This window comes from Pan paniscus, chromosome 2 (genome assembly GCF_029289425.2).
Source record: "Pan paniscus chromosome 2, NHGRI_mPanPan1-v2.0_pri, whole genome shotgun sequence".
NCBI classification, from domain to species: domain Eukaryota; kingdom Metazoa; phylum Chordata; class Mammalia; order Primates; family Hominidae; genus Pan; species Pan paniscus.
In genome coordinates, this window is record NC_085926.1 from 195,393,886 (window position 1) to 195,536,686 (window position 142,801).

General features: G+C 48.1%; 3 protein-coding genes, 1 long non-coding RNA gene and 4 pseudogenes across 7 annotated transcripts; 4 read left to right on the forward strand and 4 right to left on the reverse strand.

Moving 5' to 3' along the window:
• Positions 1 to 10,509: 10,509 nt before the first annotated feature.
• On the reverse strand, positions 10,510 to 13,559 carry LOC117979549 (uncharacterized; annotated as a pseudogene).
• Positions 13,560 to 15,000: 1,441 nt separating this feature from the next.
• Positions 15,001 to 61,160, reverse strand: BDH1 (3-hydroxybutyrate dehydrogenase 1). Of its 4 annotated transcripts, XM_008953747.5 has the most exons (8): positions 61,019 to 61,158; positions 59,800 to 59,951; positions 51,332 to 51,457; positions 38,452 to 38,524; positions 37,318 to 37,428; positions 27,466 to 27,607; positions 19,756 to 19,908; positions 15,001 to 17,625 (listed from the first exon to the last, which is right to left on the reverse strand). In XM_008953747.5, the coding sequence occupies exons 3-8, from the start codon at positions 51,412 to 51,414 to the stop codon at positions 17,156 to 17,158; spliced, it is 1,032 nt and encodes a 343-aa protein (XP_008951995.1). In that variant the 5' UTR covers positions 51,415 to 51,457; positions 59,800 to 59,951; positions 61,019 to 61,158; the 3' UTR covers positions 15,001 to 17,155. The 4 variants fall into 4 exon arrangements, with proteins under 4 accessions (XP_008951995.1, XP_003806483.1, XP_014200003.1 ...); XM_003806435.7 differs by lacking the exon at positions 59,800 to 59,951 and having other exon boundaries at positions 61,019 to 61,160; XM_014344517.5 differs by lacking the exons at positions 59,800 to 59,951; positions 61,019 to 61,158 and adding an exon at positions 43,266 to 43,911 and having other exon boundaries at positions 51,332 to 51,456.
• On the forward strand, positions 60,663 to 66,682 carry LOC134729919 (uncharacterized; annotated as a pseudogene).
• Positions 66,683 to 66,782: 100 nt separating this feature from the next.
• LOC117979860 (uncharacterized) lies at positions 66,783 to 80,638 on the forward strand. The gene is made up of 4 exons (XR_004670908.3): positions 66,783 to 68,494; positions 71,242 to 71,367; positions 74,805 to 74,931; positions 76,413 to 80,638. It is a non-coding gene; the product is annotated as an uncharacterized LOC117979860 (long non-coding RNA).
• A 1,824-nt stretch (positions 80,639 to 82,462) lies between these two features.
• Positions 82,463 to 87,632, reverse strand: LOC117979859 (large ribosomal subunit protein eL36-like; annotated as a pseudogene).
• Positions 87,633 to 114,926: 27,294 nt separating this feature from the next.
• On the reverse strand, positions 114,927 to 134,234 carry LOC100975254 (succinate dehydrogenase [ubiquinone] flavoprotein subunit, mitochondrial-like). Its single transcript, XM_063602699.1, is given in 10 exon segments — positions 114,927 to 119,251; positions 123,117 to 123,265; positions 125,086 to 125,250; positions 125,567 to 125,710; positions 126,655 to 126,816; positions 127,546 to 127,580; positions 127,583 to 127,631; positions 131,222 to 131,371; positions 131,458 to 131,719; positions 134,017 to 134,234. Coding segments are annotated over 10 exon segments (1,371 nt in total). The 3' UTR covers positions 114,927 to 119,214.
• LOC117979566 (BRD4-interacting chromatin-remodeling complex-associated protein) lies at positions 132,226 to 142,163 on the forward strand. Its single transcript, XM_063602687.1, has 2 exons — positions 132,226 to 137,445; positions 139,897 to 142,163. The coding sequence occupies exon 2, from the start codon at positions 140,425 to 140,427 to the stop codon at positions 141,892 to 141,894; it is 1,470 nt and encodes a 489-aa protein (XP_063458757.1). The 5' UTR covers positions 132,226 to 137,445; positions 139,897 to 140,424; the 3' UTR covers positions 141,895 to 142,163.
• LOC103783291 (serine/threonine-protein phosphatase 4 regulatory subunit 2-like) lies at positions 137,753 to 140,220 on the forward strand (annotated as a pseudogene).
• Positions 142,164 to 142,801: the final 638 nt, after the last annotated feature.

The window sequence follows — 142,801 nt, forward strand, 5'->3', positions numbered from 1 at the left end:
TGGGAGGCAGCCAGATTTGTTTTTCAAACCTGGTTCTCCAGAACTTTGTGGTGGGTCTCAATGCTACCCAATATCCTTGAATAAATTCCTTTTCTGCTTAAGTCAGCCAAAATGAGTTTCTCTTGTTTGCAGCCAAGAACCATGACTGGTTTAGTCTGGGGCCAGCAGGGAAGTGATGTTCGGCTTCTCCACGTAGCCAAGCACGTGGGTGCCACACATGCAGACACTCCGAGAGTGGACGGCGCCACTTTGGTGGCCTGAAAGTTAGGGGCTCCTCAGGAATGCGGCAGGGGGATGGTGACCATCTAGAGCCAGGAAGAGTCTTTAGATGGACTTGGGTGGAGGCCACAGCAGAGAAATCATTCTATTGTTGAGACATGTCCGTGGGTGGGACACCTGGTACACCCCAGACTGGGGCCTGGGAAGCACCTTTCAGTCGGAGGCCCAAGAACCCACAGCTGGCTCACGGCCTCGTGGGAATGCAAACCCTACCCCTCCCGGAACTTCTGGTACTTGTTGTGCTTTTCCTGAACAGACTGCACTCTAGTATCTGTTCAAGATACTTTTCCACTTCCATGACCCTGAGTCTACCACAAAGACTAAAATACGGGAGGAAATCATCAGAGCCAGAGTGCACTCACCACACTTCCCACACCTCAAATAATCGGATGTCAGAGCAGGGAAGGCCCCTGGGACCATCGAGTCTTGGGGTCTCAGATGTCAGTGGGCCTCAGAATCACCCAGGAAACTACTTCACATCATGGGTTCCCATGGATTTCCCCAAGCCCAGAGCTGATCCTCTCGGCCTGCTGTGAAGCCCCAGGATCTGGGTTTTGTACAAACTTTTCAAGCGATTCTCATATGAGTTGTTTAAATATAGTGATTTTCATCCTTCATCTCATCTTACAGAAGAAGAAACAGACTCAAAAAGAAATTTCCTCCTCACCAAAACCCCCCAGAGAATTGATTGCTGAGCTGAACACTGACCTCAGGCTTCCTGACACCCACTTTCCTAGGCTGGCCGGGCTTGGCTGGGGCATGGAGAATGTCAGTTGCATGATTTTTCTTCACTTACAGGGTCCCCCGTCCCTTTCCTTTCCTTTTTTTTTTTTTTGAGATGGAGTCTTGCTCTGTCACCCAGGCTGGAGTGCAATGGCATGAGCTCGGCTCACTGCAAGCTCCGCCTCCTGGGTTCCAGCAACTGTCCTGCCTCAGGCTCCTGAGTAGCTGGGATTACAGGTGTGTGCCACCATGCCCGTCTCATTTTTTTACTTTTAGTAGAGACAGGGTTTCACCATGTTGGCCAAGCTGACCTCATGATCCACCCGCCTCGGCCTCCCAGAGTGCTGAGATTACAGGCATAAGCCACTGGCCGCCCTCCTTGCTTTTATAAGACGGGCTGCCTGTCATGGGAAAATGCTGAAAATAGGGACAGATACCCAGTGCTTATCTTGGCCAGAAAGGCTGCTATGGCCTTAGTGGAGCCGGAAACCCCGTAGACAAAGCCAGAAATGGATACAGCAGGACCCTCAGCCCAGGTTCCAGTTCTGGGTCTCCCAGTGATGTGCTGTGACCTTGGACAAGTGACCCCACTCCCTGAGTCTCAGTTTTGTCCAGTTTATAAAATAGGGACAACCCTGCTGTCTGCTGTCTGTCCTGCCTACCTTGCCGGCCTCTGATGTGAGTGTACTTTGAAAACTCCCAAGTACTGCCCAAGCAGAAGGGATTACTGACACTGGAGGTGTGACTAGAATACGAATTTCCACCCAGGGTCCCCTGAGGACATGCTGGGCCCATCTCGGAAACAGTAGAGGAAGCTAAGAAGCTGCCAGCAAAGCTGGGGGAGATTGTCAGAGCCTTATGGGCTGGCTGGCAGGGAGAGCCCTTCTGCTCACACAGCCCATTTTCTTCATGCTCCTGTGTCAGGGAAGGTGCCATGGATGAGGACACTCACGGCGGCAACTGTGTGTGTGTGTGCTGGATGAGGGTGGGGTATGGGAAGTCACTGGATCAGGGCCCTCCTGCCTCTGGCCTGGTGCTGCCAGGACCCTCTCCCCATCTCTTACAGTGTCCTGACTCAGGAGCCCTGGGAAGTACTCAGAGGACCCCCAGGGAACCCCAGGAAGTCACCCCCCACCCTTTCATGCCTGTTTTGGCTGTTGCAGCAGGTTTGAGAGGGTGGATGAGCTCAGTCCCCCTCTTTCCTTCCTACCACATCAGAACCATTCTCCCAGCTGGTGGGAATCCCTATTCTCTTTACGTTATGAGGATGCCAGGATGCTCACACAATGCTGCAAAACACTTGCTTTGTCACCTGGTCCAAGTCCCTTTATCTCTCTGAGCCTTTTTCTCATCTGTAAAAGAGGGGAGGCCGGGCGCGGTGGCTCACGCCTGTAATCCCAACACTTTTGGAGGCCAAGGTAGGCGGATCATGAGGTCAGGAACGGAGACCATCCTGGCTAACACGGTGAAACTCCGCCTCTACAAAAAATACAAAAAATTAGCCAGGCATGGTGGCACACGCCTGTAGTCCCAGCTACTCAAGAGGCTGAGGCAGGAGAATCGCTTGAACCCAGGAGAGGGAGGTTGCAGTGAGCCGAGATCGCACCACTGCACTCCAGTCTGGCAACAGAGTGAGACTCCGTCTCCATAAAAAAAAAGTGGGGCGGGAGTGCGGGGAAGCAATTCCTGTGCCTCCTTCCACTATAGGGCTGCTGTGTCGAATGAGAGCAGGTGCAGGCGGGCTTGTTACACTGGAAGGATTTCCACTCTCTTGTAGAAGAAGTCAGGACAGAGGAGGCCTGGACAGAGGACCCACGAGAGGGGATGGTAATAGAAATGTCCTCCACTCTAGGAGGCCGGAGAGCTCTGCAGAGTAATTTCATTCCCGTCTCTAGCTGGGCTGTCCCAGGGCGGCAGGTCCTTTGCCTCATGATGCACCCCGTTCTGCCGTGCTGGGCTCAGCCTAGAGGCTCTGAGAGAAGACGTGTCAGACTCAGGGGCATCACGGTGGTGAAACCCGGAGAAAAGTTTTCAGAGACCTAAGCAGACACATTCCTGGGCCCAGGTGTGAAGTCGTCTAGGCCAGTGGGTCTCAAACTCAAACATTTTTAGCAGAACGCTTCCGTGTCAGATATTTTTTTTTTTTTTTTTTGAGACAGGGTCTCACTCTGGGGTCCAGGCTGGAGTGCAGTGGTGCGATCATAGCTTACTGCAGCCTCCAACTCCTGGGCCCACCACAGCCTCCTCAATAGCTGGGACTACGGTGCCACCATGCCCAGGCTAGATACCGCTGAAGAATCACTGGGACTTTAGGAAGTTCCGCTGATTTATGGCACAGATGGGGAAATGAAGCTCAAAGAGGGGATGGAATGTGACCAAAGCCAGGCAATAAACCAGTGGTTAAAACAAACAAACAAACAAACAAGCAAACCCACTTCAAACGCAGAGCTAACCCTCAGCACAGGTGCGCTTCAGAGAAAAATGGAAAGGTTCCTTCATTGAGGGGTCTTTTACACAGCCAGAGGATGGAGGCTCACAAAGGGGCTAGCGGATAGGTAAATAGGGGCCATTTATTGACATAGTTGCAATAAACAAATCTTACTGGGCAAGCAGGAAACTCATGGTCTCCTTTGAAAATGGAGGTGTTTCTCAAGGTGTGCCTGAGGCACTGAGCCCCTTTCTGAAATAAAGCAGAAGCAGGTCAAGCAGAACAGGACAAATGGACATTCCTTCCAGCTGCTTCAGCCCTGGCCCCCCTTCCAGTCTCCCCAGAGCACTGGTGGCCAGGCTTTGCCAGTGGCCGGCGGGAGACTGACCCATCCGCACAGAGGGCCCCAGGTGTCTCTCAGCGGTGGCCATAGGACACCTGAATGAGCCTCGAGCCAGAGAGAGTGACTTTTTGGCGGGGCTCTGCAAGTGGCTTTCTGCCCACAGCTCAGGGGTGGGAGTGAGGAGTCAGACCTCCAGATCCCTCCACCACGTTCACTCGGGACAGGTGCATGAACGGAGGCACGATCCGCACAGGCGAGGAGACGACCAATGGGGGCGGACAGCCGGACGCACGGCTGCGTCACTCACCCTCAGCGACCAGGGCCCCACGTCCCTAAGCGCGGAGCTGGGGGAGGGGTCGGCCAGCTGCAAGGCCGCGGGGGCCGGGAAGGGCCGGGACTGGAGAGAGCCGGGAGGAGGCGCCGGGGTGGCCGGGGCTGCCAGGGAGCGGCTGAGTGGGGGAGCCACGCGCAGCATCTGGGCCTGGGGCGGGCGCCCGGGGAGCGCGGGGTGTCGCCAAGGGGGCCGCACGACCCGCCCGCGATGAGCGCAAGGCCCGCGTGCCCCAGCTCTCCTCGGTGGGGATTTTCCTCACCTGGAAAACACACGGGTTATGGAGGGGGTGGTGGTTCATCGTCGCACGGGGAAACCGGCAGACACAGGTTCTGATCAAGCCCTTCATCCCAGTCACAGGTGGCAGGTGCCGGGCGCCACGACCTCACTGTGCAGGGCGCACACTCTCTCCCCGCCCTCCCACACCCCAGCGGCCCCAGGCCCTGGGGGATTCTCAGAATGTTCCACGTGGAGCAGCGCTTGGAGAGCCCCTCCCCTAAGGGCGGGTGGGGGGAGGAAGGGCAAGGGTTTAGGCCCCCACCCCCATTCCACCCAAGCACCCCCATTTTGTCTTTACTGCATTGAGACTTTGCCTGAGAGGTCACTTAACCCAGGGCCGTGACTAAACACAGCTGCCAGGTCCTCTTTCAAGTCTCATTTTGACTTCGTGGTGCACCCCATGAACTTGGGCCACTTGGAAACCTCGGTGTCTCAGGTTCCCCACCCATAATAGTAATAGTACCTCCCTCATAGGGTCCTGGGAAGGACGAGCGAATAAACGCTTGTGAAGTGTTTAGAACATAGTGAGTCTGGATGACTCAACAGATTGTTTGCTGGTGAGCTGGGTGTGGTGGCCTACGCCTGTAGTCCCAGCTACCTTGGGAAGCTGAGGTGGGAGGATCGCTGGAGCCCAGGAGTTCAAGGCCAGTCTAGGCAACATAGCCAGACCTTGTCTGTGAGGAAAAAAAAAAAATGTGTTAGATGTTGCTGTTATTGTTATTACTATTGTTTTCCAATGAGGAGAGTGAGGCCCAGAAAGGATAAGGCGTTTGCTGCCTGGACGATGTGGCCAGTTGGTAGTAGAAGAGGGAATAGTAACAAGGCTTCCTGGCTGCCCAGATGGAATCCATTATTTCTTGGACATTTAGTGGTTGCTGCTTCATGGATATCTTTGAAGCTAAACAGATTAACAAAAGCCCACTTGGTGGTAGGCCATGCTGCGTAAGGGGCCTCTGGTACCACCTCCATGATCCTCAGGAACAGGAGGAGTGAGGAGAGGAGGAAGAGGGAGAAAGGAAGGTGGGGATAGCGGGAGGAGGTGGAAGAAGAGGCGTCTTGAGTCTTCTTAGCTCAGCCACTAAACAGGAGGTGGTCTCACTGGGGATGCTTCTGAGAGGACACTTTCATTAAGAAGAACTAAGCCAGGCGTGGTGGCTCACACTTGTAATCCCAGCACTTTGGGAGGCTGAGGCAGGTGGGTCACCTGAGGTCAGGAGTTCAAGACCAGCCTGGTCAACATGGTGAAACCCCGTCTCTACTGAAAATGTAAAAATTATCCTGGTGTGGTGGCAGGCACCTGTAATTTCAGCTACTCGGGAGGCTAAGGCAGGAGAATCTCTTGAACCGAGATCACACCACTGCACTCCAGCCTGGGTGACAGAGTGAGACTCCATCTCCAAAAAAAAAAAGAACTAGGCCAGGCATGGTGGCTCACACCTATAATCCCAACACTTTGGGAGGCCGAGGCAGGCAGATCACCTGAGGTCAGGAGTTCGAGACCAACCTGGCCAACATGGTGAAACACTGTCTCTACTAAAAATACAAAAAAAAATAGCCAAGTGTGGTGGCACGTGCCTGTAATCCCAGCTACTCAGGAGGCTGAGGCAGGAGCATCGCATGAACCCAGGAGGCAAAGTTTAGAGTGAGCTGAGATTGGGCCACTGCACTCCACCCTGGGTGACAGAGCAAGACTCCATCTCAAAAATAAGAAGAAGAAGGAGAAGGAGGAGAAATAGCCCTCTAAAATATTTCAAGTTTAAGAATTTTGTTCAGAGAATAAGGATGAGAGTTTGGTTGCCTATTGTCTCAGCCTGTTTTGTGTTCAATTTTGGCTCAGTCCCAACCTCATGAATCTCTCCTTTCAATCAAAGAGGAGCTACCTCTTCATAGCCCAGGTGACGTCAGGGAGGCTGTGGCCAGCATGGCAGGAGCCCTCTTCATTGCCTGAGGAACAGTAAGTGCTTGCACCCAGCAGTTAGAGACAGTCTGGTTCTGAATCCTGTCACTTTCTAACTAGGAAAGATATTTAAACCTAAGCTTCATTTTAGTTATCTATAAAATTGGGATTATAAATCTTGCCTTATAGTATCACTGGGAGAATCAAATGGGATAATGCATATAACATGCTTAACCCAAGGCCTGGCGTGTAGGAAGCGCTTAATAAATGCTTATTACTTAGGATCAGATGTGGCTTCCTGCGCCCATGTGTATGCGATGGCTTCCTCATCTCCTGTCCAACTGGACTAGGGGTTCAGTTAGGATTTGCTTTGCATACAAGGAAATAATTCCAAAACTGTAATAATGCAGAAAAGATGGAAGTTTATTTCTTCTCACATAAAATCTGAATGAGGGGTCAAAGGTGGAATGTGGTTCCCCAGTGTCTGGGATCCAAACACTATCTTGTTGCAATGTCATAAATATCTTGACTTTATGGCCCAAGATGGCAGCATCCCAAGTTCCAGGCTGCAGGATGAAGTGCCGAAGGAGCCAAAGGAGATGCATATAAGCTCCCCTTAAGGAAGGATCCTGGAAACTGTTGTACCACCATTTCTGCTTACATCCCATTGGCCAGAACATAGTCACATGACTACCCCCTAGCTGCAAGGGAATCTGGGGAAATGTAGTCTTTATTATGGCAGCCATGTGCTCAGCTGAACATTGGTGGATCTATCCCTATAGAAGGGGAAAATGAATTATCAGGAACATGCAGCAATCTCTGCCCCCAAGTCCCAGCTTGTCTAGGCTAGCTAGGCACCTGGAAGCCAAGTACCTGAGCACTAGAAAGCCGGGATGGGGGCATGCTGCTTCTCCTCAGCCACCCCCAGTGGCTCAGTCTGCAACTGAGAACATGGAACTGGAACTGAAACTTAGGCCTCTTGCCATGGGTCTGAGAAAGCCCTGCCCTGTTTAATCACCTCCCTGACGCGTCCCAGCCTCAACACTAAAGGCAGGAGGGATACTAGAGAGGCAGCTGACTGCCCCCTCCTGGCCAAGGAGAGGACAGTGAGCAAAGCTGCAGCTCCGAGGGGCAGAGGGCACAGCAAGCTGGCAGGCTTGGCACAGCCTGGTGGAGTCGCCCACTGCAGGACACACAACTACAAATTGTGGGAAGGCCGGGCCACCAGCCAGTGCCACAATCTAAGTGCCTAACTGGAAGGATCTGCACTGGGGGCTCCGCCCTTTTTCATCCTGTTAATGAGAACACTCGAGCAGGCCATCTGGCCTTTGCCAGGCTCCCAGCACACCTGTCTCCTCTCTGTCCTGATGTCTCTGAGAAGGGGAGGAAAACTTGCCTACATCTCCCCACACTGGCACTTCTGAAACAAGCCCTCCGGCCCTTTCTGCTCCCGGAGTTTCACTCCTAGTAGCCACCAGGGGACAGAAAAAACCACAGCCACAGGTGCTCCAGCTCTCCCTCTCCCAGGCCTAGCCCCAGGTCTGTCACTAACTTGGGATGCAGCATCCCCGTCTTCTCTGACCCCCCTTTTCCTTGCTGTGCCTTGAGTCGCTTTTTAGATATAAGTTTCCTGGGCTCCACTCAAGACTTACTGGTTCTGTTTTTGAACCAGTTTCCCAGGAGATTCATGTGTGGTGCATTTAGGATCCAAGGGGCTGGACGGCTTTCAGGGTCCAGCTTAGAGTGATCTGGTTCTGACAGGACAGAGCTGTCTGAACAATGTCCTGGGGGATGGGGCACTCCTAACAGCCCTTTCTTCCCAGGGGCTGGAGTTCTTCAAGCCTCCCCAAATTATCCACTTTCCTTTCAGAGTCCATCCCCCTGAGGTGCTAAGCCATTCTCATCCTGCTCTGCTGGCTGGGAAATGTCCCGTCAGGTGCCCCACCTCCTGTTTCTATCTGTCAAAACCCTCTTCACCTGTCAAGTCCCAGCTGAAACACAACCTCCTTTAGGGAGCATCCGTTACCTCCCCAGTGAGAATTTCCTGCTCCTTCCTGGGCTGCCATGAACTTTGCTCATACATCCACTATAGCCCAGGCTGTCCTGAGTGACAGCTCTCCAGGTTGGTGCGTCCTATCTGCTCCACCCCCTCACGCCCTCAGCCCCACAGGACTGGGAACTCCTTCAGGCTGGGAATCAAATCTTACCGTAGATATCCTGCAGCCTGATTATAGATCACTCTCAACCCTGAATGCTTAAAGAGAAAACACAGGAAGCCAGGGCCTGGGTAGGACAAACTGAGTGCTAACAGAAAGAGTCCAGGCTGGGTGCAGTGGCTCACACCTGTAATCCCAGCACTTTGGGAGGCCGAGGCGGGTGGTTCATGAGGTCAGGAGTTCAAGACCGGCCTGATCAAGATGGTGAAACCTCGTCTCTACTAAAAATACAAAAAATTAGCCAGGCACGGTGGCAGGCACCAGTAATCCCAGCTACTTGGGAGGCTGAGGCAGAGAATTGCTTGAACCCAGGAGGTGGAGCTTGCAGTGAGCAGAGATCGTGCCACTGCACTCCAGCCTGGGCAACAAGAACAAGACTCCGTCTCAAAATAAATAAATGAAGATCCCAAACACAGATAACCAGGGCAGGAAGAACTGGTCCATTCCCTTCCCCTAAGCTGAATTAATGAATGGGCTGATCCTCCTGGATGATTTTGAGGGTTTGTATTCCAGAAAAAAGAAAAACAAAAAACCCCTTCTTTGTCTAGGATGGACTTGTCTAGGCTTTTAGGCTTAAGGCCTTCTGGCGAATAATTTCTTAATCCACTCAGGAAATCTTCAGGGATTTCCAGTCAGGTGGTGATGCAGGGCTGTGGAGTCTGTTCTGCACTTAGCAGTCAGGAAGGGGGCCTGCAGAAGGCAGTGGCCTCCTCTGCCCTAGGCCTCTAGGATGAGCCAGAAAGTGGGCTCTGGCTGCTGTGGTTCAACCCTGAGTGGGTCCCCATTTCTGTCTGTGCCTCTAGAACACCCTTGGGCTACAGTGTCTGCATGTCTCAGAAAGGCTGGGGTGGGGACGGGAAAGAATTTTTTAGGCGGTGACTGCAGCAGCCGGGGCACCTACTGAGTCCCCGCGTTGTGCCAGGCGCTGGGCTGGAGAGCTTACCCACTCACCGATCTACACAACAACTCTGCAAAGTACAGATGGTTATCCCCATGATAGACAAAAAGACATCGAGGTTTGCAATGCTCGCTGGCAGCAGCCCTAGTGTTAGTGTTAGTGACCCTCCCCACCCCGCCCAAAAAAAGAAACTAAGGCTCAGAGAAAGTAGATAACTTGGCAGCATTATGCAACCAGGAAGTTGCAGAGCGGGATCAAAGTTAGGTGCATCTGGCTCCAAAACTTCTGTTCTTCCTAACCGACCTCACCGAGAACACAGTTGCCAGCAAAGCCTGCTTCTGTCCCATCCCTCCGGCTGCAGGGTCTCTGAGGTCTCTTTCACCTCTAACAGGGCATCACCTGTGGGCTCTCTTTCTCAGGGACCACCTAGGTAAATCCGCACAGGCGAGGAGAGGACCAGCAGGCACTAAAGCCAGACACACAGCTCTGTCACTAACCCTCAGTGACCAAGGCCCCACTGTCACTAAGCACATAGCAGCGGGGAGGGGTTTGCCAGCTGCAAGGCCGGAGGAGGCCGGGAAGGGGAGGGAATTGGAGGGCCTCGGGGGGCGAGGGCGGGAGAAGCGCGGACCCTCCAGATGTGCTGTTTCTTTCTCTGCTGCAGTAACCCGAGAGCCCATCTATCTCTTTTTAATGCTCTGCTGTTTTCTTTCGTCGTACACTTAACCGCACAGAAAATAAGCCCTAGGGCTGAAAACTCCCGCTTGTCGTGCTGCTGGCAGTGGTGTGCGCTCTTCCACGTCTGGGTGCAGCCTAAGCCTCCTGTCCGGTTCTGCCCTCAGCCTCCACACCACGTGCCCAGTCCCACATATCCAGAGCCCCCTGCCTGGTTATTCTCCAAGCAGTCCCAGCACCGCCTGCTTGGCAGCCTCAGGTTGTTGGCCTCTGGGTTTCCAGGGGCCCTTATATTTTATTATTCCTTTGACAAAGTCATGGGACTCCCTAAGTAAGGAGAGACCCCTGCCCACTCACACCTCTCGCATCAGCTGTCCATGAGGGGCTCCAAGGCTGTGCGGGGAAGAAGACAGACTGTGTTAGATTGAAAATGAGTATTTTTATTTACATGTGATGGAATCGAGCCTCTCACTTCCCGGCCCAAGTCATGCCCACGGTTACCCTGTGTCACCCTGGGCTAGACAGTGAGCTCTGGGAGGGCAGTGGGCTGCCTGCTGTCGGACGACCGTGCCTAGACAGGGCCTGGCACAACGAAGAGATTCAAGTAATAAAGGGGCAGAGGGAGAGGTAGCAGCTGCCGTCCGGCACAGGGCTGCCCCTCAGAATGTGACACTAATATGGCACTGGGACCATCGGCAGCTCCTCCGCCCTTCCCATCACAGCCCCGGAAGTCCCACTGTACCTCCATCGGAACGAGAGCCCATCAGTCCCGCCAGCCTGCAGGGAAGAGTCTGATGCCCCTCGTGATGTCACCGAGCTCTCCCCACTCCCTAGTGGCCTGCTGCCGTTGACCCTGCTTCCTGAAGGTGCCCCGAGTCTCCATAAGGCACAGGCTTCTCTCGCCGCGCCATGCTCCCTGTTTCTTACGGCAGGTCTCACACCACTTTGTCCACCTCTGGTCGGACATTATGAGCCAAAACCTTTGTCCAGAACACGATGTAGGTAGGAGAAAGAGAGGTTGCAGCAGAGTAAATGACCCAGTCACAGAACACGTGGCCAGACGGCCCCGCAGAGCACTCACCGGCTGAGAGTGGCCGGAGGGTGGTGGCCGGTACAGCAGTGTACCCAGTGCAGTCCACCACGCCCGCACTTGTTGTCTGGCAGCAGAGTTGAGCGGCACTTCCAGGCCCCAGGAACCACGGGCACTTCCTCCTGAAACTGGGGTGGCTACAGCTGAAGCCGAGAAGAGCAACCAGCCTGCTGCTATTTCTGAAGGAGCCCAGTGTGGTTACTCAGTGCGCTGTAATTAAACTCATCTATAATTTGATAAGTGGGAGTAGCCTTACATTTTAGAGAGTAATTAAGTCTCACCAAAGGAGAAGCACATGGTGCTTCTGGGACCCAGCATCTCCTGAGGTTGGTCCCCATTCACTCTCCCTGTCTCTACACATCTCCACAGATGCTGAGGCCGCCAGGGTGGGCCTCAGCCACAGGCCTGGGAATGCTTCGCGCCCCCGCTCTCTCCACCCTCAGGCCTTCCATCGACATCCAGGCCCCTGGGAGACAGCGCAGACACTGCAGACACACGTGCGACGAGACAGGGAAGCCTGGGCCTCCCTTTCCAGGCTGCTCCCCGAAACTGCGGACTAGGAGGAAGCTGGCTGTCCTGCTCGCCTGCCTGCCTGCCGCTCCTTCGCCACGTGCAAGGCGAGGTTCTGACTGCGCTGAGTCCAGCCCAGCTCTGGGCCCCAGTGTGGAGACTGAGGCAGCCTGAGGGTAAAGGAAGGGGCTGCGGGTATAGAAGTCAGATGGGGCTGGGTGCAGTGGCTCACGCCTGTAATCCCAGCACTCTGAGAGGTCGAGGCAGGTGGATCACCTGAGGTCAGGGGTTTGAGACCAGCTTGGCCAACATAGTGAAACCCCATCTCTACTAAAAATACAAAAAAAAAAAAAAAAAAATTAGCCAGGCATGGCACACACCTGTGATCCCAGCTACTCGGGAGGCTGAGGCAGGAGAATTGCTTGAACCTGGGAGGCAGAGGTTGCAGTGAGCTGAGATCACACCACTGCGCTCCAGCCTGGGTGACAGATTGAGACTCTGTCGCAAAAAAAAGAGAAGCCAGATAGCCGAGGTCTGGATCTTGTGGGGTCTGGATCTTGTGAGGTCTGGATCTTGCAGGGTCTGGATCTTGCAGGGTCTGGATCTTGCGGGGTCTGGATCTTGGCTCTCTCGTTTCCTGGCTCTGTGATTTTGGGCAAATGACTTCACCTCCCTGCGGCTCAGTTTCCTTATTTGTAAAATGCAGACAATGGCACTGCCTAATATATAATCCGTTTATGCAGATCAGATGAGAGATTTGCCACAAACTCACTTGAGTAGTTGGGAGGGGCACGTGCATGTGAGGCGTGTCAGCATCTCACCAAAGCTAGTAAACCTGTCTCAGAGCGCTTGGCGGCTTGAGGGGAACTCTAAAGACCATTCAGCCTGGTGTGTGTCATCAAGAATGAGGGATTGGATAACCACAGCTGAAACCTGTTCAGACAGCGAGGAGATGGAAATCTTGTCAAATGGGAGACCTGAGCTCTTAAACCTGACTTGGCCACTTCCAAATATCTGGAAGTCTATTTCAGAAGAGTTAAATTATTCTGTGCGGGTCTGGGTCATAACCAGGTGCCAAAAACATTAAGTGAGGTGGTAGATTTCGGCTCAGTCTTTGGATAAATGTTTCTGAACCAAGGAAATGGCCTCTTAGGAAGTAATGCACCCCCTGTCACTGGAGGGCTTCAAGACCTGGCTAGCAGGCTCCTCATCTGGGAGCCTGGGAGTCAGGCACGATGATGGCTGAGTCCCCTTTCCTCCCCTGGGGTTGTGGGGGTCCTGGCAGCCTGTCCCAGCCCTGGTCCCTTGCTCAACAGCTGCCCACCCCATGCCTCCGAATGCGCCACTCACAAGTCACCCTTCCTTAGTGCCCGCACACACCAGAGAGGCCTCATATACTGTGGGGTTGTTTCATCTCCCCCAGAGCACCAGAGCCCCTCAGCCCTCTTGCTCCGTCTCTTTGAGCAGAAATCATCACTAACTTCTCAAGCACGGCGCTCATATAACCCTCAAGCCCTTTGAGGGCAGCTCTAGAATCCAGCTCTGCCTGCTTGCTCTTTGAATTCCTAGAGCCTGCTCTCGGGAACGGCCTTGACAGAGCCGACTTCCCGCTGGAAGGATACCGGGGGCTCTTCCAGCACATTCTCTCGCAGGGGGCAGCACTTAGAGCCCAAAACGGGAAGGGAAGGAGGGTCTGGCTCGAGTGGCAGGACCCCGTGGTTGCTGCTGTGCGTAGGCTGACAGTTTCCTCGCTGTTATGTAACTGAGGGCTTCTTCCCTCCCTAGTTTAGATCCTGCTGCCATCTGCCCTGATTTTCCGCATCACCAGCTCTGGGCTGGAGGTTAGATCTGGCTTGACACCCAGCTCTACCCCTCACTTGGTGACAGACTTGGGAAAGCCTGTTTCTGCAAAATAAGATAACCCCACCCTGCCTATCCTGCCTGGGTTGCTGTGAGAATCAGGTGAGAGGCAGCTGTGGTGGCTGGGTAGCAGGACCTGCACTGGGCCCCTGTGCCTGGTTGCTGTCTGGCCAACCCAACCTGGGGCTGCCTGAGCCAGGGGAGCCTCTGCTTGCTCATGTCGGCTCCTACATCAACACAGTTTGCACAGGTTTGCAGAGCCAGGCCCTGTTCGAAATACAGGCAGTGAACAGACCTCACAAATGGGGAGTCTTTGTCAGACCCCCTGCCATGGGTGGCAAGGGTGCAGACCTAGCAGCTTGTGACAGGCGGGGCCAGGCTGGCTGTCACCTGCTCACACAGCCTCTTGGCCCGGGGTGGAATGCTAAGCACAGCAGGTGCTCTGTAACAAGGCACTGTCAGGCGCATCTTGCAAGAAGCCCTTGCCCAGCCTCCAAACATCAGGGGAGGGGTTTGTGCTGGCTGGAGTCACCAGACCATAGGTCCACACAGGCAAAGGCCTCCTTCCTACTTACTCTGACAAGAAGGAGCGGCTCTCTGCCAGTAGACAAGCAGTGAGGGTCTAGGTGCCTGGTGACCCCAACTGGCTTTGCTTCCAGCGCTGTTGCGAGCCACAGTGTTATGTGATAGTGAAGAGTGCCACTCAGGAGACTTTTGTTCTGGCCCTGGTCCTGCCCTGGATTTAATGTGACACTGAGTGAGTCACTTTCCTTCTTTGGGCCTCAGTTATGTCATCTATAAAATGGGAATATACACCTGTTTTGTCCTCTCACCCTTTTTTTTTGTTTTGTTGTTGTTGTTTTGTTTTTTGAGACAGAACCTCTCTCTGTTGCCCAGGCTGGAGTGCAGTGGCATGATCTTGGCTCAGTACAACCTCCACCCCTGGGTTCAGTCAATTCTCCCTGCCTCACCCTCCCAAGTAGCTGGGGTTACAGGTGCCCACCACCACGCCTGGCTAATTTTTGTACTTTCAGTAGAGACAGGATTTCACCATGTTGGCCAGGCTGGTCTTGAACTCCTGACCTCGGCGATCCGACCGCCTGGGCCTCCCAAAATGCTGGGATTACAGGTGTGAGCCACCGCGCCCGGCCACGCACTCTGGTAAAGATGAAAACTACGTCCTGCGCCCTGGTAGGTTCTAAGCTGCCGGAAAGCGAATGGTGAATATGAGGTTTGAGTTAGCACTGGAGTTATTTGGAGGGACGGTAGCCTGGGCTTTTCAATCACTGGAAATGATTAAAAGCCAGAACAACCTACATAGGCCGGCCCAGCAGTTCTAGCTTACTCAGAAGATCCCAGTAGACGCCCATGCAGCTTCTCCGACGTTCGGGTCTGCTGATCGGGACCCAGAGTATGTGGCCCCCCCTTCCTCTAGTTCCCAGGCAGGGACGCACACGTGCAACTCCAAGGCTCCATCTATTTTCCTTTAATAAACTTCAGCACGAAAACAAATTCGCCCAACATGTAAAAATGCAATTCCGAAAGGATCCTGCTAGAACAAGGTCCACGGTACAAAAGCATCCTATGGTTATGTAACTGCAGTGGCCACCAAGCGTCCCCCTCTGTGCTCTGGAGGGTTTTATGTAACTGCAGTGGCCACCAAGCGTCCCCCTCTGCGCTCTGGAGGGTTTCAGCCCTGCCTGCCTCCCCTCCCTCCTCCTAGGGGAGCTGGGACAGGGGATCCCTGTTTGAAGACAGCGGGGACAAAGGCCCGAGAGGCGAGCTGAATTTGCCCATTGTGAGACCCTTCTTCCTTGGCACTGCCTGAACCCCACAGCCCACTCCAGCTGCCCGGGTTCTTCTGCCTTCTCCTGGCACCAGCCTCCAGGTTCGGGCCAGCTGCTAGGAGAGCGAGAACACTGTTTCTAAAGGGTGTTGCTTGCTTCTTTGTTCCCAGTTTCCGAAGTGAGAATCCCGAACGCCGTGAGAAACCTCGGGCTCGGGCGGCAGCTCGGGAGTCTGGGGCCTCGGAGGCCGGCGCCGGCTGCGGAGGAGGAGCGCCCTCTAGCGGCAGGCCCAGCGCGCCCAGGGAGAGGCGGAAACGTTGAGTCCGATTTGTAAGGCGGGCACTCGGGACCCTGCCCCGGGCCGAAAGCCCCCTGGAGGACAGTGGCGTTTGGTTTCGGTCCCAACATACAGGCCCTGGGCAGTTGCAGGGATGGCAGCTTTCAAACTCAAACCCAAGAAGTGATCATGCAGACCCTGCCTCAAGTGGCATCACTTCTTAATTGAAAATAGGCCGAGGCGAGGCGGGAATGAAGGCCACGCTGAAGCCCTGCAGAACAGGGGCGTGTGTGTGTGTGTGTGTGCGCGCGCGCGCGCGCATGTGTGTAAGCACCACGTGAGGCAAGCAGGGACCCCAAATCCACTGCTAGGGGAGAGGATGCCACAGTGCCCTGCCATGGCACCACTGCTCGTGCCAAGCCTGCCCCATCGACACTGGCCCCACCCAAGGCAAAACCAAGCAGACCCAAACCAGTAACAACTTATCCCCTTAGCCAGAGAGCACCTCCACACAAGTCTATCCTGAGTCCTAAAAGAGGATGGAAAAATCTCAAGTAAAAATCTCATGCCTGTAATCCCAGCACTTTGGGAGGCCAAGGCAGGCGGATCACTTGAAGTCGGGAGTTCGAGACCAGCCTAGCCAACATGGTAAAACCCCATCTCTACTAAAAATACAAAAATTAGCCCGGCATGGTGGTGGGTGCCTATAACCCCAGCTACTTGGAAGGCTGAGGCAGGAGAACCGCTTGAACCAGGGAGGCGGAGGTTGCAGTGAGCGGAGATGGTGCCATTGCACTCCAGCCTAGGGGACTGAGCAAGACTGTGTCTGGAAAAAAAAAATCTCCAGAAACATTCCCACCCCCTCCATACAGCCAGCTCTGAGTCACTGGCTGCTGGCTGGCCAGTCACACAGCACCATGGACATGCAGAGGTACCAGTGGGCACTTGGTATGTGCTGCTCAGATGAGGACACAGAGTTAGTCAGAAGATTCTTGGGCAAATGGATCCAAAACAGTCCTGGAATGCAAATGTGAAGTATTTCCACAGCCGTGGCGGGAACACATGACTGGCACTATTTATAAGCGATAAAAGGGTTATTTCATGCATCCTCTTTAAGCTGCAAATGCTTCATGTACAAAAGAAAAAAACCTGTCCTTTTCATTCATGAGACTGGCTTAAGGATCAAAGGAGATAATTTTTAAAAACTGATAATTTGACTTGAAGACATAAAGGAGTTTTGATTCTATTCTACAATAAATCTGTTTTTAATATAAAGATGTTTTCTTAAAATCTCTGTATGAAATTATCTCCAGAGAGATAGATTCACCATGTTTGCCCTGAGATTTAGGGGCCCCTGCCTGCCACTCCACACCCTCTTTGTGAAGGCCCAAGTCACTCACTATGCAAAGAAGTCATTCCCTCTAGTTAGTGTTAAAACCAGTTATGGGTCTTCCTGGCATGGTGGATAATCCACACGTGGATAATCAAGAGTTGACTATATGGGTTCCTCCCTCCCCTCCCCTTCCACCAGGGATCCCTGACAGAGGCCACAGCGAGACTCTTCAGCGGATGTAGATCATGTCGGAGATGGCTCCAGGCAAGTGGGTCATGATCTGCATTCGCAGCCACCAGTAGTAGTCCATGGGGTGGTAGCGGGTGTAGGGGGTGGTGGCGGTCAGGGCGTGTGTGACAGCATCGATGACAGGGGACGTGTCTGTGGAGCCACTGCTGCAGTAGGTCTCCATCTTGGCGATCTTTTCATCAAAGTACTTCTTGCCGTAGTCCTTGCGCACGACCTCAGGCAGCTCGTCCCACATCTTCTTGGCGATGGCCTGAATGCTCTCAGGGCTGTAAAGGCTGGTGGCAGCGATGAAGTTGCCGGGCTCCACCACGCTGACCTTCACGCCCAGGGGGTACATCTCATAGCGCAGGCAGTCCGAGAAAGCCTCTACCCCGAACTTGGTGATGCAGTACGGGGAGCGGGCCGGGTTGGCCATGCGGCCCAGCATGCTGCTGATATTGACGACGCGGCCTACAGAGGGAGACAGAGATACCTGCTAAGGCGTTACTGCCCTATGACACAGAGGAGAGAAGTCTGGCATGTCTCTAGAGGCTTGGCTGGAACCACTTCTGAGCCACCCAGGAGCCTTCTCATTCAATAGGCAAGGCCAGCTCAGGCCCACGCATCAGCATCGGCACCCCTGGTCTTCCCTGGGAACCTGGCTGTGCCAGGCAGGACAGGGGAGGACAAGTGAGTGAGAAGCAGCAGGGCACAGTGTAATGGGCAACACGCAACTGACTCAAAAACCAGATCAAGCCCGATGCGGTGATAATTTGGGGTGAAAACATGAGGGGAGAAGTGGGAGGCGAGACAGCTGTCTGTGTGGATCTGAGCTTTCACTATAGGCAAGGTCTGGTGCTGGTGAGGGAGAAATACAGCCTGAAAGCTTCCCCTTCCCCTTATGGAGCTTAAAGTCCAGCTCCAGTAGTACGACGTGCAGATAAGTAGCACACTAGGGCCAAGTGTCTAGCCACTGACAGCAGCCCTGGCGATGGGGGTTGGAGTGCAGACGAGGAAGTACCTGGGGCTGCAGCTGGGAGGGAGCCCCGAGACAGCCCTGAAAGAGGACAGGACCCGTACTGTTAGGCCCAACTCCCCAACTCCATTCCACCCTGGTAGGGTGGAGCCTGGGTGGAGACCAGGACCGCCTGGCAAACAGAGCAGCAGGCAGGGGCAGGGGCAGGATTTCTGAACCTGACTTCAGGGCTAGGACATGAGGAGAGAGTCCTGGGCACTGGGAGAGTGTGGTGATCCCCCTCCAAAGGCCACAGGCCCAGCCGGGGGGCATCAGGGGCCTCCCACAGCTCCTGCTGGCCCTGGGAACAGAGGGGTTGGAAGTGGATTGCATTTGGCCCAGCCGGGGAAGCCGAGGCGGATCTGGGACCAGTTTTCCTGGGAGGGAACTCAGCCCATCCAGGTGTGCGCCCAGGAGGGCACTCAGCCCATCCAGGTGTGTCCCCGGGAGGGCACTCAGCCCATCCAGGTGTGTCCCCGGGAGGGCACTCAGCCCATCCAGGTGTGTCCCCGGGAGGGAACTCAGCCCATCCAGGTGTGTCCCCGGGAGGGAACTCAGCCCATCCAGGTGTGTCCCCGGGAGGGCACTCAGCCCATCCAGGTGTGTCCCCGGGAGGGCACTCAGCCCATCCAGGTGTGTCCCCGGGAGGGCACTCAGCCCATCCAGGTGTGTCCCCGGGAGGGAACTCAGCCCATCCAGGTGTGCCCCCGGGAGGGAACTCAGCCCATCCAGGTGTGCCCCCGGGAGGGCACTCAGCCCATCCAGGTGTGCCCCCGGGAGGGCACTCAGCCCATCCAGGTGTGCCCCCGGGAGGGCACTCAGCCCATCCAGGTGTGTCCCCGGGAGGGAACTCAGCCCATCCAGGTGTGTCCCCGGGAGGGAACTCAGCCCATCCTGGGGGAGGCACCTTTCAGAAAGCTCTAAATTTGAAGTCACTGAAGGGTTGGGGTTTCCATGTAAAACCCTACAGCTGCAGGCTGTGTTCATGCTTGTTGTTGCTAGGACTTCACCATAGATGTATGGATCTTACCCTTTTTGCCACAATTGTTTGCTATGCCAGACAAAAAAATCCAAGTCAATGACTTCTAAAGTGGTTTGCTCACATTTGGCCACCCACATGGTTTGGGTGTTTTGTTGGTTTTCCAAATTTCTAATCTTGATTTTTACTATTGTTCCCTAATACCACAATGATCTCATTTTTTAAACTACGATATAAATAACCCATAGAATGAATATGCCAGATTTTACTAACCACACCTGATTGATACAAAGATGTGTACACACAGCTTTGTGCAAAGGGTGATTCTCTCTATAGATTAGGTGTGCAGAGTGGATGGCTGCTCAAATCTTTAAGCTTTTGCTGCATGGACCACTGACCTCTTACCTGCTCTGCTTCCTCCTCCCCTACCCGGCCACAGCCCCTCTGCCCACCATCACCCCAGGCCCAGCATAGTCCCTGGGATTCACGAGCTCACCCCTGCTGAGTTGTGGACATTGGAGCTGCTGGGACAGGTATTTCCATTCTGATCAAAGATGAACACGTGGGGCAGGTTCAGGGGCAGGAGGGAGCTCCCTTTCCCACTCACCTTTGGCCCTTCGGATGAGGGGGAGAAAGGATTTCGTCATCCGCACTGTGCCCCAAAGGTTCACTTCTGCCACCTGCTTGTAGGTCTCCAGGCTGGTGAACTCCACCTCCCCGAACGTTGAGATGCCGGCATTGTTAACGAGGCCCCACATCCCTGGACAGGAGAGGGATAGATGTGCATTTACCACATGGGCTTGGCCCAGACATTGCCCATCAGCCTGCAGGCCAGCCTCCTCTCTGCTTCTTTCCTGTGACTTCCCAGCCTCTCGCCCAGTGCTCTCTAGAAACTTTCTAGAGTCACTCAGGAACGACAGGAGGTAAAGAGGCCTAAAGTGCTGACTGCAGCCCTCCCTTGCGTCTAGAATGTCCAGTCCTCACGTCACATCTGCCTGGCTCGAGTCTCTGGGCCCATCATGACCCAGCCTGCCGTGTCCCCCAGCCTTCAGTCTCACCTCACCTCAAATTCCCACTTCCACTCCACTCCACCCCATCCCATCCCCACACCCTGAGTTTGAGTTTCACGCCCCGTTCCTGTTTACTCATCTCTGCCCTTGAGCTTTCGCTCACGTCTTCTCTTCTCTTGCCAGAAGCCAGGGAAATCACAGGGGAGGTGGGCACGAGGAGGCAGCTGTGTTTTGCAGGGACCTCTCTGAGTTCAGTTTGTTGGGGTGCAAAGGCTGGATGGGTCAGAGCCTCAGGACAGAGCTGGGCCCTGCCTCTTTGTTGTGGAAACCCTCAGTGTTCGGTCTCCCGGGCCGATAGCCCCGTGCTCCTTCCCAAGGCACAGCCTCAGAGCAGAGCTCCCGTCCTGGGGCCCTCCCCTGCCTGTGGGAACTCGGCGCTGCTTCATTTTCCAAGTTAATCATGGAAATGAGTTTGTGTAAATGACAGAGTAATTGGTCTCTAGCTGCTTTCCTTCCGTGTTACCCAAATTAAAGCTTCATTCACTGCCCTCTGGTGCCTTCTCCTTCAATTATGGAGAATTAAGGGCATTTATTAGGGAAAGGAAATTGCTGGTTAACAGAGTGTCCATGAAGAGCTCACTCCCACTCTCCACCAAAGCCTTGCGGGTGTCTCCCTGCTCTAGGTCTCACCTGTGACCTCGCTCAGATGCTAATGACAGGATCAGCGTCATCCACGACCCCACAGCTCCCACTGTCTCCCTGCAGACGCACCCTGAGTCTTCACCTTCTTCTCTTCCCAGGAGGAGCAGCAGGCCACTCCCCACCCATCATGGCTGACACTTCCACGTCATCTTCGAGACCATAGCCACTGATCCTTCTCTGTCTTTTACACAATTTCAGCTTTTCCACTGCCCATGACTCCATCCCTTCAGTTCTATACACATTAGGAGCTCAACAAATGTGTGTTAGATGAATGAGTGTCCACAAATACCGCATTTCCATATCCCGAAGATCCTTCTGTAACTGTGCTACCTGCTCTCCCTCCCTCCACGCCAGGCTTCCAAGAACACACTCTATCCTGTAATACAAAGATTAGCCGGGTGTGGTGGCGGGCACCTGTAGTCCCAGCTACTCGGGAGGCTGAGGCAGGAAAATCTCTTGAACCCAGGAGGCAGAGGTTGCAATGAGCCAGATCATGCCACGGCACTCCAGCCTGGGTGACAGAGCACACACACACACACACGTGCGCACACACACACACGCGCGCGTGCTCTATCCTCTCCATCTCCCTTCCATACCACACTGGGTCCCAGCCCTCAGCTGTCCTGACCACGCACTCTCCAGGGTCTCCAGGGTGGTACACCAAGGACCTCACCCCCAGTCTTCACTCTCCTCAGGCTCGCTACGATATGAGTACTGCCAGTACTCCTTGAGGCTCACCTCTCCCTCAGCATTAGTGATACCCAGGCATCTCCTGCATCTTCCCTGACACCTTTCTTTCACCTGCCCCCAGATACAAGTGAACCCCAATGTCCTGGCCTAATCCTGCTCCTCTCAAAGTACACTTAACTCTTAGGTGTCCTCATCTTCTTCATGTTTGTGAATTTTGTAGCCGTTTTGTGTTTGATTCATAATGGACAATATCCCATGACTTAAAATGCATACAGCCCTTTTTCTACCTAAAAATAAAACAATGACATTTGACGCTACTATCCAAAAAAGTTTAATGAAACATGACCTGTGAAAGTGCACAGCCCCTGGATTACAGCTTTAATGAGTGTTGAGAGTGGTGGACCTAGTTGCCATCTGGAATCCTCAGCCAATGTTCTGAATAAACTCACGGAGGCATGCCCGCTGGTTGGGCGACAGCAACTTTCCTGTAACATCCCCAAGATCGCCTCCGCACCAATGGCCCCTCAGTTCTCCTTGGGAGTCACGGCTCCCTCTCCTCATCCCATCTCCTGTCTCGCTTCCACCTGAATGTCCCACAGGTCCCTGACTCACCCTAACCACAACCAACACGTCAAGTTTCCAAGCTGCCCAAGCCTGCTCCTCCTCTTTGTTAATGATTTTACTTTTGTCTGTGACTCCTCCAGCTCCTCCACCCCTCCCCCACCTACTGAGTCACCCAGTACTGCTAATATTACAGCTCAAGATCAACATGACAGCTGGCAGGCCCCTAATCAAGCCCTTTACATTCATTAACTTCCCTGATCCTCCCAACCACCCTGGAAAATAGATCCTAAATTGTCTCATATCCGGTTGAGGCAACTGAAGCTCAGAGAGGTTAAGCACCTTGGTCAATGTCACCCAGCTAACAGGCAGGGAGGGTGGGATTTGGACCCAGATCTCTCTGAGGACAAAGTCCCCACGCCCCAGGCTGTTGCTGGTTTCCTCTGCTGGGTCGGTTCTTCCTTCCTGTTTCCACTAGCATTCCCTTGGGTCCTTGCTGCCTGTCTCCTGGGCTGCTGGAGAAGCCTCCTGGGTCTCTTGGTCTCACTCACTCCTCCACCTCCGTCTTCACCCCACCCCTCAGGCAGACCCATCAGTCACTTCCTGCTCTATGGTCTCCGTCCCCCCCTCAGGCCGACCCCCACATCAGTCATTTCCTGCTCTATGGTCTCCATCCTCCCCTCAGGCCGACCCCATCAGTCACTTCCTGCTGTATGTCTCCATCCCCTCCTCAGGCCGACCCCCCCCCCATCAGTCATTTCCTGCTCTATGGTCTCCATCCCCTCCTCAGGCCGACCCCCACCATCAGTCATTTCCTGCTCTATGGTCTCCATCCCTTGCTCAGGCCGACCCCCCCCATTAGTCATTTCCTGCTCTATGGTCTCCATCCCCCCCTCAGGCCGACCCCATCAGTCACTTCCTGCTGTGTGTCTCCATCCCCTCCTCAGGCCGACCCCCCAACCCCATCAGTCATTTGCTGCTCTATGGTCTCCATCCCCTCCTCAGGCCAACCCCCTCCATCAGTCATTTCCTGCTCTACGGTCTCCATCCCCTCCTCAGGCCGACCCCCTCATCAGTCATTTCCTGCTCTATGGTCTCCATCCCCCCTCAGGCCGACCCCCCCATCAGTCACTTCCTGCTCTATGGTCTCCATCCCCCCTCAGGCCGACCCCCCCCATCAGTCACTTCCTGCTCTATGGTCTCCATCCCCCCCTCAGGCTGACCCCCCCAATCAGTCACTTCCTGCTTTATGGTCTCCATCCCCCCCCCAGTCACTTCCTGCTCTATGGTCTCCATCCCCCCCATCAGGCCGACCCCCCCCCAACAGTCACTTCCTGCTCTATGGTCTCCATCCCCCCTCAGGCCGACCCCCCCATCAGTCACTTCCTGCTCTATGGTCTCCATCCCCCCTCAGGCCGATCCCCCCATCAGTCACTTCCTGCTCTATGGTCTCCATCCCCCCCTCAGGCTGACCCCCCCAATCAGTCACTTCCTGCTCTATGGTCTCCATCTCCCCATCAGGCTGACCCCCCCCCATCAGTCATTTCCTGCTCTATGGTCCCCATCCCCCCTCAGGCTGACCCCCATCAGTCACTTCCTGCTTTATGGTCTCCATCCCCCCCAGTCACTTCCTGCTCTATGGTCTCCATCCCCCCCATCAGGCCGACCCCCCCCCAACAGTCACTTCCTGCTCTATGGTCTCCATCCCCCGCTCAGGCACCCCCCATCAGTCACTTCCTGCTCTATGGTCTCCATCCCCTCCTCAGGTGGATCCCCCCATCAGTCACTTCCTGCTCTATGGTCTCCATCCCACAGCATGGTAGGCCAGGCCTTTTCCAAGCTTCTCCCTTACTCCTCCACATATGTTCTGCTGCCTGTCAGCCTGCGAGCAGCTTGTGTTGAAATTCTTCCCATGCTCTTGTAGTGGTCTGATCCAGGCATGAGTGCTGGACGGCTCAGAGCACTCTCCCACTTCACAGATGGGCAAGCTGAGACCCACACAGGGGGCAGGTGCAAGCCCAAGATCACATTTCTAATAAGTGAAGCCCAGGTCAGGCGTGGTGGCTCAGGCCTATAATCCCAGCACTTTGGGAGTCCAAGGCAGGTGGATCACCTGAGGTCAGGAGTTTGAGACCAGCCTGGCCAACCTTGTGAAACCCCTTCTTTACTAAAAAAAGAAAAAAAAAATTAGCTGGGCATGGTGGCAGGTGCCTGTAATCCCAGCTCCTCGGGAGGCTGAGACAGGAGAATCACTTGAACCCGGGATGTGGAGGTTTCAGTGAGCCGAGATCGCACCATTGCACTCCAGCCTGGGCGGCAGAGTAAGACTCCGTCTCAAAAAAACTAATTAAATAAATAAATAAATAAATAAATGTTGACTGACTGACTGGTAAGTGATGTGCCAAGATCAGGCCATGCCCACGGCCTGCTCTCGGGCCCACTGGCTCGGTGTCCCCTGGGGTGGGGACAGGGAGGGCTGGTCCCAGGCTCCAGATGTCCCGTCCCTCAGCGTCCTGCGGGGGTCGGGGCCGGTGGCAGATGGCTCCGCGGCTCTCATCAGACAATCTCCTTCATCTCGCCCCCGTGGCTGGCTCCCCGGGCTTTGGCAGCAACTGTTCCACAGAGCCAGGCTGCAGGGCGTCAAAGTCGCCATCCAAATGTGCCCCCACGGTGGAGAAGGGGAAGAGGACCCTTCTGACATGTCCTGCGTGGGGTGTGGGTGGGTGGCGGCCACTGCGGGTCGGAACGCTCTGGGAGGGCGCCCCCTGGCGTTCACAGCCGGCATTGCCTGAGGGGGAGTTGCCAAGGCAAGGCCAGGACACGGCAGAGTGCAGAGGGGAAGCAGGGAGAGGGAGGAGAGGGAGACGGAGAGTGCAGAGGGGAAGCAGGGAGAGGGAGGAGAGGGAGACGGGAAGAAAGCGAGAGCAGGAGATGGGGGGCACGCCACTGCATATCTGACAGATGTACTGTTTTTTTCAGACCTAAAAGTCTTCAAATCCTTTTCCAAAAAAAAAATGCAGTATTGGTTAAGTAAGTTGATGGTGAGAGGTTTATCCAGCCCTCCGGAATGCCCGGCGTGGAAAAAGCAGCAGGGAAAGGTCTGCGCATCAGGCTGGTGCTGGGGTTGGAGCCCAGATCCCCGGGCAGGGGGTGAGTGCCTCCCCTCTGTGTGGGCCGGGGCCCACCCTGCCTTGTAGGTTAGGCTGCCTGGCCAGTCCAGTACAGACAATGGAAGTGATTCTGCCCCAGAGTCAGGGGGGCAGGGGACGAGGACCGCCAGCCTGAGCAAGCCGGCCTGGTGCGTTCTCTGCTTGGGTCTCCGGTGATGATGCCTTTCCACAGGCATTTTAGATCACCACAAAACCCACGCTATAATCAAGTGGCTTTATGATGCTGATGCAGCTGTTTTCCTGCCCAGTAGTTTATGAAGGAAAATATAGCAGCTGCCCAGGGAAGGCGGGAGGGAGGAGAATTTACCGCCAGGGAAGGGCGAAGCAGGCTGCAGGTTCTGAGCCGGTAATCATCCCAGCGGGACCCATCCTGCCTTTTCTTAATGGGCTGGCTCTGCCTGTTAATTATTAAACAGATGTTCAGCGAGAACAGAGAACAGAGAGGCCTGTGAATGGCCTGTTGGGAGGATGGGAGCGACAGTGGGCTGATGAGGTGGCACATCAGAGACAGGCAGAGGAGCGGCATCACCGACAGCCACACACGCAGCCTCTGAGGCAGCTGCTGTGACAGACAGCACATCCATCTGGCTGATACAGGCTCAGCAGAGCTCCCCGCATGGGATCTGGTCACTCCTGCCGTTTCCGCCTCCTTCTCCAGCCACTGAAGTAGCTACTCCTGAGAGCTGCCCCACCCCATTCTGAGGGAAAGCAGAGGCCTGAATGAGGCACACCCTTTCTGCCTGGGCTGTCAGGGAGCTCAAAGGTAAACTTCATAGATTCGCTTCTCCAGATGCTGCTGGGCGGCCCGGCTCCAGGGAGCTCCATCCCCCACTGCTGTATTCTACATGAATGGCACCCCGAGGTTGCAGACAGAGCTCCTCCCACAAGGCCCTCCACTGGCTGAACTGGAAGGATATTTTAGTCCTTATGCTACTGGAACTTTCTGTAGCTTTTGACCCTGTTGGCTACTGGTACTGCCCCCTCCTCCAAACCTTCTGTTGTTTAGCCTCTGGGGCACTGTATCCAACCTCTCTGACAGCTGCCTCTCCCCCTCCTCTGATCCCCGAACACTCACATTCCCAGGGGTCCCTCTGTGCATCTCCCCAACTCCCAGTGTCACCTGCCGTGGGCACCTGCTCTTCTAGCCTGGACATTCCCTCAGGGTGGGCGCTTCAGTGTCTCCCTATCTCCCCACCTGCTCCTGCAGTGCGGGGCACCAGGTGTCCAGGACAGAGACTTCACGCCTCACCTCATCCCCACATCCAAGTCACCAAGTCCAGGCAGCTTCGCCTTCTCAACACTCCTCGCACCTGACCCTTCCTGTTTCCCAACACCTACCACCCTAGTTCCGGACTCCAGAACCCATGTTTAACTCCCGCTTTGAATCCACCTTCACATTGCCACTGCCATCCTCAGAGGGAGATTCACAAGTCTCACAATGACCAGGCCATTCCCTCAGGATGACCCCTTCAGTGGCTCCCCAGTGCCATTGGGAGACCAGCCATGTTCCCTCGCCTGGGATCCAAGACCTCCCTCCCCAACCTCCTTTGCTGCCACCCCCTCTGCGTGACCTGACCCATGACTCATATTGAGGTGCCGGCTAATCCCACCACTTGACCAACAGCCCCCGCTACCCTCCCCGTGCTCCTCGAAGCTGTGGTTCCTGCTCTCCCCTCCTCTTGGAACAACCATATCTGCTCTCTGCCACAATCTGCCTTAACTGGCCTATTTCCACTGCACCCCCATGGCTGGACTGACCCCTCCTTCCTGTGCTGCTCTGCCTCTCTCAATGCACGGCTCCCTGATTTTGAACTCAGTCCCCCGGCTGAACTATGAGGTCCTGGGGACAGAATGTGCCTTGACCATCTTTGTGTCCCTGGCACCCAACCCAGCTCCTGGGCCAGAGGGGGCATCAATGGGCATTGGCTGAACTGACCTGAATCAGTGCGTAGCCACCCAGCACTCCGTGAACTCTGAAATCACCTCCTGACTGTATTTTTCCATTGCCCTATTGCACGTGTATGTTTAGTGTAATCCTCTTCCTCCTACTGTGCAGGAGGAAGAGCCTAAACAATAAGGAAAGGAGTGTGGTGGCAGGATGCCAGCCAATGGAAGGTGGCGTTTAGCAAGTGCCCCTTGGAATGGCCCCATACACAACCCCTGCCGCCCGAAGGGGCGCCCTACCTTTCTCAGGGTCCTTCAGGCTCGAGCGGACAATCTCCACCGCTTTCTCCACCTCTTCGCTGCTGCAGACATTGAGCTGGACGGTTCTCAATCGGTCACTGTTTAGGCTGTCCAGCTCCTTGACCCCATCATGGCCTTTGTCCTGGGGAGGAGAGAAGAGCTGCTTCTACCTCCTTCCTTCCCACCCTGAGGCAGACCCTGAGGACTCCTGTCAAGGCAGGAGCTGGCCTCAAGTCCCAGCCAAAGCCTCAGGCATACTGGCAACTGCCCATGGGCCTGGCCCACCAGCATGCGGTTCTTTTTAATCCTGAGCACTGATGACCTATCAAGCATCAAGCTATGTGCCACAGACACAACCATGAATAGGATGAAGAGCCGGCCCCCAAGGCCTCAAGACAGGATTCCTTCTCCAAGCAGGGGTTGCAAACTTATGTGGGGCAGGCGGGGGCCCTGGGGAGTACAGGACATGTCAGGAATTACCATGTGGGGATGGAAACCCAGGGTTGCCAGATGCTTACATTTTTAAGCTAGTAATTGGGAAATCTCTTCATTCTTTTAAGTGTTGGCAACTTAAACACATTTAAAAAAAAAAAACAAAAAAACACTGTGAAGGCCAAAGCATGTCCACAGGCCACATAGGACCAGCAGGCTGCCAGTTTGCCACCTCTGTTCTAAGCCAAAGGCCCATCAACTCCAAATTGGTAAGAGGCCAGAGCCAGCCTCTAATCCCAGCTCAGTCACTGAGTAGGCTTTGTGCACTCAGGGGTGTCCCTGAACGGGTGTCCATTTTTTCTGGCTGTAAAACAGGAACATCACCACCTGTCCTGACCTGCTCAGATTAATGGAGTAAGGAAATGGATTTGTAAGAAGCCTGTTAAAGAGTCTAAAGCACCACACAAATTCAGGTACTGCTAAACAGGAGAAAGGCGTCACTCGCTCGGCAAACATTTCTTGGGCCCCTATCGTGTTCCGGCACTGCGCTAGGAACTGGAGGTCAAGATCAATCATTCAGCCCCTGTTCCCAGAGTCCTGTTCTAGGGAAGGAGACAGGTGAGCGCGTAAGCGAGACAGTGACTGTGTGCTGTATGGAACCTGGCGGGAGGTGGGAGGGACAAAGGAGGGACGGGCAGGGGAGACCTTCCAAAGGCAGTGACAGCTGAGGACATTCACAAGAGGGGGCCGATGGGGACGGGGCACTGTGAGAAGAGATAAGAGGACGCCACCATAAGCCATCGGTTGCAGGCAGCGCAGACGCAGAAGGAGGTGGTGGATGCAGGGCTGGCGAGGGGGGCAGGGGTCTGCTTGTGGGCACTGCCGAGCTGCTGGGGGGCTTTCCTCTAAGTAGACAGCATGTCCCGGTGTCCACTGTCCTGAGCACTGTGCTAAGTGCTGATGTGCTTTGTCACGTGAACCCTCGTGTCACCAGGCAGGCTGCATTGTCACATTTCATCCTATTCTATGAAACATGGTTTCTTTCACAATAGGGATGAGCTACACTCGATGTGAAAATTAAACATAGTTGGTCATAAATGACTTAATTGGCAGCAATTTTCCTGAATGGTGCATGGCATAGTGACACCTCTTGTAAGAGGACTGGACTAGCAGCCAAGAGTAAACGGGTAGAGAAATGCCCACTCGCCAGCCAAGGGCTTGCCCATGGCACACACAGCTGCTACTGAAGCAAACATCCCAGGCGCGGGCAAGGGTGGAAAGCCCAGGACGGTCAGCACTTGTCAGGGGTGGAAAGCCCTCCGCTGGTTAGGCTGAGCCTTCTGAATGCTTACAAGAACCCCAACCCCGGGAATGGAGAAATCACATCATGCAATTTCAGAGGGCACAGGAGGAGATGGTGAAGGGACTGCCCAATGGGGCCGGAAGTGCTGGACGTAGTCACCCCGGAGAGAAGACTTGAGTGGAACATGACTGAGGGAGCCAGCTTGTTCCATGCAGCCACAGAGAACAGAGCCAGGACCAAGTCCAGCTCAGCTCAAAATGAGGCGTGATCTTCACAGTCTGGAGACGGCATGAGCTGCCTGGAGGTGTTGAGGCAATGAGTTGGGGTGGGGGGTTGTTTGGAGGTAGGAGGGATGTTTGGGGGTTGGGGGGATGCTTGAGGATGGGGTGTGGGAAAGGTGGTACAGAGACAATCCCAGCATTGGACAGGAGGTCGGGCTGATCTCCCCTACCTAACACCCCTTCCGTTCCTGGACTGTCGTCTTCACCGCCTGGTTTTCCATGGAAAGGAGGCCTCCCCTGTGGTCCTTTGAAAAGGCACTGTGGCGTGGCCCACTAAGTCTCTGCAGAGGCACCAGGGATGCCTTCGGACACAGCAGCCAGGCCTTTGAAAAGGCACTGTGGCATGGCCCACTAAGTCTCTGCAGAGGCACCAGGGATGCCTTCGGACACAGCAGCCAGGCCGGAGGCTCGATGGTCTAAAGTCTGGCTCTGAAATCCCCCAGGTGTGCCGACCTTCCCAAACAAGAGGCAGGCATGAGATGCACGGGACAGATGGGCCTGGAGCTCAGGCTGTCATTCCCACAGAGGACTCCACCAAGAAAGAACTAATGCATCTTCAGGTCTAGGGTGTGATGATGTGGTGCCTGCAGAGCCCTCTCTTCCACAGGCGGCACACGGGTACCAGGAAAACACGTGTCTTGCTTTAATGCAGTCTTCCACCTGGTGGCCCTTCAAATGCCCCTTGGCGTGGAGCTCACATGATCTGAACCTCAGAAAGGTGGATTCTAGCTGACATGCACAAGAGGTATCTAAATGTCCTTCCTCTTGGGACTTGGTTAACCCTGTTGCTATCATTCAGCTCTTCTCAGACCCCTATACAAGACCTCTGTGGTGCCCCTACACAGCATCACGACAAGGTCCCTGCAGTCCTCAGGGGAAACCCCCGACTCCAAGTCAGTAAACTCTTAATTTGGCAGTTTGACAGTGAAGAGTCTTCTTTCAGAGGAAACTAGGGGATTAATCTCACTGCCCACGGCTTCAGGCTTAGCGTTCAGGCTCCCGAGGAGAGCAACGCTACCCTCCTATCTTCACTGACAGACCCACCCCAGAAACCCTCACCTGCCTTTGGGCAGCCTCCACACCCTGCTCCTGACAACCACACCCATAGGGACAGAAACTACCAATTTGCCCCCAGTTATTCAGAGAAATCTTTCCAACCACCCTCAGCCTGCTGGCTGCAGACTCTGGTGGCCCGTCCCCCTCAGGGTCTACCTGTCCTCCGGCCAAGACTGCCCCGCAGGCCACACCACCTCCCTGGACCCAGGGTTTCTGTGCTCCCTCTGCAGGTCTGCGTGCTCCCTCTGCAGGTCTGTGTGCTCCCTCTGCAGGTCTCTGTGCTCCCTCTGCAGGTCTCTGGAGTCTCTGTCCACCTCTGTCTGGCTGCTCAGGGACAAGCTTTTAGTTCCGCTGTGTTGGTGCGTGTGCAACTGGCTTATTGATAAACCCACTTCTTTATCTTACTGTCCCTTTCAACCTCACCTGTAAGCTATTTTTTCCAGCCCTGGATGAAACTTCAGGCAAGTTGTATAGCTTTTCCACTCATTCTCAGACAGTGGACAGACAGCCTCTTTGTTTTGGCATGAAGAGTCCTGTTCAGTCTCTTAAGCAAATAATTCTAGCCCAGCCTGGTTTGAGAACCCAAACTCCCAAACTTGTATGCGAGGTAAAGCTTTCCCCTGCCCAGCCCTGAGGGCTGTGGGAAGTAGGTGCTGGTGGAGGTTGTCTTTCTCACTGTTTTCTAGCTCCTCTCCCCTCCTATTCTTAACTTCTGACCCTTCCAAGGTTGGATCCGGGGCAGCAAATTAGGGGCAAGACTGTAGTCGTCTGAGGCTGGCTGATGTCTGCTGTTGCTGCCCCTGAGACAGCAGGTGCACAAAAGCCAGCTCTTCCTTCTTGGGGTGCTTCTGTGGAGTCTACAAAGATTCTGCCACGGAGACCTCCGACTGCCACTCCAGACGCAGGGCAGCGTGCCTCCCCCAGCCGGGCATCTGCTCCCTCAGCCCCTGGCCTCAGTGATGTACCCGCTTCTGGCTGGGGCCACATGGATCCTCCCAGCCAGCTCACTGGATGGTTACCCTTAAGGTGACTCCAAGCAGCTCTCTCCATTGTCCACACAGGGCCAGGCAACTGTTTCCTGCCCAGGTAGAAGGATAGCCCTCTCCCGACCAGCTCTCCGTGCTCCGCTCCCAGACGAGCCACTCCTGTCTCAATCTCGGGCCTTTAGACTTCTTCTGGTGGACATTAGCATCACACTCTGTGGCCTCCAGACTCCAGGGCACACATGGTAAGCCAAGAAGCTCTCCGGGGAGTTCAAGAACTTGGAGAAGTCCAGAAGCTCTCCAAGGCATTCATATGAAGCCCACCTCATTTTACTTGCCATCAGAGGGAAAATATCAGCACACTAACAACTCTTTCCAGTCGCTCAACCTCTTCTATTTCCATTTCTTATAATACTGAGGCAGCCAATGAGCTGATTCTGGCAGAAAGTTTTTTGTCTCTAGCATATATGTTCAGGTGGTTTAGCACCTCAGGGAAGAACATGAGGACACTCGACACATGTTATACGTCAGCATCTTATCACATGTGTTAGAAACACTTCAGAGAGGGGCGAGCCTGGGCACTGTGATGTTCACAGGATGGGCAGGAGGAGGAGCCAGCAAGCAAGATGGGGAAGAACCCTGAGAGCACGGAGTCAAGAAACGAAGTGTTACGAGCAAGGGTGGTTTATTTGGTCAAAAGCTGCTGCTGGGTTGAGCATGATGTGGTCTGAGAAGTGGCCAATGGATTTGGGAAAATGGGGGCTGTTGATATCCTTGATAAAAGCTGGGTCAGAGGCACTCATGGACCTTCCTGGTCTGGTCCTGCCTTCTTTTCCCAGCCCACCAGGGCACTGGGCTTTGGCGACCTCAAACTACTGGCAGTGCCTCATATGCCACCTGCCCCCATTTCGCAGGGAGCCCCCGTTCATCTTTCCAGATGGTGGTGAGACGCCACCTCTCATTAAGCCTTCCCTATGTTGATACAAGATCTGCTCCCGTGCCCCTCACTTCACTCTACTTCCCCCTCATTCTGCTTCAGCCACAGAGGCTTCATGCTGTTTCTCAGGTGCACCCTGCACACTCCCTCCTGGAGCTCTGTACTGCACTGTCCCCTCTTCCCCTGGATTTCTGTGACACTCCCTCCCGCACCTCCTTGGTTTCTGTGACACTCCCTCCTGCACCTCCTTAGTTTCTGTGACACTCCCTCCTGCACCTCCTTGGTTTCTGTGACACTCCCTCCCGCACCTCCTTTGGATGAGGGAGCTCCAATTTACCTTCTTGGTGTGATCTTTCCTCCCTCTTGAAAATCTGACACCCCATCCACCATGCTTTATCTTCTTTTCCTGTTTTATTTTTCTCTACTGCTTTTACCACCCTGCAGAGAAGCAATTTACTTATCTTATTCCTTGCCTATCATCCCCCCTTGGAATATAAGCTCCGCAAGGGCAAGAACTTCTCACTGAGGTGTTATATGCTGTATCTCCAACAGGGAACACTGTCAGCTTATCTTAGGTGCTCAGTAAATATCTGCTGAATAAATAAACAAGTAAATAAACATCGTGATGGGGCAAAGCCTGATCTAGGTGGGTTGCACCCCCTCTGGGGGTGCTTTTCTGCAACAAGGAGCAGAGCCGTGGGGAGGTAATGCACACAGGGTGTGGTGGTGTAGGTCTGTATGAGTGAGTGTGTGTGTGTGTGTGTGTGTGTGTGTGTGTGTGCTGAAATGACCCAGGAGAGAGCGTGGAGCCAGTGACGTAGGAGGCGGCAGACATCTGCTGGAGCTAAGTCCCTGAGTTGGCCAAAGGCAATGAGATATGAGAGATAAGAGGAACACTAATTCTGAACAAGAGCAGAGAGAGTGTTTAGGTACAGATGCAGCCGGAATCCATCGTGGGGCTAACACTACAGAATCGGGCTAGAAACAAATTCCCCCTTTCAACCCCCACGGTGCCTTATCCAAAGCCTCTGGGGGTGCCAACTGCTTTCTGACTTGCCTGACTGATCTCAGATAGCAGACGGAATGGGTCACGAGGTAGATACCAACAGATATAACCTGCCAATGAGCTTGTCTGGTACTTTCTTCAAAATACCAGTCAACCAATTCTAGAATCACTGTTGCAGGAGTGGAAGGACCTAAGATCACCAGTCCAATCCTATTAGGGTAAGTAAGAGGAAACTGAGGCCCAGGGAGGGGACATGTTTGTCCCCTTCCGGGGTTAGTGGTCAGTCTGGGACTAGAACCGAAGGCCCTTTTCAAGAGTCTTCTGCAGCATCGAGCAGCCTCTGCCCTGTGCTGTGGAATCTGACTGTGGCTCCCTGTGTCACTGGATAAGCCAGCACAATGGCACAGAAGCCTAACATAGGACAAGGGACTTTACAACATTTTTATGGCATCATGGTTCTTGCTGGGACCCGCTGAGGTAGGTCCACATTCTGCAGAAGAATCCAGCACCAGGGATGCCACACCCATTCCCCAGAACCCTCCCCAGACGGGTTCTCTTGAGCACTGTCAGGAGAGCGACAGCCTTTCAGGAGAGCAGTTTGGGGATTTGAACAAAACCTAAAACCTGCACACCTTTGCAACTTGCACTTACACATCTACGAAATGTTCCTAAGAATCGCCAGTGGAAGGAGGCAAAGATATATGTGCAAGATGGCTCACCCAGGCTTTGTTAATACCGGTTGAGCATCCCTAATCCAATAATCCCAAATCTGAAATGTTCCAAAATCTGAATTTTGAGTGCTGACATGATGCTCCAGGGAAATACTCATTGGAGCACTTTGGATTTTGGATTTTCAGATCAGAGATGCTGAGCAAGTATAATGCAAATATTCCAAAATCTGGAAAAATCCAAAATCCAAAACACATCTGGTCCCAAGCATTTCAGATAAGAGATACTCGACCTGTAATAGCAAAACTCACAAATAATGTATACACCTGCATTTAAGCTGCCTTGGAGCAAGAGATTGGGAAGACTTCACTTTTTTACATAATATACTTCTGTATTATTTGAATTTATTATGAATATGTAGTATTACTTTCACAATTCAAAGAAGTAAAGATTAAAAGGACAAACAAAACCTTCTCTGATCCAGATGGAATGATGTTTAGAGCATGGCAATATAAATGATTTCTTGTACTTGTTTATATTATTGAAATTTTACATTGGGTATCAAATATTACAAAGATATCAACATAGTATGGGAAATTCCTCCCCTGGGTTCCTACTGCCTTGAAAATAAAGAAAAATGTCTCACCCACCGAGCAGAGAAAGCAAGTTGTCCTGAATGCCCACTCTTCCCTTCATCCTTCTTCTATAGCAGAGAACGCCTGACATTTTAGGCCGGGTACATATTGTCTCAGAATACTCACTACATTTCCCAGCCTTCCTTGCAGCCAGGTAAGCCCATGTGACTAAGTTCTGGCCAAGAGAATGAGAGCACAGGTGATATCTGGGAAGCTTCTGGGTCATGTCCTTAAAGAACAGGGGTATGCACTCAGAAGAGAAATACAATAAAAACAACACTGAGGTACATTTCCCACCTATCAGACTGGCAGAAACCAAAAGATTGATGCATACTCTGTTGGTGAAATTGTGTGGAAATAGGCACTCATGCACTCCTGGAGGGAATGTAAAATTACATGACCCCTAGGATGGAAAATTTGGGAATATCTTTAAAATGACAATATATTTTATTTACACTCTGATCTAAGAGCAATCTCACTCCCAAGGAATTTACTCTAAAGATAACCAGTCTGACCAACATGGTGAAGCCCCCTCTCTACTAAAAATACAAAAATTAGCCAGATATGGTGGTAGGCACCTATAATCCCGGCTACTTGGGAGGCTGAGGCAGGAGAATTGCTTGAACCCGGGAGGTGGAGGTTGCAGTGAGCCGACACTGGGCCATTGCACTCCAGCCTGGGCAACAAGAGCAAAACTCCATCTCAAAAAAAAGAAAAAAAAAAAAAGATAACCCCCCAATAATAACAAAAATACAAAGTTATTCATTGTGGCATTATTTGTAATTGCAAAATATTGAAAACACCTAAATGCTCATTTACAGGAGATTTTGATGAAGTAAATTATGATCCGCCCACTCAGTGGGTGCTTCAAAGCTGTGAACAAAGTGAAAAAGATCTCTGTGAGGTCATACAACCTGATTTCCAAGGTATATTGTTGATGTTTTAAAAAACCAAAGAGTATATGCAATATGCAAACACTTGTGTAACATGGGGAAAAATGAAGGAATGGAGTGGAACAGATAGGGGTGAGGGAATAATGCTACTTTGATGTTACCAATTTGTATAATTTTTGCCTTTACAGCCTTGTTAACAGTTTACATATTCAGAAATTAAATTACATCAACAAGAATAAACAACAAGGAAAACAGATCACAAATAAATGGCATTATATTTCAAATAAATAACACAGCGATAAAGAAAAAACAAAAATTAATACAAGTAGCTTTTAAAAATAGTGCTTTGGGCCAGACGTGGTGGCTCACGCCTGTAATCCCAGCACTTTGGGAGGCCAAGGCGAGTGGATCACCTGAGGACAGGAGTTTGAGACCAGTCTGGCCAACATGGTGAAACCCCATCTCTAATAAAAATACAAAAATTAGGTGGGCATGGTGGCTCATGCCTGTAGTCCCAGCTACTCGGGAGGCTGAGGCAGGGGAATCACTTGAACCCGGGAGGCAGAGGTTGCAGTGAGCCGAGATTGCACCCACTGCACTCCAGCCTGGGAGACAAAGTAAGACTCTGTCTCAAAAACATAAATTAAAAAAAAAAAATATATATATATATATATGTGTGTGTGTATATATATATACACACATAGGTATATATATATATAGCATAGGCACACAACAGAATACCATTCAGCAATACAAAGGAATGAGCTACTGATGCATTCTGCAACATGGATGACTCTCAAAAACATTACACTAAGTGTTGAAGAAGCGTGGCACAAAAGGCCATGTATTGTATGATTTCATGTAGATGAAAAGTCCAGAAAATGCAAACCTAAAGAAAGAGAAATCAGTGGCTGCTCAGAGCTAGAGGTATATGTGGAGATTAACTGCCAATGGTCAAGAGAGAGAATTCTGAGTGATGGATGCATTCTAAAGTGGATTGTGGTGGTGGGCACACAACTTTCTAACTGGGGCACCGCCCACTGTTTGCTTTTGCAGTCTCGGGTCCCAGTGCTTCCCTTCATGCACCTTAAATTCTACTTAATGTGTCCCGAAGGAGCCTCATGCTTTCAAGCCTCTGCCCAGGCTATTCCTCCCGTCCAGCAGGTAACTCCTCCCAGTCTCCACCTGTGGCAGTGTTATTTACTTGCCATGGCCCAGAACAAATGTCACTTCCTCTGGCATGCCATCATCAATCCCTTCCTCCTACACAGTCTCGCCAAACGTTCTCGCACACCCCTGAGAATCTGCTTCACTCGAATTCTTCAGCTGTGTCTATGCATGGCTGTCTCCTCACCACTCGACAGGGAGCAACTTCAGGGCAGGGACAAGGTCTCATTCTTCTACTGCACCTAGCAAAGTGTCAGGTACATCATAGCATTTGACAAATGATGGATAGATGAGAGGATAGATGGATGGATGGATGCGTGGATGATGGATGGACAAAGCTATGAAGAACAAGGGGGGCTAAAGCCGATGGAAAATGGACAGGCTGGTTTAAGCAAAGGTGAGCCAGCTGTTAGGAAAGCACTTTTTAAAAGACTAAAAAACAATGACTATGTGTAAAAGACAATGGTGAAGAAGATAACTCGTCTCTTACCTTCATCAAGCAGCCAGCAAACACAAGGAAGCCTTTTGAATGCAGATGCTTGGCCAATGAGAACCCAAATCCAGAGTCACAGCCTGTGACCAGGACAGCTTTGCTGCCAACCTGTTTTACAAGGTCAGATTCCATGTTAGGAACCGGTGGTACCGGGGCAAAGTGACCAGGCCTCTCCACCCTCTGTGCAGTGAGAGTTAGTGCTTCCTGAGTGGCCCAAGCCTGGCCCTCCCTACCTTGTTCTTGCTGTCTGGAGAAGCACCATGGTATAGTGGAAAGGCCAGGTTCTAACCCAGACTCGGCTACCAACCAGCAATGTTGCTTGGGAAAATTACTTCTGCCTTCAGGATCTCATCTACAGTCCCCCATGCTACATGTGAGAAACAGAGGTCTTTTTAAAACGCTCAATGTAGCTAGTGATAGAGCTGGAACTGAAACCAGGGCTGAGAGATTCCAGAGTCTAAACTCTTCTTCTTTTTTTTGAGACGGAGTTTGGCTCTTGTTGCCCAGGCTGGAGGGCAATGGCCGGTCTCGGCTCACCGCAAAACCTTCACCTTCCGGGTTCAAGCAGTTCTCCTGCCTCAGCCTCCCAAGTAGCTGGGATTACAGGCATGCACCTCCATGCCCGGCTAATTTTGTATTTTTAGTAGAGATGGGGTTTCTCCATGTTGGCCAGGCTGGTCTTGAACTCCCTACCTTAGGTGATCCACCCACCTCGGCCTCCCAAAGTGCTGGGATTACAGGCGGGAGCCACCGCCCTGGGCCTCCGGAGTCTAAACTCTTAACCCCTAACTTGCTGGGTGGGGCTGGGAGTTCTCGCCCCCCCCCCCAGGCCTCCAGTGATACCTTCCTGGCTGGGAGGGGCTGGGAGTTCTCGCTCCCCACTAGGCCTCCAGTGATACCTTCCTGGCTGGGAGGGGCTGGAGTGCCTCATTACTGCTTCCTCCCCACATGGATGGGGGTGTGTGAGCTCATTACTGATGAGGGGCTTTGGGGGAGGGTTAAGTGAGAAAGTGGCTCCGAGTGTCCTGGAAACACTAAGGCCCCACTCTGAGGGTAGCTCAGAGCCTAGGGGCCCAGAACAAAGGGTTCTGATCATCCAACTGGCTCCCGGGTAGCTGGGCTTCCACTCACCGGCTCCGCCGCACTGGCATAAGTCCGACGGCCAATCGGGATAAAGGAAGTAGAACCAAGCAATAGTGGGCGTCTGCGAGAGAAAAGGAAGCCGTGAGTACAAGGACAGACTAGACAGACCCTCAGCCACACTGGCCTAAAGCAGCACTGGGTGTCTCTCCAGCCCCGGCTCCTGGAGACAGCTTGCTGGTACAACTGAGTAAGAGGCCCTCTTTCCACCAGGGTTGCTGGCTGATAGAAAGTGAGCCAGTATTTGCTATGGCTATGTTTGCCACTGTCCAGGAAGAGCCTTCCTGAGAATAAAGCCAATTTTGAAGCTACTTTTGTTGGGAAGGCTCTGCTAAACCCTGGCCATCCAGTGTCCCACTCCAATAAAGTTCCATTTTCTGCTTTCCAAGATGACATAGATAGGTCATGTTTCAAGCTAATTCAAGTGTGAACTATCCTTGCAGTAGTATAGCTTTGTTAAAGCCTGCTGCAATTTTGATGTCTTAATCCACAGTAGGCTAAGCTTCCTGATAGTTACTTCAATCATACTTTTTATTTTGAAATAATTGTAGATTCACATGCAATTAAGAAATAACACAGAGAGATGCCAGGTCTTACCTCATTTCCCCTAAGGGTAGTATCTTGCAAAACTGTATTACCATATCACAACCAGGATACTGACACGGATACAATAAAAATACAGAAATTTCCATCACCACAAGGATCCTTCATGTTACCCTTTTATAGCCACACCTACTTTCTTCCCACCGCACTCCATCTTTAACCACAAATCTGTTCCCCATCTCTATAATTTTAGCATTTCAAGAATGTTATGTAAATGGAATCATACAGTATGTATCCTTCAGGGGCTGGCTTTTTTCATTCAACATAATTCTCTGGAGATTCATCCAGATTGTTATGTATCAATAATTTGCTCCTTTTTATTGCTAGGTAGTGCTCCATGACACAGGGGTATGACAATTTGCTTAACTATTTACCTACTGAAGGACAGCTGAGTTGTTTCCTGTTTGGGCATATTATGAATAAAGCTGCTTGAACATTCCTACACAGGTTTTTGCGCAAACGTTGAGTTTTCATTTCTCTTGGGTAGGTGCCCAGGGGTGTAATTGCTGGGTCATATGGTAGTTGCAGGTTTAGTTTTTTAAGAAACTGACAAACTGTTTATGAAAGTGGCTATAGTATGCTACATCCCCAGTGGCAGTGTCTGAACAACCCAGTTTCCCCACAGCCTTGCCGGCATTTGGTGGTGTCACTATTTTCTAGTTTAGCCATGCTGAAAACTGTATCATGATATTTCGCTGTGGTTTTAATCTGCATTTCCCTAATGGCTAATGATGTTGAACATCTTTTCATGTTTATTTGTCACCTGTCTTAGTCTGTTTGGGCTGCTATAACAAAATACCATAGACTGGGTGGCTTACAAACAACAGACTTATATTCCTTACAGTTCTGGAAGCTGGGGAGTTGAAGTGCAAAGTGCCAGCAGACTGTGTTTGGTGAGGGCCCACTTTCTTCATAGACAGATGTCTTCTCACTGTAACCTCACATGGCAAAGGTCTCTTTTATAAAGACACTAATCCCATCCATGAGGGCTCCACCTTCATGATCTAATCACCTCCCAGGGCCCCTGCCTCCTAATACCAATACCTTGGGGGTTAGGATTTCAACACAGGAATTTGAGGAGAATGCAAACATTCAGACCATAGCACCCTATGTTTGGTAAAATGCCTCTTCATGTCTTTTGCCCATATTCTATTGAATTGTTCGTTCTTCTACCCCGTTGAATGTTGAGAATTCTTCAGATGTCCTAGCTGCTAGTCCTTGGTTACATATGTGGTAGGCAAAATTTTTCTCCTAGTCTATAACGTGCCTTTTTATCCTCTGTAGCAGGGTCTACTGCAGGGGCAAAAATGTTTCACTTGGACTCGGAATCAGGAAACCAGGGGTTGTAACCCAGACTCTCCCACCAACCAACAACGTTGCTTAGAGAAATTACTTCTGCCTTCAGGATCTGTGTCCTCGTCTACAATCACCCATGCACCACGTGGGACAACAGAGGAATTTTCAATGCCCAATGTAGTTAGTGATAGAGCTAACTAGTGAAACCAGGGCTGAGAGAGTCCAGAGTCTAAACTCTTAACCCCTAAATAAAGTCCAGTATTTTCCTCTTATGCGGCATGCTTTTGGTGTCAAGTCTCAGAGCTCTTTGCCCCCAGGACCCAAAGATTTTCTTCTATGTTCTTTTCTAAAAGTTTTATAGTTTTGGCTGGGATGGTGGCTCATGCCTGTAATCCCAGCGCTTTGGGAGGCTGAGGTGGGCAGATTGCTTGAGCTCAGGAGTTCGAGAACAGCCCGGGCAACATGGCGAAACCCCATCTCTACAAAAAATACGAAAATTAGTCAGGTGTGGTGGCTCACGCCTTTAAGTCCCAGCTACTTGGAAGGCTGAGGCAGGAAGATCAACTGAGCCCAGGAGGCAGAGGTTGCAATGAGCTGAGATCGCACCACTGCACTCCAGCCTGGGGGACTGAGGGAGACCCTGTCTCAAAAAAAAAAAAGTTTTATAGTTTTATATTTTACTTCTTAAGTCTATGATCCATTAATTTTTGTATAAGACGTCAGACTTAGGTCTAAGTTTTGTGTCCATTTGCTCCAGCGCCATTTTTTGAAAACGTTATCTTTCCTCCATTGAATTGCTTTTGCACTTTTGTCAAAAACTGGTTGGGCATATTTGGGTGGGCCTATTTCTGGATTTTCTATTTTGATTCATTGATATATGTGCTGCTACTTTATTTTTCTTCTTCAAAATTCTTTTAGCTATTCTATTTCCTTTGCCTTTCCATATAAATTATAGAGTAATCTTGTCTTCATCTATAAAAAATATGACTGGGATTTTTATAGAAAGTGTGCTAAACCTGTATATCAATTTGGGGAAAGTTGGCATCTTTACTTTGTTGAGTCTTCCAATTCCTGAGTACAGTATGGGGTTTCCATTTACATAGATCTTTGATTTCTTTCATCAGTGTTGTGTCGTTTTCAGCATTTAAACCATACATGTGGCCGGGCATGGTGGGTCATCCCTGTAACCCCAGCACTTTGGGAGGCCGAGGCGGGTGGATCAACTGAGGTCAGGAGTTCAAGACCAGCCTGGCCGACATGGTGAAACCCTGACTCTACTAAAAATACAAAAAACCAGCCGGGCATGGTGAGGGGGTGCCTGTAATCCCAGCTCCTCGGGAGGCTGAGGCAGAAGAATCACTTGAACCCAGGAGGCGGAGGTCAAAGTGAGCCGAGATCGCACCATTGCACTGCAGCCTGGGCAACAAGAGTGAAACTCTGTCTCAAAAAAACCCAACCAAACAAACAAAAACAAAACAAAAAACAAATCCTACACATGCTGTGTTATGTGTAACATGTTTGTTACATCTATTTCTCTCTTTTTTTGAGCAACTACAAATGGTATTGTTTTGTTTTGTTTTATTTTATTTCATTTTATTTTATTTTTTGAGACAGGGTCTCACTCTGTTGCCTAGGCTGGAGTGCAGTAGCATGATCTCGGCTCACTGCAGCCTCTGCCTGCCACACTCAAGCAATCTTCCCACCTCAGCCTCCCCAGTAGCTGGGACTACAGGCATGCACCACCAGGTTCAGCTAATTTTTGTATTTTTTGCAGAGACAGGGTCTCACCATGTTGCCCAGGCTGATCTTGAACTCCTGGACTCAAGTGATCCTCCCACCTCATCCTCCCAAAGTGCTGGGATTACAGGCATGAACTACCACATCCGGTCGAAACTGTATTGTTTTAAAATTTGATATCCATATGTTCATTGCTAGTATACAGAAATGCAATTGATTTTTGTGTGTTATCTTGTATCTTGTAACCCTGCTAAACTTACTTATTAGTTCTAGGAGTTTTTTTGTGGATGCCTTGGGATCTTCTATGTACACAATCATGTAATCTGCAAATATGGAGTCTTATTCCTTCTTTTCCAATCTATATGACTTTTACTTCCATTTCTTACCTTATTGCACTGGCTAGAAATTATAGCACTATGTTGGATAAGTGGTGAGAACTAATATCCTTGGTTTGTTCCCCATCTTAGGGACAAAGCATTCAGTCTCACCCTTAAGTATGTTAGCTGAAGGCTTATGGTGTTTACCCTTTACCAAGTTCAGGAAATTCCCCCTCTATGTCTATTTTTCCTGAGATTTTTAAAATCATAAATGTGTGCTAAATTTTGCATCTTCTGCATTGATAGAGAGCGTCATGTAAGTTTTCTTCTTTTAGTTCATTAATTTGGTGGATGAGATTAATTTTCAAATAATGAACCATCCTTATATCCCTGGAACAAACCCACTTGTTCTGTCCTACTGCACTGGTCATTTGGCTAGAGAGAGCAAATTTTTGTTGGGGCTTTTTGCGTCTGAGCTTACTGGTATTTCTGGGTTGCCGGCTGCTTCAACTCCAAGTCTGGGACATAAGAAACAAAAAGAAAACCTAGAGAACTCATCACTGCGCCATTTCTTGGGTCCTGAGGTCCTTAGCTGGTCTGCCTTCTTCTCTCTGCCTTTTAAGAGGCTTTTTATATATTACATACTTACTAAATTATTTATAATTTATGTAATATCCAGGGTTTTTAGTTGTACTTGACAGAAAGAATAGAGAAAAGTACATCTACTCCATCTTCCCAGAAGCGGAGGTCCTGTTAGTTTTTAAAGGATATTAACCCAGTAATGACAAATGGAGGAGGTAGGGGTGAATGAGCAGGTGGTAACAGGGGAAAAGAGATGGGAGATAGACTTACCTTTTCTGTATACCATTTGACGCCATTCAAATTTTGTTTTTTGTTTTGTTTTGTTTTGTTTTTGAGACAGAGTTTCACTCTTGTTGCCCAGGCTGGAGTGCAGTGACACAATCTCAGCTCACTGCAACCTCCGCCTCCTGGGTTCAAGCGATTCTCCTGCCTCAGCCTCCTGAGTAGCTGGGACTACAGGCTTGCATCACCACACCTGGCCAATTTTTGTATTTTTAGTAGAGACGGGGGTTCACCATGTTGGCCACGCTGGTCTCGAACTCCTGACCTCAGGTGATCCGCCTGCCTTGGCCTCCCAAAGTGCTGGGATCACAGGCAAGAGCCACGGCGCCCGGCCTGCCATTCAAATTTTGTACCATGTAAATATATTACCTATTCAACATATTAAGCTTTTAAAAATTATTAAAATATGTTCTTAAAGAACATTAAATTCACTAGACAGAAATGAGGGTTCACTAGGAAAACCTGCCAAGGTAACCCCCTGTCCTTTTGTACTGCCACAGAGGAGTCTGGATTTTAAGTCCTTGTGCACAGATGGTCTCAAGTGATCAGGATAGTGTGGTCGGTACACCCAAAGCTCGTGAATGACTCCATCCAAAGAGCATCAGTCTGTATTCCCATGACCCCCAGTGTTGCTCTGCAGAAAGAATGAGAAGGTGTCATTGAAACCACCATTGCAAAACACTGAGACAGTGAAAGAGAGCTGACCTAACCAACTCCATCTTGCTTCTAACCTCCAAGCCGTCCTTTTTCATTCCTGGCTGTGGGCTGAGCTAGCTTTGGGAGGAACTTAGTTTATAGTTTTGTTTTTTTGAGATGGAGTTATATTTGAGATGAGTTATATTTTTTTGAGATAAAGTTTCACTCTTGTCACCCAGCCTAGAGTGCAGTGGTACGATCTTGGCTCGCTGCAACCTGGTTCAAGCAATTCTCCTGCTTCAGCTTCCCAAGTGGTTGGGATTACAGGCACCCACCACCACGCCTGGCTAAGTTTTGTATTTTCAGTAGAGACAGGGTTTTGCCATGTTGGCCAGGCTGGTCTCGAACCCCTGACCTCAGGTGTTCCGCCCACCTCAGCCTCCCAAAGTGCTGGGATTACAGGTGTGAGCCACCACGCCCAGACTATAGTTTATAGTTTAAAACAAAGATGGCAGCCCTTTCCCAAAACAAACCTCCTTCTTGCCTGGGGATCAGACTGTCTTTGTAGGACTAACAAATTAGGCACCAGATTACAAATTATAAACCATAATTTATAGTCATACAGCTGGAAGCTACGAGATTCTGACCCTCCCTGAACTGCTCCTAAGATCAGTGCTTGAGATATTTTGCAGACCCTGCTCTTGATGGATCAGCTGGCACCACCCAGGTGGATAAACTGGCTCATCTGATCTTGTGGCCCCGACCCAGGAACTGACTCAGCGCAAGAAGACAGCTTCAATTTCCCATGATTTCCTCTCCGGCCCAACCAATCAATACTCTGTCACTGGCCTTCCCCAACCCACCAAATTATCCTTAAAAACTCTTGATTCCTGAATGTTTGGAGAGACTGATTTGAGTAATAATAAAACTCTGGTCTCTTGCACAGCCGGCTCTGCGTGAATTACTCTTTGTCTACTGCAATTCCTCTGTCTTGATAAACCGGTTCTGTCTAGGCAGTGAGCAAGGTGAAGCCATTGGGCAGTTACATCCCTAGTGGAACTAGATGTTTTGTTCCTGTCTCCTTAAGGGCCACACCCTTAGCACTTTTTTTTTTTAGACAGCGTCTCTCTCTTTCACCCAGACTGGAGTGCTGTGGCACAACCTTGGCTCACTGCAACCTCCGCCTCCCGGGTTCAAGCAATTCTCGTGCCTCTGGCTCCCAAGTAGCTGGGATTATTATAGGCATGTTCCACCACGCCCTGCTAAATTTTGTGTTTTTGGTAGAGATGAGGCTTCACCATGTTGGCCAGGCTGGTCTCGAACTCCTGGCCTCAAGTGATCCACCTGCCTCTGCCTCCCAAAGTGCTGGGATTACAGGTGTGAACCACCATGCCCAGCCTACCTGACATTTTTAAAAGTAACAAAAAGGTTGTGGCCGGGAGCGGTGGCTCACACCTGTAATCCCAGCACTTTGGGAGGCTGAGGCGGGCAGACACTTGAGGCCAGGAGTTCGAGACCAGCCTGGCCAACATGGTGAAACCCCATCTCTACTAAAAATACAAAAATTAGCAGGGCGTGGTGGCACATGCCTATAATCCCAGCTACTCAGGAGGCTGAGGCAGGAGAATCCTTTGAGCCCGGGAAGCAGAGGTTGCAGTGAGCCAAGATTGTGCCACTGTACTCCAGCCTGGGCGAGAGTGAGACCTGTCTTAAAACAAAAACAAAACAAAACAAGTAACAAAAAGGTCTAGGCAAGAGAGCTTATTTCAGACTGACTTGCTGCCCGTCTTTCTCTAAACTGTCTCTCCATTGTCAAATATATTCAGACCTAAAATTAACTGAGTCTGGGTGTATTATACCAGGCTCTACCACTTATACCCAACAGTCAATGGCGCATTTCTACTCTTCCAGAGAGCAGAAGGTTCTATCTCGACTCACCTGCCCCCCGCACAGCAATACCCTGACAAGGTGGGTAAGGTGGGGCTGTGAATACTCCTGGGCGGGCAGCTCCAGCTAGCATGAGAGTGCCTCCTGAGCACTGCTGGACTTCTTGGCCTTTCCTTCTTGGCCACTGCTGGGATTGCCTCATCCTACTCTAATTCCTCTTCCCTCAATTTGCAGCTCTTACAGTCGCTGTGGGATCCCCATCTTAGGGCTGCTTCTCAATTTGAAGGGGCCTTGGGAGCAGGAAGACCTTACTGCCTCAGCTCTCAAAAGTTAGTTAACAAGCACTTGGGGAGCTTGTTAAAATGCAAACTCCCAGGTCCCTCCCGTTGACATTCTGATTCAGTAGGAAGGGGTGGCCCCAGAAATCTGCCTGTGTCATTCACCTCAGGGGATTCCAGTGCAACAGGTCCTGGGGGAAGAACTGGTTCATCTAGTCCACAGCAGTTGTTCTCTGGGCCCCTGTTTATTAGAATCACTTGGAAATGTGATCATGGTCGTGTGGTTATATTACTAAAACGAGTTCTTATCATTTAGAGATAAATATTAAAATATTTGCAAATGAAATACCATGTCCAGGAATTGCTTCGAAAAATAATCTGGTATGGGGAGGGGGAGGAAAATGGAGATGTAGCTGAAACAAGATTGGCCATGTGCTGATAATTATGGAAACCCAGGTGACAGGTACACCAGGGATCAATATACAGCTTTCTACTTTTGCATATGTTTGAGATTCTCCATAGAATGATTTTTTTTTTCTTTTTAATCACAGGGAAGTTCTTTAAAGTATTCCTTTGCCTAGCCTCACTCCTGACCCAGGGGTGAGGCACAGATACTTTTTCCCTCACTGTTCTCTAGGTGATTCTAACCCACAACCAAGGTTCAACACCACTGCCCTACAGGAAAAGAAAAACAAAGACCTATCCCCAGGGGGTTCCCCTTTGAGCCCCTTGAATGCCAAAGCCCCAATATCCCTGTGAACAGCTGGAGGCCACAGCCCAGCTGAGCTGTGACAGACACTGCTCGTTGCCTGCCAGCATCCGTTCTTCTCATCTGCCTCACTAACAAGAAACTGGATTTTGTCCGGGGACAGCAGTGCGCCCAACGCCTTCCAGATTACCACCCACCTAGTGGTCACGTGACCTGCCCCTGGCCAATAGGCTGCAAGCGGAGGTCGACCACAGTTGCTGAGTTTTGCTTTCCCGATGCAGGTGCGTTGCTTGTCCCTGCCTGGACTGAGGCTGGAGGTGAAGGACTATCACAGTATCCTGGGATCCTGAGCTGCCTTCAGAATAACACAGCAGAAAAAAACAAGGAGCCTGGGCTCCCCAAAGCCACAATGGCCCTAGACTTCTAGGGGTTCCTGCTACTCTTAGTGTGAGGCAATCCCAGCTCATACACTGGTCTCCCAGGGCTAAGAATGCCCATGAGGCGTTAGGCCCAAAACCAGCACATAAAATAGTGTGTATTTCCCTGGAGGGTCTCCTCTGCCCAGGAGGGTCCTGCAGTAACAGCAAGCTGCTGGCCAACCAAGCCACTAACACCAACAGCTATGCCGGTCTCAGTCTCTCGGGAGGCACAAGTTAAGCTCGAGATGGTCAACACGCTTTCTTTCTTTCTTGTTTTGTTTTGTGTTTTTTTTTTTTTTTTTTGGGTTTTTTTTTGTTTTTTTGAGACGGAGTTTTGCTCTTGTCGCCCAGGCTGGAGTGCAATGGCACGATCTCGGCTCACCGCAACCTCTTCCTCCCGGGTTCAAGCGATTCTCCCGCCTCAGCCTCCCAAGTAGCTGGGATTACAGGCACACGCCACAAGCCCGGCTAATTTTGTATTTTTATTAGAGACGGGGTTTCTCCATGTTGGACAGGTTGGTCTCAAACTCCCGACCTCAGGTGATCCACCCGCCTCAGCCTCCCAAAGTGCTGGGATTACACGTGTGAGCCACCGTGCCCCCACCGGTCAACACACTTTCTGAAGGGAGAGCCCAAAGGGGTGGCTGTGAGATTCAGAAGACGAGAGCTTCCTGATTTTTGCCCTAACCCAGGAACAGAATGAGAGGGAGGAAGTGGTGCAGTCTGGCACCTCCCCAAGGCGCTGTGGAAGAGCCTGCTGTCCTCAGAGTCCTGGCCATCCCGGCCGCATTTGAGAGCGCTCCCTGTGCTGGCCAGGGCGTTCATTCTGGCTTCTTCTCTATCTTACCAGTCTGTGTGTCTGTGCCTTTTATTGTCCCCATCAGGAATCAGCAACAATAACCAGTAACCCAGCTTTCTGCTGAGAGGAGCCATGAGTCCATTTGAATCTAACAAGACGGGGCTTAGGAGGAACACATATCAGTGGCACAGGTGCAGCTCGGGAGAAATATGGCCTCACGGCAGCATCTGTGAAAAAAATTTAGCCTGTTTGACCATGAATCCCGCATGTGATGTGGCAGCCAAAAGAAGCTATGTGAGCCTAGGCTGGACAGGAAAGAAACTAGGATAGGGGAGGCAAGAGCCCTTCTCCACTCTGCCCGGGTCAGGCCACCCTGGGAGCACTATGTGCTGTACCTGGCCTGGCAGAGCTGAGCACTGGTGATCACAGCCCAGGAGGCAGGGTCCCAGATGTGAGCAAGGCACCTGCCCCAGGGATGCCAGAGTCTTCTGGCAAAGCCAGAAATCTGAGAAATCTGAAATCGGAGGGCCATGGGGAGCCAGTAAGCACAGCAGGTTGTCAAGTGTTGGGGTTGGGGGCCTTATCCAGCCACTCCTGGGAAGGTTTTCATCTGGACGGAGCCATGTGTACTGGGTGATGCCTGCTCTGGGCACGTCAAGAGTGGTGGGTGTTTTGTTCAGGCACCACATCTTAAGAAGGAGCACAGGCAAAGTGCAGACCATTCAGGGGGGAGACCTGGATGATAGTGGGGAAACCATGAGAGATAAACAAGGAGAAACCATGTGGGTGGAATAAGAGTAGACAAGTGGGTGGGTATTGAGGTGGCACAGTGCCCCTGGGGAGAAGGGAATAACTCGTTCAGTGTGAATGCAGGGGCAGACCCAAGAACAAGGAGTGGCATTAACAGGAGAAAAGATTTCTCCTCAATAAGGAGATGTCCAAACACAGGAGGCCTGCTATGAGAGGTACTAACCTCTCCATCACTGGACATACTCAAACAGAGGCGATAAAGTCACTTGGTAAGGATGCTATCAGCAAGATTCACTCACAGGTGGAGACTGGAATATGACGCCCTTTCCAACTGAGACTCAAGCAAAATAATCAGGCCAAAGTTTTCCCTTTGAGGGACTGTGGGATCCTAGGCATGGCGATTACCCACCATGCCAGCCTCCTTCTGTACCTGGGTCCCCCTCCACGCTGCCCATACCTTCACCCTATGACATTGACTCTACTCTGACAGCTCTGCGGCTGCCCAACCACTGCCCAGGCCCCTCAACCTAACCAAGTTACTTCTCAGTCCATCCAGAAGATTCCGAATTCCCTTTGACAATCTTTCTTTCCCCTCAAGTGAGCCAGGAGCTTGACTAATGCCTCACTTTCCTTACATTTGAGAACAAAACCTTTGTAAAAGTATTTTAACTTCCTGTGGGATTATCTTCTCCTCTATAAAAAAACTCCAGAAATCTCTAAAAGCCACATTGGAGACAGATCTTGCCATCTTTATGAATCACTCACTGAAAAAACAATTGCAGCAAGTCACCTTCTTTCAAAAGCCCTTCAACAAAGCCGAGCTCCATCCCCGCTGTGATGGCAGGGGCCTCCTGCTGCCTGTGCCAATGGGGCATTCTAAACTCTTCTCACGTGGGGTCCTCAGGTAGGTGGAGCCCCAGCTCCAAGCCATGCCTCTGTATCTCTCAGAAATAAATTCAAGCAAATGCTGCTAAAAGCCGGGCCGGGCGTGGTGAATCCCAGCACATTGGGAGGCCGAGGCAGGCGGATCAGTTGAAGTCAGGAGTTCAAGACCAGCCTGGCCAACATGGCAAAACCCCATCTCTACTAAAAATACAAAAAATTAGCCGGGTGTGGTGGCACGTGCCTGTAGTCCCAGCTACTTGGGAGGCTGAGGCGGAAGAATTGCTTGAACCCGGGAGGCAGAGGTTGCTCTGAGCCAAGAGGTTGCCACATTGCCTGGGCAACAGAGTCTCAGTCTAAATGCATGTTCCATTAAACATATTATTGGCATAGAAATATCAGTGTTCTAGATCCTGGGACTTTGAATTTAACATAATCTTCAATTTCACTCCCCTCAAATATAACAGAAAGAAAAAGGTATTTCTTGTTTTTTCCTTGCTCAGACTGCAAAAGAGTAAAATGTGGCAGCAGAGCCCACTGAATCCCCTGGGAAAAGGCAATTCCAGAAGCTCTCAAAGAAGAACAGCTGCTTGTCTAATTTGTACTTATATAATGCTTCCTCGAAATCACACAAACGATGCGGTGAAGGCTCGGGACATTTCGGGTAACTGATTTCATGCATGAAGTTTTAAAAGAGCAGTTATCCAGGTGGCTAAAGTAATGAGCCACATAAAATAATGTACCTCCTGGCACGACGGGCTGAGAAAAGCACTGCTTCACTGCCGCGGGCGTCTTGCCACACAAACCCAAACTGAGAGACATTGTACAACATAACCAGCCAGAGTGTCAAGGTCGTGAGCGAAAAAGACTGAAGACCTGTCCCCGGCAAGAAGAAACTAAAAACACATGACACCTCCGTGCCATGTGGGATTTGGGATTCGATCCTGGACCAGAAAAAGGTCCATCAGCAGCCACTTGGCAACACTGGAATAAGGTCTGTAGACTAGTTAATAGTATTCTATCAATGGTAATTTCCTGATTTTGATCATTGCAGTATGGTTTTGTAAGATGTTAACATTTAGGGAAGTTAGCTGAAGGGGATCCAGAAACCCTTTCCAACGATTTTTGCAACTCTTGTATAAGTCTAAAGTTATTTCAAAATAAAAAGGGTTTTAAAAAGTGGTTATGGCCAGGCACAGTGGCTCATGCCTGTAATCCTAGCACTTTGGGAGGCCAAGGCGGGTGGATCACCTGAGGTCAGGAGTTCAAGACCAGCCTGGCCAACCTGGTGAAACCCCGTCTCTACTAAAAATATAAAAATTAGCTGGGCATGGTGGCAGGCGCCTGTAATCCCAGCTACTCAGGAGGCTGACGTGGGAGAATCACTTGAACCCAGGAGGCGGAGGTGGCAGTGAGCCGAGATCACGCCACTGCACTCCAGCCTGGCAACAGAGTGAGACTCCGTCAAAAAGAAAAAAAAAATAAGTGGTTATGAAAGATATTCCTTTCTGCCCTGTGTGCCCTGGGAAAATGTCTTCCCAGGACACCTCTGAGTTTCCTCTGCTGGGAGACAAAGGTATTGAGAGACATCTCTGAGAATCAGGCCTCATCACCGCCTACACCGTCCATGTGTGAAAACCTCTGCCTGCTCAGAAAGTGTCCCCTCAAGGCCACCACCACCTCTGGTTGCTTACCTTGCTCCATTTTCTCTATCACAGGCACTTAGGGTTTTTCCTGGGAGCCGTGACAGGGGTCTGGAGAGGCGGGTGGCCAGCATGGTAGCAACGGGTGTTAGAACGGCCCAGTTCCTCCCGGTGGTTCTGAAACACAAACGCACCCTCAGCATTACTTTGTTGCCTTCCGGGCTTTAATCAGGAACAGTCATGTTCCTTTCAGGTTGTGAAAGTCAAACTGGGCTGCATCTGTTCCACCCAGCTCCAGTCCTGGTACCACCAGGCAGTCCACTCTGGTTCCTCTCTCAAGCTGCAGCTTCACGGTGGAAAGAGTCAGGAGCCAGGGTGCCTGGAAGCCTGGGTTCTGGCTCTAGCTGTGCCACCAAACACACTGGGCAACCCTGGGCAAGTCATCACCCATTCATAATGTGAGCAGGTTGGCCCAGATCAGTGATCCTCGAACCCGCCAACCACTGGGAGACTCGGGGACCTAACCCCTCAGGGATTCTGACTCGGTAAGTCCTATTCCTCTAACCTGCTGAAACGCCCACCTGTGGTGCCCCAGGGCATCAGCCTTCATTCCTGAGGTGCCCACCTGCCCCTGCAGGCAGCTTGTCCTCATGCCACATAGCATCTGACTCAGCCGTCCACCTCTTTCCCCCATGCGAACAAACAAGGGGGCTCTGGCTCTGAGGCTGAATTAATCAGTAATTCATTATAGCATAGAGTTTGGAGCTGCCAAATAAGAGACTCTTGTAATTAACACACACACACACACCCTCCCCCCTCCCTCACCATTTGAGGTTAAAGCAACCTTATTGCAACAAGAATCTCTTGGTAACACCTTAAGGCTGCTAGGCACCACGACTCTTCAGCATTATTGACCGCTGATCAGCACGGGCATGTGTTGCCCTCCTGTTCTGTTAATAGTGATTCCTCCAGGCCTAAAGGAAGGAAGGCGGGCTGGTAAATGGGTTCCAGCCTCTCCTTTGCCTACCTGGCTGTAGTCTGTCATACTGTTCCTGGTAATAAGGTACTGCCTGGGAGGCTCCTCCCCTGCCTGTTTGCTGCCACCCCAAACCTTACTGATAACCAGCCACCTGGGCCCAGAGGTCAGCAGTGTTAACTGAGCAACCACTGCCATGCACTCTGCTGGAAGCAGGTGGAGGCGTTTAATCTGTTTAATCCTCAGGAAAGGAAAGCAGGCAGAAACCTCTCTGGTGTTACCTTTCCAGAACTACAGTAAACTCTCGCTTGTACTCCTGCCCCTATTTGCCACACCCCCATTCTCAGCACAGCAGCCCAAGAAACCTTTTTAACACCGGTCAAGCTATGCGACTTCCGTGTTTAAAGCCAACTTTCCATGCCCGTGGGGGCTGGCCTCTCCCTCCCTGGAGGCCCCTAGCTCACTGGGCCACCCTCCTTTTTGCTCACTGCGTCGCAGCCACCACTGACTCCAAGAACTCCTTGCCCATGTGAGGGCGTTCCTGCCTCAGAGTACCGGCTCCTGCTCTGCTCTCATCCTGGATGCTGAGTCCTCTGTCTCCCTCACTAAAGTGGCTCCCATTCAACACACAGGTTGCTCTCTGTAAGATCACTCTCATAGCAGCTACCTTCATTCAAAATTATGTTTATTTACTTTATCCTCTACTAGATCCTAAGCTCAGTGACACCAGGAATCCTCTCCACCTGGTTCACCACCAAATCCTCAGTGCCTAGAACGAGCCTGACGCAAAGGAGGCACTCTGAGTCCCTGGGGAGTGGACGGGAGCTGAGTGGGCTCCCGCAGGGCAGTCTGGGGGTGGAAAGTTGGCCTGTGGCCACAAAAGAAGTTTCCATGGAAAGCCCCTTGCAGAGAGCAGCAGAATGGAGCCCAGACTGGCTTTTTATGGTCTTATGGAAGGCACAGGCCCATGTTGGCTCAGACTTTTTAATGAGGCACCTCCTCCCGCCATCTAAGTACTGACCAGCTGGCTAAGCACACACATCTCTACCTCCTCCCTCCAAGACCCAGGACCAGAGTCTGAGGTCACCATCACTGGGAAACTTCCCATCCAGTCATCTATAATTAAAGTCCTTTCCACCCCTTAGCTCAATGCCTGTGGCAGAAAATGCTTTAATATGATCTCCAAATAGACAGCTGCTTTCCATTTTGTTTTCCTTGAAGTCAGCCATATCTAAAAGTACTAAAGCCAAAATAATTAAAAGTGCATAAAAACTCAGTCCCTTGGCCAGGCGTGGTGGCTCACGCCTGTAATCCCAGCACTTTGGGAGGCTGAGGCAGGTGGATCACCTGAGGTCATGAGTTCGAGACCAGCCTGGCTGACATGGTGAAACCCTGTCTCTACTAAAAATACAAAAAATAGCCAGGCGTGGTGGCGGGCGCCCACAGTCCCAGCTACTCGGGAGGCTGGGGCAGGAGAATCGCTTGAACCCAGGAGGCGGAGGTTGCAGTGAGCTGAGATCACGCCACTGCACTCCAGCCTGGGTGACAGAGCAAGGCTCCATCTCAAAAAAAAAACAAAAAAAAAAAAACAAAAAAAAAAACAAAAAACTCAGTCCCTTGAACAATGCACTGTTCTCAATGTAGTCTGTTGCATGCGTGTTTCTTAAACATGCAGCTATTTCCACTGCAGGGCTCCCAAAGACTCTTCAGGGTAGCTGTCTGCCATCTTCATGTTTTGTGCCAGGCCTTATTCTCTGTAAATATTAAGTTCTCAAACTTCACACACCACTTTCTTGCCTTTTAGTTTGGGAACAGAAATGGCTGTGGGAGGCGGGTGCTCAGTCTCCTCAGCCTTGAAAGTCAAGTAATTAGTTGCCCTGAGGTGACTGAGCACAGGGGGCTTGACTCCCAGGGACCAAACTCATAAGATACTGTCACAAAATCACGATGCTCACATATCAACCTGGAATCTTGGAGACATTTTTTAATGCTAGAAACACCTGGGGATTCTCTCAAGGGCCCTCTCCACTGTCAAGGTATAACACATGGAAAGCACTCTTACTCCAGAAAAAGAAAACAGCGTGCGCATCCTTCCTCACTGCTGGGCTCACTGTGTTCCATTCCAACATGACCATCTTGCAGAGGTCACAGCTGGGGGCTTTCCTGTGAGGCAGCAGCAGGGGCTCCCCTCAAAGGGGCAGGCATTCCCAGTACTAACATTCTCAGCAGAGGCAAGGTATCCCCAGCAAACCGGGTCACACGAGGCAGGAAAGAGAACTCAGGTGTTTCTGGACATGAAGCCTACATGGGCCCTTGCCACTCCCAAGTGGGAGGCAAAGGTCCTGCCCCCGAGGAGGGCAAGCTGGGGTTATGCAGGGAAACAGCCAATGCAGAGACCTCACACTGAAGAGCTTCAGACCAGCAAGTTCCTGTGTCAGCTTCCCAAATCCTACAACTGGCAGCCTACCTAAACATGTTCTACTTGGCTGATTTGTTTGGCCAGCCTGCTGTTTTAAAAAGCAGTGTAACTAGGCAGCTAAGCTATGCTTGAACTCAATACAAACAGTTTGTACTTACTATGTTAAAACTATCCATATCATCTTTGTTAATTGCCTGGACACTATGGGCATTTGAGTTTTGAGATTCCTGACCATATATATCTATATATGCACTATAATCAAATAACTATTTTATATATATATATATATATATATATATATATATATATATATATATATATATATATATTTGGCCATTCCTCTTCCGAACATTTCGTAGAATCTTGCTTGAAAGTTCCAACCCAGCTCAGCTATACGTGGGAGCTTCCTTGAGGTCATGCAAACGGAAAACCTGACAAGTTTTCAAGCCCTCGTTCAAAAAGACACCTAACATTCCTTAGAGAAGTAACCATTCTCAAACAAAAGTCAGAAATAATTACACAGGAACATCAAGTGATATAGTAGACAGTGTTCTCACCACCATTGTATCATACATGCAGAGATGACACTCACATGGCTTGTTTCACAGGGACCTTCAATAAAAGCCAAGGGTCTAACATTAGGCACACCCAATGCAGACACCTTGATCGTCCTGAGAGACATTCCAGTCACCAGATTAGGCTTGGGTGGCGACCAGTTCTCCTCCGATAACACACCACAAACACTCTGCAGTGACTACCTTTCGGGGGTCTGTCCTGCTCGCCTGATGTCCCCTCCTCTCAGACCTGCCCCTCCCTCATAGGATTTGGCCTCTGCAGCTGCAGAGACTATGCTTTGGTCACGGAGGACTGAGCCAGGAAGAGACACCAGACCCAAGGTGAACCCATTGTTCTGTCCCCTGGCACCGTGAGAGAATGCGAACCATGCTCTGTGGCGCAGGGCCATGCAATGGGGCTGCTGGAGGACGGCAGCTACACTCCACTGGGCCCTGAAGCCACAGAGAGAGGGAGAAAGCCGATCTGCAGGGGGTGGGGGGATAAGATGCTCATGCAGAAAGCAGCAGGGGTGGAGGTGGAGGGAGGGAGGGAGAAAAGCAACAGCAGCAGCAGCCGCCTCCCATCTGCCCCCCAGCTCCAGAAGCCATGCTGTGCCTTTTTTTTTTTTTTTTTTTTTTTTTTTTGAGACGGAGTCTTGCTCTTTCGCCCAGGCTGGAGTGCAGTGGCCCGATCTCAGCTCACTACAAGCTCCGCCTCCTGGGTTCACGCCATTCTCCTGCCTCAGCCTCCCGAGTAGCTGGGACTACAGGCGCCCGCCACCACGCCCGGCTAATTTTTTCTATTTTTAGTAGAGACGGGGTTTCACTGTGTTAGCCTTTACAGTCTCTGTGTAATTTAAGCAGGCTGGACGTTTCTGCCACTTGCCACCAAATCAATAGTAGCTAAAACTGAAGGCAGAACACTATTATTTTTAACTTTTTATTTTTGTGGGTAGGTCGTAGTTGTATATATTTACGGGGTACTATTTTGATATAGGCATACAATATGTAATAATCACCTGAGGGAAAATGGAGTATCCACCCCCTCAAGCATTTCTCCTTTGTGTTACAAACAATCCAATTATACTCTTTTAGTTATTTTTATATGTGCAATTAAATGATCATTGACTATAGTCACTGTGTTATGCTAGCAAATACTAGTTCTTATTCATTCTCTTTAACTTTTTGGTACCCATTGACCATCCCATCTTCTCCCCACTGCACAGACCCTCACTACCTGTCCCAGCCTCTGGTGACCATCATTCTACTACATCTCCATGAGCTCAATTGTTTTAATTTTTAGCTCCTACAAATAAGTGAGAACATGCAAAGCTTGTCTTTCTGTGCCTGGCTTATTTCACTTAACATAATGACCTCCAGTTCCATCCACGTTGTTGCAAATGACAGATCTCATTCTTTTTTTCTGGCTGAATACTACTCCATTGTGTATATGTACCACATTTTCTTTATCCATTTATCTGCTGATGGACAGTTAGGTTGCTTCCAAATCTTAGCTATTGTAAAAAGTGCTGGAACCAACATGGGAGTGCAGATATCTCTTCGATATACTGATTTCCTTCCTTTTGGGTATATACCCAGCAGTGGTACTGCTGGATCCTATGGTAGCTCTATTTTTTGTTTTTGGAGGAACCTACAAACTATTCTCTGTAGTGGTTGTACTAATTTACATTCCCACCAACAGCATATGAGGTGTATTAATTCTCAGTTTTGACCCCTATTCTGAGAATGCCTCATTTATAATGACCTTATAACGACACTGGAACCTGTGCTTCCCCCATTCCACTCCTCTTCTGTCCTTCCCCAAGACAAAGTGTTACCCGAGCTGTCAAAACTGCCATAATTACAACTGCCAGATCAAGTGGGCATTTTTTCGCTAGGAGAACAGGGCTTGCCTACCAAATTAAAGGCAGGCCACTAAACAACGGAGTCTCAGGACTCTGTTCTTGGTCTGTTCTCCGCACCATGACGAGCACTCATAGCTTTAAATACGATTCACATGCCGCCAACTCCCGAAGGTTGATCTCCAACCCAACCTTCTCCCCTGAACTCAGACAACGGCGCATCTAACATCTCCACTTGAATGTTTACTACGTATCTGAAATGCAACCTGTGCAAAACTGAGCCTGTGCTATTGTCCCGCAGACCTGTTCCTCTAAATCTTCCTCATTCTTGACTCCCCTTTCCTGCACACTCCACAGCCCAGTGCTCGGCCAGTCCTATCAATGCCACCTTCACATATATCTAGGAACCTCCACTACCAGCCTAGTCCAAGCCTTCATCCCTTCTTGCCTGGATTATTGCAATAGCCTCCCAACTAGACTCTCCGCTTCCACTGTAGTTCCTCCAGATTCTGGTCAACACAGCCTGCAGGATCTTGCGGAACATAAATCAGATCATGTCACGCCTCACCAAACTCCTGCCAGAGTAAAAGCCAAAATCTAGAGTTTGCCTACAAGGCCCTCCATGTTCTGGGTCTCCATCGTCTCTCTGACCTCATTCCTACCTGGTTCACTGTACTTTGGTCACAGTGGCTTTCTTGCTGTCTTTGGAACATAGCAAGCCAGCTCCTGCTTTGGGCCTTTGTCCTTACTGTTCCCTCTACCTAGAACACTCTTCCCTCAATATCCACAGTCCTTTACTAAAATGTTTACTAAGACATTCTCTGGCCACCCCATCTATCCCACCCCAACCCTGACTATCCCCCTTCTCTGCTTCCATTTTTTCCTCCTCCTTGGCACTTTATTACATTATAGCATTCTACATGTTGTACATATTTATCTTGTTGGTTGTTGTTCAGTCTCATTAGAATATAAGCTCTTTGAGAACAGGAATTTTTGTCTGTTTTGTTCACTGTTGTATCTCCAACATGTACAGCAGTGCCCTGCACACAACAGACACACAATATTGATTGATTGATTCATTGAGATGGAATCTCGTTCTGTCACCCAGGCTGGAGTGCAGGGGTGCAATCTTGGCTCACTGCAACCTCCACCTCTCAGGTTCAAGCAATCCTCCTGCCTCAGCCTCCCAAGTAACTGGGGTTACAAGCATGCACCACCATGCCTGGCTAATTTTTGTATTTTTAGTAGAGACGGAGTTTCACCATGTTGGCCCGGCTGGTCTCGAACTCCTAACCTCAAATGATCTGCCCATCTCGGCCTCCCAAAGTGCTGAGATTACAGGTGTGTGCCACCACGCCTGGCTGGTACATAATTAAATGAATTAAGAGAGTTTTGGCTGGGTGTGGTGGCTCACGCCTATAATCCCAGCACTTTGGGAGGCCGAGGTGGGCAGATCACGAGGTCAAGAGATCGAGACCATCCTGGCCAACATGGTGAAACCCCGTCTCTACTAAAAATACAAAAATTAGCTGGGTGTGGTGGCTCACGCCTGTAGTCCCAGCTACTTGGGAGGCTGAGGCAGGAGAATTACTTGAACCCAGGAGGTGGAGATTGCAGTGAGCCGAGATCACGCCACTGCATTCCAGCCTGGCAACAGAGCAAGACTCTGTCTCAAAAAAAAAAAAGAGAAGAAGAGTTTTAAGAAGAGGAGTGCCATTATCAGACTTACATTTTTAAAAAGGTAACTCTCATTGGGTTAATAATAAGTTGAGGATGGACTAGAGCAGAAGCAGGGAGACCCGTTAGGATCTGTGGCAGTAATCCAGGGCCACCATGTGCAGTCATGAGGGTTGTATATTGCACCACTGCAGTGAGATGTGAAAACGTGTTCCTTAGAAATGTACACCAGCCTTGGTGAAAACCATGGAACTGATTAGAATTGGTAAGTCTGGCTTTATATTGAAGGTAGAGTCCACTACCATTTACCAACAGATTGAGTGTAGGATATGAAAGAAGGAAGAATCAAAGCCATTTCCAAGATGTTTGGTCCAGGTGTGACAAATGACAGTAGTGCAAATGATTAAGCAGCCTTTCTATTCACAAGTGCTTACTGCATTTCAAACCCGAGGACACAAGCTGAGCCCCCGAGTCCTCACCTGGCTCCTCCAAACCGTATCTCCAACTATACTTTTCTCCTCTACTCATTCAACCGTTTGCTACACCATCCCTCAACAAGCCCTGTACTTTCCAATTTCCGAGCCTTGCTCATCCTATACCAAACTGACTGCATCTGACCGAGTCCTAGCCGGTTCAGATAACTCTCCCGAGCTGCCTTTTCTAATCCCCTAATTCAAAAATCTGTCGCCCAATCTCCTCCCTTCTGTGCCTCTGTAACTGCACCTACCTAGCCAGGGTCGTATTCGAGGGATTTCTGTTTATAAACATTCACAAGCCCCCATCCTACCACCAATCCCCACCCGGACTGTGAGCACCCTACAGACAAGACCCAAATGTTGAATCACTCTCTTCTTGCTCCTCCGAGTATTTATTGTGTGATGCCTGACAGGAAGTAGAGGCTCTGTAAATGTGTATTGAGTGAATATGAAAGCTTCACCAATTTCAAGGGTCAGCTTCCTTGGCGGCCAGGGATATATACGCCCTATGCAGAGCCCGGCTCCAACGCCTCTTGTAGAAAGAAGGACACTGACCAGGACATTTGCAGCGTCACAAAAGATCCTGTCAGCGCGAGGCCTGCAGGCGGCCCTCCATAGTGAAATATGTGCTTCTGCAACCCCTCAAAGTAGGAACTGCAGGGTGACTCTGCATCAGCTGACTACAGGCAGATTTCCAGGCTGACTGGCTGGAAAAGAAAAAAAAAACGCGGAGTTCGACGCCGCGCGCAGCACCAAACACTTCCCCAGAAGGGCGCAGCCTGGAGGCGGCCGCGCGCAGGACGCACGCCCAAGGTGCCTGGGCCGCTAGGGACCGACCGGAGCGCTCAAACCCACGGGGTATCTATCAGGCGCGCGCCAGCACGTAAGCAGAGCGCGAGAACGCCCGAGACGGCGGCGCAGCCAATCCCAGAGCAGCGCTCCCCAACGGCCGGCCGGAGGGCGGGGAGAGAGGGTGCTCGGCCAGAGCCACGCTTCCCATTGGTTGAGACAGCACCGCCCAGCCAAAGCCCCCTTGTCCTCGCGCGGGTGCGCGCCTGGGCTCCCACCCTGGCCAGTCCCGGGCCCACCACCACTCTGGCATCCCCAGCCTGTCCCCGCGGCTCCTCCTCCTTCCCCGGCCCTGTGGCCTGCCTGCTGTCCAGCATTCTTCCCCAGGGCGCTGTGGCGCGGAGGGAGGACTCCCCAAACCCCGGGAACAGAGCCTTGCGGAGGACCCCGGAGGAGGAGGAGGGACGCGGACGGGACTGGGAGATTCGGTCGGGAAGGGGACAGGGCCTAGAGCCCGGGGCTAGAAGGCAGGACACCTGGCTTCGGTCTGGGCTCGGCCTTTGACTACGACGTGACCTTGAGGACGGTTCCTTCCCTTCGTGGGGCCTGGGTCCCCTTCGGTAAGATGCGCCGGCAGGAAACGATGAGTCGTTTCACCTGGGAGCTGCAGGGCCGCGTGTTTAACCCAGGGCCTCCTCCTGCCTGGCACATTATTCCGAATAATAAATGCCAGATCATGCTGCTGGAGACGCCGGCAGAAAAGCCGAGAGGGAGGCGAGTGAGGACTCCCCGGGGTCTGGGCGCGATCGGCCATCCTACCCTTACCCCGCTGCGGCCGCAGGGCTCGGCCTGTAGGGCGCGAGCCCCCCTTCCCCACCCGTATCCCGGCTTCGGAGCTAAAGGAACACGTGAGGCCGAACCAAACCGAGTAGAGGGCGCCAGGGCATCCCGCCCGAGCTGCAGAGACGCGGACCCCTCCTCTTACCCAAAACCAAATGGGCAGGGGGCTCCGCTGCAGAGGGCTCGCCGAGGCGCTCGCCTTCACCCGGCGCCGCGCAGGTGCCCGCTCTCCTGCGGGGAGAGCCGAGTGGGGGCGCTGCCGCAGGGTCTCTCTGGAAGCCCCTCCACCAGCACTCCTGCGGCCTGCGGCCTCCGCCACCCGGACGCTTCTACACACGAAGCGCGCGCTGGGGCTACGCCGGGCGGGGCTCACGGCGGCGTGGCTGTGGGGGGGCCGCCGAGCCGCCTCCTCCGCCCTGGGTGCCCTGATCGCTAGGCTCCCGGTGCGGCCGTCTCGCCCCTAAGCCGGGCGCCAGATGCCCCGCCGCCGTCTCGCTCCCCGACCGCTGGGCGGGGGCGAGGGCCAGGGAGATGGAGCCAGGTGCGGAAAGGGTTTCAGCCTCGGGGGCTGAGGCCGGAGGGTGAAGGCGCCGCTCCTTGAAGTGAGGAAAACTCCGGTGAGGAAGAGGCTCTTTCCAGGTCCTGTGCGTGTTGCTGTCTTTAGAGCTCATTAGGGTTGGTTGGTTTTTAAATTTCTTTTGATCAGATGAATTTATTTAAAGGCCGGGGGCGGTGGCTCACGCCTGTAACTCCAGCACTTTGGGAGGCTGAGGCAGGTGGATCACTTGAGGTCAGGAGTTCGAGACCAGCCTGGCCAACATGGTGAAAACCAGTCTCTACTAAAAATACAAAAGTTAGCAGGGCGCGGTGGTGCACACCTGTAATCCCAGCTACTCGGGAGGCTGAGGCAGGAGAATCGCTTGAACCCAGGAGGCGAAGGTTCCAGTGAGCCGAGATTGCACCATTGCACTCTAGCCTGGGCGACAGAGCGCTCCGTCTCACAAAAACAAAAACAAAAACAAAAAAATTAAAGATTTGCTCCTCAGGGTCTTTAAAAATAAATTAAGAATAGCAGTTTCCCAGAGTTTTAATAATAGAACAACGGAGGGCCATCGGCCACAGATAAGGGTTTCCTCCCAACCCCGCCCCACTGCGCTATCGCCCTGCGCCAGCACACCTCAGTTTCCAGGATGAGAAACAGGCTGAGGAGAGAAGACACCAGGACACATTAGTGGCGAAGCTACGCGAAAGGAAAATAAATCTTGGGGCCCCCAAATCACTAAGCTAAAGGGGAAAGTCAAGCTGGGAACGGCTTAGGGCCAACCTGCCCCCATTCTACTCAAAACCACCCCCTGCTCACTGAGATAAATGCATATCTGATTGCCCCCTTTGGAGAGGCTCATCAGAAACTGGAAAGAATGCGACCATTTGTCTCTCATCTGCCTATAACCTGGGGGCCCCCTCCTTGCTTCGAGTTGTCCCACCTTTCCAGACTGAACCAATGTTCATCTTACATATGTTGATTGATATCTCATGTCTCCCTAAAATGTATAAAACCGAGCTGTGTCCCAACCACCTTAGGCACATGTCAGGACTTCCTGAGGCCATTTCACTTGCGTGCATTCTTAACTTTGGGAAAATAAACTTCCTAAATTGATCTGGCTCAGATTTTGGGGGTTCACAACTATGTTTAGGTAAAGTACAGAGAAGGAATGAATAGAATGAAGAGAATGAATGAAAGTTGCAAATACAGGAAGATGAAAACAGGAGAAGGGAAGTACTGGCATGATGAAGATTTAAAGAAAACTGTAGACCGGGTGCGGTGGCTCACGCCTGTAATCCCAACACTGTAGGAGGCTGAGGCGGGTGGATCACTTTAGGCCAGGAGTTCGAGACCAGCCTGGCCAATGTGGTGAAACCCTGCCCTTAGTAGTGGATGCTTGTAATCCCAGCTACGTGGGAGGCTGAGGCAGAAGAATTGCTTGAGCCTGGGAGGCAGAGGTTGCAGTGAGCTGAGATGGTGCCACTGCATTCCAACCTGGGCAACAGTGAGAGACTGTCTCAAAAAACAAACAAACAAATAAAACTGTTGGCTCTGTCCGTCCATTCTGTGAGCTTCTGGAGAGCTAAGCCTATCTCCTTTATCCCCAGCTCCTGGCACATACAGCCCTGAAGACTGGGAGAATCAGGAAGGGAGGATGCACTTGGTTTTCTGTTCCCGTTTCACAGATAGACTCAAGCCTGGATTTGCTCCAGTGATGGTGTTTCAGAACATTAGGCATATAGTACCACAGGGTTAAAAATAAATCACTATACTAAAATTACGCCTTGAGGATTATGCTTTGCTAGAAAAGTAGTTAAAGGAAGAATTCTTCTTTACCCCAAGGGAAAAAACATAGATCCTGACTCTGAGAATTAAACTGAATTGTAGTCCTATTTGCATAAGACAGAAAAGGACATTTGACCTTTCTGAGGTTGTATTACACACCTGGCCTTACATCTTCCCAGCCCAGCTTTGCTGTGACAACCAGCTATGAACAGGTGTAACCTGAGAGCACCTTGCCTCAGCTGCACCTGGTATTCTGCGTCTCTGGCACTGCAACCTGGGACCCTTGCAGGAATCCGCTGCCCACTCCGACACATGAGTAAACCTGGAAGTGCAAAGGAACACCTCAAAGGACAAACTTTGACCAAAGGGCAGGCAGGAACTGCAGGAAAAATACTCTGCTCTTCCAGTCTTCCAGTGGGCAATTCTGAGATATGTTCTGTGCAGCTCCTAAAATGATAGCATTCTGTTTGCCCACAGTAGTGACCGACTTGATCAACTCACGAATACACCCTTGGATGCCATTCTCTTTCCCTCCTTCCCTATTTGACTCTTCCCAGCCCTCCCCTCCAATTCCTTGGGATTTTGTTATGTAGCTTTAAATGATTCCAAACACTTTCACTTTGCTGTGAGAGTGATATTGTTTTACTGTGATTAGAACATGCAGGGAACTCTCCCTAGCCAAGGGAATGTCATGTCACACCTTATCAGACCCTGCACAGGAGCTACTGACCTCAACCACTGGACTCCAAACACATAGAAACCCAAGATTCTGACAGACGCTTGGAGAGCTGAGGATGTGGCGAGGCCACTCTCTGGAAGCCTTGAAGCTGTTTTTGAAGCCTTGTCTCACAACGCTGGCACCGCTCTCTAGCAGCAAGAGACCTCACGTATCTTCACGGATCTCCATTGTATTAGTCAAGCTGTCCCTCCCGAGAACCTCTCCTAGAAAGTAGTGCCTCAAACTCTGATTGGACTTTGCATCCACAAAAGCCTGCTTTCCATCCTAAGTGGGCAATTGAACTTTTGTTTTTTTTTTTTTTTTGAGATGGAATCTCACTCTTGTTACCCAGGCTGGAGTGCAATGGCGCGATCTCGGCTCACTGCAACCTCCGCCTCCAAGGTTCAAGCGATTCTCCTGCCTTAGCCTCCCAAGTAGCTGGGACAGGTGCCCGCCACCACGCCCAGCTAATTTTTGTATTTTTAGTAGAGATGGGGTTTCACCATGTTGGCCAGGCTGGTCTTGAACTCCTGACCTCAGACGATCCACCTACCTCAGCCTCCCAAAGTGCTGGGATTACAGGCATGAGCCACCATGCTCAGCTTCAACTGAACTTTAATAATTGGACTCTAAATGAAATTGGAACTCATTCATTATGTGATTAATGTACCTTGTCTGTTGAGTGTATCCCCTGTGAGATTTGTTCTCATTATTCTCCCCCTTTTTAAGAATTGTGAAAAAGAAAGACCTCTTTGTACGGCAATAAACTGTGTGATTCATGAACTCATACTTTGATCTCCTCCTTATTTTAACCATACAAAACAGATTCATTCCCCAAATAAACTACCTATACGCAAGTCCTTGCTCAGGCTCTGCTATTTGAGGGAACCCAGATTAAGCCAATGGTTAACCCAAAAGAGACATCTCAGCTTATCTTTCCCAACCCTGCTAAGGAAGAATTTATTTGTTTGGTTTGCGCTTTTTCTCCTTTATTTCCAAAAGGCCCTGCCCCTTAGGGCATCACGAGTGAACTCTGACACGGATAGTAGCAAGAGACTCCCAGGAGAAAGGGCCAACTGAGGAGTTGGGACTGGGTTAAGGGGTCAGACAAAGCCATTCTCAGCCCCACCTTCAACCTTTCCCCTCCTTCTACCGTTCTGGTTGTTGACTTTGGAACTGGAGAAACATTCAGCTGTGAGGTTGAACACAGAGAGTCTGTGGAAATCAGGTCACTCCCAACACTGCATGCAACAAGATTCTCTCTCCCCCCTACTACTGTGAAACCACCTCCTCTCTGTTCAGGTACAAGGGCTCAGGCCAGGGTATTCAGCACTTAGCACACTCTCCTCAACCCAGGGAGGTACTGTTTGCAAATTAGCAAGTTAGTTTTGGGAGGGAAACAGTCCTTAGTCCCTGCCTTCAAGGAGGTATGAAAAGTAAAGTAGAGGTTAGTCTTCAAAGACTTTCCTCCCCTCTAATTAGGAATAAATAGTAACTTCTCTTAGAAGCAAAATTTATTCAAAGACCTGTGCTAACATTCTTAAAATCTGCTAGCCTTAATAAAGAAATCATATGTTCTTAGCTCCCACAGTTTAGCCTAAATATTTGCCGTGGTGTGCTTATACTGGTCCAAGCAAGCATTAGGTCATAGCCTGTTCCTCTTCCTTATTTGAAGGTGTTTTTACCTTTCTCAGCATTCCACAAGTTACTTCCTCCTTCCTTTGTTCTCCTCTGCCTTTGCCTCTTTTAAAAAGTTCTAAGTTACTAGCCAATCGGGACAAATACAGAATGTGAGGTCCTGTTCCAGCCAATGGAAACCAGACACAGCAGTAGGGCGGATGTGTCAGGTTATAAATGACCCCGTCTGCTTTGTTCTGTGTATGCTCACGGCAAAACTGCTGGTGAGTGTACCCTTTCTGCAGAAAGTATAAAAATGGCCTTGCTGAGGAAATTATGTTCAAGTGCTATTTCTTTACTGCACCAAGGAACAAGCATTTCAAACAGAGGTGTGAAAGGAAAATATCTTGGGGCCCCCACATCACTAAGCTAAAGGGAAAGTCAAGCTGGGAACGGCTTAGGGCAACCCAGCCTCCCATTCTATTCAGTCATCCCCCTGCTTACTGAGATAAATGTGTATCTGATTGCCTTCTTTGGAAAGGCTAATCAGAAACTCAAAAGAATGTAACCATTTGTCTCTCACCTACTTGTGACCTGGAACCCACCTCCCTGTCCCACTTTTGCTTCAAGTTGTCCACCTTTCTGGGCCAAATCAATGTTCATCTTACATATGTTGATTGATGTCTCATGTCTCCCTAAAACGTATGACCACCTTGGCACATGTCATCAGGACCTCCTGAGGCTGTGTCACGGGTGTGCATCTTCAATCTTGGAAAAGTAAACTTTCTAAATTAACTGAGACTTGTCTCAGATTTGGGGGGGTTCACATTTTGGTAACCATGGAGGGATTCTGAGTGGAGATGCCCCTGACCTTTGACAGATCTACTGGTCCTTAGTAGCAGCATGAGCTAACCTTACGGCTCAAACCAATAGGACAATTTGCTGAGGTCTGGGAGCACACCCTCCAGAGAATCCTTGATCTCCCCAAATTTGGTCAAGATCTAGAGTTTATTTTTCTGTACAACTCCCCCCCACCTTTTTTTTGGAGTTTTATTTGCTTCCAACAAGGAAGGCAAGATTTCCTCTTTCCATGACGATAGAAGGCAGACAACTCCTTCAGGGAGCTTGAGCTCACTCCCAGCAGGGAAGATGAATTCGAGTTTTTTCCTGCTTTTAGGATGACAAAAAGCAGTCTTCAGCCTGAGACCCATCCCTAGGTAAGTAGCTGAGTTGGGTTTTTGTCTTGGCTAAAGTTTAACAACCAGCTGGTCTGAATTTCTCCTTTACCATTAGAGTGCTCAGTGATCATATTGTTGGGGTTTTGTTGTTGTTGTTGTTTGTTCTGGTTGCTTTCCCATCAGATTTGACCTACTCTTCCAGACTTGGTCCAATCTGAGTGAGAATTCCAAATTACGGGTAACAAAGCCTTTCTAATCTGGCCAAAATTTCTCACAGCTAAAACAAACAAACAAACAAAACAACAACAACAACAACAACAAAAACATGCACTTGCTTTCTGTGTTTGCTTCCTGTCTTAAAAAATATATATTTATTTCATTTACTTTTCTTCCACCCTATACCTCCTTCCCCCTTTGCCATCTGCAGTACCAAAAAAATCTAGAGAAGGCTTCTAATGACTTGAACCCCTTTAAAGAATTCAGAACAAAGGGGCCACTCACCCCTTTTGGAGTGTTATGTTTTCTCTGTGAAGTTTCAAGAGTTGTGGGCGGATTCTTCTTATATCTAAAGCTCTGTTTTCCTGTATTGCATGACCTGACCTCTTTGGCTTTGGGGGAACCAGAGATGACCTTGCACTGTGAGAGGATTTGACCTTGGAGCATGTAATGGCAGACGAGAACTACAAAGTTACGGGTGGCTGAGCACAGTTTACAGGAAGTGGTCTTGGCTGGTTTCTTTTCTTTTCTCTCCTAGGAAATTGTTGTTTAAGGATCCTAATTCTAGTTCGGAGATGCATTCTAAAGGGTCTTCTCTATTGCTTTTTCTCCCATAATTAATCTCAATTGTGTTTGTCTGTGTGCATTTGTCTGAGGAACTGAACTGTTGTTTTCATAGGCAAATGAGAAACTGAGTTTTCTGAGCTCCAAAGAGAAAGGACATTTGCTCTTTCCAGCAAAAGGCGTCCCTGGGTGACCAGGGGCCTCGTGGGAGTGTCTGGGGAGTTGATCCCCTGCAACATGCAGTGGCCCTGCAGGGAAATCCCCAACAAAAATTAATTTTAAAAATGGGTCATCCAGGAAATGCATATAAGGGCTGATCACCTGGCATTTTGAGCCCTCTCAGAGGTCATAGACCTCTGGAGAGAGAAGCTGAGATGCATAAGAGGCTGGAAACAACTCAGTGATGACACACTGTGGAGTCTTGCCCACAAGCAGCTCACATCGATCCATGCACAAAAACCCTAGGCCACAGCTCAATTCTTCCTTTTAAGAAAAAAAAAAAGAAGCAGGAAACAAATAATCTGAGAATGAGGAGAAAACAAGGAGAATGACCCCCTTTAGAGCACCTTATTGGTTTTATGGCACCTCTATTTGCCAGAGTAAAATGGAAGTAATACAGTCTTTGTGCAAATTTACATTAAGGAAAAAGAGCCCTAAGGTCAACCTGCAAATTCTAGAGTTCCTAGTCCCTTTTTCTCTATTTTCCTTTCTGCCATGCTTTAAGTCTGCTGTTATTTTTCCACTGAGATAAAACCACTGTTTGGGTCTAACAGTTTTTTGGGTTTTTCTTGCAAGCTGGCAAATTTGTATTTATCTCATGGCTAAAGTACTGGAGTAAAACTTATAGAATCTGTATGTGTGTATGTGTGTATGTACATGTACATGTGTATGTATTTGAAGGCCTTTATGATAGATGTCTATAATTTTATGTCCAATTGTTAATTAAATTCATTTTAATTTCCCTCCAGCTCACCAGACTTTCACTTTGTACCTTACGAGGTAAATTTTGCTGTCTGACTTTTACGTGAGTTGTTTCCTTTAATATGCAAATTTAAGACTATTAGCTGACAAGAAGAAAAAGAGGACCCTTTAGAATGCATCTCCGAACTAGAATTAGGATCCTTAAACAACAATTTCCTAGGAGAGAAAAGAAGAATGAACAAGGAGAGTTTGGAGGTTAAAAGCAAGATGGAGTCAGTTAGGCAAATCTTTTTCACGTCTCTGTTATAATTTTGCAATGATGGTTCCATAACTTTAAATGATGACTATCACAGTTTTCATAAATCATCTAAAACAATTAAAATAATTAGGTGAATGTAATACTTGTAGACAAACTCATAATTTAGAATCTAAAGTTATATTAAATTAAGTAATAGATATTTCATTATATGGGTATTTTCCAATAAAAATATATTTGTAAGAAAACATTCTTTTAAAAAAGTGTGTCATTTTTAAAAAGATGAATAGTTTTTGTCTAATTCAAAGCTTATTTAAAGGTCATGTTTAAAACAATATAAAAGGAACCAGGAAAATAAAAGAGATGTAAAGAAAGTTATGGCTGGGAGCAGTGGCTCACACTTGTAATCCCAGCACTTTGGGAGGCTGAGGCAGGCAGATCACTTGAGGTCAGGAGTTTGAGACCAGCCTGGTCAACATGGTAAAATCCCATCTCTACTAAAAATACAAAAATTAGCCAGGCGTGGTGGTAGGCTACTGTAATCACAGCTACTTGGAAAGCTGAGGCAGGAGAATTGCTTGAACCCAGGAAGCGGAGGTTGCAGTGAGCTGAGATCTTGCCACTGCACTCTAGCCTGGGTGACAGCAAGACTTCATCTAAAAAAAAAAAATGACAGTTATAAAAATAAAGAGGTTTTTTTTGGTAAGAAAGCTTAAAGATAAATAATTTCATATAAGAAAGAATCTTGTATGGTAAATTTAGTCCTAGAGTAAAATGACTGGTTGCTTAAGAAAGAGGGATGTTCAGGACAAACCAGAAAGTCCAAGCATGTCATGAACAGTCTGTGTAAGTCACAATAAGAGGATTTATTTTAAAAAACCTATATGATCAAGTTGTCATATTATTATTAAGTTTTGGTTTGCTTAGGGAAAAAACTGAGATTAAAATTTTTTTTTAAGTTAAGGTTATTACACCCATATGTCTCTCTGTATGAGCTTTTAAAGTACTTGTGACATTTAGTTACAGGGCTTTGACCCCTGGGTGTAAAAAAGATACCAAGTCCTGCTAAAGTTTAAACACTGACAGCAATTAAAATCCCATCTTTAGTCTCAGTAGAAGATGCCAATCAAAATAAACTGCATTTCTGAAACACAGGGCCAAAAATTCAAGTTATTCAACTTTCTCAGGAAAGGGGCATGTGAGATTGTAAGAGCCAATGTTGAGAGATAAAATAAGTTCAGTTTCTCTATAAATTAATCATTAATGTCAAAGGCACACTGATGCAAGACCAGCATATGAGCCCATGTCAAATTAACAAGGTTTTTATGAAATATTAACCAACTCCTAAGTAAAGGTTATAAAGGTTATGAAAGGCTTATGGAAGTTATAGCTTATGGTCAAGATTAAAATTTTATAGATTGTTTATAAAATTTTAGAGAACAAATTTAATTGGCTTCCTGCTGTGTTTTGTTTTTTGTTTTGTTTTGTTTTTGAGATAGAGTTTCGCTCTTGTTGCCCAGGCTAGGGTGCAATGATGCAATCTCCGCTCACCGCAACCTCCGCCTCCCAGGTTCAAGCGATTCTCCTGCCTCAGCCTCCCTAGTAGCTGAGATTACAGGCATGTGCCACCACGCCTGGCTAATTTTGTATTTTTAGTATACACAGGGTTTCTCCATGTTGGTCAGGCTGGTCTCAAACTCCCAACCTTGGGTGACCCACCTGCCTTGGCCTCCCAAAGTGCTGGGATTACAGCCATGAGCCGCCACACCCAGCCAGCTTCCTGCTGTTGTTACTAGGGCTTATTGTTTGGAAAATTAGCTCTCTTTTCTCAAAGAGAAGGTTTTTGCCTTTTTTTTAAATCCTTGAGTTATCCCTTTGGTCAAATGAATGACTTATTTTACAATAACCTGTGATATCAAGTGTTCTAAACCTTTGATATTTGATAACCTTTCCAAAATCAAATTATAAATTATGTCTTTTTCTGCTTGAATTAATCCTTTAAGATATTAGGTTTCCTGAAGTCCAAAATGACATAATTTGGCTTATTTGGTATAAAAATCATACAGGAAACTTTGTCAAATATGAAATGGTGTTTGGCTTTCTTTGGGCTGTATTTATATAAATATGTTATTGGTATGTGTTCCAAAACCATGGGAAACTCCTATAATTTTGATATGACTTAATGTACATTATCAGTAATAATTATAATTGTTATGTTAAATTGTTGCTGCCACAGAGATAAGTTTCTTTGTCAGTTGTGTCTTTGACTGTGGCTGCCTTAAAACCTTTTGTCATCCACAAACAATTGTCTTGTTTTGGTCCTCCTTAGAAAGTGGTTTTATAATCAACTATAGAACTCTAACAGGTGTTCCTAGATGCAAGTTTCTGATAACTTTGGAGATTGGAACATTAGAATAGAGAAAAAAACTTACAGGACTCTCATGGAGAACTGAAATGTTCATGAATATCAGAACAAAAGCTAACTGCGTGAGCTGAACTAATAAAAGACTAAAGTAATCTTTTAAACTTTTTGCTTAAAATGTTGCTGATCCTTTGTTTTGTTTTTCAGATACAAGAAAACGTCTTTTAAGCTATTTACAGCTTTTAACAATTGAATGAAGTATACTTCTATGAACAAAATTTAGACCATATTTGTTTCTGTCTACCTGATTTCTCCAAAATTTGGGAACTATGTGTGAGTATTCTTATGACAATACAGTTATTTGCATAAGTGCAATAAGAATCTGTTTTCATTTGTAACAGGACACAATTGGAGAAACTGGTTATTTTACTAAAGTTTTGACTGGAATGGTGTGCTTTCCTTTAAGGATTCAAACTTGACTTATGGAGGCAATAAAAGCCCATTGGATAAACTGCTGTGATACCTTTGTCTACACAGCCACTGTAAAGGGTTCCTGATGTGTCATAAGTAAAGAATGTCACTTTCTGACAGGCCCAGGAGCCCCAAGTTTATCTTGGAACCTCAAGAGGAAAGGATCACTCAACTCATAGGTACCTGATGGCACAAATCCATAGCTGGGCTCAGCTTTAAAAAAATGTCTTATCTGAGATTCCTTCTATGGAACAAAGTTCCATCAAAGCCAATTTAAAAGCCTATGTAAAAAAAAAATTACTCTGGCTGCATTGTATACAAATAATTAGGCCAAGTATAGTAAAGCAAACCAGTCCTACCATGATTTTTCTTTAGTACAAATGGGAAACTGAAGAGGGAAACATTATGATTCAAAACTATAGTACAGCAGTTGTTAGATTCTAGTCTTGCCTAATGTTTCTTGATTTTTATTATTTTTTAAAGTTTGAATTCTAATTTTTCTTGGCTCCAAGTCTTCAAAGTAATTTTTGTTACTTTGTTTTCAATTTTTTTCTTCTTCTTTTCCCATTTTTCCTAATTTGGAGTCACTGAAAACTGAGCTGTGCTTTCATAAAGCCCCACAAACTGAAGCTAGACAACCTTCAGAAGAAACTAATAGCAACCTTATTTACATACATTAGCCACTTTCATACCTACCTACTGATGTATAAACTTCAGAGTAATGTGGCCTATATCGATTTTCCAGGATTGTTCTTTTGTTTGTTGTTGTTTTTCTACCTTCTTCCCCCTGTTTTCTCTTCAAAGGACATGAGACTTCACAACCTTCTAAATATGAGCTTTCCTAATAACTTGGGACCTACCTATCTAGGAATAAACCATCCTAGCCATAAGACACCAGATGAAACCTGGGACGAGGGACTCATTTTCTCCTAAAATGCTTTCTCCAAAAGATTTTAAAAAGAAAAGGAGGGAAATGTGAAAGGAAGATAAATCTTGGGGTCCCAAAATCACTAAGCTAAGGGAAGAGTCAAGCTGGGAACTGCTTAGGGCCAACCTGCCTCCCGTTCTGTTCAAAGTCATCCCTCTGCTCACTGAGAAAAATGCATATCTAATTGCCTCCTTTGGAAAGGCTAATCAGAAACTCAAAAGAGTGCAATTGTTTGTCTCTCATCTACCCGTGACCTGGAAGCCCCCTCCCTGTCCTGCTTTTGCCTCCAGTTGTCCTACCTTTCTGGGCCAAACCAATGTTCATTTTACATATGTTGATTGCTTCTCATGTCTCTCTAAAATGTATAAAACCAAGCTGTGCTCTGACCACCTTGGGCACATGTCGTCAGGACCGCTTGAGGCAGTGTTACAGGTGCACATCCTCAACCTTCGCAAAATAAACTTTCTGAATTAACTGAGAGACCTGTCTGAGATTTTGGGGGTTCACGGAGGGAAATGAGGCATGTATGTAAGCTAAATGAATCATTGGAAGTCCTGTAAGTCTTCTAAAAGAGGGACAAATAAATGTCATCAGAGTTCTAATAAGGGATCAGGATAGGCTTTGTAGAAGAGGTAGTATCCTGAAAGATACTCAGTCAGAATGAAGTACCCTAAAAGAGGCCCCTGACCTGAGAGATCATGGTGTTCTCTCCTGTCTGTTTGCCTGCTAGCTCACACTCTCCTCCAATACCAGCTGAATTTAATCATTCCCAGCCCCTCCCTTGCTGGATCTGGCCCTGCCCGGGGTCTGAATGCCCCTGGTCTTCTCTGCCCTCAGTATTAAGTGCTCAGTGTTAATTCAGGACAGTGCAGGTTAAATCCTGCCCTTAGGCAGCCACCTCCAAGTCCTCACAGAGCCAGTGTGCAGCCTGCTTTGCTGAGTTCTGCTGGGCGATAGGGAATAAAAACACTGTCTACTGCCCCAAACCCCACAGTCTTCTGTTTGTTTTGATGCAATTGAATTTTATTAAAGTTTTGTGGGTTTTTTTTTTTTTTGGCTGGAAATCATACCCTTAATCTGTAGAATTTTATAGGTATTGAGTAGCTTTTTCTGGAATTGACAGCAAAGGAAAGAAGCCCAGTATATTATTCTATGCTGCTTCTAAAACGAAGCTGTGGTGCTCAGAATCTAGTGTGTTGAAAAGAGCCTTTGACAGCTGATCTTAACGTGACTGTAATGCTGAAATCTGTGGATGAATGAGAATTGGAGGAGCTGCCTTTTCCTTGCAGTGAATGAGCAAGTAAAACAAGTGCTTGACCTCAAAGGAAAAAGATGGAGAGTATCAGGCATCCCCACCCACTTTCTATCACTTAACTCTTACGTATTCATTAATTGAGTGTTTGTTTAAGCACAAGCATTTTGTGCATGGGTATGGGTTGTCTGTAAATTTAAGCAATGTTCTTTTGAGGTAACTAGGATCTTGGAAGAGGGAACAATATGAGGATATTTGATTAAAAAAAAAACACCTCTGCCCATCCTGCCCTAAGCTACAGCAACCCATGCAATTTATTCATTCATTCAGTTTGCACTGATTGAGTCCTTATAATATCTCACTGATTGTGCTATATTCTTAGAGTGGAATCATAAATCAATGCAGGCTCCCTGTATGCAATAATACTACAATTTAGCAATAAATGGTTGATTTCTATGTACCAGCCACTGTGACAAGTGCCCTCTATGCATTATTTCACTTACTTTTGCAACAATTCTAAAAGTAGCCTAAGATTATTCCCATTTGCAACTGAACACATTGACAGTTAGCAGGTTCAAATAACTTGCCCACAACAATACAACCAGGAAGTGGCAAAGACAGATCCCACCCAAGTCTGTCCTACTCCAAATGCTTTGGTTTAAGCACACCACCAATTGTTCTGAGGTTCTTTCTTTGAAGAAAGGGATTTTTAAAATCCCAGTTTCTGTGGCTATTTGGAGTACAGTTTTTTTTTCCTTTTTGTAGAGTTACAGGAACTCAGCATGGAGTACAGAATTTTTTATAATCAGCTGGGCATCATTCATGTGGATAATCCAACAGAAGCTGGAATTGCTTTGTTACACAGAAATTTCATTCAATGAGTACAATACAGATGGCAATTTCTGATGTCTTCAATGAGGAAAAGTTATAGGTTCTGGTTGATTATATTGATATGTTTTGGCTGTGTCCCTACCCAAATATCATCTTGAACTGTAGCTCCCATAATTCCCATGTGTTGTGGGAGGGACCTGGTGGGGGAAAATTGAATCATGAGGGTAGTTTCCCCCATACTTTTCTCGTGGTAGTGAATAAGTTTCTCCCATACTTCTCTCTTGGTAGTGAATAAAAACTGATGGTTTTACAAGGGGAAACCCCTTTTGCTTGGCTTTCATCCTCTCTCTTGTCTGCCACCATGTAAGACGTGCCTTTTGCCATGATTGTGAGGCCTCCCCAGCCATGTGGAACTGTGAGTCCGTTAAACCTCTTTTTCTTTATAAATTACTCAGTCTTGGGTATGCCTTTATCAGCAGCAAGAAAACAGACAAATACAGTAAATTGGTACTGGTAGAGTGGGGCACTGCTGTCAGGGTACCTGAAAATGTGGAAGCAACTTTGGAACTGGGTAACAGGCAGAGGTTAGAACAGTTTGGAGGGCTCAGAAGAAGACAGGAAAATGTGAAAACGTTTGGAACTTCCTAGAGACTTGTTAAATGGCTTTGGCCAAAATTCTGACAATGATATGGACAATGAAATCCAGGCTGAGGTGGTCTTAGATGGAGATAAAGAACTTGGGAACTGGAGTAAAGGTGGCTCTTACTGTATTTTAGCAAAGAGACTGGCAGCATTTTGCCCCTGCCCTAGAGATTTGTGGAACTTTGAACTTGAGTGAGATGGTTTAGGATATCTGGCAGAAGAAATTTCTAAGTAGCAAAGCATTCAAAGTGTGACTTGGGTGCTGTTAAAAGCATTCAGTTTTAAAAGGGAAACAGAACATAAAAGTTTGGAAAATTTGCAGCCTGATGCAATACAAAAGAAAAACGCATTTTCTGAGGAGAAATTCAAGCTGGCTGCAGAAATTTGCATAAGTAATGAAGAGTCAGATTGCCAAGATGATACAGAAACTGTCTCCAGGGTATGTCAAAGACCTTTGTGGCAGCCCCCTCCCATCACAGGCCTGTAGGCCTAGAAGGAGAAAATGTTTGCGTGGCCTGGGCCCAGGGGCCCCCTGCTGTGTGCATCTTAGGGACTTGGCACCCTACGTCCCAGCTGCTCTAGCCATGGCTAAAAGGGGCCAAGGTACACCTCAGGCTGAGGCTTCAGAGGGTGCAAACTCTGAGACTTGGCAACTTCCATGTGGTGTTGAGCCTGTGGGTGCACAGAAGTCAAGAATTGAGGATTGGGAACCTCCACCTAGATTTCAGAGGAGGTACGGAAATAACTGGATGTCCAGGCAGAATTTTATTGCAGGGGTGGGACCCTCACAGAGAACCTCTGCTAGGGCAGTGAAGAAGGGAAATGTGGGGTTGAAGCCTCCACACAAAGTCCCCACTAGGGTACTGCCTAGTGCGGCTGTGAGAGGAGGGCCACCATCCTCCAGCCCCCAGAATGGTAGGTCCACTGACAGCTTGCACCATGTGCCTGGAAAAGTCACAGACCCTCAATGCCAGCCCATGATAGCAGCCAGGAGGGAGGGTGTACCCTGCAAAGCCACAGGGGCAGAGCTGCCCAAGACCATGGGAACCCACCTCTTGCATCAGCATGACCTGGATGTGAGACATGGAGTCAAAGGAGCTTTAAGATTTGGCTGCCCTGCTGGATTTTGGACTTTCATGGAATCTTTGGCCCCTTCATTTTGACCCATTTCTTCCATTTGGAATGGGTATATTTATCCAATGCCTGTACCTCCATTGTATCTAGGAAGTAACTAACTTGCTTTTTGTTTTTTAGGCTCATAAGTGGAAGAGACTTGCCTTGTCTCGGGTAAGACTTTGGACTGCGGACTTTTGAGTTAATGCTGAAATGAGTGAAGACTTTGGGAAACTCTTGGGAAGGCATGATTGGTTTTGAAATGTGAAGACATGAGATTTGGAAGGGGCCAGGAGTGGAATGATATGGTTTGACTCTGTCCCCACCCAAATCTCATCTTGAATTATAGCTACCATAATTCCCATGTGTTGTGGAAGGGACCCAGTGGGAGATAATTGAATTGTTGAGGTGGTTCCCCCCTTAGTTTTCACATGCTAGTGAATAAGTCTCATGAGATCTAGTGGTTTTACAAGAGGAAACCCCTTTCACTTGGCTTTCGTTCTCTCTCTTGCCTGCCACTGTGTAAGATGTGCCTTTTGCCTTCTGCCATAATTGTGAGGCCTCCCCAGCCATGTGGAACTGTGAGTCCATTAAACCTCTTTTTCTTTATAAATTACTCATTCTTGGGTATGTCTTTATCAGTAATAAGGAAATGGATGAATACACATATAAACTTTGAAAGATGGCCAAGCATAGTAGTTCATGCCTGTAATCTCAATACTTTGGGAGAACAAGATGGGAGGATCACTTGAGCCTAGGAGTTCAAGACCAGCCTAGGCAAACAGCAAGACCTTGTTTCTACAAAAATTTAAAAATTAGCCAGGCAAGGTTGTGGCAGGCCAGGTCTCCATAATGGCTGAACAGGTAGGCCTCCATAACAACTGTTTCAGCACTGACTGAGTGGTTAGGTTAAATATTAAAAGCTGATAGCGTCAGTGCCCTATACAAAGGCTTGAATGTAACAAAAGCCCACAAAGAGTTTTGCCTAGGCCTTTCCTGGGCCTTAAAGCATGACAAAATAATGAAGGAATTCTTAACAGGACCCATTTAGGGTTAAACAAGTTTTATTGTGGATCTTAAGGAACTCCCCAGACCTTCACAAACAAGCTTTACTGGGGACTAAAGGAACTCCCCAAAACCCTGTGATTTAGCAGGACACAAGATAAGGGTAATCACCCCAGCACCTTCACCCATTTAGATTAAATGAATTTATGAAGGCTCCAAAGGAAGGCCTTCAGGACTCAGATCTTAGTTATAGATTAGAAGAAGTTAATCACTTACTTATGTCTTTAGATGAATGCACACATACACATAGACATATAGCTTAGAAGGTATATAAGCTCTGGAAAACTTTGTAATTTTGAATTGTTCCGGTGATATTTTCCAGACCTTCTCCCTGTACCCAGTTACAGCAATAAACTCCCTTCTTTCCCAGTTCATCTGCATCTCATTACTAGGCTGCAAGAATAAGCAGCCCAGCCCTCAGTTTGGTCTGGGAACAAGGTGAGGTGTGCCTGCCTATAGTCCCAGCTACTCAGGAGACTGAGACAGGAGGATCCCTTGAGCCCACGAGTTTGAGGCTGCAGTGAGGTATGATTGTACCACTACACTCCAGCCCGGACAACATAGCAAGACCCCATTTCTAAATAAATAAATAAACAAACAATTTTGAAAGACAAAATATGTAGTGAGATTCTCAACCCCTAAAACTGATTTGATTTTCTGAACTTCAAATTCTATTTTTTTCAAAGAATATCTAATGTATTACAACAAGCTGTTTTAAAAAACAAGATACAAAACCACATGCTTATTTTGCCTAATTCTTTTTCCAATTATTTTCCCAATGAATACATATTACTTTTTATTTATCCCTATTGCTACCAGGGACAGAGCCTGCTATTTCAAAAAGAAAATCTAATTGCAAAGCTGCTGCCTCTCTGTTTTGGGTTAACAGCACCTCTTTCCAAAGGCCTATTCACTCCTCCCCAATCCCCTCCCTTTCTACCAGGCCTTACCCATGGCTCAAATTTTCTTCTGCTGACCGCTCTCAGTGACAGCCCACACGTTCAAGTTCAGCTGTCTCTCACCTTAGCTGGCAGGTGCTTCAGCACTATCAGCATGCAGGATCCTCTCCAGGCAAGTGACCAGCCGGATCCTCTTAATTCTCAGTTGACAGGGCGTATTGACACCCCTGGAAACCTTTTCCAGGCTTTCTGTGTATTCTTTCAATGCTTGCCTTTAGCCGAGAATGGAAATTCTCACATACGTGTGACAAGTACAGTGGGGGTCGGCGGGGGGTGGGCCTTGGGATGTTTTTGTGTTTGTCCTTGCACAGGCAAAGTTCAACAGCTTTGTAACTGTTTGTTTTAAGCTTAAAATGTCTGTGAGTTTGGCCTTCTGACAAGCAGAGGGTCAAGGACAGATGCTGCTGCTTAGGAATACATTAAAAATCAATGATGCCAAAGGGCAGCTCCCACCAACTCCATCTTTAGCTCTCCCTGCCAGGTATGTGTGGGCATAAATTAGCAAGGAACCGGCCTGAACAGGATGAGAAATCTTCAGAGGCTGCCCTGAGCATAACCCAGAATCAGGACCTGAGAAAGATTTCAAAATGGCCAAGTGGTTTTAGATAGGGCCATTTCCAAGAAGAGGCTGGAGACTCAGGGAGGAGTTACAGTTTGAATCTGAAGGCAGATTCAAGAAGGTGGGGCCAAAGCCATACCCCTTGAATGTCACAGTGGAGGTAAGGAAGAGTATGTCTGAAATACAGGAGATACCATAGGACGTGTCTTAGTATTCCCATGCCCTGTGATTAAAGTCAATGGAAAATTACAACAACCCAATTCAGGCAGGACTACTAATGACCCAGACCCTTTAGGAATGAGGGTTCTGGTCACCTCACCAGGCAACGCTCCATGGCCAGCTCGGGTGCTTGCTGAGGGCAAAGGGAATATGGAATGAGTAGTGAAATAAGATAGTTATCAATACCAGCCACAACTACATGACCAGTTATAAAAACAAGAACTGTAATTGTCATGAGTGTTTCTTCCTTATTTTGTTACGAATATGTTAGTGTGCGTATAGCACCTTTGTTTTCTTCCCTTTTGTATTCCTTTATCGTGTAACATAAGATGCATTACTTTATCTCATAGAATTTAATATTGCTAACTTTACATCATAGTGTTTAAGTTACAGGATCTCAAGAAGAGTAAATATCACCTGTGAACCCTCAAAATGAGACAAGTCTCAATCAATTTAGGAAGTTTATTTTACCAAAGCTAAGGACGCACGCCTGTGATACAGCCTCAGGAAATCCTGACGACATGTGCCCAAGGTGGTTGGAGCACAGCTTGCTTTTATACATTTTAGGGAGACATGAAACATCAATCAACATATGTAAGATGAACATTGGTTCCCTCCGGAAAGGCAGAATAACTTGAAGCAGGGAGGGGGCTTCCAGGTCATAGGTAGATAAGAGACAAATGGTTGCATTCTTTTGAGTTGCTGATTAGCTTCTCCAAAGGGGCCATCAGAATATGCATTTATCTCAGCAGAGGGGTGACTTTGAATAGAATGGGAGGCAGGTTTGCCTTAAGCAGTTCCCAGCTTGATTTTTCCCTTTAGCTTAGTGATTTTGGGGCCCCAAGATTTATTTTCCTTTCACACACCTAAGGACTTTGTATCCTCTTCTGGGAAAAGGATTAGTGCAGTAGGATGCAGTTGTAGGAAGGATAGTTGTGTCATGTTAGACAGAACTACGATCTTGTTCTTGTCTTTACTTGAAGGTTAAGTATGATTTCAGAGATATGTGTGGGTCCCAGACTGACAAGGAGCAGACTGGTGATTAATTTTACATGTCAACTTGGCAGGAGTGAAAATTGTAAATTCTTTTTCTGTAAAGGTTTTATTATGCAGAGGAGGGGCTCAGTCCTTGGCAGCTGCTTTCCTCATGGCGGCTCAGTACCCAGATATTTGGTCAAACTGATAGCCACGGGATGCGGCCAAATGCATTGGCAGGTAGGGGTGGGTCCCTGGTGAAACCCCACCTTCAAGCCAAAAACAGAGCTGAAAGACTGGACTGCTGGTCCCAGACGAAACCCACGACTCAGACTTAGAACTTCTGTTCCTGTTTGCCCACCCTTTCCTGATTGATTCTTTCTGAATAATGCCTTTTAACCAGTTGAATGTTGCCTTTTCCAATACTACCAATGGCCTGCCCCTCCCCTATTCTGAGCCCATAAAAAGTCCCAGACCCAGCCACTTGGGGAGGTGAGAACCACCCAACTGTGGGGCTGGGGGATCACCCCCTATGTCCCCTCTCCGCTGATAGCTGTTCCATCACTCAATAAAATTCTTCTCCACCCCCATCACCCTTCAATGTCCAGTGTATCCTCATTCTTCTTGGTGTGGTACAAGAGCTCGGGAACCATTGAATGCAGGTACAAGCTATAACACAGGCAAGCTGGGGCATGCCAGCCTGGCTGAGGGAGGCCTGGACAGGACATCGCCAGCTGGGGGTTTCCAGCTTGCAAAGTGACCAAGAACAAAAATCCTACCTCAAAACATTATTCTGGATGTTTTTGTGAAGGTGTTTTTTGAATGAGATTTGACTGATGGAATTTGAGTAAAGCAGTTACCTCTATAATCTGGGTGGATTTCCTCCAATCAGCTAAAGGCCTTAATGGAAAAAGACTGACTTCCCCAGGAAAGGAAGAAATTCTGCAAGCAGACTACCTTCAGATTCAAACTGTAACTCCTCCCTGAGTCTCCAGGCTCTTAGCCTACTCTACAGATTTTGGACTTACCATGCTGTTACAGGAAAGGGGTCCCAATCCAGACCCCAGGAGCAGGTTCTTGGATATCATGCAAGGAAGAACTCAAGGTAAGTCCATAGAGTAAAGTGAAAGCTAGTTCATTAGGAAAGTAAATGATTTTTAAAAATGGCTACCCCATAGGCAGAACAGCCCTGAGGGCTGCTGGTTGCCCTTTTTTTTTTTTTTTTTTTTTTGGCTATTTCTTGATGATATGCTAAACTAGGGGTGGACTATTCATGCCTCCCCTTTTTAGACAATTTAGGGTAACTTCCTGATGTTGCCATGACATTTGTAAGCTGTCATGGCGGTGGTGGGAGTGTAGCAGTGAGGACCACCAGAGGTCACTCTCATGGCCATTTTGATTTTGGTGGGATTTAGCCGGCTCCTTTACTGCAACCTGTTTTATCAGCAAGGTCTTTATGACGTGTATCTTGTGACCTCCTATCTCATCCTGTGACTTAGAATGCCTAACCATCTGGGAATGCAGCCCAGTAGGTCTTGGCCTTATTTTACCCAGCCCCTATTCAAGATGGAGTTGCTCTGGTTCAAATGCCTCTGACAAAGCCTCTACAGTCGTATGAGACAATTTCTAAACTCTCTCTTTCTGTCTCTCTCTACACACACACACACACACACACACACACACCACTGTATATAGACTGGTTCTGTTTCTTTGGGGAACTCTGACTGATATACTCACTCAGCGTGGTCTGCTTCCTAGACTGGAGTCTGATACAACGTTGAAATAGATTCCTCTGCTGTGGAATTGGTCTATCTGCGACCTGGAGCATAAGTCAGAGGTAGGGGCCTGGTCTCAGGCCAAACAGGACATGTGAAACTTGCTTTTCACCCCCTCCACCCCCTGGGGTCTCTGTAGTCCCTGCCATCCAGGTGCTCACAGCCCAGGGAAGGGAACAGACACATCCGCAGCTTCCTCCCTTCCAGGACAGCTTGGGCCCAGTGAGGCAAGTGAGGCATAGCCATGGAGCTCTGGGACGGGGAAGGAACTACTCCTCCAGCGTGGGGAGGGTCATGTAAATTAGGCAAAGCCATGGAGCTCTCGACCGGGAGGGAGCTACTCCTTCAGGTTGGGGCGGGGAGGAGGGTAAGCAGCAGGAGATAAGGATGGCCAGGGAAGCTTAGTCCACGTTCACTGGCCTTTGTTCAGAGGGCACTGGAGGTGCATTAACTTTACATAAAAGCATCTCAAAGACCAAAAAGCCCTCAAGACCTAAAGAAGTGAGTCTCAAATGGTGGTGTTCCAGGTTCCTGAAAGAGATATTTTGAACAATGGGGCCTTCCCAAGCATCCCCCAGACCAAAACGTATTATTAATTGGCAAAAAGAGAAAAAGAAGATCTCAATTAAATAAAAAGGAGCATGACTACTTTCAGTGTCATCCTTCCTTCTCTCACCATTGTCTACCAGCTCTGTCATTACCCATTTTCCTCAAAGATGTTTGCTTCAGCCTCTCCCATCCTTTCCCCTCCCTTCTCCCCGTTCAGTCACCCAGACGCTCTCCTGTTCACCACTTACACGCAGCTCCCTGGTGCATCCCTCTGCACCCAGCATTACAGGGAGGTCGGGGGAGGAGCTAGCAAGGACCGGTCACCAGGGGGTTGCTGTCAGGACTACCCTTTCCAGCAGCTCCAGGTGGTACCTTGGGACCTGCCCAAAGGCAAACACCTGGAGAAGGTTCTGTCTCAGGAGGGTGATGCAGGCTGTGAACAGGGTGTCCGCTGTGGCCTGAGCCAGTGGCCAGACTGGAAGGAGGAGAAATGAAGAAGCTGAAGAGAAGAGACTGGGGAATGGCTGTGGGGGAGGCTGGGGAGCTTATCTCCTCCAGGTAATGTGTCTTCAGGGGCGTCCCTCTGACTCACGGCAGATTCACTGGGTAATGAGTGTGCTCTTAAGGCAACGTAACCACCCAGCAACACGTCTTTTTTAGGAAGCCCTGGCCAGCCAGGGTATCTCTAGGTTGTCCTGGTTTAGCATTGCCTCCTAGCCGGAGACTTCTTGAGGCAGACTAAAGGTTGCTGGAACCTTTCTTGCTTCTTCATCCCTCCTACTTCCTCAGGTTCTGCAGCCAGCCTCCAGTGCAGGAGAAATTCAGCTTCCCTCGCTCAACATCCTGCTTCCTCTCTCCAATCATTAGGTCAGGTCTGGGGAGATGAAGGATGTAGGACACAAGTTGGGGTCAATTAGGGGAAGTCAAGGAGAGTATGGGGCATGAGGAATGCACAATAGGGATATTGGGGAGAGCTGGAAACAAAAGACCACCAGATTGAGTAGCCTAGTCTCCCAATGCTGACTGAGCTAGAAGGCAAGGCTCAAGTGGCAGTGGGAAGAGAAGTGAGCTATGATGAGGCCCTCATGTTTGCTGACTTTCAGGCTGTCCTTAGAGGTTGTCCCTTGAATGGCTGTGTATCATCCTCATGATGTGAGGCTGTGGCTGCCACAGCAGGGGAGCGTGGAAACCGTGCTTGCAGGAAGAGTGTGTTCTTCATGATGTGAGGCTGTGGCTGCCACAGCAGGGGCGCGTGGAAACCGTGCTTGCAGGAAGAGCGTGTTCTTCATGATGTGAGGCTGTGGCTGCCACAGCAGGGGAGCGTGGAAACCGTGCTTGCAGGAAGAGTGTGTTCTGACAAGCAGAGGCTGGCTCAGGAGATAAGCCCCCACCCCCACACAAAAATAATAGAGCTCCATCCAGAGTTGAGGGGACTGCAGCCGGAAGGCAAAGTTCAGAGTCATATCCCAAAGAGTGCCAAAGAGACACATCCCATCAAGACACTGCAATGGCGAGGACAAAAGGCAGGAAAAAGAAATGAAGTATAAATAAAAGAAGACAAACCACCATTACTGCAGGTACTAACTAGTATTATTAACCCAGAATATTTAGGAAAGTCAGCGCTAAAATTATTAGAATAATAATGTAATTCAGGAAATTGGTTGAATACAAAACAAATGCAGGGAAAAATTAAAAGCTTTCCCATTCAGAATATATAGTAGAAGAAATCATGAAAGTCACAATGGTAATAAAACCTAAAGACAACAAGAAAATGTAGGGTCATAAAGAATGTATGTCATCACTGAGAGACATGAAAGATGGATTGAAAATAAGGAGATGGGCTGGGCGCGGTGGCTCACACCTGTAATCCCAGCACTTTGGGAGGCCAAGGTGGGCAGATCACCTGAGGTCGGGAGTTCCAGACCAGCCTGACCAACATAGAAAAACCCCGTGTCTACTAAAAATACAAAAACTAGCTGGGCGTGTTGGCACATACCCGTAATCCCAGCCACTTGGGAGGCTGAGGCAGGAGAGTCTCTTGAATCCGGGAGGCAGAGGTTGTGGTGAGCCGAGATCATGCAACTGCACTCAGCCTGGGCGACAAAGTTAGACTCCGTGTCAAAAAAAAAAAAAAAAAAGAAAGAAAGGAAAAAGAAAAATAAGGAGATATACCATGTTTTCAGATAGGAAAGCAACACTATAAAAGATGGATTTCCCCCCCATATTTATCTAGAATTCAGTGCAGCTTGGGGGTGGGAGTGGCAGAAGGAAATGTGATCAATTGATTCTGATGGATAAATATGCAAAATTATGCAGGAAAACATTTTAAAATGCATCATAAGATAAAAACATACTACAAAACTAAGCTAATTAGACAAGTATGTAAAAACATTTTTTGAAATAAAACTTTTTTAATTAAAAAGACAATGACGTGGTGCTGGTACGTGTATAGAAAAAGCAGATTAATGAAACAAATAGGCAGTTCAGAAACAGATCCACAAATTAATGAAAATTTAATACACAGGTAGAGTGGCATTACCAATGAAAAAGATTGTTTAATGGCGTAGAAACAATTGTACATTTATATACCATACACATAATAAATTCTACGTGAATTAAAGATCAAAAAATAAAAACTAAGACTATAAAAATACTATGAGAAAATATAAGAGACCATTTCTATAATCTTGAGGTTGGAAAGGATTTGCTAACTCTGACACAATATCCAGGACACATAAAGAAAAGCAAAAGATTAGACGACTCAAAAACCTAAACTTTTGTGCAAGAGCGCTACCATTCAAATCATTGCCAGGGAGAAAACATTTGCAACATACATAAAAGATAAGAGCTAAAAATTCACAAAATGTAAAGTGTTTCTACATATGAATAAGAAAAAGAGAAACAAACTAATTGAAAAAATACACAAAGGATAAATAAATCACAAAAAAGAAAAGCATCACTAATAAACCTAAGAAGACACACTGAATTATGATGAATCATAATTTTAAAAACGCAAAATAAAAAAATTTTTGGCAATCAAATTGGTGAAGATGAAAAACACTGGAGAGAAAATGAGGTGCTGGCAGGAGTGAAAATGGCCATCTTTTGTTCTGTAAAAAAAGGTTTTGTTATGCAGAGCAAGGGGAGCTCAGTCCTTGGCAGCTGCTTTCCTCATTGTGGCCAGGACGTCACTCAGCTCCTCTCACCTCCTCTTGGTGTGGATGTGTGTCCCCACCCTTTTCTTGATGAACTTGAGGGCCCATTTGTCTTTGGAGACCTTGAGCAACTCCATGGCATGCCGCACATTCAGGGCAAAGCCACGCACCTCTCAGATCATGTCCTGCTGAACTTGGTGAGTGTGCCTGAGCTTGCTTACGTTGCTGATCACCTGTGCCCTCGCTGAGGCCCTCAGCCGCGGGGTAGTACAGAGCCATGGTTGCTGCTCTCCGATGGCTGATGTGTTGGAAGAGTGAAAACCGCAATAGGTTTTGAAAATAATTTAGCAGCATGCATGATACCCATTGACTCAGCAATTCCATTCTAGGACTCTAGCCTACAAAAATAGTAACGTGTCACAAAGATGTGCATACATAGGTATTCGATGCAACAGAAAAAAATGGAAAATAACTTAATGATGGAATGTTTAAAGAAATGATGGTCCATCTATACCAAAAATATCATCTGCCCATCAGGCTGCTCTTCTGGGATGGCCCTTCCTTGCATCCTGGCCTTCTCCATGCCCCAACCCTTTGTACCTGATTCTTGTTGGAACGACTCTACCTTCCTGGCCCCAGCTGATTAATTCTAGTGTTCCCTTGATCCATGGCAGGCCAATCAGAGCCAATGAGAAAGAGCCAATCTAAAGATATATAATATTAAGCTCAGGAGGGATCCTGAGCTCAAGATAGGAGGCCTCTTAGAAACCACATTCCCCCCATTCACTGAGGCACCAAAAAAAATATCCATCAAGATTCTCCAAGGTAATCAGAGGAGCAAAAAATTTGACATTTGGGGAATAAGGCGGCCCCAACTCTCACCTCCAGAGTTCCCCTCCCCTTAGGTATCCCCCTGCATTGCTACTACCACCCCAAGCTGTCCTCAGGAGGGACTGCTCTCCACTACCTTTCCACCCAGGCACAGGTGCAGACCTCATTTGAATGGGGTCTGGGAGGGCAGAGTTGCTCTGAAACCAGGCTAAGACATTTGTGCAGTCCTGGCCAAAGGCTCAGAGCTAACTGAAGGGAATCTCACACATGTGGTAAGGCAGCCTCTGATTCTGGAGGTGATAGCAATGGAGGGACCTGAGAGATGCCACAAGCACAGCCTAATGCGGAGAAGTTCCTGGGGACAGCTACTCCAATCTACGCCCATCTTTCCTGGGGACAGCCACTCCTATCCACGCCCATCTTTCCTGGGGACAGCCACTCCTATCTACGCCCATCTTTCCTGGAGTCAGCCACTCCTATCTACGCCCATCTTTCCTGGGGACAGCCACTCCTATCTATGCCCATCTTTACCTAAGCTTTTGGGATTTCTCTAGCATTTCTGCTCCCTGCGGCTGGGTGAGACAAAAAGCAAGTGTTCACTTTTTCCTGGTTCTGAGGGCAGAAAGCCAAAGGCAAGCCCTGAAGAACGGTAGAGCCCACTCTTCCTGGCTGTTCTTTACTATCTGTCAGTTCTCTGAGGGAAAGGATCTTCAAGGAAAGCACATCACAGGGACAAAGTTGTGAAAAAGTTCTACTCTGGAGTCTAACAAGAAATGAATGGCCAGGCGTGGTGGCTCACACCTGTCATCCCACCACTTTGGGAGGCTGAGGTGGGTGGATCACCTGAGGTCAGGAGTTTGAGACCAGCCTGGCCAACATGGCAAAACCCCGTCTCTACTGAAAATACAAAAATTAGCCGGGTGTGGCAGCACACACTTATAATCCCAGCTACTTGGGAGTCTGAGGCAGGAGAATCGCTTGAACCCGGGAAGCGGAGGTTGCAGTGAGCTGAGATCGCACCACTGCACTCCAGCCTGGGAGACAGAGTGAGACTCCATCTCAAAAAAAAAAAAAAAAAATTAACATTTCAGTAGATCTACACACTTCTCAAGTCAAAAAGTGGTATCCAGTTCCTGCCACTACCTAGCTGTGTGGCCTTAAGCCTCTCCCACTGGACCTCTAGCTCTGTGTTCACAGAATGACAAGCCAGGCTTCGGTAAGACTGAAGATCGCTCAGAGTTCTCATTCCCATTTTTTTTTTTTTTTTTTTTTTTTTTTTTAGAGATGGAGTCTCAATCTGTCACCCAGGCTGGAGTGCAGTGGCACGATCTCAGCTCACCGCAACCTCCACCTCCCAGGTTCAAGCGATTCTCTTGCATCGGCCTACCGAGTAGCTGGGATTACAGATGTGCACCACCACCCTTGGCTAATTTTTGTATTGTTAGTAGAGACAGGGTTTCACCATGTTGGCCAGGCTGGTTTCAAACTCCTGACTTCAAGTGATCTGCCCACCTTAGCCTCCCAAAATGCTGTGATTACAGGCATGAGGCACCGCGCCCGGCCATGATTCCCACCATTTTTTGCCAGCCTGATGCCTGTTCAGGTCCCCAGGAGATGCGTATCTTGGGCACGTGAGCTGGAGACAAGACAGAAAGCCTGAAAGGAGCCGAGCATCCATTCCCAATAGGAAGCAGTGCTTGGGAGAAACTGTAGTGAACCAAACCGGTGAGAGGCTGGAGCTCTCCACCTAACTGATAATCAAGCTGCACGTTGAGTTAATTGTCTAATTAAATATTATCTAACAATTTATCACCGAACATTTCAGGTACATAAGACTCCCTCAAGTATCATGAGCTTCTGCCAGTGAGGAGTGACTTGCCGTATCTGCAGTCGTCATTGCTTTGCCACTCTGCTAGGAGAAATTGATCTGACTGCGACAACTTAGTTTTGGCCACAGGAACAGTAACACATTCCAGATAATGGACTTAAATTAATTAGAATCAGGCTTTGCAAGATGCCTCTAAAATCTATGGCTGAACAAATACGGGTGCCACACAGTGGTGGATACTTGTTCTCTTAATAAAATTACTGTATAAAAATGCACCATTTTGCTTCCGAATGCTCAATGGAATTTAAAGCGGTAGCAACCTCACTCCTTACAGGGTGTTTATAACCTTGCTTCTTGACCACTACTCTATCTCTCAAGTCCTTTGGATACTCCAAGCTGTATTTTTGTTTGCTTTTTTTTTTTTTTTTTCTGAGACAGAGTCTCACTCTGTCACCAGGCTGGAGTGCAGTGGTGCAATCTTGGCTCACTGCAACCTCCACTTCCTAGGTTCAAGCAATTCTCTGCCTCAGCCTCTCCAGTAGCTGGGATTAAAGGTGCCCGCCACCATACCCATCTAATTTTTTGTATTTTTAGTAGAGATGGGGTTTCACCATGTTGGCAAGGCTGGTCTTGAACTCCTGACCTCGTGATCCACCTGCCTCAGTCTCCCAAAGTGCTGGGATTACAGGCGTGAGCCACTGCGCCAAGCCCAAGCTAAGTTTTAGAGGTCTTTGAGACCCAGGCCAAAGGACTGCCCTGGAAAGGCAGTGACTCTCTCCAAGATCCAGGTCTATGGTGGCAGGGCCAGCTGGCAGGAGAGTCAGGGCTTGGCAGCTTCTTCTGCAAGATGCATCTGTGCTTCCTGCCACTACCAAGCCACCTGGCTCCTGAATGATGTAGCCTGTACCATTTACCAATGAGCTTTGAATACTCCTGCACTTCTCATGGCATTTGTCCAGAGTCATGCATCTTGACCTGTCCCCAAGTCCATTCTAATCTGTCCTAAACTTCCCAGCTCGTGTCTTATTTTACTGTCTTTGGACTAATCTAACCTACTCTTGTGTATGTTGTTTTATTATTTTTTGGGGGGGGATGGAGTCTGTGTCACCCAGGCTGGGGTGCAGTGGCACCATCTCGGCTCACCATACCATCCTCCTCCCGGGTTCAAGCAATTCTCAGGCCTCAGCCTCCCTAGTAGCTGGGATTACCGGCATGCACCACCACGCCTGGCTAATTTTTGTATTTTTAGTGGAAACAGGGTTTTACCATGTTGGCCAGGCTGATCTCGACCTCTTGACTTCAGGTGATCCACCCGCCTCAGCCTCCCAAAGTGCTGGAATTACAGGCATGAGCCACCATGACCAGCCTAATCTAACTTTCTCTTTAAACCTAATGCTTTTCACCCTTTCTCACATTTTTGCATTCATTCTACCCAACTCCTTCCAGGTGTTCCCAGGCCTTGCAGGTGTTCCCAGCGGTACTGGGGAAGAGGGGCTTCTTATCATGGGAGAGATCTCTGAAGCAGAGGGACATCAGGGGCCCTGATCTGAAAGGGAACATCGGTCCACAGTGAGGTGTCTTAGAGACGATGCAGCAGCAACAGGCCCTCACGTCTGCCCCCGCTTCTGGGCATCTGCCCCTTACAGAATATCCACATTCCATTGGCCCCAGCACCTCCAGACCAAACACCAACCTTGAAATGTTGTCAGTGAGACTTAAGTTTTTCAGGTCCTTGGTAAACACAAAACCACCTGCCTTTTCTATTCCTCCTGCCTCTGTCCTCCTCCTAAAGTCATACTGTCCCTTTTGGGGGGTCTACAAATACAAATTCTTTCATTTCACTCCCTTACGCCAAAAGGAGAGCTTCATTCATTCAACACAAATTTATTGAGCACTTACTATTTGCCAAGTATTAGTCTAAGCACTGGGGATAGCTGGAAAAAAAAACACACAAATCTGTGCATTTGCGGAGCTTAAATCCTAATGAGGGAGACAGAAAATAAGATAAAGAAATGAAGATTAACAGTGCAAATGGTAATAATAAATTCTAAGGATGAAAACAAGAGGGAAAGGAAGATAGGAAGTTACTAGAGATGAAGGGTTGGTGGTGCAGTTTCAAATAGTCTCAGTCCAAATGCAATATTTGAACAAAGACTTGAAAGAGATGGAGTAGTGAGCCACACAGATATCTGGGGGACAGGAATAGATCCAAGATTTGTGGGACCCTATGTTGATACAACTCTGAGAGCCTCTTTAAGAAATAGAATATGAAATTATCAATACGAAAGTGGGTACAAGGCCTTGAGAGGGCCCATGTCGGTAAAGGGTGGGAAGTTTATGCTCCATTAGTCTACTGGTAATTCTGCTTCTGCTGGAGGAAGAGCATCCCACGTAGAGAGAAGAGCAAGTGCTAACGGCAGGAGCTTGTGCAAGGAGCATGCACCACGAGTTAGAACAGCACCAGGAGGCCAGGGTATCTGGAGCGCACGAATGAGAGGCTGCGGAGGAGGAGACATGATCAGAGAGGTAGTGGAAGCCAGATTACATAGGATGTTGCCCAGGTTGAATGCAGTGGCACCATCTCGGCTCATTGCAGCCTTGACCTCCCAGATCAAGTAATCCTCCCACCTCGCCCTCCTGAGTAACTGGGACTACAGGCAAACACCACTACACCCGGCTAACTTGTTATTTTTTGTAGAGATGGGGTCTCACTATGTACCTAGGCTGGTCTCAGACTCCTGGGCTCAAGCGATCCTCCTGCCCAGGCCTCCCAGAGTGCTGGGATTACAGCTGTGAGCCACTGCTCCCAGGAACTGGCAGTTTTGGGGCAGAGGAGTAATATGAGCTGACTTTGATTTTAAAAGAATCCGTCTGGCTGCTATTTGGAGAATATGCTGAAGCATGTCAAGGGATGGAAGCAGGAGACCAGTTAGGAGCTAGCTGGAATAACTTAGGAGAGAGCAGATGGTGGCTCAAGCCAGGGTGCAGGCAGCAGAGGAGTGAGAAGTAGCTCATCTGAGCACGCTCAGAAGATACAGTCCACAGGATTTGCTACTGGATCCTTTCTGGGTAAAGGAGAGAGAGAGATATATCGAGGATGACTCTGAACATTTCGTCCTGAGTAACTGGAAGGATGTATTTCCATTAACTGAGAAGAGGGAAATTTGTTTTTCTTTTCATTTTTTGAAAAGGAGTCATACTCTGTTGCCCAGGCTGGAGTGCAGTGGCGTGATCTCGGCTCCCTGCAACCTCTGCCTCCCGGGTTCAAGCGATTCTCTTGCCTCAGCCTCCTGAGTAGCTACGATTACGGGCTCCCGCCACCACATCCAGCTAATTTTTTTTTGTATTTTTTAGTAGAGACGGGGTTTTACCCTGTTGGCCAGGCTGATCTCGAACTTGTGACCTCAGGTGATCCACCCTCCTTGGCCTCCCAAAGTGCTGGGATTACAGGCGTGAGCCACCGTGTCCGGCCTCTTTTTTTTTTTTTTTTTTTATGAGTAGGAATAGGTAATTATTAAACTAGATGTGTCCAGTTTACCAGAAAGGAAATTGAAAGGATTTATAGCATCTATCTTTAACTTACCAGTCTATCTTCAAGTGATATCATAGTGTACACTAGAGTATAAGAACCCAACACGGCAAAACCCCGTCTCTACTAAAAACACAAAAATTAGCCGGGCGTGCTGGTGCATGCCTGTAATCCCAGCTACTGGGGAGGCTGAGGCAGGGGAATCGCTTGAACCCGGGAGGCAGAGGCTGCAGTGAGCCGAGATCGTGCCACTGCAGTCCAGCCTGGGCGACAGAGCGAGACTCCGTCTCAAAGAAAAAAAAAAAAAGAACCATACAATAATCTAATTCCTCCCCTCTTGACCTTTCTGCTGCCATTTTTACACTTACTTATGCCACAAAGCCTAGGCAACATTGTTCTTAGTTTCATTTAAACATTTATCTTTTAAAGAGATTTAGACAATAAGGAAAAGAACTTCTCTATTTACCCACTTAGTCGCTCCTCATTCCTTTGTATATACTCGTATTTTCATCTGGTATCATTTCCTTCTGCCTAAAGGACTTCCTTCAACCTTTCTTGTTGTGTGGGCACTTGGGATAAATTCTTTCAGCTTTCGCATGTCTGGAAAAAAAGACTTCATTCCACCTCCTTCATTTATAAAGGATATTTAAGCTGGTTATGGAATTCTAGTTAACAGGATTTTTTTTTCTTGCTGTACTTTAAGGGTTTTGCTTAAGGATTTTCTTTTCTTTTGCCTTTTCCTGTCTTTTCTTTTCAACATATGGGGTCTCATGTATTACCCACGCTGGCCACAACTCCCGGGCTCAAGTGATCTTCCCGCCTCAGCCCCCCGAGTCGCTGGGACCACGGTGTGTGCCGATGCACCAGGCTTTCCACTGTTTTCTTGCTCACGTGTTTTTCCACTGGGAAATCTGGTGTCATCTTAATCTTTGTTCATGTATACATCTTTCCTGTTCCTTTGATTCTTTTTAAGGTTCTCTATTGATCATTGATTTTAAGCAATTTGATTGCGATGTCCCTTGGTGTCATTTTCTTCACATTTCTTATGCTTGGGGTTCATTGAGCTTCTTGTATTTGTGGGTCTGTAGTTTGAATCACATTTGGATTTTTTTTGCCATTATTTCTTGCAATATATTTTTCTGTTCTGTCTTCCTTTTACTTTCCCTGAAACTGATTTTTGACTAGTCCATATGTAATGACATGTCTAAAATGTGCTGGAAAAAAGCATGGGTTTTTCTTTAAAAAATGATCTCCCAGTGAGTTAGTTTAGTTGTTTGTTTGTTTGTTTGTTTGTTTTTTGGCAGTCACATTGGCTAAAGTTAGGTTTAAAAAAATATATATATATATAAGTAGAATGTAAATAACTGCTATTTTTAAAAAAGAAGCAGCTGAGGTAAGAGGATTGCTTGAGGGCAGGAAGTTTGAGAGATCAGCCTGGGCAACGCAATGAGACCCTGTCTCTCCAAAAAAATTAAAAGTGAGCTGGGCAGGTGCAGAGGCTCCTGCCTGCAATCCCAGCAGTTTGGGAGGCCGAGGCAGGAGGATCGCTTGAGCCCAGGAGTTCAAGACTACCCTGGGCAACATAGCAAGATCTCATCTCTACAAATACAAAAATTAGCCGGGCGTGGTGGTGTGTGCCTGTGGTCCCAGTTATGTGGGAGGCTGAGGTGGGAGGATCACTTGAGCCTAGGAGACTGCAGTGAGCTATGAGCATGTCACTACACTCCAGCCTGGGGGACAGAGTGATACCTGTCTCCCAAATAAATAAATAAAAATTTAAAAAGGAGAAGAGGAAAGAAGAGAAAAGGAGAAAAATGATGAATAAATTTGAAAGCAGAAAATATTTAAACATTTATATGGGAAAAAATAAATTTTAACATGTGTTATATTTATACTTATATTTTTACAGGTTATAAATATATACTATATATTTATGTATGTAAATATTTGTATTTCATATATTTGTATATTTTAGACATATCCTAAAGGAAATCAAGAGATAAATGACAAAAAGTGGGGAGGAGAATATTTGCAACACATATGACAAAGAGCTAATTAACTTAATACACAAAGACTGCTTAATATACAAAGATAAAAAAAATGTTGGGCTGAGCGTGGTGGCTCTCTCCTGTAATCCCAGCACTTTGGGAGGCCGAGGCAGGTGGATCACGAGGTCAGGAATTCAAGATCAGCCTGGTCAACATAGTGAAACCCTGTCTCTACTAAAAATACAAAAAAAATCAGCTGGGTGTGGTGGTGGGCACCTGTAATCCCAGCTACTTGAGAGGCTGAGGCAGGAGAATCACGTCAACCCAGGAGGCGGAGGTTGCAATGAGCCAAGATCGTGCCACTGCACTCCAGCCTGGGCGACAGTGCAAGACTCCATCTCAAAAATAAATAAATAAATAAATATAAATAAATGTTAAAAAGAAAGAAATGAGCAAACGATATAAACAGGTAGTGCACAAGAAAAAATGCAAATGGCTAAGAAACACACATAAAGGTGTTGAACTGTATTAATTTTTTAAAATACACAAAGTTACATATACCATTTTTCACCAGCAGGTCGACAGAGACTGGAAACTTAGAAGTGACCCACCCCTAACGTTTGCAGGGTTAAAGCAACAGTACAAATGTGCACCCCTGTATCATACAATTACATACAGAAAAACTATAAGTCAGGCAAACAGGCCAGGTGCAGTGCACGCCTGTAATCCCCGCACTTTGGGAGGCCGAGGTGGGAGGATTGCTTGAGCCTGGGAGTTTGAGACCAGCCCGGCTAACAGAGAGACCGTGCCTCTACAAAAAACAAAATAGCCGGGCGTGGTAGCGCGTGCCTGTAGTTCCAGCTACTCGAGAGGTTGAGGCGGGAGGGTCTCTTGAGTGACAGGAGTGTGTGAAAGATCTTTAATAGATATTTTTGAGAAAAGCTAATTAAGGATCTGATGTATACTACGACCAACTGTATGTGTGTACATCTACATATCTATATCTATCTATAGCTGTATATATATATTATATATATATATATAAGTTTATGCTTACATTTGCTAAGAAATTTTCTAGAAGGAATTGCAAGAGAGTTACTACCCCTGGTTACTAAGAGAAGGGATAAATGGGGCAGTTTTTACCTCATACTTCTGTCTGTTCAAATTTGTCAGAGTATTTGGTACTTCAAAAGAAAAACAATAACCAAAAAATACACTGAGTGAAATTTCTCAGACACACCTTGTAACAGCCGCTAGCCTCCATCAGCACCAGCAACTAGAAGCGTCTCACTGTGCAGGCGTTGCGCCAGGCGCTGGGCTACCCAACCACGAGTCAGAGTTGCCTTTCCAGGCCCATGGAATTTTGTTCAGCCAGTGGCTGCCAGTTAGTTCTCCGCCTTTGTTTCCAAGGTAGCAGGAACCCTACAGAAACCAGGAGAAAATATGTCACACCCCTAAATGTGTTTTCTTCACAGATTTCCCTAGAAGGCTGCCAGCCTGGGCAGTGGGTGAGAAGCCGCTCTGCTGGGTTACACATGGCAGGCCCAGCGCCCTGCAGGCTCAGGGAGGAGCTCTGCCCTGACCCGGCCGAATCTCACCCATGCAGGTGGCGGATCAGAGGACTTTCTGTGACTAGGAAAACAACTCAAAGGTCAGCCCTTCCCAGCAGTGAGTAAACACCCACATCCCCAGTTCTGAGAGAGGCCCGCAGAGGTGGCCTCTTCCCTAGTGAGAAGTCCTCCATGGCTAGTTATGGATTATTGGTCTGGGGGCTTCTGGACTTCAAAGACCAGCTGGATTAATCTCTGTATCCCGGTGCTTGGCACAGTGCCTGGCACATGGGTGATGTTTGCTGAATTGCCATCAGGGCCTGTCTCTTCTCCTGCCGCTTTCCACACCTCTGCAAAGAGGTAACTGCTCTTGGGCTGATTCCCTGGAGTTTGAACCTCACCTCTCTGAAGCGGGCATCCTTTTGCAGGATCTGCACTGTACATCCAGGAAAACACACCAGATGAGGAGCTCCTGATGACTGGTTCACACTAATTTTGAAAACTTATCTCAGAAAATTTAGAAAATGAAGATGTCTAATAAAATACAATAAAAATCCTATTCCCCCTCCCCTTCCTGCTCTAACAGAACTCTTATGCTCTCCTGCAGCCATCTCAGGTGGGGAAAGTATTTTGTTTGTTTCTTTGTTTGTTTTTGAGACAGAGTCTCACTCTGTAGCCCAGGCTGGAGTGCAATGGCACAATCTCGGCTCACTGCAACCTCCCCCTCCCGGGTTCAAGGGATTCTCCTGCCTCAGCCTCCCAAGTAGCTGGGATTACAGGTGTGAGCCACCACGCCTGGCTAATTTTTGTGTTTTTAGTAGAGATGGAGTTTCACCATATTGGCCGGGCTGGTCTCAAACTCCCAACGTTGTGATCCGCCCGCCTCAGCCTCCCAGAGTGCTGGGATTACAGGCGTGAGCCACCACGCCCGGCCCTGAATGCTTTATCTCCTGGAGTAAATGTCCTCTTTGCTGACAACGGCCTCTTCCAGGCCATTCTGCCACTCGTGTGTCAGACTTTAGGCAGGATTTCATTGATGGACTGACCTCCATAGCCCCTCAGTCTAGCAAGGAGACAACAATGGTGCTTTGGGTCTCCAGGTATCAGTTTCAACTCAGTCACTACATCAAGTAGCCCTCCGGACATCTGGGGATTCCTTTTTCTTCTGTGTACGGTCACCCAAGTACACGGCCACGGGTCCCCCTAGGGAAGGACTGGGGGAATCATTACACTCTTTTCTTGCCGGTGTTGCCGAGTTCATTCTTAGAGACCCAGCCACCTCTTCAGTCCATGGATTCCAGATTGGAAAATTGGCTTAGGTCAAAACAACTGAGTAAGGGACTGTAAGTTTGTATTAGGGCTCTGAGCCTCCTGCGTCTCCACTTGTGCCTCTTGCTGGCTGGAGGCATTAGGCAGCACCTGTGTAGGTTGCCCATTTATTCTGCCCCGGGAGATGCTGTGCTCTGTGGACCACAACTCCCTGTGGGCCGGGCCTGGTTGGCTGCATGACTAACTCTGCAGGTCATTATGGTCATTATGACCTCCTGGCATCTGGAAGCCAAAGGCCACCACCTGGCCTCTATGCCTGGGGGTAGAGGGGCTTCATTGCCATGGGTAGCAATGAGCCCAGCTCTGTGACCAGCTCTCCTGTTTAGTGAGGTTGGTGCCTCTCACCTGAGCATTCCTGATGGTCGTGGTGAATCACCTGTTCTCCGGGCCCACCCCTCATACTTACCCCCACCCCCGGTGGCTCTTCTGGTCTCAGATGACATAGCCATCCCAGCGTGCCCACTTTCCTCAGGCTTTTTATGTTTTCACTGCCATCTTCCAGGGCTACTTAGTCATGTCCGTTGCCTCCATTGACACTGGCTGCCACTTTCCCCGGGCTTCTAAGAGTCACCCTTGAGTTTGTCTCATCACCTGGGGTCCTTGCCAGGGTGTTAAATTCGGCATCCTGAGAAAGCACCCCAAGGGAACTCTGCTAGGCCCAGGCTCCTTGATCAAGCCCCCAGGAGTGAGCAACCAGCGGCGTGTGCTGAGGAAGCCACGGCCTGCTTGCTAACCTCCCACCTCGTGCGTGCGCTGCCTCTTCACTTCCTCCGTCCTTTACTCTTACTTTCCTGGAACTCAGCCCCGCTGCCCAGAAGCACACAAGCTTTGCCTCAGGCTCTGTTTTCTAGGGAAATTGGGCCAAGGCAGGGGTCTTCATGATTTCACATGTTGTAAGAAGGGGGGAGGCTCTCATCCTGGCCCTGGAAGTGGGGGGTGCTCATAGTGAGTCCATCTAGCTAGGGATGAAAACGGAAAACTCAACATCTATGGAAAAACACAAGGATTTGGAAGCATCACATAAAGACTAAATCAATACAAGTTCAAACTATAATCCCTCCCTGAAATGACACAGCATTTTTTCACTGGAAGCAGCCGGGGGCTGGTGCTGGGCTGCCGTATCTCCAGGCACCAGAGGGCAGGGAAGGAGAAGGGCAAGAGCTCGTACCTTGGGTGTCCTTGGCTCACCGCCTGTGCTCCATTTCTGCATCTCTCGTGGTCCGTAATACTCCAGATCCTGCCACGAGTAGGGGTGAGGGGAAGAGGAACTGGGCTCAGAATTGTTAGAAAGACTTGATTTAGGAGAGCTGTGTCTCCGCACGGAGGTGGGATTGCTCATTAGGCAGAAGCTGGTGACCACCACACCAGGTGCCTTAAGATTTCAAAATCACAGGCCAGGCATGGTGGCTCACACCTGTGATCCCAGCACTTTGAGAGGCCAAGGTGGGTGGATGACCTGAGGTCAGGAGTTTGAGACCAGCCTGGCCAACATGGTGAAACCCTGTCTCTACTAAAAATACAAAAATTAGCCGGGAGTGGTGGCAGGCGCCTGTAATCCCAGCTACTTGGGGGAGGCTGAGACAGAAGAATTGCTTGAACCCAGGAGGCAGAGGTTGCAGTGAGCCGAGATGGTGCCACTGCACTCCAGCCTGGGTGGCAGAGCGAGACTCTGTCTCAAACAAAAAAACAAACAAACAAACAAATCACAGGTGTATGGAGGATGCACCTGACAGCAATAACTTAACTTAAGCATACCCTGAGAATGACCCTAGGCCTAAAAAGAATGTGTTTGGAGTTCTGAGCTAAGGAATCGGGAAATGGGGCCAACCTGGAGACTCATTCCTTATCTGCGAGGGGCATCTGAACCCCCCGCCCATCCTGTGGAATGCAGGCCATAGAGGGGATCCAGGCCCTTTGTTTTGGGTTAAAGGAAGGTTGCCAGGTGGAGGTTGCTAGGGGGAGGGTGCTAGGTGAAAATGCTATATAAACTGCATGCATTTTATAAATGGTTGCCATTCTCTGGTTCAGCCTGCTGCCACTGGACTGCCCTGTATGTAAGTCCCCTCAGGAAGCCCTATATCTCATTCCCTGGCTCCCAGCCTCTTCTTTGGCGTCTCGAACACAGTGCCAATGCTACTGCAGTCAATAGGGGTCTGGCACGACAGCAGGCTTGCTTTTTTTGTTGTTATTGTTGTTGTTGTTGTTTTTGAGATGGAGTTTTGCTCTTTTCACCCAGGCTGGAGCGCAGTGGCGCAATCTCAGCTCACTGGAACCTCCACCTCCCAGGTTTGAGCGATTCTCCTGCCTCAGCCTTCCAAGTAGCTGGGACTACAGGCACACACCACCACGCCCAACTAATTTTTTTTTTTTTTTTTTGTATTTTTAGTAGAGACGGGGTTTCATCATGTTGGCCAGGCTGGTCTTGAACTCCTGACCTCAGGTGATCCACCCACCGGCCTCCCAAAGTGCTGGGATCACAGGCACGAGCTACCGCACCTGGCCCCAGGCTTGCTTTTACACACAAGTTCAACCCCAGACACCTTCCAAGAATGGCTTCGTAGTCAGCAAGAGAGGAGGCACCCTATAGCACTCAGCTAGAGACAATATCACACCATATCCAGCAGGAGAGAGAAAGGTCGATCTTATGCCATAGGCTGACAAACTTTAAAACAGCTGTGTAGAAGGGCCCTGGTGACATAGGTTTGAAAGGGGTCACTGCATTTGTCCAGTACAACATTTAAAGTCTGTTCTACTGTTGAGACTGATTTTCTTTCCTTACTGTCTGGAGCATCGTCTTATTCACAGGCCCGTTTATTCATCATGCGGAAACAGATGACCAGGCAATTCAAATCTAAATGATAGGTCTATCTCTGTATCTCAGTATTGAATAATAAAACCAATGATTTCTTCAGGGATTCCAAATCAGTGTTTGATAAAGATACAGGACCCGAGGGGAGAGAAGGGATCCGGAGCAAAAGAAGTTCAGATTAAATTTTCACTTAGCGTAAGATGCCCCTGACTCTATATCACAGTCCTCAAAGGTCAAAAGAGTAAAGAAAACACAAACTAGGACAAACGAGAAGGGGCCTATCCCCTAATGCCCGGTTATCCAGAGAGAAGGCAGGACAACAACAGCTGCTGGAGAAAGTGAATGATGGTTCTCAGCCCCGGCTGCAAGTTAGAACCGCCAGGGAACTGTCAAAAATGCTAATCCAGACCGGGCGCGGTGGCTCACGCCTGTAATCCCAGCACTTTGGGAGGTCGAGGAGGGCGGATCATGAGGTCAGGAGTTCGAGACCATCCTGGCCAACTCGGTGAAACCCCGTCTCTACTAAAAATACAAAAAATTAGCCGGGCGTGGTGGCGGGCGCCTGTAATCCCAGCTACTCGGGAGGTTGAGGCAGGAGAATCGCTTGAACCTGGGAGGTGGAGGTTGCAGTGAGCTGAGATCACACCACTGTACTCCAGCCTGGCAACAGAGCAAGACTCCGTCTCAAAAAAAAAAAAGCTAATGCTTGGGTGCCACTCCCAGAGATTCTGATTTAATGGGTCCAGGGTTTGGCCTGGTTGTCAGCAATCTTACACCTCCCCAGGTGATTCTAAAGTGCAGCTCCAGCACTGTTTTGGAGGCAGATCACTTCTGTTCCTGACGCTCTCTCGTCTCCATCTGTCACTCTCCCTCCTATTCTCCCTCCCTATGGGCCGCAACAGCTTGCTCCAGAGCTCGGATGCACGACTGACCCATTTGGGGAGTGAAGTGGGCTCTTCCCGCTGTGCCCTCCTGTCTACCGGTGCAGGAACTCCTTCCACTTCCTCCCTGTGATGTGAGTAGAATGAATTCCAACTCTCCTGGCAGCAAATTGCATACAAAATAAAGCTTGAGGGAGAGCACTTTGAGTAGTCCTGAAAGTTCCCTTGTGGAAGAAAGCAGCAGAAGAGGGCAGTGCGAGGGGCACACAGCCAGAATTCCATTCATTTCCTTTAGAGTTTATATCTAGCCAAAGAAAAGCCCTCACAGGGGAGAATCAAGGGTTCTTTTCCCCATTGACAACTCTGTGCCCACAACGCTGGTCTGTTGCAATGGTAGGGTGAGCAAGTAAAACTCGTAAAAATTTTTCAAAATTCTTTGAAAAGTGAATCAATATTCTATCGGGCTCAGACAAACTATTTCTGCTGAGACCCATCTGGAAATGTGAAAAGCTCTTTGTAGAAGGAAATTGGAGTTGATCTGAGTATTTTCTATAGAATTCTACATTCTGGACTTCCTAGAGACCTAATTGTCCTCAAAAAAAAAAAAGAAATGGGATTTTTTTAGTTTATTCTAATTGGAAATCAGCGACAGACATCAGAGGCAGAAGAGATAGCTGTTTTTTCTTTAAAACAAAACTAAATTGGGCCATCAGATTGCAATGGTAAAGTGCTTTTGAACCTGCCACATATGAAGTGCTTGGTAAAGGCAGTTTTTGTTATCCAGAAGTGGTATTGGCTAGGCAAACCATTAAACAAAAGTCATGCTACTTCACTTTTTAAGGAAGTCCAGGTGCAAATGGCCACAGGTAAAAAAGCAGTGGTAATAGGAGTTTAGAAAGGACAGCCTGGCAGGGGCAGGGGCAGGGGCAGGGGCTGGTGTGAGGGGATGGGCCGCAACAGGGAGAAGTGCCAGGAGTTTGCTTCTCTTCTCTCTGAAGCCAAGCAGGACCCTAAGAACAGCCGGAACAGGGGTTCTCAAACCTCCCTGTGCAACAAAATCACTCCCAGTTTCTGATTCAGTGGGTCTGCAGTGGGACCTGAGAATTTGCATATTAAAAAGCTTCTGGGTGCTGGTGATGCTGCTGGTCTGGGAACCACACTTTGAGACCCACTGGCCAGGAGAGAAGAAGCAGAAAAGAAGGTCGTGCGATAATGCTGGAAAATCCACTGTTGGAACGAGGCCCACAGGCTGCGTGAAACCAGACTGGGAACAGCCTCTTCTTTTCTTTTCTTTCTTTCCTTTTTTTCTTTGCCTTTTCTTAACTTGCAAATATATATAAACCTTATTCTTTTCAACCAAGCAAACACCACAAGATTTTATTTTGCTAAAACATGTTAATAACATTTATTTTATTTATTTATTTATTTTTTGAGAAGGAGTTGCGCTCTTTTTGCCTAGGCTGGAGTGCAGTGGCACGATCTTCGCTCACTGCAACTTCTGCCTCCCGGGTTCAAGTGATTCTCCTGCCTCAGCCTCCCAAGTAGCTGGGATTACAGGCACGCACCACCACACCCAGCTAATTTTTTGTATTTGTAGTAGAGACGGGGTTTCACCATGTTGGCCAGGCTGGTCTCAAACTCCTGACTTCAGGTGATCCGCCTGCCTCGGCCTCCCAAAGTGATGGGATTACAGGCGTGAGGCACCATGCCTGGCGTTAATAACACTTTTTTAGTGACGATGACTGGAAACAGTTTCTAGCCTCTGCATCTGGGCCACCATGCCCGCTATGGTTCAAAACTCAGGCTTCTGGAATTTTTTTCTGTATCCTCTTCCCACCCCACACTGGTGGCCTGACAGAATTTCGACAGTGTCTTGGTGACAGCGATTTGAAGTTGTGTCATTCATTCGGAATGAAACAGGACTCTTGAGGCCAGTCAGTTTTGCCACTGATTAACCATGTCACTCCTCCCTCTCTGAACCTTGGCTTTCTTATCACTAAAGGAAGAGGTTTGGACAAGATGGTATGCATATGAAAATGATAATGTTTTGATGTTTATCGTTTATTTGGCCTTTGAGTCATAAGATCTCAGTTAATCCCTGTGAAATCGTTTTTATTCCCTCCCCACTTTTCACAGAGAAAGAGAATTGGAAAAGCACAGTCATTTTTGAGCATCAAGATAAAGAAGATGACCACATAAAAGCTTCTGCAAAAACCCCACGGAGGACCTAGTCCCTTATGTTACTTAGTGTTCCTTATGTAACAGTTTACGTGAAAAAATCCTCCTAAAAGTTAGTGCCTGATAAATACGTCCCTCCAGAAGATGTAATATGCGTCATTTTATAAGGCAGAATCAACTTTCTAACACTTCATGTTTTTCTTTTGTTTAACCACCAGGAAGCTTGGAGCTAATTATGCCAAGATTATAATAACCATTTAAATCTCAAAGTCCTGGCATTATCTCTCATATCTTCCAAATCCTAATGCCTAAGTTTTCTTATGGAGACTATCTGTGAATAGGGGGATTGTGTAATTTATCATTGAAATGGGAGTCTTTTCAGAGGGAGAAAACTATTCATAAATGTGCCAGGTGATAGATATAAGCCAGGACTGTCCCAGGCGAACCGAGATGGGTAGGCACCCTACCTGTAGTTGGAAATAGGTTTGCCAAAAATTATATACAAATAGCGGTCGATTAGACCTGGTTGGTGCAGCAGTTCTGGGTCTCATCAAACTCAGCAGAATAACACAGAGTAGAGATAGATGATAAGCCACAGGAAACAACAACAACAAAGGTTCTGAACGTATTTGTGGGTCTGGGAAGGGAATGGGTGAGCCCTCTCCCATCATGCAGCCCTATCCCACTTTATTTCCCAAAGCCTGTGCCTCCTCAGTACTGTGGACATCGTGTCTTGTGGCCAGTCGCAGCTCAGAGCCTCACTCTCTCTCCCAGGCTGGAGTGCAATAGCACGATCTCGGCTTACTGCAGCCTCCGCCTCCCAGGTTCAAGCGATTCTCGTGCCTCAGCCTCCTGAGCAGCTGGGACTACAGGAGCGAGCTACCACACCCAGCTAATCTTTGTATATTTAGTACAGATGGGATTTCACCATGTTGGCCAGGCTGGTCTTGAACGCCTGACCTCATGATCCACCGCCTTGGCCTCCCAAAGTGCTGGGATTACAGGCCTGAGCCACCGCGCCCGGCCAGCTGTACAATTCTTTATAGGAGGGGCTTAGGTTGGGCAAATCTGTTTAGAAGGGAAGGTCAGGGGGACTTTAATCCGGAATTGTAAGGCACTTTACTGAAGACTGGAACAAATGTGATTGTCCATCTCAAAAAAATGGGGTGGTGCTGATGAAGATGATGAGACCCTGAAAGTCACAGTCACCACGCAGTCGGCTCCCTCACAGAGCATGCCACCCAGCGTTTGCCTGCTCACATCCTGCTAAGCTTTTCCCCATGCAGAGGACAGTACTGACCTCCCCACCTTTCCCCTGGCACAGCCAGTTTAGCTGCGGGACCCTCTCTGCAGACAGGTCCCAGCAGGGCTCAGAGGCAGGAAGCAGCCGCTACGCCGCTTCTCTGAACCAACACTAGAGGTCGCCCTTCTCCAGCATCGGACAAGAGTCCACCAGAGAGAGCTCCAGCTTCTGCTTAAAATGCCCTGATCACAGATGACAACTCCGGGGGGACCTCGCCCCACGTGGGAAGGCGCTGCTCTAAGGCAGAGGAGGAGGCTGAGCCCACCCAGCCCCGACGGAGGCCCAAGGTTGCTGAGGGGAAGCAGAGCCGGGCTGGAGGCAGGGACAGGCCCATCTTCAGAGTCCTTTCTCCTGCCCAGCCGTCCCCGTGGAGAGAACGCTGTGCTCCAGGGGAAGCCAAGTGCCTTGGGATCCGAGGAGCTGCCTGGCGCTGGGCTGGGAAAGACCGAATCGTTTCCACGAGCGATGACCATCTGGGAGCGACAGAAGCCTGTGCAGCCTGCAGAGTGACTAATGTGTGTGTAAACTGTGAGGGGCTATGCATGCAGAGGCAAGCACATTCATTCGTAATTGGCCTCTCATTCTCTGCAAATAGAGACCCTGTCTAAAGAAGGCTCAGGTGCCCCGTAAGAGCCATCGTAGCCGGGGCTGCCTGGCTTGTCTGTTGTTCTCACTCCCTTGGGTTCCTGGGCAAGCTTTTCTCACCAAGCCCTGGTTGTCTGTGTAAAAAGGAAGGGAGGGTGCTTCCAAAAGGCAATTCTACACTATTTTTTTTGTTTGTTTTTTGTTTTGAGACGGAGTCTCGCTCTGTCGCCCAGGCTGGAGTGCGGTGGCACAATCTCGGCTCACTGCAAGCTCCACCTCCCGGGTTCACGTCATTCTCCTGCCTCAGCCTCCTGAGTAACTCGGATCACAGGCGCCTGCCACCAGGCCCGGCTAATTTTTTGTATTTTTAGTAGAGACGGGGTTTCACCGTGTTAGCCAGGATGGTCTGGATCTTCTGACCTAAGGTGATCCGCCCGCCTCGGCTTCCCAAAGTGCTGGGATTACAGGCGTGAGCCACCGCGCCCAGCCCAATTCAACACTCTTTAGTTTTCTAGTCGTAACCTATTTTCAGCTGGAAACCAGAAAGGCTGGTTCTATGTGCAGATGGCAATGCTGAGGTTTAGAGGTAAAACACCCACCTGAAGTGAATAGAGGCTGGACTGGAACCCAGGATGGCTCATCTGGAGGCGGCGCTCCCACACGGCACCCGGCAGCCTGTTTTCTACAGGAACAATACTTGCCTTCCTCAGCAAAAAACAAACAAACAAACAAAATGCAGGGGTTGAAAAGAAAACTGCCTGAGCTGAAAAGTTTTGTTGTTGTTGTTCTGAGACAGGGTTTCCCTCTGTCGCCCAGGCTGGAGTACAGTGGTGTGATCTCGGCTTACTGCAGCCTCCGCCTCCTGGGAGTAGCTGGGACCACAGGAGTGTGCCACAGCTAATTTTTGTATTTTTGTAGGATATGGTTTTGCCATGTTGCCCAGGCTGGTCTCGAACTCCTGAGCTCAAGCAATCTGCCAGCCTTGGCCTCCCAAAGTGCTGGGGTTACAGGTGTGAGCCAGCGTGCCCCACCTGAAAAGTTTTAAATGAGGCAAGGGTGTCAAAACAAACAAAAAACAACAACCAGGAGAAGTGAGCATTGCCTCTGAGCCCCATGTGCGACCCCTCAGATGCCGAGGCAGGTTGCACCATCACCCGCCATGAGCCCTCCGACCCTGGCCTGTGGAGTGGAGAAAAGACGCCAACTGCTCCCCTGCAGCACCCTGTGCTTTTCTTCCTCCAGGCCCGATGGTGGGTCTCAGCCAGCTGGTTACACACGAGTGCACGACATGTCCAAAGCGAAGCACAGCCCTTTGTGTCGTCAGCAGGGGAACAGATAGCAGTTGCTCCCACATGAAGCCCAGGGTACCTGGCAGAGTGCAGCCCCTCCTCTTCCCACTGGGAGGAAATAGGGTAACTAACCCATTTCCCAGATGCAAAGTGATCTGGAGGTCCTCCCTCAACAGACCCTCCAAGCCGAGCGTCATCAGGAGCTGAGTCATCCAGACACTATGGTACTAGGTCTGTGCCATCACAGAACTAAAGTCACTCTCTCTTCAGCTAGAGGAGAGCCTCTCACGGACAGGCGCCATGGCTGATTCATCCTAGCGCTGCCCACAAACCTGGACTCACGGGGTACGGTGGGTGCTTAGTAAGTACTCAACCATCAAATTGTCCAAATTAACCTCACTGCTGAATGGAATTAAGCCAAGGCCACCTCTCTTGGGAGAAGCGTGTTTTTCTGGAACACAGGGAGGATCCTTAGCTCTAATAAGTTGACATTTTGAAACATAATAACCCTTTAAAGGCATCTGTTTAAGTTTTTTTTTTTTTTAATAACTCCAGAAAAAAGGACCTTTCATAGCAGTACTGAGTATCTACCCAAAAGTACACGTGATCGTATTTCTTCTTTGTTTCTTCTCAGGAAGGAATGGTTTTCCCAAGCGAGTGCCTTCCTGGATGTTTCACTGCCCTTGAGAAGCTGGATGCTGCCAGAAGGGAGTGAAGCCATGAGAACAGTCTGTTATGCATGTTCAATTCCTCTTGACCTTGAAGATCTTTTTTCACGTGTGAGATAATAATAGAAGATATTCCTAAGAGTTTTGTGTATTTTCCTTGCTTGTGGATGGAAGCGCGATGTCTTCTATTATCAAATGTTCCTAAGCCCCAGCCTGTGGCTCTAAAGAAGGTTACGTCAACATAGAAGTCACATTTTAATTTTCTGTCTCCCTGCACCTGCCTGCTGACTCAGGATCTCAGCCCAGCCACGTGGCGTCTCCCACCACCTCCACTTGTTTCTGGGACTGCCTGGAGCAGCTTGGATGCACTGTGGCTCAGCTCCCTCAGTCTTCAGTCCAGCCGCTGTCAGGCTCCTCGTGGGGAGGCCTCTTGCTGCTGTCCCTTCAGCCGGGGGTCTCCAGGGGCGCTGCTGTGGCTGTCTCCAGAGCTCCCCAAGGGGCAAGTCTGTTGAAGGTGCCAGAGCGTTCTGCGTTCCCTGCCGGCCAACACATCATCAGAGGTGGGGCGATGCTCCTCCTCAAGCAGTTCACTCTCTGCCCCGCGCCAGCTGGGCCTGACCACGCTGCCCTTGGCCTTTTCCTGTCTTTCTCTCCACCACACTTGCTGCACCTCAATATGCATCCACCACCCCCCACCCAGAAAAAAAAAAGCTGCTTCTTCAGGACCCTTTCCGGACCACTCAGTCACCAGCGCCAAGCAGAATGTGCTCAAAGGGCATCTCCACGCTGCTAAATCCATTCTACACCAAAATGAACACAACAAAAAAGTAACCCCTTTCTCAGGACTGCACCTGGAAAAGGGAGTTTAAACTTTACCTTTGCGACCTGGCTTCTTATGGGCAGCATTGTGCAAGAGCCGGGTCAGCACTCAAGAGTGATGCCACCTGAAAGGTCACACACTCAGTGCCCAGCTTGCCTTCCCCAGCCCTGGCCTGGCATCTCAGAGCCCTTTTCTTGCTGTGTGAAGCTTCCCCTTCTATCATCCTGGGCCCTCATTGCTTTCAAAACCTGCTCCCAGGAAAGGCACTGCGGAAGCCACGTGTACCGTGGCTAAGTACCTGCCTGCCCTCTCTCAGACGGGCAGTGACCGCATCGCCCCGACCACAGAACAGTGAGGTTCGATGTAAAAAATGCCACACCCACTGGCTGGTGGACTTTGGGAAAGTGAAAGTCTGAGGCTTTGCTTTCTCATCAGCTAAATGAGAGTTGTGAAAACGACGTTTTTCACAAGGTGATTGTGACAATGAGATATGTTGCTGGAAAGCACTCAATAAAAAATGATTTCTTATTTAAGATGTAGGTAGGTGGGAGATATTTTCAGGGAAAGTGGTGGGAGTGAGGATGGACATGACAGGCACAAAACGTTTTTGAAAGAAATTGCTGTATGTACTTTGTTTTTTGAGTTTTTTTTGTTTGTTTTTGAGATAGAGTCTCCCTCTGTCACCCTGGCTGGAGCGCAGTGGCGCAATCTTAGCTCACTGCAACCTCTGCCTCCCAGGTTCGAGCGATTCTCCTGCCTCAGTCTCCCAAGTAGCTGGGACTACAGGCGTGTGCCACCACACCTGGCTAATTTTTGTATTTTTAGTAGAGACGGGGTTTCACCTTGCTGACCAGGCTGGTCTGGAATTCCTGACCTCAGGTGATGCCTACCCCTGAGGAGGTAGGAATCCTCCTACCTGAGGGCCTACTGAGGAGGCCCACCTCGGCCTCCCAAAGTGCTGGGATTACAGACATGAGCCACCATGCCTGGCCTATATTGCTAAATTTTAAAATTCTTCAATATCATGGCTCTCAATAGAGAATGTTAAATCATTTTTAGGTAAGCAAAAGTAGAATATAATAATATAGCTATATGCTATAAGCTTAATTGGGTAAAATGATATATGGGGAACCCAGAAAATGAGTTGAATTTGGGGGACACAGAATCTAGGGTGACTTTTTTTTCTTTCTTTCCTTCTGCTATTAAAGTTGACTGAATTTTTTATTTTCTTCCAAGATCTATTAGGAGGATTATTTGATGGTGAAGTGATTAATTCAAATACATGATCACATACATGAGGTCAGCATGGTAACCTGACATTGTTCCCAGAACTTATTTCCTTGGAACATACTTCTCTTGAGAACGGGTCCTTGTTCCAGGCCACTTTCAGTATCCTTGAATCACACAACCTTCTGGTGCTACTTTTCAAAACTCTCATTCTGGTCACATTATTATTATTATTGAGACAGAGTCTCGCTCTGTCACCCAGGCTGGAGTGCAGTGGCGTGATATTGGCTCACTGCAAACTTCACCTCCCGGGTTCAAGTGATTCTCCTGCCTCAGCCTCCCAAGTAGTTAGGATTACAAGCACCTGCCACCATGACCAGCTAATTTTTGTATTTTTAGTAGAGACAGGGTTTTGCCATATTGGCCAGGCTAGTCTCGAACTCTTGACCTGGTGATCTGCTACCTTGGCCTCCCAAAGTGCTGGGATTACCAGCGTGAGCCACCGCACCTGGCCACTTTATTTATTTATTTATTTATTTATTTATTTTTGAGACAAAGTCTCGCTCTATCATCCAGGCTGGAGTGCAGTGGTGTGATCTCAGCTCACTGCAACCTCTGCCTCCTGGGTTCAAGTGATTCTCCTGACTCAGCCTCCCAAGTAGCTGGTACTACAGGCATGCATCACCATGCCCAGCTAATTTTTGGTATTTTTAGTAAATGTGGGGTTTTACCATGTTGGCCAGGCTGGTCTCAAACTCCTGACCTCAGGTGATCCACTCGCCTTGGCCTCCAAAAGTGCTGGGATTACAGGCGTGAGCCACTGCGCCCGGCCTAGAGTTCACTCTTTATGTTGTACAGTTCTTTGGATACTCACAAGTGCATAATGCCATGTATCCACCATACAGTGTCATACCAAATATTTTCATTGCCCTAAAAATCCCGTGTACTCCAATACACATTCCTTTCCTCAGCACATGAGTCATTCTGAAGGATAGACCATATGTTAAGTCACAAAATAAGTCTTAAAACTAGAAATCAATAATGAGGAATTTTGCAAAAAATAAAAACACATGGAAATTAAACAACATGCTTCTGTATGATTGAATGATCAGTGGGTCAGTGGTTTTACTGTCATAAACTTTTGTTGATAATATGTCTTTCAGCCTGATATAAGGGCAAGCAGAGAGCCCCCATGGGGTTTTCCAGCTATGGGGAGTCAGTGGTATAGTGGGAAGGCATTGATTTTGAGTCGCAAGACCTGAGTTCTAATAACACCCTGTCCAAATGCTGTCAGTAATAAACCAATTAAAAATGATATAAACTTTCTCTAATTCCTTCAACATTTCTATCAAATACTTTAGGTGTCATACTTCAATGTCCATGCTTACACCACTACAGGCCACCTGCACAAGTTAAGTGATCACTATGTACACCCTCTAGGGGTGAATTCTTCGGAGGCCATATGTATGGCTAGATATCCCTTGAAGAATTCCTAGTGTTCTTGTCACACAAAGTTCTAGAAACTGCTTTGCAAGTGTGCGTTTTCATCCTGAATGTTTGCTGAGTTCCAGCTAGATTTTCACAGCAATATTGTCTCCTTTCCTTCTGATCTAGTTTGATCTTTGCACAGGTGTCCAGGTTTTGCTACAAAATGAACTACGTTTGGTAACTCACAGGGCACCTCCTGCTGTCCCTTCTTCTGGAGAGACCCATCTCCAGGTCAGGACACAGAGCTTGCATTTCAGGCCCATTCGCTGGCTCTGCAGGGCCTTTTTGTGCAGTGCCTGAACTGCCCCACTGCATACTGCGGGCCTGGACACAATCCTCCCTTCTGCCAATAAACAGTGGAGCTGCTACCAATGAGTTGTTCTTCCAAGATTGAGGGCAAGAACTGTTCTAGCTCATCTGTAGAGTCAGTTTCTAGCACACAGTTTGGCATATAGTAAGTCATTAATTTGGGATGATGGGGTCAAAGGGTGGCTTGAAGGATGGATGTCTCAAAGGATGGATGGATGGATGAATAATGAATGGATTTATGGAAGGATAGATGGAAGACAGAAAAGGAGAAAAATGTGGTAGTAAAGCAAGGCTGAAGGCAAAAACACCTGGAATGAAGGACTGTGGCCCTCACCTGACAGGCGGCACCCGATGTGAAGAGAGAAGGTGTAAGCAAGAAGTTATAGCCTGCTCATAGTGCCAGCCCTTGTTTCTAAAGCTGCGACTTGGAGCCTTTCCATTAGGGCAGCCAAGAGACCAGGGCAGGCCATCTCCCATTCTCTCTTTCTCAGATCTTCTGTTTTCTCCTCAAGAAATGGGAGTGGAGAAAGTCATGAGGGATTTCTAAATAAGTGTTCAATGTATGAAGACACCAAGGAGATCCTGCAGCCTTTGTTTCTTGGGTAGATCTGGAGGTAATTTCCTAAGAAATAAGCTGAAGGAAGAAAGCATTCCTTTGTAATCTTCTCCAAAGCTCTGGGCAAAGCCTTCTGATAACAAATACTTTTTAAGGGCTTCATGCAATAAACATGGAGCTTTGAGCTAAGCCTGCTTGGGCTCCTGCTATGGTGCACACTGGTCAATCCAGGTTGTTCCAGGCCGTGGCCACTGAGTCCAAGGTAGAAGCCACATCACAGGTACATCCTAGCGCTGGAGGCAGGACCTCAGGTTGTCATTTCTCCAGTGGGAAGGCTACACTGGACTGACTTTATTGATGACTCTTAGCGTGTTTTCCATTCGGTAATGCTGCACAGGAGTGAAGATTCTGACTTGCTTTCTGACCAAGAGCTTTAGATGAGGTGACTTTGGAGTAAGCCTTTGCGTATGCATACATTTTTCCTCCTTCTACTTGAATTTCCTTGACTTCTTTTGCTCAGATGATCCGTGACAGGCAATTTGCTTTATGTCAGGTGAAGGCCATTAACAACCAGGTGAGCGAACTGTGACAAAGTCACACTGGAGGCTGTTTAGGTCCTTGCTGACTTGGCCCTACTGTAAGGCCACGGAAGGCCATTGCATTGTTGTTGAAGGTGATAGTTGGGCCTTTTGCATGGGTCTGTGTTTGTAAAGACCTTTATAACGGAAATCTGTGAAATGTTTGGTACTAAGTCCTTCTGGGGTAACTAAACCACAAACACTCTGGGCATGCTGACCCATGAAGGGAGTGTCAGGTTCCAGGACCAGTCACTAACTTGCAAATAACAACTGTAGCCTGGATTTCTCTTCCTGTGTTTTCTTCGTAACCTTTCAATCAGCATGCGGGCAGCTAGCTGAAGGAGCTTAAAGCAAACCTGGAGAAGCTGATGAACAACACTGGGATCTTATTTGCTGAAATTTCCCTGAGAGCAAAACAGTAAAAGGAGAACTTGGATTTCCAAAACACAGTGGTCATCCCTGTCTTGAAAATAATGTCCTCATTTGAGAAGCAAGTGGCTTTAATCTGTTCCTCACCCCACTGGCTTGTCTCCTAGCTTTTCGTTTGGGTTCTTCCTCTAAAGTGTAGAATTCCAAAAGTGAGGAGCGTGTCTCCTCTGGATCCCCGACCAATGACTGGGCCTGGAACCACCACGAGAGCCCTGAGAAGACCTGCTAGCCCCTTGCTGGGGTCTGTGTCCTGAGTGGACATGTCAGTTGCCAACCTTTAACAGCGCTAAGGGCCGACCTCGTGCAGCTGGAAGCTTTTGTGAAAAGGCACTCACAGGATTCCCTGCTGGATGCATGGTGCATGGCTCGACACAACGAAGGGACACAAAAGCAATAAAGTGATGGTCCTTACAGTCTAATGACAAATGTGAATTATTCCACAGCCACCAGGAACCCCTGACTAAGGAACGGGCCCTATCTAGGGAGCAGTTTCAAATCACGTTCTCAGGTAATACCTGGTACTCACATCCAGTCGGAGTGGATTCATCCCAGGTTCCAGGGCAAAGCCAGAGAAAATGCAGAGCCATCACATCTCTCACTTCCCCCAGGATGGGCTAGACTAGTAGGCAGGTCTTCTGGGCAGGAAAAAGACTATACCATATGCGTAAAAACCCTCGCATGCACACTCCCACACACATCTGAGTTGTTTGCCCTGAGCACCTCCAGCATATCCTCTCAGGGTCCATCCTGTATCCCATGCCTTTACCCTACTCCTATCTTTTTTTTTTTTTTTTTAAGATGGAGTGTTGCCCTGTCACCCAGGCTGGAGTGCAGTGGCGCAAGCTCGGCTCGCTGCAACTTCTGCCTCCCGAGTTCAAGTGATTCTCCTGCCTCAGACTCCCGAGTAGCTGAGATTGCAGGCGCCCACCATCACGCCTGGCTAATTTTTTAATTTTTAGTAGAGAAGTGGTTTCACCATGTTGGCCAGGCTGTTCTTGAACTTCTGACCTCAGGTGATCCACCCGCCTCGGCCTCCCAAAGTGCTGGGATTACAGGCATGAGCACCACGCCCAGCTAAGGATGCCCATTTTCATCACTGTTATTCAACATAGTACTGGAAGTCCTACCCAGAGCAATCAGACAAGAGAAGGAAGTAAACGGAATCCAAGTTAGAAAGGAAGAAGTCAAATTATCTTTGTTTGCAGATGATATGCTCTTATATTTGGAAAAAGCTGAAGACTCCACCAAAGAACTATTAGAACTGGTAAACAAATTTCAGCAAAGTTGCAGGATACAAAATCAACATACAAAAATCTCTAGCATTTGTATATGCCAACAGCAAACAATCTGAAAAAGAAATTTAAAAAGTCATCCCATTTACAATAGCTACTTAGGATTCTATTTAATCTTTTATTACTTTGGTTAAGTTCATTAACCATTTAATTAATTATCAGTTAACTAATTATAGAGATCTTGCATTTCTTTGGTTAAGTTTATTAACCAAAATGTGTATACCTTTATTATACATTTTATCAAAGAAATGAAAGATCTCTATAATTAAAACTATAAAACTTTGATGAAAAAATTTGAAGACCACACACACACACACACACACAAATGGCAAGATATTCCATGTTCATGAAGGCATCAATATTGTTAAAATGCCCATACTACCCAAAGAAATCTGATGATCCAATGCAATCCCTATCAAATACCAATGACATTCTTCACAGAAATAGAAAAAAAAAACTAAAATTTATGTGGAACCACAAAAGACCAAGAATAGCCAAAGCTATCCTAAGCAAAAAGAATGAAACTGGAGGAACCATATTAGCTGACCTCAAACTATACTACAGAGCTACAGTAATCAAAACAGCTTGGTATTGGCATAAAAACAGACACATAGACCAATGGAACAGAATAGAGAACATAGAAATAAATCCATACATCTATAATGAACTCATTTTCTACAAAAGTGTCAAACACATACACCGGGGAAAGGACAGTCTTGTTAATAAATGGAGCTGGGACAACTGGATATCCATATGCAGAAGAATAAAGCTAGAACCCTACCTCTGGCCATAAGAAAAAATGGATTAAAGACTTAGATCTCACTTTGGGAGGCTGAGGCAGGTGGATCACCTGAGGTCAAGAGTTCGAGACCAGCCTGGCCAACATGGTGAAACCCGTCTCTACCAAAAATACAAAAATTAGCTGTGCATGGTGGGGCACCCCATAATCCCAGCTATTTGGGAAGCTAAGGCAGAAGAATTGCTTGAATCTGGGAGGCAGAAGTTGCAGTGAGCTGAGATCATACCATCACACTCCAGCCTGGGCAACAGAGTGAGATTCCGTCTCAAAAAAAAAAAAGACTTAAATCTAAGATCTCAAACTATGAAACTACTAAAAGAAAACACTGGAGGAACTCTCCAGGACATTGGACTGGGCAGTTATTTCTTGAGTAATACCCCATAAGCACAGGCAACCAAAGTAAAAATGGACAAATGGAATCACATCAAATTTAAAAAGCTTCAACAAAGTGAAGAGACAGCCCACAGAATGGGAGAAAATATTTGCAAACTACCCATCTGACAAGGGATTAATAACCAGAATATATAAGGATCTCAAATAACTCGACAGGAAAAATTCTAATAATCCAATTTAAAAATGGGCAAAAGATCCAAATAGACATTTCTCAAAAGAAGATATAAAATGGTAAACATACATATGAAAAGGTGCACAACATCATCGATCATCAGAGAAATGCAAACCAAAACTGCAAGAAGATACCATCTCACCCCGGTTAAAATGGCTTATATCCAAAAGATAGGCAATAACGAACACCGGCGAGGATGTGGAGAAAAGGAAATCCTCATACACTGTTGGTGGGAATACAAATTAGCACAACCACTACGCATAACAGTTTCCTCAAAAAAGCTAAACTACCATATGATCCAGAAATCCCACTGCTAGGTATATGCCCAGAAGAAAGGAAATTGTATGGCAAAGGTATATTTGCACTCCCATGTTTGTTGCAGCTCTGTTCACAATAGCCAGGATTTGGAAGCAACCTAAGTGTCCATCAACAGATGAATGGATACAGAAAATATGGTACATATACACAATGAAGTACTATTGAGCCATGAAAAAGAATGAATCATTTGCAACAACATGGATGGAACTGGAGGAAATTATGTTACATGAAATAAGCCAGGCACAGAAAGACAAGCTTCACATGTTCTCGTTTATTTGTGGAATCTAAAACTCAAAACAATTGAGCCCGTGGAGATAGAGTAGAATGATGGCTACCAGAGTCTGGAAAGGGTAGTTGGGGGTGGAGAAAATGAGTGATGGTTAATGGGTACAAAAATATAGTTAGATAGAATAAAATCTAATATTTGATAGGACAATGGAGTGACTACAGTCAATTTATTATACATTTAAAAATAACTAAAAGAGTATAACTGGATTGTGTGAAACATGAAGAAAGCATCAGTGCTTGAGCTGACGGATACTCCATTTACCCTGACATGATTGTTACACATTGTATGTCTCTATCAAAATATCTTCTGTACCCCATTAATATATACATCTACTAGGTACCCATAAAAATAAAAAATAGGCTGGGCACAGTGGCTCGCGCCTGTAATCCTAGCACTTTGGGAGGCCAAGGTGGGCAGATCACCTGAGGTCAGGACTTCAAGACCAGCCTGGCCAACATGGTGAAATGCCATCTCCACTAAAAATACAAAAGTTAGCCGGGCATGGTGGCACATGCCTGTAATCCCAGCTACTCGGGAAGCTGAGGCAAGAGAAATGCTTGAACCTGGGAGGCGGAGGTTGCAGCGAGCCGAGATTGTGCACCACTAAACTCTGGCCTAGGCGACAGAGTGAGACTCTGTCTCAAAAATAAAAATAAAAATAAAAATAAATTAAAAATTAAAAATTAAGACCAGGCTGTACCCTGAGGTAGTTTAGAAGGCTAAACTCCTATAACTTAGTCTTGGGAGGTCTCAAGGCTTAGCCAGCTCAAATTTTCCATTTCTCCAATAGAAGTTCTCTTATGAACTCTGAAGAAATTGCAGCATTTCTTTTGCTTTTAAATCTATCTACCTCTCCATAATTTTAGGAATACCCACTGGAGTTTCTTCTAATGTAGTGATTAATTCTGGTAAATTCAATATAATACAATTTAATTTAATACAATCCAGGGAAGTGGGGTGGATGGGGAAAGCGGAGAAGTTCATCAAAGAGTACAAAGTTTCAGTTAGACAGGAAAAATAAGCTTTAGTGATTTATTGCACAGAATAATGACTGCATTAAATAATAATGCATTGTATATTTTATTTTGTTTTGTTATTTATTATTTTTGAAACAGAGTCTCACAATGTTGTCTAGGCTGGTGTCAAACACCTAGGCTCAAGCGATCCTCTGGCCCCATCCTCTTGAGTAGCTGGGACTACAGGCATGTACCACCATACCACACCATTTGTATATTTTAAAATTGCTTGTGTACGATGCTCACGATCTGGCTGACAGGATCATTCATACCCCAAACCTCAGCATCACACAATATACCCATATAGCAAGCCTGCACATATACCCCATTAATCTAAAGTAAAAGTTAAAAATACTTTTTCAAAATAACAAAATAAATAAATAAATAAAATTGCTAAAAGAGTGGTGCATGCCTGTAATCCCAGCTACTCAGGAGGCTGAGGCAAGAGAATCACTTGAACCCAGCAGGTTGTGGTGAGCCAAGATCATGCCATTGCACTCCAGCCTGGGCAACAGAGTGAGACGCCATCTCAAAAAAAAAAAAAAAGAAAAGGGTAGATTTTAAATGTTCTCACAACAACAAAAAATGATAAGTATGTAAGATTCTTAACCACAGTTGATGTACCTCACAGGAAGAGCTTCTCTTTCAAGATGTGTAGCTGCCCGATGGGTTCTTCCTGCCCACTGCACATGCAAAATCAGTTTATGGAGACCATGGCATTGCAGTAAAGAAAGAGGTTAATTGACATGACGCCAGCCACACCATGTGGGAGGCAGAGTTATTACTCAAATCAAACTCATCTAAGGCTTGGAGGTTAGGGATTTTTCAAAGGTAATTTGGTAGGTAGCAGGCTAGGGTATGGGGAGTGCTGATTGGTTGGGTCAGAGATGAAATCATAGGGTGTCGAAGCTGTCCTCTTTCTCTGAGTCGCTTCTGGGTGGGGACACAAAAGCCGTTGGCTGGTCCTGGTGGAGCCATCAGTCATCAGACATGCAAAATCCTGAGAAGATATCTCAGAAGGCCAATCCTAGGTTCTACAAAAGTAATATTATCTGCAGGGGTAACTGAGGAAGTTGCATATCTTGTGGCTTCTGGAATAACACCTCACAATTGTTTTTGTCTACACCTTAGCAGAATTTAGGCTCCTCTCCTCCTCCTAGCCTGGTGGTCTCTCATTAGTATTACAAGGGTGGTTGAGTTTGGGGGAAGGGTTATTATAATTTAAACTATAAACTAAATGACTCCCACATGTAGCTTGGCTTAAACCCAGGAATAAGTAAAAGCAGCTTGAAAGCTAAAGGCAAGAGGGAGGTTGGCTAGATCAGCTTTCTTTCACTGCCGTTTTTTTCTCACTGTGATAATTTTTGCAAAGGCAGTTTCGATGTGATTGGACTTTTGGATACTGTGAACCCTGAATATCTGAGACTGGTCTCAGTTAATTTAGAAAGTTTATTTTGCCAAGGTTGAGGCTGCATGCCTATGGCACAGCCTCAGGAGGTCCTGACGACATGTGCCCAAGGTGGTCAGGGCACAGCTTGGTTTTATACATTTTAGGGAGACATGAGACATCAATCAATATATGTAAGATGAACATTGGTTCCATCCAGAAAAGCAGGACAACTCAAGCAGAGAGGGATCTTCCAGGTCACAGGTAGGTGAGAGTCAAATAGTTGCATTATTTTGAGTTTCTGATGAGCCTCTCCAAAGGAGGCAATTAGATAAGCATTTATCTCAGTGCACGGAGGGATGACTTTGCATAGAATGGGAGGCAGGTTTGCCCTAAGCCATTCCCAGCTTGACTTTTCCTTTTAGCTTAGTGATTTTGGGGGCCTCAAGTTTTCTTTTCCTTTCACATTTCCCCCCTTTTCTGTTTAAAAATCTTTTGGAGAAAGCATTTTAGAAGAAAACGAGTCTCTGGTCTCAGGTTTTGTCTGGTCTCTCACAGCTGGGATGGTTTATTCCTAGGCAGGTGGGTCTTGAGTTATTAGGAAAGCTCATTTTTATCAGGTTGAGAATCCTCATGTCCTATGAAGAGAAAATAGGTGGAGGAAGGGAGAAAAACAACAAACAAAATAACAATCCTAGAAAATCGATATAGGCCACATTACTCTGAAGTCCATACACCAGTAGGCAGGTATGAAAGTAGCTTATATATGTAAACAGGTTGCTGTTATTTTCTTCTGAAGTTTAAGTTGTCTAGCTTCAGTTCACAGGGCTTCAAAAAGCACAGCTTAGCTTTCAGTGACTCCAAATTAGGAAAAATGGAAAAAAGAAAGGGAAAAAATTGAAAACGTTATATTGAAGACTTGTAGCCAAGAAAAACTAGAATTTGGCCCAAACTGTAGAAAATAATAAAAATTGAAAAACATTGGGCAAGACTAGAATCTAACAACAGGTGTACTATAGTTTTTAAAACATAGTTTTTCTCTCTCCAGTTTCTCATTTTTACTAAAGACAAATCATGGTAGGACTGATTTCCTTTATTATACTTGGCCTGATTATTTGTATACAGTGCAGCAAGAATAATTATTTTTTTACACAGGCTTTTAAATTGGCTTTGATGGAACTTTATTCCATAGAAGGAATCTCAGAAAAGACTTGTTTAAAGCTGAGCCCTGCCATGGATTTGTACCATCAAATACCTATGAGTTGCATGAATTCCTCTCCTTTTGAGGTCCTGAGGTAAAACTTGGGGCTCCTGGGCCTGTCAGAAAGTGACATTCTTTATTTACCACAGATCAGGAACCCTGTTCAGGGACTGTGTAGACAGGGTATTTGGCCAGCTTTCCCTAGGGGCTTTTACTGGCTTCATAAAACAAGTTTAATTCCTTAAAGGAAAGCACACCATTCCAGTCAAAGCCATGGTAGAATAACCAGTTTCTTCAATTGTGTCCTGTTACAAATAAAAACAGATTATTATTGCACTTATGCAAATAACTATATTGCGATAAGAATACTCACAAATAGTTTCCAAATTCAGGAGAAATCAGGCAGAGAGAAACAAATATGCTCCAAATTTTGTTCATAGGAGTATAATAACTTGTTAAAAGCAGTCAATAGCTCAAAAGAAAAGTTTCCTTGACTCTGAAAAAAACAAAGGATCAACAACGTTTTAAGCAAAAAGTCAAAAAGATTACTTTAGTCTTCTATAAGTTCAGTCCATGTAGTTCATTCCTGTTCTGCTTGATATTCATGAACATTTCAGCTCTCCATGAGTCCCGAAAGTTTTTCCTCTATTCTGATGTCACAATCTCCAAAGTTACCAGAAACCTGCATTCAAGAGCACCTTTTAGAGTTTTATAGCTGATTATAAAACCACTTTCTTTCTTTTTACTTTTTTGAGATGGAGTCTCACTCTGTCACACAGGCTGGAGTGCAGTGGTATGATCTCAGTGCACTGCCACCTCTGCCACCCGGGTTCAAGTGATTCTCCTGCCTCAGCCTCCTGAGTACCTGGGATTATAGGCACCTGCCACCATGCCTTGCTAATTTTTGTAGTTTTAGTAGAGACAGGGTTTCACCATTTTGGCCAGGCTGGTCTTGAACTCTTGACCTCATGATCCACCCACCTCAGCCTCCCAAAGTGCTGAAATTACAGGCATGAGCCACCGCACCCAGCTATAAAACCACCTTCTAAAGAGGACCAAAACAAGACAATTGTCTGTGGATAACAAAAAGTTTAGGGCAGCCATAGTCAAAGATACAATTGACAAGGAAATTTGCTACCTCTGTGGCACAAAATAATGTAACATAACATTATTACTGATAATGTACAGTAAGTCATATCAGAATTATAGGAGTTTCCCATAATTTTAGAACACATACCAATAACATATTTATACAAATACAGTCCAAAGAAAACCAAACACAATTTCATACTTGACAATGCTTTCTGTATAATTTTTATACCAAATAAGCCAAATTATGTCATTTTTGGACTTTAGGGAACCTAGTATCTTAAATGATTAGGACAGAAAAATACATAATTTATAATTTGATTTTGGAAAGTTTGTCAGATATCAAAGGTTTAAAACACTTGATATCACAGGTCATTGTAAAATAAGTCACTCATTTGACCAAAGTGATAGCTGAAGGATTTCAAAAAACAGGCAAAAGCTTTCATTGTTTTGGAGAGGAGACTTAATTTTTCAAACAATAAACCCTCATTTAAAAAAACAGCAAGAAGCTAATTAAATTTGTTTTTCAAAATTTTATAAACAAGCTATAAAATTTTAATCTTGACCATAACGTATAACTTCCATAAGCCTTTTATAACCTTTATTAAGGAGTCAGTTAATGCTTCAAGAAAATGTTGTTAATCTGACACAGGGGCCCATGTGCTGGTCTTGTGTCAGTGTGCCTTTGACATTAGTGATTAATTTACAGAGAAACTCAACTTATTTTATCTCTCAAAATTGGCCCTTACAATCTCACATGCCCATGCTAGTCCCCGGGCCTTGAGGACTTGAACAGCTTTAATTCTGTGTGTCAGGATGCAGTTCATTTTGATTGGCATCTTCTACTGGGCCTGAGGATGAGGCTTGAATCGCTGTCAGTGTTTAAGATTTTCTACTGGGCCTGAAGATGAGGCTTTAATTACTGTCAGTGTTTAATATTTCGCAGGACTTGGTGCCCTTTTTAGACCCAGGAGTCAAAGCCCTGTAACTTTATGTCGGAAGGACTTGAAAAGCGCATACAGAAAGATACATGGATGTACTAACCCTAATTTAAGAAAATTTTTTCAATCTCAGTTTTTTTCTTAAGTAAATCAAAATTTAATAATAATGGCAATTATTTCAGTAAACCATAAAATCTATTAGGCCAGTTACCAAAAGGCAAAAGAAAAGACCTTCTGCACTGCACAGAATATTATGATGAAAGAAAACATTTCCTTTAGACCTTTAAGAGAATATTGTTAGCATCAGGCCACAAGAAACAGAACTTGAGGAAAAAAACTTTTATGAGCTGACAATGAGTTGAGGGAGAGCATTACTATTTTGCACCCTTTCAAAGAGGAGAGAAAATAAAAAATGGTGAGATGCAACAGAAGTTGAACTTTGGATTAAAAAAATCAGAGTCTCTTATAATTTATTAAGAGTAAATAAGTCCCTTAAGAAAATTCATTGTTTTAACCAATTATTTAGTGTATAAGTTTTTTTTCACATCAAGCCCAATCTCTAGAAAGATCTTCCGCCTCAGCCTCCCAAGTACCTGGGATTACAGGTGTGCACCACCACATCCAATTGATTTTTGTATTTTTAGTAGAGACTGGGTTTCGCCATGTTGGCCATGCTGGTCTTGAACTCCTGACCTCAGGTGATCCACCCACTTCGGCCTCCCAAAGTGCTGGGATTACAGGCATGAGCCACTATGTGTCTGGCCCTATTTGTATTTTAGATTTGTGCTGTTCAAAAGGTTTCCCCAGTAAGCATATACTACTTTTATAATGAAAATTTTAAAATTTTTATGGATTTTGGTTTTTTCCCCCAGATTTACTGAGGTATGATTGATGAATTAAACAAAAAACAATACTGTATATATTTAAGGTGTACAATGTGATGATTTATTTTGTGAACTGATGACACAATCAACTTAATACACATCTCTCACCTCATACAATTATCCTTTTTTTTGGAGATACAGATGCCTAAGGTCTACTCTCTTCGCAAATTTCAAGTTATATTAACGATAGCCACCGTACTGTATAATATTAACTCTAGCCACCATGCTGTATAATGTTAACTCTGGCCACCATGCTGTATAACATTAACTCTAGCCACCATGCTGTATATCAGACCTTCAGAACTTCATCTTGTAACGGGAAGTTACACCTTTAATCAGCATCGCCACAGTCTGCATTCCCCCAGCCCCTGGCAACCACTGTCCTATTCTGTTTCTGTGAGTTGTGACAGTTTTAGATCCACATATGAGTGACATGCAGTATCTGTCTTTCTGTGCCTGGGTCGTTTCACTTAACATAATGACTTTGGGTTCATCCACGTTGTCACACATGACAGGATTTCCTTCGTTTTCATAGCTGAATAATATTCAGTTGTGTATACACACCACATTGTCATTAAACACCAAAAATTTTTAGGTTGTTTCCATATCTCGGGTATTGTGAATAACGCTGCAATGAACATGGGGGTCCAGGTGTCTCTTTGAGCTTCTGATTTCATGCCCTTTGGATATACACCCAGAAATGAGGTTGCTGGAGCACATGGTAGTCCTGTGACTTTTGAGGAACCTCCAGAGTTTTCCATAATAGTTGTACTAATTTACATTCCCACCAACAGCACACAGGGTTCCCTTTTCTCCACATCCTCACCAACACTATCTTTTGTCCTCTTGGTAACAGCCATTCTAACTGGAGCGAGATGAGATGATACTCATTGGGGTTTTAATTTGCATTTCTCTGGTGCTTAGTGATGTTGAGCATTTTTTCATACATCAACTGGCCATTTGTATGTCTTCTCTGGAAAAATATCTATTCAAGTCCTTTGCCCATTTTTAGTTGGGTTGTTTTTTAGTAGGCTTTAGTAGGTTGTTTTTAGTAGGGCTTTTTTTTTTTTTTTTTTTTTTTTGCTATTTTAGATACTAAGATATCATTAGATATATGGTTTGGAAAATATTTTTTCCCAACCTGTAGTTTTGCTGATTTTTTTTCTTGGCTGTACTGACACTTCTTAACTTTTAAAGTGGCTAAAGTAACTGCCACTGTATAAAATTAAAGTTTTTCATTTTCATTATGTGGAGAAGACAGATTTATCTATCCCAGGAATCAGTATAAACACAGAACCCACTAAAACAAGAGAGATTTTGCCAGAAAACCCCATGCGACTCTTTGGGCCGCAGGTGCCTCATCTAAAATCGGGAGAGGTAAGCTGTGAAGCTGATGGCAGCCACTACCGACTACTGAGGGCCATGCTTTCTCACCCCGAGGCAGGTGCTGCTGTCCTCACCCTTTACAGGTGAGGAACCACGGCTGGGAAAGGCCATCACCCTCACACGGTTATATCAAGGCCTGTGTCTGAACTGCTATTCTACAATGCCTCTATTTTCCTTAAAATAAAGACACTCTAAAAGAAATTTATTCATTTTTACAAAGGAAATAAAGTAGAAATTAGATTCCTACCCTGTGGCAACAACAGTGTTCTTTGCTCTTATGCGACAGATGGACCCGTCCTGTATGCACAGTGCGATGACACCACGGCACTCTCTGTTCTCCATCAGGAGGTCCAAGGCAAAATACTCCACAAAACAGCTGGTATCATATCGCAGAGACTAAAAGAAAGAAAAAAAAAAGGGCAAGAAGTGTTAAGCCAACCTTTAAGGTTTTAAGGTGATATCTGCTCATGTGAACGGGTGAAAGAACTTGATCCAAATGGACCAGGGAAATCCAAGGAGATCAGCAACAGTGTCAGTGACACTGTCAGAGCCCGAGAGGCATTCCACGCCGAGCAGTACAGACAAGGCAGGTGTGCTAGAGAACGCAGCAGCAACAGCTCCTACTTTGGTGACACATTTCCTACTTCTACACAACCCGAAGAGGCACTCCACACTGTCCGGTGGCCGCATGCAGCTCCACTCGGAGTCTGGTGCCAGAGTGAGGTCCGCAGACCATGGGGTCACAGCCCAGATGGGAGCTACTGGCAACACATAACCACTTAATTAATTAAAATAAATCAAAACGTTCATCTCTTTAGCTACACCAGCCACATTAGCAACAGCCCCATGTGGCTGGCAGCTACCAAAGCGGACGGTTGCAGACGAGCAGATTCCGGCACCGCAGAAAGGTAGGCGCCAGACAGCGCTGCCCGCCTGGACCTGCCGTTCCCTCAGCCAGCGCAAGCTGCTCTCGTGAGCCTGGGCCAGCTCCCCACATGACAGCTCTGGCTCCGGACGGAGCCGCTGTCTCCTCCCACCACACACTTGTCGATGCACTCAGCCACAGAGAAGTCACTGGTGTTCTAACAACCTGCACATTACTGATCCGTCCCCATGCATCAGAAAACAACAAAGCTCAGAACATGGATTACTCTGAATCAATACTGTTCAGGATATTATTTGGTCACGCCAAAGTTGACCCTGATTACCCAGTAACTATTGTCATCTCAAGTCTTTGTCCAGTGGTAACAGTTAATATTAAAACAATCCATGGCCGGGTGTGGTGGCTCACGCCTGTAATCCCAGCACTTTGGGAGGCCGAGACGGGTGGACTGCCTGAGCTCAGGAGTTCGGGAGCAGCCTGGGCAACATGGGAAACTCTGTCTCTACTAAAATACAAAAAATCAGCAAGGCGTGGCAGCGTGCACCTGTAGTCCCAGCTACTCTGGAGGCTGAGGCAGGAGAATCGCTTGAACCCGGGAGGCAGAGGTTGCAGTGAGCAGAGATCGCACCACTGCACTCTAGCCTGGGTGACAGAGTGAGACTCTGTCTCAAAAACAAAGCAAAACAAAACAAAACAAAACAAACCAATCCATTCAGGAACTCAGACGTGGTAAAAGAGCCTTAAAATACTTGCTCTTTGTCTTTTTTTTGAGACAGGTCTCCTGTTGCCCAGGCTGGAGTGCAGTGGTATGAACATGGCTCACTGTCTCAAGTGATCCTCCTGCCTCAGCCTCCTGAGTAACTGGGATTACAAGCATGTACCACCATGCTCAGCTACTTTTTAAACTTTCTGTAGAGACAGGGTCTCGCTATGTTCTCCAGACTGGTCTCAAACTTCTGGTCTCAAGTGATCCTCCTGCCTTGGCCTCCTAAAGTGCTGGGATTACAGACGTGGGACGCTGTGCCTGGCCTGCTTGCTCTGTTCTTACATGCTGAGTCTCACATATCCCAAGTGAAAACCTGGTATATAAGATTATCAATTCAACTTTCCAACATAGAGGCAGCAACTCACACATTGCCTCAGGGGCAGCTTCTCAAGGCACACGTCTGCTCCTGTCACATCCACAGTCGCTGCATGTGCCCCACACCGCTGTTCTCTGTTGCTTTTTACGTAATCTCTGGCTGACTCACTGGGCACGCTAACCCATTCCCCGCTGTCACCATAAGCCCCAGCACTACGTGTCCTGTCTCAGGTGGACGGAGGGCGGCCTTACCCTCCCATATGAGGTGTGCAATATCGAGTGGCCGGTCCGATCAGCCACACAGCAGCACCGATGGGCCTGCCCGCCCTTTCCAAACTTGAGGCTCTGTCCGCCAAATGCACGCGGATAAATCTTCCCATCTTCAGTTCTGCTAAACGGCATGCCATACTTTTCTACCTGTGAAAGATAAAGACAAACAAAAGCCTTATTACCTTAAAGGAGTTAAGATATTCATAGCTAATCTACACTAAACAACTTTAATACAAATCTGCAAACCCAAATTAACCTATTTTATGAAAAATAACACTTCATCAAAGAGAAGTTTTTCTTATTACATGTAATACATAGTTCATGATGGACAAAGACTTCTCTTGTGAGCTTTGCTAATCACCATTCTTTCGGCTGCCACATCTGCCTCAATTGCTTACATTTTTTCCAGGACTCTTGTACTAGAAACAGACCATGAGAGCACCCAGAGCCTCCCGCCCATCACCTCGACCATGGCAGTGGGGGCCTGCTCCGTCACGTAGTGGATGGCATCCTGGTCCCCCAGCCAGTCGGAGCCCTTCACGGTGTCGTAGAAATGCCACCTCCAGTTGTCCTCCTCCATGTTCCTCAGAGCAGCATTGATTCCAACCTGGAAACACCAACCACTCCTTACAAGCCACAAACAGGAGCCCCAACTTTGTCTTCCAGGCCCAAATCCACCCACTGGGGGATTCAGAGAAAGCCAACTACTCACACGGTGACTCCCAGTGAGGGCTGACCTCAGCAGAGGAGCAGCCAGGCCTGACAGATTCCAGATCACAACCCCTCCCAGACTCACCCAGTGATTCCATCCCTTAGCCTCAGTCTCCTCATCTGTGTGGTGGAGACAGAGGGAAGTCCAGGAAGGGCTGACTGGAGCAGTGAGTGAAAGGCTACCTGTAATATGCTTATTACCTAACGTATCTGGCACAGAAAAGGTACTCCATGAATCTCTCCACATAATTTTATTAACAAATCTTCCCAACGGCATTTACAGGCATGTGTTAAAGATTAGAAGTGCTTCCTGCCAAGTAATAAACTCCACACTCAGAGTCGCACTCCCCTGTACCCCTACTTCCTTTGGCTGTGTGTGCCCACCACCGTCTTACCCCTCAGAGAGTCCCAGAAGACAGCAGCACAGGGACAAATGAAACCCTTGCCCTTTTCTTCCCCAACCTAAATTCTGAATCCTCCTCTTTAGATGATCTCCTTTTCTTAAGGTGTTGGGGTGGCAGGGGTAGGTGGGGAGGGTAGCAGGCGAGATGGTCAGAGAAGGTGTTGGGGTGGAAGGGGTGGGTGGGGAGGGTAGATGGTCAGAGTAAACCCAAGTGTGACTGGAGTCTGAATTAAGAGTGACAACAAGGCTCCCGCCCTTCAAAGTCCCCAGGGAAGAGGCTCCAGGGAGAGACCCCTGAGAGGGTGAGCTGAGTAAGGCACAGCAAGAGGCCATGTGGCTGGAGCATGGGGAGGAGGCAGGAGGCTGCCCAGGTAGAAAGTGCGAGGCTGCACGGGACCTGCACGGAGTGGGAGCACAGTGGGGCATCTTTCTCTTACCTGTGCTGCAACAGTGTGTGACCTGGTAGGAAACAGCTTGGTAACACATGCTGTATTCAACCCTGCCTCGGAAAGGCCAAATGCAGCTCGCAAGCCTGCCCCTCCAGCGCCTACCACCACTGCATCAAATTCATGATCCACTACTGGATACTGAGCAGAAATCTGGAAAAGAAAAATGCACCTGTCAATCACATGTTCCACTGTGCCAAATATGAAGACTCTTGTGACAGTGAAAGAGCTTGACAAAGATAAAAGGAGCAACTGCTGGGCACACAAGGCCTCCATCCTGTCCTGGGGCTGAGCCCTGAACAGCGCGGGGAGAAGTAGGCACATTCGCACCTGGAGAAGGGACTGATAATCAGATTCTATGAATGGTAGAGGGTCTATTCCATGGGATCAGACTGAGGACCACAACTCTACTTCAGGGCCGTGCCTATGCTTATGCCTGAGAAGGTGCCAAGGAGCATTCAGTCGCTATTGTGATCTTATGAGAAAAGAACTTCTCAGCAAGTTTCAGTTTTCCAACAGAGAGAGAACAGGCACACTCAATACCAAGGAACCCACACCGGAAGGGCCCCACGGTCCTCTTTTCGGTAGGATTTTATCATCTATCACAGCAGATACTGTTCATTTTAATTTATTGCTTTACTTGACCTAAATTTAAATCTAGTTTATAGATACATAAGAGATACAAGTAAAAATGTTAACATCTATGTTTATATTTGTACTTGCGATTAAGTATTATTACACTGAAAATAATTTCAGCATGCATTGGATACCTATGAGAAATTTTTCCCTTATGTCTATGACTCATATGAAAACAAACTGGTATAGATCCTTACCCCCAAGCCAAAAAAATCATTTATAATGGAACAAAAAGCATGAACTTACGGAATCTGAAACTTCAGCAGATGCCCTCTTGTTCCTTCAACAGTGAAGTGAACACCTCGGGTTCCTGTTTGCAATACTGTTGGCCACTGGAGACACAGAAGACACAGATCCAGAGGGTTAGTGTCCTGAAGGAACAAATGCTGTGGGGGATAGTAATTCAAACTTCCCCTTGCAAACTGTTCACCTTCTTATGTACCCAGGTGCTCCTGTGCATCCAGAGAGCTCAGCTGGGACCCTCTACTTAACCCTGAAGGGCAGCCCAAGGGGCAAGGAAGGACTGAGCCCCCAGGTCCTCCTTTCCACCCTGACTTGGCACTCTAGAAAACCAGGATGAAGCTTGTTTCCAAAAAGGATACTCACTGACTCAGATACGAGATGAAAAAGGTGCACTTCCTCTGGGAAGTCTTCACTTATGCTACTTAGCGGAGGAGGGGAAAGACATCCAGATCGTATTACTGTATGTGGTATTCTGCAGATAATGAAGCATTTTAACCGGCTCCATCAGAGCCCTTTCCACATTACAGCTCCAATCGTCCAGGAGGGCTTGCGGTCAGTTCAAAAGGCACTGGACACTGAATCAGGAGATCTGTATCCTGGAACAGTAAAGGCTGACAGCCCAGAGGGAAGAGGTGTCATCCCTTCATCACACAGGAGGATGTCGGATGCACACTCTCCCCTGCCTGGCTGCTGCTGGCTTTTTCCTGGCCAACGTCTACAACTTGACATATCTCGCTGCTTAAATTTTCCATCTTAGAAAGCTTTACTCAAGAAAACTGGTTTTAGTGTTTAGTTTTTAGTGGCTCTGTGTGAGAGAGGTGACACTGTCCCATATGCTAAGGTTGGCCAGCCATTCAGGGGATACGTTTTCCATTCTGCTGGTGGCATGTTAGAAGACCACTGAATAGTCTCAGAAATATCATAAAGAATAGTTTTAGGGGCTGGGCGCAGTGGCTCATGCCTGTAATCCCAGCATTTTGGGAGGCCAAGGTGGGCAGATCACCTGAAGTCAGGAGTTCAAGACCAGTCTGGCCAACATGGCAAAACCCCCTCTCTACTAAAAATTAGCTGGATGTGGTGGCGGGCACCTGTAATCCCAGCTACTTAGGAAGCTGAGGCAGGAGAATCGCTTGAACCCAGGAGGCAGAGGTTGCAGTGAGCAGAGACTGTGCCACTGTACTCCGGCCTGGGCGACAGAGCGAGACAATGTCTCCAAAAAACAAAAGAAAAAAAAAGCTTTAGGAAATTATGCATTCAGCAATCAGAAGAGGGGATGTGAGGGATGTCTTCAAGTATTTAGAAATACTTGCAATTCACAAATTACTTATTATGTGGGATAAAAAATTATTCTTCATTTCTCCAATTTCTAGTCTGTTTTTATTGACATAAGCTAATTTAGTTTTTTCTTTTTTCAGAAAATGAGAAACAACGAATATTCTTCTACCTCAGTATAATTTTTTACATGGTAAAATCATATTTTAAGAAAGAAGTCTTTGAAATAATTTTAATAAAAACGTTCTTGAAAATTTTGTAAAGTGCCCTATTAACACAGGTAATAGCACCAATAAAAACAGTACATTATACCAAATGTAAGTAGGAACAGTGAGATCACTCAATGTTTATTCGTTCTTTCTGGGATGTTGATGTGGAATACACACTGCCCACCCCCCACCACACACACACACAGCTGGCTTAAAAGGGGCAGCTACTATAACACAATCTTGAACAAATCATCACGCCATCCCCCCGGGGAAAAGGACACTAACCCTCTGCATCTAAATCTCATCTGGGGCAGATTTTTGAATCTGGAAAGCCCAACTTCAAGCCAATGTCGGTCTTTAGATAAAACTCAAAACTACTTTTGACACAAAACTAGTCTTTTGTGCCAATTATTAATTTTTTTAGGAGAAACTATCAAACATTTCCTCTAAGAAAAAAAATGGGGAACATATAACTAAAAGGAATACTTAGACCTTGCTTAACAATACAGAATTTCAGATGACTGAATCAGGAGGTGGAGGGGGAAAAGTAAGAAGTGCAGAGACATTCATATCCGAAATTTAGCAAAGTAAGGGGTCCTCATCGAATAAAATGCACCTATAAATCATGAGCAAGAAACTAATCTGCATGTACAACCTACACAATCACAAAAGCAGCCAACGAAGAACCTAAAAACGCACGACTTTCTGTAGGAAAAGTTACCTTCGTCAAGATAAAAAGACTTTTACAAAACCCAAGACTAAATTTTGGTTCCATTTTGCTATCTTGCCATCTGGTCTGAGGTGCCTGGGGCCTTAGTCTGCAGAAGGAACACTGGGCACCATCTGGGTTGGGGACAAAGGCACTGGCTCTAACTAGCTTCTCTCCAACCACAAGCTACCATTGCCCCTAAAAAGTCCCACTGACCATGGGCTTCACCTCCTGCTTGTGGACGCCCTCCCAGCAGCTCCTAAGAGCCCAAGATGCGGCGGGGGTCTCTGCTCAGTCAGCACCAACCACAGCAACACGCTAGAACGGTTTACACACTTTCCGATGTTGACAGGATGGCTGTATGACTAATCCTCACATTTAATTCAGAGACTTTTAATAACTATTTCCAAAAGGAGAAAATTGCACAATCACAGGCATAACTCAAATCAATATTGCTGAATGCCTTGGTTCCTATTGAGATTTTTACTCTGCAATTTAAAATTACTTTGTAATTAAGGAGGTGGGTGGGTAAGTTCATTTAAAAGAACCAAACAACTAAACCTATCCAATTTCGCTTGATTAAATAAAATCCTAGAAGGCCGATTCTGAAGATGCAATCGTAGAGGGCACATTCAGACAAACTCAGAGAGCAAGGGCTCAGGGAAGTATAACCCTGACCATCATCCTGGACTAAGCCCAGCCCGGCCCTCGAGGTACTCAGCGCACAGGCAAGCACAGGTCCTGGAGTCCTCGCTCGGTCAGTGCCCTGAGCTCTCCGTCTGATTTTTAAAAACTGGCACAGCTGCTTTTAAACACCGGCACATTGTTGGTGGCACAAGGGCCACCAAACAGGACCCAAAGTACAGGTCCTTAACTTCCAAGGTCCCGAAGTGGACATGCACAGATTTGCGCTTTCTGGAAAGGGGAACTGCAAGCCCAAGCTCGGGCGCGCCGCGCTTCCCACCGGACACCCACCCGGCCGAGCCCGGCCACTCCTCGCACCCACCCGGGCGGTTTCACCCGCCCCGCCAGCCCCACCCACGGGCTGCGGGCGGCCCCTCAGGACAACCCTCACAGAGGGCGGCAGAGGCCCGGCCCAGCCAGGACTCCACCCCGGTGACCTCGGGCAGACACGACTCCTCCCCGAGTCCACCCGCCAGGCACTGAGGCGAGGGGCTACCTCAGCCCGCGAGGTCGCCGGACCCCAGGCCCGGACCAAAGCGGCGGAGGGGACGCCCAGCAAGCCCGCGGGGTCGCGACCTTCACCGGGACGCGGCCTACCTGCTAAGGACCGAGCTCCCCAGGCCCCCGAGTACACTCCGCGGCTCCCCCTCGCACCGGCCCAGGGCTCTCCCAGCCCCTTCCCGATCCCCGGGCAGGGGGCGCGGGGACCCGGCGCCCGCTCCGCTCGGACCCGCTGGGGACCGTCCCGCTCCTACCGCCGCCTCGCCCCCCGCCTGCCCTGCCCCGGTCCGCGGCAGGGACTCACCGCCTTGGCCAGCGCCAGCGCCAGGCGCCGAGCGCTTGGCAACCGCGACAGGCCCCGGACCCCCGACACGTCTGTAGTCGCCTCCGCGCAGTCCCGCCAGTCCCTGCGCAGACTGCGCCTGCGCACCACGCCCGGGTCAAGAGGGGGGCGCTAGTGGCGGACATCGCGCCTGCGCACCCCGCCACGCCCGGGCCGGGGTCTATGGGGCGGGGTCGCCGAGCCTGCGCAAAGCGGACCCGCGGACGGTGGCGCTGGGTGGACACGGAGGTCCCGCGCTCCCCGACAGAGATAGGGCGGGCCCTATTTCGGGGAGGTGTTGGGCACCAACATTTTTTAAAGCCCCGTGGGTGGTTCTCCGGGATCTCCCAGACCGAGAGGGCCTGAACGTCCAGACTGCAGGGAATGGGGTCGAAGGGGCGGCGCTCGTCCGCGGAGGTGGGCGGGAGCGGCCCGGGGCCTCCGGCCTCTAGGGAGCGGGAGTGACCCTCGGTTTCTGGCCTCCGAGGGGCGGGAGCGATCCTCAGCCATGTCCCTAGCCTCTGGCTTCCGGCTGATTATTAAATTTTTTGTAGAGGTGGGATCTTGCTCTGTTGCCTAGGCTGGTCTCGAACTTGTGGCCTCAAGCGATCCTCCCTCCTCGGCCTCCCCAAGTGCGGGGATTACAGACAGAGCCACTGCGCATGGCCGTGGCCAGCTTTGAAAGCTGGGTAGATCCCTTTGGCTTATACGCCTTTCTGCTAGCTTACCCTGATTCTGCTTCTGGTTCAGATAGTATTTTAATATTTCTAGTGTGTCTTTTTGTAAGATATCTGAAATCTTTTTGTGGAATGAAGTGGCATGAAAAATAAACCAATAATCATTAGTAATTATGTTTCCTGTCTTTTCACTTTATTAAAATCTTCGTCTTATGCATCACGTTTAACAGTTTTGAGTTATTTTAGTAAATTTGCAAGGGTCCAGTCCCATTTTATTGATATTTGGGTTGTTTCCCATTTTTGCTCTTAATAACACCATACAGAACATATTTGTGACCATAACTTTCTCTTTAGGATTATTTTTTTAGATGTATGCCCCAGACGTGGCCTTTATTGGCTTGCAGGGAATGAACATCATACCTCCTAGACTTATTTTTTTAAAGTTATGCTGTTTTAGTCCTGGGTTAGTTACCTAATTTTGTTTGGTTTGAGACGGAGTTTCGCTCTTGTTGCCCAGGCTGGAGTGGAATGGCGGGATCTCGGCTCACCGCAACCTCTGCCTCCAGGGTTCAAGAGATTCTCCCGCGGAGCTTACAGTGAGCGGAGATGGCGCCACTTCACTCCAGCCTGGGCAACAGAGCAAGACTCTATTGCTTTAATTTACTCTGCCGGCTATCTGGTGAGATGCAACCTCATCAGCAGAAATTATTTCCACCTGCTGCTTTTTAAATGTTATTTCCTATAGCCAGGTACTGAGCCCTTCAATTGAGGTCTAAACCCTCCACCCTCTCCCTCCGGGATTGCCAAGCCTGTGGTTTCAGTTCCATGCTCCCAGGTAGATTATGTCAACTCAAAGTCAATGTGCTTATGAAATACTTTTTGTGGTTTTTTCTTAATTTTAAGAGTTTTTTTTTTTAAATATGTTTTTGTTTCATGGAGGCGACACCCTCTGTCTCTGAGTTATGGGAGCCTTCCTCCTTCAGTCTGCATGTACTGAAGCCAGTGTTTGCTGTACAGCCCCTCAGCCGCAGCAGCCCACAGTGAGGTGCAGGTGCTCACGCCATCGCCCCAGAGAGCTCCTCCATTCGCCCCTCCACCTGTAACCCCTCGAAACCACTGCCCTGCTCCCCGACACGGTACACTGTCTTCTCCAAGATGTCATGTGTTGGCATCCTTCGGCCTGTGCCCACCGAAACTAGCTTCCTTCACTGGGCATGTAGCCTGGGAGACCTGGCGCATTTGGGTGCATCTTTCCACTGCTGGTTGGTGTCCCCTATGTGGAAGCATCCGCGTTGGTTCACACCTTCTCCAGCTCCTGCCGATGGACATTTTGTTTTCTTCCAGTTATTGGCAATGAGGAATGAGGCCTAAACACTTGTGTACAGGATTGTGTGTGCACGTTTAAGTTTTCGCTTGGGGGACGTTTCAGGAGTGGGGTTGCTGGATGACATGGTAAGGATGTGCTTAACTTCGTAAGAAACTCCCGGACCACTTTCCAGCATGGCGGGACCCCTCCCATTCCCACTGCAGCTTATGAGGGTCCCAGTTCCTCTGCATCATCACTAGAACCTGGGTCGGCCCATGGTTCTTGTCTGTTTTTAGCCATTTTAATAGATTTGTAGAGGTACTGCTGACTGGCATTTCTCCAGCATCTCTATGATGTTGAGCCTCTTTCTCGGGCAATATGCCCTCCTTATACCTTCTTTGATGAGGCCTCCATTCAAATATTTGCCCTCTCTTTAATACTGGGGTTTTTACTTTCTTATGGTTAAGTTTTGATGGTTCTTCATATATTCTGCGTGCCAGTACGTTGTGAGATGTGTGATTCACAAATATTTTTTTCTAGACCATAGTTTGTGTTTCATTCTCTTTAGATTTTTATATTGCTTTATAGAATTATAATTTTAAATTTATGACTACATTTAATTTGTCAATCTTTTATGAATCATGCTTTTGGTGTCATGTCTAAGAACTTTTCGCCTAACCCCAGGCCATACAAATTTTCCCCTGTGTTTTTACCTAAGGGTTTGATAGCGTTATGTTCTCCATTTAGGCCTTTAATAAATGTTGAGTAACATTTTGTGTCCGCCATGGCCATACCTTTCTCCATCTCTCACGGTATCGTGGGCATTTGCAGCTCCCAGTGCGCCGTGCTGTTCCCGTCTTCTTGGTCCGCTCCTCCTGTCATACCTTTCTCCATCTTTCACAGTATCATGGGCGTTTGCAGCTCCCAGTGCCCCGTGCTGTTCCCGGCTTCTTGGTCCGCTCTTCCTGTGAGTTCCAGGGCACGTCTTAGTGCTGGCGCTGTCCTGGTCCATCGGGGGTCCCATGAGCTTGTCCGTGTGGGAAGGTTGGGACTGTGATGTTGACAGGATGCCCTGTGAGTCAGGAGGAGGTGCTGACGGGGGTTTCCATGTAGGAGAGAGAGGTGTTTGGTTTTCCGGATGGGGCAGACTTGAGAGGGGACAAACTTGAGAAATGCCACCAATGAGAAGGGCAGGCACAGCAGGTCTCGGGGCCGCCCAGCCGTGTGGGAGCCAAACGTGGATGTGTCAGTGGCCACGCCAGGAGGTAAACCCTCAACCAAGGGCCTCTGGGTGTCCAAGACCAAGTCTTGCTCAAGAGGTGCGTTCAGCTGAGCCAACCATGGCAGAAATGCATAAGGGAGATCCCATGGTTCCTCTGTTTAAATCCCCTGCTAATCCCACCAGTCTCAGAAAAGCAGCCAAGTCCTCACAGCAGCCTGCAACCCCCACCTGACTCGGCCTCCTCTTGGCTCTGATTCTCTGTACCCTTCTATCCCTGTCTCTTCTTCCATCTGAGAGGAGATCCGGCACGTTTATCCTGGTGGATTCAAACCCATCTTTGCCCCACATATAGTCACCGGAATGAATCGGTATAATCTAGAAAGAGTCCTTTTGAAAAAGAAAAAAGCAGGCCGGGCATGGTGGCTCATGCCTATAACCCTGCAGGGACCAGCCCCACAGGGTCGGTGGGTCTCTCCCTGTGTGCGGCGACGAGAGAGTGTAGAAATAAAGACACAAGACAAAGAGATAAGAGAAAGGGCAGCTGGGCCCGGGGGACCACTACCACCAATGCGCGGAGACCGGTAGTGCCCCGAATGTCTCGCTGCGCTGTTATTTATTGGATACAAGGCAGAAGGGGCAGGGTAAAGAATGTGAGTCACCTCCAATGATAGGTAAGGTCACGTGGGTCACGTGTCCACTGGACAGGGGGCCCTTCCCTGCCTGGCAGCCGAGGCGGAGAGGGAGAGGAGACAGAGAGAAAGACAGCTTATGCCATTATTTCCGCATATCAGGGACTATTAGTATTTTTACTAATTTACTACTGCTATCTAGAAGGCAGAGCCAGGTGTACAGGATGAAACATGAAGGCGGACTAGGAGTGTGACCACTGAAGCACAGCATCACAGGGAGACGGTTAGGCCTCCAGATAACTGCAGGTGAGCCTGACTGATGTCAGGCCCTCCACAAGAGGTGGAGGAGCAGAGTCTTCTCTAAACTCCCCTGGGGAAAGAAAGACACCCCCCCACCCTTTCCCAGTCTGCTAAGTATTGGGTGTTGTTCCTTGACACCTTTTGCTACCGCTGGACCACGATCTGCCTGGTAACGGGCGTCTTCCCAGACGCTGGCATCACCGCTAGACCAAGGAGCCCTCTGGTGGCCCGGTCCGGGCATAACAGAAGGCTCGCACTCTTGTCTTCTGGTCACACCTCACTATGTCCCCTCAGCTCCTATCTCTGTATGGCCTGGTTTCTCCTAGGCTATGATTATAGAGCGAGGATTATCATAATATTGGAATAAAAAGTAATTGCTACAAACTAATGATTAATGATATTCATATATAATCATATCTAAGATCTATATCTGGCATAACTATTCTTGTTTTATATTTTATTATACTGGAACAGCTCGTGTCCTCTGTCTCTTGCCTCGGTGCCTGGGTGGCTTGCCACCCGCATAATCCCAGCATTTTGGGAGGCTGAGGGGGGAGAATCACCTGAGGTCAGGAGTTTCAGACCAGCCTGGAAAACATGGTGAAACCCCATCTGTAGTAAACATATAAAAATTAGCTGGGCGTGGTGGTGTGTGCCTATAATCCCAGCCACTTGGGAGGCTGAGGCAGGAGAATCATTTGAACCCAGAAGATGGAGGTTGCAGTGAGCTGAGATTGCGCCACTGCACTCCATCCTGGGTGACAGAGTGATATTCTCTCTCAAAAACATAGTTATAGGAATAATAAAGGAAAAGTGCAAAAATTCAAACAACAGAAACTGGGCAAAAGAGCTGAACCGGCCCTCCACAGAAGAAGAAATGTGGAGGAATGGCTAATGAAAACATGAAGAGGGGCTCAGCCTAACAGGGGGAGATATCACGTGACACCCACCAGACGGGCAAAAATCCCACAACCCCACAACCCAATCCATGCCAGCGTTGGGGAGAATGGAGAGAAGCAGGAACACCAGGCACTGCTAATGCTTGTGAAGTATATTTCTGCTATGCTTGTATATGAAAGAGTGTGTGTTGTGGGTTATGAGGAAAATTACATTTTTACCTGGGATGAAATTTTAAAACTTGAAAGCTACTGACCAGAAGAAACTTGCGCTTGTGTACAAAAGAAATGCCCAAGAACGTTCCCAACAAAACACAGTCCTAAGGGCCCCAACCTGGCCAAACACTCATCCACGGGAAGATGAAGACATTTCCCATGCTCCCCTCAGACGACGGGAGACCATGCAGCAATGAAAATGAGCCATGTCAGTGTGGGTGGGTCTCAGGGAGAGAATGGAGGACAAAAATAGACACAGAGCAGATGCTCAGAGCCATGCAGTGCAGGAGCAGCCACGCAGGAGAATTTCCTCACGTCAAAGTTCAAAACTACAGCCGAGGCAACAGAGCAAGACCCTGCCTCAAAAAGAAAACAGAAAGTTCAAAAACTAAATGGCTTATTTTTTAGGGATGTACACACACGGTGAAAGAAACGTACTATGAAGGAAAGTGTGCAAATAATAAAGACGAAAGCAGGAAGTGATTCCCTCCGTAGGAGAAGGGAAGGGACTGGGACTCAGGCAGGGCCTCCAGGGAGCATCCAAAGTTATGTCTCTTCAGATTCTACTCCCTAAACTTGGTGCAGGTCCTCTGTGTCCAATGTGTCAATATTCTTTATACCTTACCCATACTGTACAAATGCTTTATTTCTATTCAATATGTAGAAGACAGTTGTAAACAAGATGCATTCAATAGCAAGGTGGCAGATGAACATCAGGAAGGAACATTCATGAGCTTCCATCCACGGAAACTCACCATGGATACGCTTGTGATCAAGGGCCTGGTCTCCCCTCAAGACACGGTCACAGATCAGAGGCCACACCATCCTAGCAGTGGAGCAGGACCAGCAGGGACAGGGTCCTTCTGTGACACCTGCTGCATCACCAGGCTGGGTGAACGGACACAATTGCCAGAACTCACAGAATAGCAGTATCAGCACCGAAACCTCACAGGAAAAATGGTAAGTTCTAAGTTTCTCCATTAATAGTAACTCTCAGATTAATCCCTGTCATCCGTTGCTTCTCCAAGAAATAACTTTTTAGGGTGACGCGCCAGGCGCCATGTTGGAGGGCTGGTGGTAGCGGCTTAGGGAGGTGCTCACTCTGTCGGTCTCACTCTCTCACACGCTTCCCCTGGCTCCCTTCGTTCCCCCCCACCCCACTTGGCCTGCGTGCTGGAGGGTGTGCGAGGGAGTGGGAGGATGTCAGGGGGTGGGGGGAGGCGTTCCGGTCCCCAAGAGACCCGCGGAGGGAGGCGGAGGCTGTGAGGGACTCCGGGAAGCCATGGACGTCGAGAAGCTCCAGGAGGCGCTGGAAGATTTTGAGAAGAGGGGGAAAAAGAAAGTCTGTCCTGTCCTGGATCAGTTTCTTTGTCATGTAGCCAAGACTGGAGAAACAGATTCCGTGGTCCCAATTTAAAGGCTATTTTATTTTCAAACTGGAGAAAGTGATGGATGATTTCAGAACTTCAGCTCCTGCGCCAAGAGGTCCTCCCAACCCTAATGTCGAATATATTCCCTTTGATGAAACAAAGGAAAGAATACTGAAAACTGTCACTGGATTTAACCGTATCCCTTTTACTATTCAGCGATTATGTGAATTGTTAACAGATCCAAGGAGAAACTATACAGGAACAGACAAATTTCTCAGAGGAGTAGAAAAGAACGTGATGGTTGTTAGCTGTGTTTATCCTTCTTCAGAGAAAAACAATTCCAATAGTTTAAATCGAATGAATGGTGTTATGTTTCCTGGAAATGCACCAAGCTATACTGAGAGGTCTAATATAAATGGGCCTGGGACACCCAGGCCACTTAATCGACCAAAGGTTTCTTTGTCAGCCCCCATGACAACAAAAGGGTTGCCTGAGAGCACAGACAGCAAAGAGGCAAATTTGCAGCAAAATGAAGAGAAAACTCACAGTGACTCTTCGACATCTGAATCAGAAGTTTCCTCAGTGAGCCCTTTGAGAAATAAACATCCAGATGAAGATGCTGTGGAAGCTGAGGGGCATGAGGTAAAAAGACTCAGGTTTGACAAAAAGGCGAAGTCGGAGAAACAGCCAGTCAAGCGACTTGCAGAGAAATTTCTTCAGTTATGGTAGAAGAAACAGAAGCATCACCTTCATCTCACGATAAAGACAAAGAAAGCCGTGGTACCCGGCAGCGCGTTCAGAAGAGGATGAAGAAGATGAAGAGGAAGAAGAAGGGATTGAGAGACCATTTGCAAAAGGAAGGAGTAATGAGATCCTCAAATTCTTGCATTCATTGTTTTCGTGAAAGAACTGTACATCATGGAACTCCTTGTAATGCCGACGCTGGGCTTTTCTCCCACCTGTATGCAGTTGCTGCTGAATTTCAGGGGATGTGATTTGAACTACAGAATATCAGAATTCATGAAACTTAACTGTGGAGGTATTTTGAAAATAAAATTTAAGTACAACAACATTTGCTTATTTTTAGAGTCTTTTATGACATCAAGAGAAATGATCCCAGAAAGAAAAAACCAAGAAAAAGAATCTGATGATGCCTCAACTGTGAATGAAGAGACTTCTGAGGAAAATAATGAAATGGAGGAATCTGATGTGTCTCAAGCTGAGAAAGATTTACTACATTCTGAAGGTAGTGAAAACGAAGGCCCTGAAAGTAGTGGTTCTTCTGACTGCCGTGAAACAGAAGAATTAGTAGGATCCAATTCCAGTAAAACTGGAGAGATTCTTTCAGAATCATCCGTGGAAAATGATGACAAAGCCACAGAAGTCACCGGTGAACCAATGGAACAAGATTATTTAGAAACATTTACATGCAGTATTTTACACACAGTTCTGGTTTTAACACCATATAAAACTTTTATGTAAAAAAGTGCACCTTTAGTTTTACAAGAAAAGCAGGTTGTAAAATAAAGTACTTTATGGATAATTCCTGAAAGAGTTGTCCATGTAAGAACTGTGAATATCAGCTCCTCTGGGTCCTGCTTACCTTACCGCTGATTTCTCTTTCTTTCTTTCTTTCTTTCTTTCTTTTTTTGGTCTGGGCAAATCAGTGGTTTGTATATAGATTTTTTTTTAAATTTAGGACTGAAGTTTTTAAACTGGAAAGAAATTATAATTTTGAACAGTTTTTTGAGATTATCACATTTACTTTATACATATGCAAGAAGCTTTTTGTCTTGTGTCTTTCTGATAGCTCTAGCAGTTTTCATATTTTGGTCATAGTTTCAACATTTTAACATGTGAATAATAGAGTTTCATGCTGGTTTCCAGATTTTACTGTTCGGCTACATACAATGGAACCTTAAGTTATATATATATATATATATTATTCTAAGGGGGAAAATGTTATATTTTTCTGTTTGTATAAGAGATGAATACAGTGGATACTTTTTCTATTGGTAATGATTGAATTCACCTCTTTCAGAAGACATTTTCTTTCTCTTCTGAGTAACTGAAATAAAATCTGGCCTTTGTGAAACCCTGGAAATACCACGACCCTCAACTAGAAACACCCATACCAGCTCCTCCGCGAGTTTCCAGCTCCACAACCTAAGACATCAGAGGCAGCATTGGCTCCTCACGTAGAGTCCAGCTACGGGACCCTCATATTTGAACCGCAGGACCATCTCATCCTTGGATCTCCAGCTGCACCACACTCAAATTAGAACAACATCAGCTCCTCCCCAGGTCTCCACCTGCACAGCCCTCGAACGGGAACATCAGCTCCTCCCCGGGTCTCCAGCTGTAGGGCCCTAAAACTAGAACATCAGCTCCTGCCTGGGTCGCCAGCAGCACCACCCTCAAACTGGAACATCAGATCCCCACGGGTCTCCAGCTGCAGGGCCCTCAAACTGGAACATCAGCTCCCCACCAGATCTCCAGCTACACGGACCTCAAACTGGAACATCAGCTCCCCGCCGGGTCTCCAGCTGCACTGCCTGCAAACTGAAACATGACCTCCCTGCCGGGTCTCCAGCTGCATGGCCCTCAAACTGGAACATCAGCTCCCCACCAGATCGCCAGCTGCACGGCCCTCAAACTGGAATATCAGCTCCACCCCGGGGCTCCAGGTGCACAGCCCTCAACCTGCAACATCAGCTCCCCACCGGGTCTCCAGATGCACGGCCCTCAAACTGGAACATCGGCTCCCCACCGGGTCTCCAGCTGCATGGCCTTAAACTGGCACATCAGCTCCCAGGCCCTCAAACAGGAACATCAGCTCCCCACAGGGTCTCCAGCTGCACAGCCCTCAAATTGCAACATCAGTTCCCCCCTGGGTCTCCAGCTGCACCGCCTCAAACTGCAACATCAGCTCCCCGCTGGGTCTCCAGCAGCACGGCCCTCAACCTGGAACATCAGCTCCCCCCAACCCGGGTCTCCAGCTCCACAGCCCTCAACCTGCAACACTGGCTACCCACTGGGTCTCCAGCTGCACGGCCCTCAAACTAGAACATCAACTCCCTGCCGGGTCTCCAGGTGCACAGCCCTCAAACTGGAACATCAGCTCCCTGCCGGGTATCCAGCTGCACGGCCCTCAAACTGGAACATCAGCTCCCCACCAGGTCTCCAGCTGCACGGCCCTCATACTGGAACATCAGCTCCCCACCAGATCTCCAGCTGCACGGCTCTCAAACAGGAACAACAGCTCCCCACAGGGTCTCCAGCTGCATGGCCCTCAACCTGCAACACTGGCTCCCCACCGGGTCTCCAGATGCACGGCCCTCAAACTGCAACATCAGTTCCCCCTGGGTCTCCAGCTATACCGTGTCAACCTGGAACATCAGCTCCCCGCCGGGTCTCCAGCTCCATGGCCCTCAACCTGCAACACTGGCTCCCCACCGGGTCTCCAGATGCACGGCCCTCAAACTGGAACATCAACTCCCCACTGGGTATACAGCTGCATGGCCTGAAACTGGAACATCGGCTCCCCGCCCAGGTCTCCGGATGCACGGCCCTCAAACTGGAACATCAGCTCCCCGCCAGGTCTCCAGCTGCACGGCCCTCAAACTGGAACATCAGCTCCCCGCCAGGTCTCCAGGTGCACGGCCCTCAAACTGGAACATCAGTTCCCCGCCGGGTCTCCAGCTGCATGGCCCTCAAACTGGAACATCAGCTCCCCACCAGGTCTCCAGGTGCACGGCCCTCAAACTGGAACATCAGCTCCCCGCCGGGTCTCCAGCTGCATGGCCCTCAAACTGGAACATCAGCTCCCCGCCAGGTCTCCAGGTGCACGGCCCTCAAATTGGAACATCAGCTCCCCGCCAGGTCTCCAGGAGCACGGGCCTCAAACTGGAACATCAGGTCCCTGCCAGGTAACCAGCTGCATGGCCCTCAAACTGGAACATCACCTCCCCGCCAGGTCTCCAGCTGCATGGCCCTCAAATTGCAAAATCAGCTTCCATCAGAGTCTCCAGCTGCATAGCCATCAAACTGGAACATCAGCTCCCCCGCGGCTCTCCAGCTGCACAGACCTCAAACTTGAACATCAGCTCCCCGCCGGGTCATCAACTGCACGGCCCTCAAACTGGAACATCAGCTCCACCCCTGGGTCTCCAGCAGCACGGCCCTACAACTTGAACATCAGCTTCCCCCCGGGTCTCCAGCTGCACAGCCCTACAACCGGAACATCAGCTCCCTGCTGGGTCTCCAGCTGCACGGCCCTCAAACTGGAACATCAGCTCCCCGCTGGGTTCAAACTATTCCAGTTTGAGGGCCGTGCAGCTGGAGACCCAGTGGGGAGCTGATGTTCCAGTCTGAGGGCCATGCAGCTGGAGACCCAGTGGGGAGCTGAAGTTCCAGTCTGAGGGCCATGCAGCTGGATACCCGGTGGGGAGCTGAAGTTCCAGTTTGAGGGCCATGAAGCTGGAGACCCGGTGGGGAGCTGAAGTTCCAGTTTGAGGGCCATGAAGCTGGAAACCCGGTGGGGAGCTGATGTTCCAGTTTGAGGGCTGTGCAGCTGGAGACTCGGGGGTAGCTGATGTTGCAGTTTGAGGGCCGTGCAGCTGGAGACCCGGGTGGGAACCGATGTTCCAGTTTGGGAGCCATGCAGCTGGAGGCACTGCGGGAAGCAGATGTTCCAGTTTGATGTTCCTCCCTGGGTCTCCAGGTGCACGGCCATCAAACTGGAACATCAGCTCCCCGGCCCTCAAACCGGAACATCAGCTCCCCGCCGGATCTCCAGCTGCACAGCCGTCAACATCAGCTCCTCCCCGAGTCCTCAGCTGCACGACCCTCAAGTTAGAACATCAGCTTCTCCCCAAGTCTTCAGCTGCGTGACCCTCAATCTAGAACATCAGTTCCTCTCCAGGTCTGCAGCTGCAAGACCCTCA

Excerpts from the sequence above, each read along its gene's own strand:
- BDH1 (XM_003806435.7), bottom strand. The coding sequence starts at position 51,414 with ATGCTGGCCACCCGCCTCTCCAGACCCCTGTCACGGCTCCCAGGAAAA. Across the intron at positions 37,429-38,451 it reads ATGCCAGTGCGGCGGAGCCG|GTTGGCAGCAAAGCTGTCCT; the intron begins GTGAGTGGAAGC and ends CTTGTAAAACAG. Across the intron at positions 17,626-19,755 it reads CCTCATCCGAAGGGCCAAAG|GCCGCGTCGTCAATATCAGC; the intron begins GTGAGTGGGAAA and ends CTCCCTCTGTAG.
- LOC117979566 (XM_063602687.1), top strand. The coding sequence starts at position 140,425 with ATGACCTCCCTGCCGGGTCTCCAGCTGCATGGCCCTCAAACTGGAACA.